Source organism: Choloepus didactylus, chromosome 4, assembly GCF_015220235.1.
Source record: "Choloepus didactylus isolate mChoDid1 chromosome 4, mChoDid1.pri, whole genome shotgun sequence".
Classification (NCBI taxonomy): Eukaryota; Metazoa; Chordata; class Mammalia; order Pilosa; family Megalonychidae; genus Choloepus; species Choloepus didactylus.
Genome location: NC_051310.1, coordinates 74,553,759 through 74,671,859, shown reverse-complemented (window position 1 = coordinate 74,671,859; position 118,101 = coordinate 74,553,759). Strand labels below are relative to the sequence as shown.

The window sequence follows — 118,101 nt, the reverse complement described above, 5'->3', positions numbered from 1 at the left end:
TCCTGTTTGTTTAATGGCAGCCATTCTAACCGGTGTTAGATGGTATCTCATTGTGGTCTTAATTTTACATTAATATTTTAACACAATAATGTCAACCAATAGGTAACAGTTTCTTTGTCTTACATCTGCTACCAGGAGGTACAAAGTGGCTTCCTGCAATGGACAGTCTGGGTAAATGAATTGCTTGAGTGGACAATCCGACCCTGACTTCCACCTTGGCTACATTCCACCATCACACAAGGCTTTTGTACTAGCTGAACAGGATTCTTCCCATCTCTCAACGGCAGGGTAAGATTTAAGAGCTAACCTCTCATCACAAACATCTGATTTTCAAAAGTGGCCTTGTCAAATCTTTTGTCAGTCTTAAAAAGTTCATAAAGATCTTCACATAAATCTTGTGCTAAGTTCATGTCAGAAATACGTAGTGCAATCAAGTTTCTTATTTCTTCAGAAAATGGAACTTTTGCTTGAGGAAGCCATCCCCAGTGAAATGGATCTGTTTTCCACTTATTGCATGTTTAAAAGGAAATGCTAGACCATTATCAATGGCAGCTATTTTAATAAGTGATTCTTTATCAGCAACCCACTTTATTTCCTTACTGAAATGTTCTTTCCACCTCTCTGCTTTTCACATTTGATTAACCAATTATCATTTCCCCTGTGTGTATTTTCTGATGATGTAATCCAAACTAATCTTTCAAACTGGGACTGAAATTGTTTTCTAACTCAGTGAGATTCAAATTTCCTGAGTCAAAATTCAGCCTCCTTGTAATCTTGAACAAATAACAGCCAAGGAACCAATCTTAGGAAGGAGTCCTATCTGATGAAATTTTCTACCTACTTTAACACTTTCTTTAAAACATACTTTCTGCCTCTTGATTTTGCCCCATCAACTGCATTGTGGTTAAATGTTTCCCTGACAAACGGAACCACCTTTGTTTTAGGTAAGATGCCCAGATGAAGCTTTTCATCCACAAGGTAGGCACCAGCTTCGGAAAGGTTTCACTGATTAGGAAGCTGCATCCTCTGCCAAAAAAGTAAGGGCAGCAGACCTTAGAACACATTTGGTCCGTTTTGGATTTAGATGAGCATCAGGCTCTTCTGGTTTTAGTTTAAACACACCAATAATTTTCCTCTTAGGATCCGTCACAAAGTTAACTTCCACTTGAACATTGAGGTATTCTTTCTGGAAAAACTCCAAACTCTATTGCTTGCTTTGCTTTCAATACAACATCAGCAAATTCTGGATCATCCAAGAATGCATTCTTCTCTGAAGCACCACCAACTACTTAACAGCAGAGGCCGTCGGGGCCATTGGGCTAGGCCTGGAGACGTTCATGTTCCAGGAGCGGCAGCGGGATGCATCTCCGGGCGAGAGCAGCAGTGCTTTGTCGCTGGACATTTGAGGGGAGACCGGCCTCGTGGCGCCCCACGGGGTGCCTTTAGGGGGCTGGGCCCAGGTGATCCATGGCAGCAGTGACTTTTGCTCCTCATCCCCCTCCTCCTCCTCCTGGCTCCCGCCGCAAGCGCACGCCCGCCGGCTGGGCTCCGAGGGCTCCGCCGTGGCCTCCACTCTGCGCTTTCCGTGCTGGGACTGGCTCAGAGGGAGAAGGCTCCGGTCAAGTCTTGGCACCTTAGGGGAACGGGAAGAGAGGAAGGGAGCGGTTCCGCCCCGTCCAACACAAAGGCGATCAACACTCAACTTGGGACGCGCCGCCCGTTCCAGGCCGCGCCCCACCTCGCGCCTCAGCCCTACCGCTGATAAATTTCATTCTGCTTATGAAAGCAGAATTTTATTGAAACTATTTATTATATTCGTAAATTGGTGAATTTTACGTAAAATTGTTTTTATTTTCATTCTATTAAATATATTTCTTTCCATTGAGATTTCCTCTTTCATCATGGATTACTTACAATTTAATACGTAAACATAATGTTATAATTTCCAAGTGTTTGGAGATTTTTCCTGTATCTTTCTCTGATTGATTTCTAGTTTAATTCCATTCTGGTCACAGAAAATACTTTTTATGATTTCATTTATTTTAAATGTGTTAAGGTTTGCTATATGCCCCCAAGATATACTCCATCTTGCCAAATATCCCATACATGCTTGGAAAGAATGTGTACTCTATACTGGCTGATGGTAAATCAGTTCTTCCATATAGTTGTTGATTTTTTTGTCTAGTGGGTCCATCCAATACTGAGAGAGAAGTGTTAAATCTCCAATGTTGTCAATTTGTCTATTTCTCCTCTCAGTTCTAGCAATTCTTGCTTCATGTATTTAGCAGCTCTGTAGTTTGGGGCATGTGATGGTTAGGTTCATGTGTCAACTTGGCCAGGTAATGGTACCCAGGTGTCTGGTTAAGCACGCACTGGCCTAACCATTACTACAAGGACATTTGTGGCTGGTTAATGAATGCGAAGTCTGGTTTATTAAATCATGAGTCAATTGGTGTGTCTTCCACAATGAGAGAATGCAATTAGCTGGATTTAATCTAATCAGTTGAACACTTTTAAGTGAGACAGAGAAGGACCTTCACTTCTTCTTTGGCTGACCAGAAAAGCATTTCCTGAGGAGATCGTTGAAGTTGCCAGTTTGCTGCCTGAGGAGTTCACTGAACATCTTCATTGGAGTTGCCAGTATGTCACCTGCCAATGGAGTTTAAACCTGTGCATACCCAGAGTTTGTGAGACACTTTTATAAATCTTATATTTATAGATATCTCTTGCTGATTCTGTTGCCCTAGAGAACCCTAACTAATACAAGTTGGTACTAGGAGTGATTCTTGAGAAACAGAATCTTAAAATGGGAGTTTAAAATTGGTTTTCTACTCTGATTAGATTCAAAGGCACTGATGACTCCATTTCCAGTAATCAAGATGGCACTGACAGTCCATGGCATGAGTTGGCAATAGAGATGCACAAAATATCACAGTTTGACTCTCCTAACCATACTCTTACATGAAGCAAGGCTCTGGGTGACAGTGTTTTTGACACCTTAACAGAGTTTTGCAGAGTTAAGAGGTATAATGATGTTGGCTGGTTGCTCTAGATATGCTGGATAAAGTTATAAGAGAAAGGGATGAGCTTAAAGCTCCAAATTTAAAACTTAAGTGCTGTATGACAGATGTAAAGGTTTCTATGTGTGCCTTGAAGGAAAATCTTATTTCCTGTGGCTGCAGACTTGAGATTTCTGAAAACCAGATGCAATCTCATTGTGCAAGCAGATTTACAACATAAACTAAAATCTCAACCTTGCAGGGTCTCTGCTGTTAAAGTAAAGGCATTGATTGGAAAAGAATGGGATCCTGAAACTTGGGGTGGGTACATAGGGATTGATAATAATGGCAGTGCGGACATTGGAACCCCTGGATTCTGCTGAGTCTTTGTTAGATATACATGTAGTGGTCTGTCCTGAGTAAACAGCCCTCCCACCTCCAGTCTGCCCTGAGAAACCATTTCCCCACCTCCAGTTTGCCCAAAGAAGTCTGCCATCCAACCTCTACCTAAAGAGATTAACCCTTCAGTGCCTGCTAATCCTGTAATCACCTCCCCTGAGGAAGAAGCCCTCACTCCTCTGTCTGGAGAGATTAATCTGGTTTCACGAGATGAAACTGCAACAAAATGCCCTGAGGTTAATGGCTTGAGGGATACTTCTAATTCTTTTAATGACCCACCCACACCATCAGTCTTTTCTTCAAGACATGTAACTAGACTAAAGTCCCAACAGGCCCCAAAGTGTGAGGTACAAAGTGTGACCCATGAGGAAGTATGCTATATTCCAATAGAACTATATGAGATTTCCAATTTATATAGACAGAAATCAGGGAAATATGTGTGGGAATGGATATTAAGTGTGTAGGATAGTGGTGGAAGGAATATAAGGTTGGAGCAGGCTGAATTTACTGATATGGGCCCATTAAGCAGAGATTCTGCATTCAATGTTGTAGCTCGAGGGATTAGAGTGTTAACAGTTTGGGTGGTTGGCTGAAACATGGATCAAAAGGTGCCCGGCATTACCTGAGGTCAAAATGCCAGAACTGCCCTGCTATAACGTAGAGGAGGAGATTCAAAGGTTTAGAGAGACTGGAATGTTAGAGTGGATTTATCATGGAAGGCCTGCTCACACACTCCTGGAATGTCCAGAGGACACACCTTTTACCAGGACTGTGAGGAATGAATTTGTGAGACAAGCTCCATCATCACTGAAGAGCTCTGTAGTCACCCTTCTTTGTAGGTCAGATATTACTGTGGGAATGGCTGTCACTGAGCTGGAATCCTTAAGCACAATGGAGATAACCAGATCCCAAGTTGGCAGAAGTCACATGACAGCAGTTAATTGTCAATGATAAGGTGGGCATGGCTACCATAACAGGCTCAAGGCAGCAGTCAAAATAATCTGACTCACAGAGACTTACAGTGCTGGCTTTCAGATGATGGAGTACCAAGCAGTAAAATTGATGGGCAATCCACTAAATTCTTGTTTGAGCTGTATAAGCAGAATAATTCTATGTCAAGTGAACAAAAATCGACCTAGAATTACAAAAACAGAGAGTCATGGGCCCTTAATCAATTCCAAGACTTGAGAGAGTTTACAGATCCAGAGCCCCTTGAATGAGGGGGAAGGCCAGGTATTCTTGGGGAAGGACCCTGTTACACTACCAAAAATTTATATAATCTTACTCCCAGCCTTCCCCAGGGTGACCTGCAGGGTTTTACCAGGGTAAATGTGCATTGGGGAAAAGGAAATGATCAGATATTTTGCAGATTTTTAGATACGGTTTCAGAAGTGAAATTCCAGGAGACCCAAAACATCACTCTCGTCCAACAGTCAGAGTTGGGGCTTATGGAGGTCAGGTGATTGACAGAGTTTTAGCTCAAGTCCATCTCACAGTGGGTCCAGTGGGTCCCCAGACCCATTCTGTGGTTATTTTCCCAGTTTCAGAATGTATAATTGGAATAGACATACTCAGCAACTGGAAGAATCCTCTTATTGGTTTCCTGACTCATGGAGTGAGGGCTATTATGGTGGGAAAGGCCAAGTGGAAGCCACTAGAACAGCTCCTGCCTAGCAAAATAGTAAACCAGAAGCAATACTGGATTCCTGGAGGGATTGCAGAGATTGCCACTCTTAAGGACTTGAAGGATGGAGGGGTGGTGATTCCCACCACATCCCCTTTCAACTCTCCTATTTGGCTTCTGCAGAAATCAGATGAGCCTTGGAGGATGACAGTCAATTATCATAAGCTTATCCAGGTGGTGACTCCAACTGCAGCTGCTGTTCCAGATATGGTATCATTGCTTGAGCAAATCAACACATCCCCTGGTATGTGGTATGCAGCTATTGAGCTGGCAAATGCTTTTTTCTCGATAGCTGTTAGTAAGGACCACCAGAAACAGTTTGCATTCAGCTGGCAAGGCCAGCAGTTTACATTCACTGTGCTACCTCAGGGATATATCAACTCTCCAGCCCTATGTTATAATATTGTCTGCAGGGATCTTGATCATTTCTCCCTCCTACAAGATATCATACTGGTCCAATATATTGATGATATCCTATTGATTGGACCTTATGAGCAAGAAGTAGCAACTACTCTAGATTTGTTGGTAAAGTATTTGCGTGGCTGAGGATGGGAGACAAACCCAAAATACAGGGGCCTTCCACCTCAGTAAAATTTCTAGGTGTCCAGTGGTGTAGGGCCTATCGAGATATCCCTTCTAAAGTGAAGGATAAGCTGTTGCATCTGGCCCCTCCTATGACCAAAGAAGAGGCACAATGCTTAGTTGGCCTCTTTGGATTTTAGAGACCACATATTCCACATTTGGGTCTGCTACTCCATTCCATTTACTGAGTGACCAGAAAAGCTTCTAGTTTTGAGTGAGAACCAGAAGAAGATGAGGCTCTGTGACAGGTCCAGGGTGCTGTGCAAGCTGCTCTGCCACTTGGACCATATAATCCAGCTGATCCAATGGTGCTGGAAGTGTCAGTGACAAATAGAGATGCTGTTTGGAGCCTTTGGTAGGTGCCTATATGAGAATCACAATGCAGGCCCTTTGGATTTTGGAGTAAAGCTTTACCATCCTTTGCAGATAACTGTTCTCCATTTGCAGCTGTTGGCCTGCTACTGGGCCTTAGTAGAGACAGAACACTTAACCATGGCCACCAAGTTACCATGAGACCTGAGTTACCTATCATGAGCTAGGTGTTGTCTGACCCACCAAGTCATAAAGTTGGGGTGCACAGCAGCACCCCAACATAAAATGGAAATGGTATATACAAGATAGAGCTTGAGCAGATCCTGAAGGCACAAGTTACATGAGGAAGTGGCCCAAATGCCCAAGGCCCCCACTCCTGCCACCTTATCTTTTCTTTCCCAGCACACAGCTATGTCATCTTGGGGAGTCCTTACACTCAGTTGGCTAAGAGAAAACTCAGGCCTGGTTTACAGATGGTTCTGCATGATATGTAGGCACCACCCAAAAGTGGACAGCTGCAGCACTGCAGCACCTTTCTGGGATGTCCCTGAAGGACAGTGGTGAGGGGAAATCCTCCCAGTGGGCAGAACTTTGAGCAGTGCATCTCATTGTTCACTTTGTTTGGAAGGAGAATTGGCCTGAAATGTGTCTGTACACTGATTCACGGGCTGTTGCTAATGGTTTGGCTGGATGGTCAGGGACTTGGAAGGAACATGATTGGAAGATTGGTGACGAAGTCTGGGGAAGAGGTATGTGGACAGATCTTTCTGAGTGGGAAAAAACATGAAGATATTTGTGTCCTATATGAATACTCACCAGAAGGTGACTTCAGCAGAAGATTTTAATAACCAAGTGGATAAAATGACCCATTTGGTGGATACCAATTAGCCTCTTTCCCCAGGCATTCCTGTCATTGCCCAATGGGCTCACGAACAATGTGGACATGGTAGTAGGGATGGAGGTTATGCATGGGCTCAGCAACATGGACTTCCACTCACCAAGGCTGACCTACCCATAGACACTGCTAATTGCCCAATCTGCCAGCAGCAGAGACCCACACTCAGTCCTCAATATGGCACCATTCCCCAAGGTGATCAGCCTACCTGGTGGCAGGTTGATTATACTGGACCACTTCCACCATGGAAGGGGCAGCAATTTGTTCTTCCTGGAATAGAAACATACTCTGGATATGGGTTTGCCTTCCTGACATGCAATGCTTCTGAAAAAACTGCCATCCACGAACTTACAGAATGCATTATCCACTGTCATAGGATTCCATATAGCATTGCTTCTGACCAAGGAACCTACTTCACAGCAAATGAAGTGAGGGAATGTGCACATGCTCATGGAATTCTCTGATCTTACCTTGTTCCCCATCATCCAGAGGCAGTTGGGTTGATAGACCAGTGGAATAGCCTGTTAAAGACTCAACTATGGTGCCAAGTAGGTGGCAATACCTTGCAGGGCTGGGGCAGTGTTCTCCAGGAGACTATGCTCTGAATCAGCATCTGCTCTATGGTGCTGTTTTTCCCATAGCCAGGATTCATAGGTCCAGAAATCAAGGGGAGGGAACAGGAGTGGCATCACACACTATCACTCCTAGTGATCCACTAGGAAAATTTTTGCTTCCTGTCCCTGCAAGTTTAAGCCCTGCTGGTCTACAAGTTTTTGTTCCAAAAGGAGGAGTGCTTTCACCAGGAAACACAACAATAATTCCATTGAACTGGAAGTTAAGACTGCCACCTGGCCCTTTGGGCTTCTCATGCCTCTGAATCAACAGGCAAGGAAAGGGATTACTGCACTGTCTGGGGTGATTGATCCTGACTATCGAGGGGAAATAGCACTGCAACTACATAATGGAGGTAAAGAGGAGTTTTCCTGGAATATAGGAGATCTGGTAGGGTGTCTCGTAGTTCTACCATGCCCTGTGATTAAAGTCAATGGAAAATTGCAATAACCCAATCCAGGCAGGACTACCAATGGCCAAGAAACTTCAGGAATGAAGGTTTGGGTCACCCCACCAGGCAAAGAGCCAGCTGAAGTGTTTGCTAAAGGTAAAGGAAACATGGAATGGATGGTGGAAAAAGGTAGTGATAAATAAGAACTATGACCACATGACCAGTTACAGAAATGAGGACTATGATGGCATGAATATTTCCTCATTTTGTTATGAATATGTTTGTATTTGTAAAGCAATTATCTTTGTTTTCTTCTCTTATTCCTTTATCATATGACATAAGCTGTATTGTTCATTTTGCAGTATTTAAGTTAAAAGAAATCAATTTTAAGAGTTAACGTCACCCAAGGAGTTGCACCCTATTCTGGAGAGATTTAATGCATTTCTGGTTGTACGTAGGACAATGGAATATTGTCAGGTGAAATATATTTTGGTTATTGTTCTCTACTTAGAGATAAAGTATGGTTTTTGGTGATGTGTGTAACTGCCAAGTTGACAAGGGGTGGACTGTGATGGTTAGCTTCATGTGTCAACTTGGCCAGGTAATGGTACCCAGTTGTCTGGTCAAGCAAGCACTGGCCTAACTGTTAATGCAAGGACATTTGTGGCTGGTTAATAAACCAGAAGGCTGGCTTATTAAATCATCAGTCAATTGGATGTAGCTGTGACTGATTATGTCAATGAAGGGCATGTCTTCCACAATGAGAAAACACAATTAGCTGGATTTAATCCAATTATTTGGAGACTTCTAAGTGAGACAGATAGAGGATCTTCACTTCTTCTTCAGCTGACCAGTGAAGCATTTCCTGAAGAGTTTGTCAAAGTTGCCAGTTCATTGCCTGAGGAGTTCATTGGACATCTTCATTGGAGTTGCCAGTCTGCTTCCTGCCCTATGGAATTTGGACTTGTGCATACCCACAGTTCATGAGACACTTTTATAAATCTTATATTTATAGACACCTCTTGTTGGTTCTATTTCCCTAAAGAGCTCTAATACAGGGAACAAACATTTAAGATTATGTCTTCTTGTGCTTTGATCTTTTTATCATTATGCAATGTCCCTCTTTGTTCCTGGCAATTTTCTTTTGCTCTGGAGCCTACTCTGTCTGATATTAATATAGCTATTCTGGCTTTCTTTTGATTAGTGTTTGCAAGATATTACTTTTCCCTTTTATCTATTAACCTACCTATATCATTATATTTGAAGTGAGTTCCTTGTAGATAGCATGCTTACAATCTCTTTTAACTGGTGTGTTTAGATCATTTACATTTAATGTAATTATGGATGTCAGGATGTATGTCTAGCATTTGGTTTTTTGTTTGTTCCTTCCATTTTTTTCCTGTTTCCACTTTCCTGTCTCCACTTTCCTGTCTTCCTGTGGGTTACCTGAGCATTCTTTAGTATTTTATTTTTATCTATGGTTTTCATTATATCTCTTTGCATAATTTTTTTTTATTTTTTTTTAATCATCATTTTATTGAGATATATTCACATACCACGCAGTCATACAAAACAAATTGTACTTTCGATTGTTTACAGTACCATTACATAGTTGTACATTCATCACCTAAATCAATCCCTGACACCTTCATTAGCACACACACAAAAATAACAAGAATAATAATTAGAGTGAAAAAGAGCAATTGAAGTAAAAAAGAACACTGGGTACCTTTGTCTGTTTGTTTCCTTCCCCTACTTTTCTACACATCCATCCATAAACTAGACAAAGTGGAGTTTGGTCCTTTTGGCTTTCCCAATCCCATTGTCACCCCTCATAAGCTACATTTTTATACAACTGTCTTCGAGATTCATGGGTTCTGGGTTGTAGTTTGATAGTTTCAGGTATCCACCACCAGCCACCCCAATTCTTTAGAACCTAAAAAGCGTTGTCTAAAGTGTGCGTAAGAGTGCCCACCAGAGTGATCCCTCGGCTCGTTTTGGAATCTCTCTGCCACTGAAGCTTATTTCATTTCCTTTCACATCCCCCTTTTGGTCAAGAAGATGTTCTCCGTCCCACGATGCCGGGTCTACATTCCTCCCCGGGAGTCATATTCTACGTTGCCAGGGAGATTCACTCCCCTGGGTGTCTGATCCCACGTAGGGGGGAGGGCAGTGATGTCACCTTTCAAGTTGGCTTAGCCAGAGAGAGAGGGCCACATCTGAGCAACAAAGAGGCATTCGGGAGGAGACTCTTAGGCACAAATATAGGGAGGCCTAGCCTCTCCTTTCTTTGCATAATTTTTTAGTCATTAATCACAGTCCATTAGTATAAACATTTTACAACTTCAAACAATCAAAGGAATTTAGGTATCTAACCACCATTTAGGTCCCTTGACCCTCCTGCCTTTATAATACAACTGTCCTAAATATTACCCCTACATACACTCAGAACCACATCAATGTTAACATTTTTGCTTTTAACTTTTTTGAAATGCAATTTTATTGAAATATATTCACACACCATACAATCATTCAAATAGTAAAATCAGTTTTTCACAGTGTCATCAAATAGTTGTGCATTCATCACAATCATTTTTTGAACATTTTCATTACTCCAAAAGATAAAACTAAAAATAAGAATAAAAATAAAAGTAAAAAAGAATACCCAACACACCTCATACTCCTATACTTCCCTATATTCATTTATTTTTTGTCCCCTTTTTCTACTCATCTGTCCATCCACTGCTTAAAGGGAGTGTGACACACAAGGTTTACATAATCACACAGTCACAAAGTATAAGCTATATAGTTATACAATCATCTTCAAGAATCAAGGATACTGGATTGCAGTTCAACAGCTTCAGGTATTTCCTTCTAGATATTCTAATAAAACTAAAAAGGCATATCTATATAATGCAAAAGAGTAACCCCCAGAATGACCTCTTGACTCCACTTGAAATCTCTTAGCCACTGAAATTTTATTTTAATTTCTCTTCCTCTTTTGGTCAGGAAGGCTATCTCAATTCCATGATGCTGGGTCCAGGCCCATCCTGGGAGTCATGTCCCATGTTGCCAGGGAGATTTACACCCCTGGGAGTCATGTTCCACATAGGGGGGAGGGCAGTGAGTTTACCTGCTGAGTGCGCTGAGAGAGGCCACATCTGAGCAATGAAGGAGGTTCTTTGGGGATGACTCTCAAGCACATTTATAAGTAGACTTAGCCTGTCCTTTGCAATAACAAGCTTCATAAGGGCAAGCCCCAAGATTGAGGACTTGGCTTACTACAATGGTAGTCCCCAATGCTCCTGAGAATATCTGGAATCCCCCAGGTGGGGAAGTTTAATGTTTCTACATTTTTCTCCATGCCCTCAAGGGGGCTGTGCAAATACACTTTATTCTCTGCCCAAGTTACTCTGGGATGTATCAGGGTTTCAGGCTAACCTGTATAAACCAACCAGATCTCACTCCCAATTCAAGGTTCCATGTAATTATGGTGTTTGAATAAACTGACCATTCAAGTTAACTTATATAGCATGCTATGAAAAATATAGATTTTTGCACCAAATAAACATCTCTTCCTTTGGTGTCACACAGAAGTTGAGGTTTTAAAACAGTTTCATCCTTTTCCCTTTAGTCTGGTTTACCTTAGTTCTAATCAAGTCCATTTTGTTCACATCTCTAATCGAAGTCTGGTCTATTTTTCAGCTTCTTTAACATTTCCTATATGGGGTAATGCTGACATTCATAGCTGCTGAACTCTGGCTCTGAGTCTCAGGTGTCACACAGATACCCAAAGTTTCAGGGCCCAACCACATTATACACAAACAGCTCAGCATCTCAGAATTGAGACAACAGTTAAAACTCATGAATAGATGTGATTGCTATAAGAGCTTACAATCTAGGGACCATTACCATAAGCCTTCCCATGATAACCTATGCTCTCAGATCCAATTCTTAGTGTTTGTACATTATAGTTAGTCCATATTAGTGAGGTGGTATGTTTGTCTTTTCAATTCTGGCTTATTCACTCAAAATACTGTGTTCAAGGTCCATTCACCTAGTTGCATTCTTCACAACTTCATTTCTTCTTGCCTCTGCTCAGGATTCCACTGCATGTGTACACCACAGTTCACCATTCCATTTATCAGTCAATGTACCCTTAGGCCACCTCCATCCATTGCAAATTGTGATTTCTGCTGACATAAATGTCAGTGTGCAATATTCACTCATGTCCCTGCTCAGTTCTTCCAAGTATATAACCAATAACAGGGTTGCAGGACCAAATGAGAACCCCATGTATAGCTTCCTGTGAAGCCAACACACTGCCTTCTAGCTGGGCTGCACCATTCTACCTCTCTACCAACACGGAATGAGTATATCCCTCTCTCCACATTTCTCCAGCACTAGTATCCCTCTGTTTGTTTGTTTGTTTGTTTTTACCATTTGGCCCAGTTTGTCCTAGTCTTAACCAGGTCTGCTCCATTCATATCACTAATTGAAGTCTGGGCTCTTTTTCAGCATTTTTTTTTTCTTTTTTTTTAAACAGTTGCTGTATGTGCTAATACAGATTTCATATCTGCTGAGCTCTAGCTCTGAGTTTTGGGTGTCACACAGATACCCAATGTTCCAGAGACCAACCAGGTTATACATAACGGGATCAGCATCTCAGAGTTTGAGGACAGCCATTACAATTCAGGAATAGATTTGACTGCTGTAAGAGCTTACAATCTAGGGACCATTACAATAATTGTTCTCCTGTTAGCCTATGTTCTAAGATTCAATTCTGAGTTTACACATTATAGTTAATCCATATTGGTGAGGCATTACAGTGTTTGCCATTGTTTCTGGTGTACTTCACTCAAAATGCTGTCAACAGGATCCATTCACCTCATAGCATGTCTCACAGCTTCACTCATTCTCATAGTTGCTCAATATTCCATTCTATGCACACACCACAGTTCACCATTCTGTTCCTCAGTCAGTGTACCCTTAGGCCACCTCCATCCATTGCAAATCATGAACACTGCCTCCATGAACACCAGTGTGCAAATGTCCATTCATGTCTCTGCTTTCAGATCTTCCAACTACATACCCTATAATGAGGCTGCAAGACCTTATGGCCCCCACATTCTTACCTTTTTGTGGAACCACCACACCAACCACCAGAAAGGCTACACCATTCTGCCTGCTCATCAACAGTAGATAGGTACATCCCTCTCTCCATGTTTTCTCCAACACTTTTACTCCTATTTTTATTTTTTCCTACATTTTATATTATGGAGTTATATTCACATACCATACATTTGTCCACAGTATACAGTTGTTCACGGTATCATCATAAAGCTGTACATTTATCACCACAATCAGCACCTGAACATATTGATTCCTACAAAAAAAAAGTGTTTTTTTTTGTTTTTTGGGTATTTTTAGTGAATAATTAAAAAGATGATAAAAAAATAACATGTCATACAATAAAATATAATAGTAAAGACAGAAAACAACGCAACTATGAAGACTCTCATATCTCTCCATTATATCCCCCTCTCATACACATTTAGCTTTGGTATATTGCCTTTGTTACATTTAATGGAAGCATATTACAATGTTACTGTTGACCACAGATTCCAGTTTGCTTTGATCATGTTTTTTGCCAAATACCATCCTTTTTTCAACACTCTGCTGGTAGACATTCATCGATTCTTCCACATGTAAAAACATTTTTATCTTTTTACATTTAGTAACAGACATTGGCCACTCCAGTTTTTGCCAAGTTATACAGTCCCAATCTTTATCATCTATCTTTATTTCTGCTGTCATACATTCCCCTATCCCAACTCTTGCAGCTTTACTCATAGACATCTTTGTTCAGTGTACTTACAGTATTGTGACACCATCACACAGCACTATACTATTTCTGGATCTATAAAATCAATCCTGCTGAATATTCTGTAGTCCTTCAGCATCAAATGCCCAATCTCTACCCTCTATCCCCTGGTAGCCCATGTTGTCAGCTTTTAAATTTCAAAATTTGTTCATTAATGTTTGTTCATATTTGTGAGACCATAAGGTGTGGAAAACAGAGCCTGAAGTTTCTCCTCTCCTTCCAACATACTTGAGGTGGGGGCCTGGAACACTAGGCCCCTGCTAAGATAGAACACTATCAAGGTATGCCTTGTTAAAGTATGTGTGGACGTGAGAATGCAGCTGGGGAACTGTTTTTTTTGTTATTGTCCTTGAAAATAAGATAAGACCCATTTTGCAGACAGATGTAAACCTTGACAAAATGTCTATGTGCACAGTAAAGCATTTCTCTACCCGAAAAACATAATAAATAAGAGTCTTGGGAATGGGACAGACACACTCCCCTGACAGGTGGTGTGTTCCCTGCTCCCAGTCTCCAAGAGATATTTCTGTCTCTAATCTTAATTTCTGCGTCGACCCTGGCAACAAGTGGTGCCCAAAGAGGGGCTCAAATCTCAAAGTGGCTGGTCTGCTCCATTCCAGGGAAGGTTCGTTTAATCGACTTAGATGTATATCGGTGCAGGAACTCGGGTGGAGCAGAAGCCTCACTACTTCTCTAGGTAAGAAGACTCCCAAGCATTTTGTTAAAGCAGGGTTACTATGGGGAATGAAGACAGCATAACCAAGTATTGGCCTTATGTCTATCTCCTCCGTCAGCTCTTAAAAGCTGGCAGTGCTAAGGCTAATGAATCTCATACTCTAAAGCTCTTGCAAATTGTAGAAAAGTATTGCTCTTGGTTTCCTTCTCTTGGCTCCCTGGAATCTAGTGATTGGGATAAGGTGGGTAAAGAGTTAAAGAAATTGCATATATAGTGTGTCCCTTTGCCAGTCAACTATTTGGTCCACTTTGACCTTAATTAAGTCAGTTTTAAAGACCCTCCTAATGGAGGATGAGGAGAATAATGAAAATAATCTGGCAGAACCAGAGGGTGAGGATTCTCTCCCCCTTAAGCCACGCTCTCCATCACCCTCCTCAATTTAAGGAGCTTCCACTGCCTCCTCCTGCTCCCCCACCTGTACCGGGAACAAAAACCCCCAACTATCTTCTATTCAACAAGGCACTTTAAATTTGATATGCTGAAAACTAATCAGCTACATCCTTAAGAAGAAACATAAATTAGGAAGCAAAATATAAGTCTCAATCTTAATAACCTAGGGGCTAGTTTGTACTGCCCTATGTCCCTTTCAGACATCCATTCAGCCAGGGCTCCCCCTGAGGAGCCTGAAAAAAAGGATGTAATTAGGAGGAAAATTGGCCACCTCCGCCTCCTCTGCCTTTGCAGGATGACCAACACAAAAAACAAATTCCTATTCCTAACAATTCTTGGTGTCCTGTTATGGAACAATGTAACACCTATACAGTCCATTAATCCCTGCCAAAAAATTGTTTATTGCTGTTTCAGAATGCATTAACTAAAGTGTTTTAAATATTTAGCATTGTTCTAGCAAGTTTAATTTTAATGGTAATAGCATGTTGTATAAAAAGTATAAAGAATGTTTCTAATTAGAGGGAAAAAGAAAGTGTCTTTGCTCTAAATAATTGTTTAAGAATGTAGAATGAAGCCAGAATGAGCATAGAAAGCTATAAAAAGTTTGTGAAAACATAGATACAGAAAGTTGCAAAAAGTTTACGAAGTGAAAAATTTGTTTTTGTAGTCAAGGTTGAGGGATGAATACAGAAAGCTGTAAGTTTGTGAAAAAAATTATTTCTGTGGTCAAAATTAGAAAATGGTAAAAACTAGTAATAACCTCACAACTTAAAGAAAAAAAGTGGTTTTGTAAAACAAAATAGCATTAAATATTCTAACTACCTAAAACAGTAATTAATATTCAATGTTGTATGTATGTGCCTAATAATTCACAAAATATACACCTGCTGTTTTACTGTCAACCTAGCCGCTCTCTTCCTGCTTCTTCTATCTTACTTCTCATCATAATAATTGCATGTTGTAAAATGTTTGTTTAAAAACAATTTCCAAAATCATTTTAGTAACTTTTAATATGAAATATTTATAAAAAATGTGCTTTTATTAAAAGTTTCCTTAGATTATTAAGGTATTATTTCTTAGTAAAAGGTTACAAAAATGTTTTCCTAAGTAATCGATGTAAAAGACAAAAAATATGTTTTGTCAAAATAACTTCTCTGCAATTTTGTCATGTGCATTCAATTATTCCATTTTCCAAAAAAGCCCCTGCAAGTCAATTGTGTGTGTGTGTGTGTTTTGTCTTATAAAAAATACTTCCTAAAAAGGGGTTCCTCCCAGCAGTGCCCAATTCAAGTAGCCATTTTATTTAACTTATTTATTATCTCATTAAAAATACACATATATAAAGGGAATATTTTCTTACTCATAACTTGCTTGTCATTAAATGAGATTTACCAAAATCAAATCTATTTAATTATATTATGAATTATAATATATGATATAATAGTATTATATTATGAATCTGCTTGTCCTACTCTTAACAAAAATAATGTATCTCTCTAAATTCTTTTAAATATTTATGAATAGATTTCACTGAGGACATATTATATTTAATTATGTCTGTACATAATAGACACTTAAAATATATTTTAAAATATATTTTAAAACATATTGAATCATGAAAGTAATTATGTAAGTAAAGTGGAAACTATTTTTAAAAATTGTATAAATATAGTCCCATAAGTATACTGTGAAAAGGAAGCCTGGGAAAATATAACAACTTTACTTACTTATCTTTTAAATTATAAAAAGTCAAATCAAGCACTTAAAATTTGTTACTTCTATAATTTATATATTTATATGTATACATACAATGTCAATCATGTTCCAATGATAGCAGTACTTAGAAAAATACAGGGAAATATAATTCATGCTATTATTAATAGCTTCTTTGCTTTTAAAAACACTTAACTTACTTTCCTTTCTGTAAGTAATTTTACCAGACTAAATCCATTTATCTAAATTAAATTTAACTCACTTGCAATATCCTCACCTCTAAAAATTCTTATTGATGTATTGTGATCATATTTCTCCTACTTGGTGAAATTATAGATTTAATCTTGTAAATTTAAACTGTAATTAATATCAAAGTGCCCAGTTATATTTAAGAGTGTTCATTTAAGGACTTTAATATATAATTTATAATCATAAATACATCAAAAACTTTGTAATTCAGCGAACAAAGTAAAAAATTGGTAAAATATAAAAAAATCTGCTTCTTTATTCTTTGTATAACCACATAGTGAGCAACAGAAATAAATTTCCTCAACTATCTCACACTCTTTCTGTTATTCAAATAACAAAACAATGCTTTGCAAAATGAAAAATTAGGTTAGGGTGACTATTGAAACACTAAATTTCTTCAACGTACTGGTGTAACCAACTACAGTTTAATAAATATTTTATAAATTATCAGTGATTTATCTCACTACAGTAAAATTATTAAGATCTTAAATTGAAAATAAAATTCATTTTGTAAAATGTCATTTTCAATGATCTAAATAGAATGCACTTAAATGCTATTCCAAACCTCACCAATTTTACATTTTGTAAAAAAACATTAAAAATATTAACAAAAACAAAAAGGGGGAGATGAGAGTATGGATAAAATGACTCCTACGGTCCATCTCTCCCGTGTTTTGTTTACCTTGAATTATTTAAATTTTTATGAGAAACTTGATGGCATTCCTGCAGAAAAACATTTCTTCAGCCCTTCTACTACTTCCAAATATATTTTTACAAAAAGTCCTCCTGTGTGGTGGAAGGACCCTGTAACAGGGCAGTGGACAATAGGAAAATTGTTAACACGGTGGCGAGGTTTGCTTCTGTCTCTCCAGGTGAAGGTCAAACTCCTATTTGGGTGCCCGCATGACACTTGAAACCATACCATGAGTGGGAAAAAAAGAAAGTTCATGTGGGACATAAAACCTCCAGTGATACAGATGGAAGGACTCTCACTGAAAATGACTCGCATCAGACTGACGCCGGCCACCACTGAGGCTTTTCCTTCTACATAGGGACAAATTAAAAATTTGTGCCAACAGGTTGAATGGCTGGTATGGCAGGAGCACTGGCCATTCATCCCCTCTAATCTGGTGATAGCTTTATTTGCTATTGTAACTACTACTGTAACTATGCTTCCTTTAGTAGATGCCCATTCTCGTAATTATACTTACTGGGCATATATCCCCAATTCTCCTCTATTACGGCCTGTGGAATGGAATGATCCAGCCCCTTATTTATCTCAATGATACAGAATGGCTTCCTGGCCTGGAGGATGACAGGCTATCAGAACATCCTAAAGAGGAAGGCACTCAGTATAATTCTACTTTGGCCTTCTTACATTTGCTGCTATGTTTAAGACATGGGAAAGAATGTCTTTTAAGCAACAAGCATGGTTTTCAGTAGTTCCAAAGCACGGAAATGTCTCTCATTTTATGTTATATTTGTTGACAGGTCAGAGTTTTGCATACCAACATAATAGCAGTATAAATGATGGAATTCCACAGTGTCCTGTCTGCCAAGTGCCAAAGTATTGGTCTCCAAATTTAATGAGAACACATTGGGAAACTTGTCAAGGGACTAATGGTGTGCTACTGCTTAATGGTTCCTATGGAATTGTAACTGGTCCCCTAAGGGGTTCACAGTGCAAAACTGCAGTGGCTGAAACGAGTCCTGCTTGGAACATGAACAGTTAAGATGCAAAATTCATACACATAATTTGGCATCCCTTCTAAGTGATACTAATAGCATGCAAACAGAAGCCAGAAAACCTATAATATGGCATGGTATGGTAATGGTCCCAACATGGCCTTTTTTAAATAATTTTGCCCCTCAACCATCTATTTGGAAAATTCCAATGGCTCTACAGTATATTAAAATATGAAATGGAACATATTCCCATAAAAATAATTACACTTTAAACATTACTGAGTTCACTTTACTGTGCAAGCTTGTGATAGAAACCCATATGTATTTTGAATAGGTAATCTCTCTCTTAACATAAGTTCTAAGGAGGTTTCTTGTACTGCTAATGTCACTTGTGCTTTATATTCCTGTGCAAATAGAACCTTAAGTAACACAATCTTACCTTAATTATCTTACAAAGATGAAAGGGCCTCTGGATCCCAGTGACTCAGGAAAGGCCCTGGGAATCATCTCCTGATATGCATATACTACTAACATTATTAAATAAAGTGTTACATAGAGTAAAAAGATTTCGAGGTATACTAATTGCATTTATTATAGGTTTAATAGCAATAACCACTGCCGCTGCTGTAGCCGGCACCGTGCTTCATCCATCAATACAGACAGCACACTTTGTACAAACATGGCATAAGAATGCTAGTAAAGCTTGGGGAGAACAGCTGAAAACTGATAAAGAAGTTAACCAGTGTTTGGTTGACTTAGAAAATGCTGTTCTCTTACTTGGAGAAGAAATAGAAGACCTAAGGCATAGAATACAATTAACATGTGATTGGAATATAACCACCTTTTGCATAACTCCACATGAATACAATTCTTCAGCAGTAAGCTGGGATAAAATTAAAAAATTTAATGGGACATCATGAAAATTTATCTATTGATATTTTCCAGTTGCAAACCAATGTTCACACAATTCAACAAGGAAATCTCCATTTTATCCTCGTCTAAAACCTTTCAGGGCATTGCTGATGGAATACAACAGCTAAATCCTTTACCATGGGTTAAAAGCTTAAGTAGTAAAATGTTAAAAAGTGTCTTTATAATATTAATTTGTCTTTTATGTTTATGTCTAGTCCTCTGATGCATGAGACAAGCAGTCTCCGATTTAACTGACAAATCTACAATTCCACCCATCATGTCTGCAATAAAAAAAAGGCGGGGGGGGGGGGCATGTGGAAAACAGAGCCTGAAGTTTCTCCTCTCCTTCCAACATACTTGAGGTGGGGGCCTGGAACACTAGCCCCCTGCTAAGATAGAACACTATCAAGGCACGCCTCATTAAAGTATGGGTGGATGTGAGAATGCAGCTGGGGAACTGTTTTTCTGTTATTGTCCTTGAGAATAAGATAAGACCCATTTTGCAGCCAGATGTAAACAACCTTGGGAAAATGTCTACGTGCACAGTAAAGCATTTCTCTACCCTAAAAACATAATAAATAAGGGTCTTGGGAATGGGACACACACACTCGCCCGACAGGCGGTGTGTCCCATGCTCCCAGTCTCTAAGAGAGATTTTTGTCTCTAATCTTAATTTCTGCATCGCCCCTGGCAACAATAAGGATCTGTCCTTTTGTTTCTGGCAAACTTCACTCAACATAATGTCCTCAAGTTTCATCCACCTTATATGTTCCATGTCGTTTTTCTGTCTTATAGCTGCATAATATTCCATCATGTGTATACAACACAATTTGTTTATCCACTCATCCATTCATCGACATTTGGGCTGTTTCCATCTCTTGGCAATCATGAATAATGCTGCAATAAACATCAGTTTACAAATGTCTGTGTCTTAACTTTCAGTTCCTCTGAGTATATACCTAGCAATGGAATAACTGGGTCATATGGCAAATCTATACCTAGTTTCCTGAGGAACTTCCACACTGTCTTCCAGAGTGCATGCAGCATTCAACATTCCCACCAACGGTGAATAAGTGTGCTTCTTTCTCCACATCCTCTCCAGCACTTGTAAATTTTTTTTTTTTTTTTTGATAATGGACACTCTGGTAGATGTGAGACGATATCTTATTGTAGTTTCGATTTGCATTTCCCTAAAAGCCGGTGAAGTTGAACACTTGTACTTCCTCTTCAGAAAAGTGTCTGTCCATGTCTTTCACCCATTTTTTAATTGGATAGCTTGTCTTTCTGTTGTTGAGTTGTAGGATCAGTTTATATATTCGGGATATTAACCCCTTATCTGATATGTGGTTTCCAAACATCTCCCATTGCATAGGTTGCCTTTTTACTTCTCTGACAAAATACTTTGCTGTACAAACATGTTTAATTTTGAGGAGATTCCATTTGTCTATTTGTTCTTTGGTTGCTCGTGCTTTGGATGTGAGGTCAAGGAAACCACCTCCTATCACAAGATCTTTAAGATATTGCCCTATGTTTTCTTCTAAGAGTCTTCTGGTCTTGGTGCTCATGTTTAGGTCTTTGATCCATTTTGAGTTAATTTTTGTATAAGGTGTGAGAGAGAAATCCTCTTTCATTCTTTTGGAAATGGATATCCAGCTCTTCAAGCAGAATTTATTGAAGAGACTGTTCTGTCCCGGTTGCTTTGGCTTGACTGCCTTATCGAATATAAATTGTCCCTAGATGCAAGGGTCTACTCCTGAACACTCAATTCAATTCCATTGGTCAGTGTATCTGTCCTTATGCCAGTACCATGCTGTTTTGTGCACTGTAGCTTTGTAATATGTTTCAAAGTCAGGTAGTGTGAGACATCCCACTTCATTCAAGGTATTTTTGGCTATTCGGGGCAACTTGTCGTTCCAAATAAATATGGTTATTGGTTTTCCTATTTCTGTAAAGTAAGTTGGGATTTTAATTGGAATTGTGTGGAATCTATAAATCAGTTTAGATAAAATTGCCATCTTAACTATATTTAGTCTTCCAATCCATGAACATGGTATGTTCTTCCAAATTTTTTGGTCCTGTTCGATTTCTTTTAGCAGTTTCTTATAGTTTTCTGTGTAAAGGTCTTTTGTGTCCTTCGTTAACTTTATTCCTAAATACTTGATTCTTTTGGTTGCTATTGTAAATGGAAATTTTCTTGATTTCCTCCTCTTTTTGCATGTTCCTTGTGTATAGGAACTCTACAGATTTTTGCAGGTTTATCCTGTAGCCTGCCACATTGCTGTATTCGATGACTAGTTCTAGTAACTTTCCTGTAGATTTTTCTAGATTTTCTACATATAAAATCATGTCATCTGCAAATAGTGATTTACTTCTTCCTCTCCAATTTGGATGCTTTTATTTCTTTTTCTTGCCTAATTGCTCTAGCTAGCACTTCCAGCACAAAGCTGAATAACAATGGTGACAGTGGGCATCCCTTCTTGTTCCTCATCTTAGAGGGAAAGCTTTCAGTCTCTCCCCGTTGAGTTTGTTAGCTGTGGGTTTTTCATATATTGCCTTTATCATATTGAAAAAGTACCCTTCTATTCCTAACCTTTGAAGTGTTTTCATTGGGAAAAGGTTGAATTTTGTCAAATGCCTTTTCTGCATGGATTGAGATGATCATGTGGTTCTTCTGCTTTGATTTATTGATGTGGTGTATTACATTAATTGACTTTCCTGTGTTGAAGCAGCGTTGCATACCTGAAATAAATCCCACCTTGTGATGTATTTAGTGTGCTGCTGGATTTGATTTGTGAGTATTGTGTTGAAGATTTTTGCATCTATATTCATTACAGAGATTGGTCTATAATTTTCTTTTTTTGGAGTATCTTTGAATTTGGTATTAGGGTAATGTTGGCTTCATAGAATGAGTTAGGTAGCTTTCCCTCTTTAATTTTTTTGAAGAGTTTGAGCAGGATTGGTACTAATTCTTTCTTGAACGCTTGGTAGAATTCACATGTGAAGCCATCTGGTCCTGGGCTTTTCCTCTTTAGTAGCTGTGCTGGTTTGAATGTATTATGTCCCCCAAAACAGCATTATGTTTGATGTAATCTTGTGTGGGCAGAAGTATAAGTGTTCACTAGATTGCAATTCTTTTAGTGTTTCCATGGAGATGCAACCCACCCAACTGCAGGTCATGACTCTAATTGGATAATTTCCATGGAAGTGTGGCCCCACCCATTCAGCATGGGCCTTAATTTACTAGGGCACTATACAAGCTCAGACAGAAGAAGCAAGCTTGCTACAGCCAAGAGGGACACTTTGAAGAACATACAGGAACTGAGAGAGGAGCTTCAGCTTACAGAGATTTTGAAGATGGCCTTTGAAAGCAGACTTTTGCTTCAGAGAAGTTAAGATAGGCCAAATGCCCCAAGAGCAACTGAGAATGACATTTTGGAGAGAAGCTGAAGCCTAGAGAGGAATGTCCTGGAGAAAAGCCATTTCAAAACCAGAACTCCAAAGCAGATGCCAGCCATGTGCCTTCCCAGCTAACAGAGGTTCCTGGATGCCATCAGCAATTCTCCAGTGAAGGTACTCTTTGTTGATGGACACTTTACGGCCTTAAGACTGTAACTGTGTAACCAAATAACCCCCCTTTTATAAAAGCCAATCCATTTCTGGCATTTTGCATTCCAGCAGCATTAACAAACTAGAACAGGAGCTTTTTGATGACTGACTCAATCTCTTTACTTTTGATTGGTTTGTTGAGGTCATCTATTTCTTCTTGAGTCAATGCTGGTTGTTTATTCCTTTCTAGGAAGTTGTCCATTTTGTCTAAGTTGTCTAGTTTATTAACATATAGTTGTTCATAGTATCTTCTCATCTCCTTAATTTCTGCATGGTCAGTATTTATATCTCCTTTCCCATTTCTGATTGTATTTATTTGCATCTGGTCCCTCTTGTTTTGTTTTGTTTTGTTTTGTTGTTAGCCTAGCTAGCGGTCCATCAATTTTATTCTCAAAGAACCAACTTCTGCTTTTGTTGATTCTATTGTTTTCCTGTTCTCAATTTCATTTATTTCTGCTCTAATATTTATTTCTTCCCTTCTGTTTGCTTTGGGGTTAGTTTCCTGTTATTTCACAAATTTCTCCAGGTGAACATTTAATTCTTCAATTTTTGCTCTCTTCTCTTTTAATAAAGGCATTTAGGGCAATAAGTTTCCCTCTCAGCACCACCTTTGCTGCATCCCATAAGTTTTGATATGTTGTGCTTTCATTGTCATTTCCCTCAAGGTATTTACTAATTTCACTTATTTCTTCCTTAACCCACTGGTTTAGCCTCCATATATTTCTGAATTTTATGATGTTCGTCCTGTTATTTCCAACTTCATTCCATTATGGTCCAAGAACGTGTTTTGTACAATATCAATACTTTTAAATTTGTTGAGACTTGCTTTGTGGCCCAACATGTGGTCTATCCTGGAGAATGTTCCATAAGCACTTGAGAAAAAAGTGTATCCTGCTGTTGTTGATGTAGTGTTCTATCAATGTCTGTCAAGTCTAGTTCATTTATCATACAATTCAACATCTGTTTCTTTATTGATTTTTCTGTCTAGATGTTCTATCCATTGATGACAGTGGTGTACTGAAGTCTCCAACTATTATTGTAGAGGTGTCTACTTCTCCTTTCAGTGATCTCAGTGTTTCCTTCATGAATTTTAGGGCATTCTGGCTTGGTGCATAAATATTTCATTGTTATGGTTTCTTGACGAATTTACACTTTTATTAATATACAATGTCCTTCTTTGTCTCTGCCTTGCTTTTAACTTTTAAATGACAAGGATAATGGGTTGTTATAATCTTCCATAAAAACAAACTCAGTGTCTAGAAACCTACTCATGTTTATGCAACATCCAATCACCCACAAATTCAAGATGTTCAGATTCACCCAGTTAACACTTCCTCACACACTATGCATTGAGCATCTATCGATCTGTAATATTTACCCTACACTACCCCCTACCCTATCCCCAACCCACCCCATTCCATTCCATTCAGGAATCTTACAAAAACCTTACATGGCTCTCTGCTCATTGACTAGGACCTATATTCCTTTCTCTCTTCTTTTTGACTCATTCACATGTTTTGTACATATTTGCATTTACCTGACATTGCACTTTTCCCCACTGAACTATAATTTTCTTGGCAGTAGACTTCCATTCATTTCATATATTCCCCTAGGATCTGTTGTGGTATACTAGCATCTAAGTGACAGATAACTCTACAAAATCACTGTCTTCTCCATGTCTACTTAAAAACAAAACAAAACAAAAACCACGTATTTATGTATCCAGTAGATCATGCATCAAGTTTTCCACAAAACTTCCTATTCATACATCTAGCACTAGCCCTCCACTTTGCCCCTAAGGTATTTGTTGTAAAAATTAGTTTTCTAGAACAGCAAGAATTTCAAGATCAAAATTAAACAGTTTGGTCTAGAAAACTTGGCCCCAAACAACCTGAAAATCAGCTTTGTCCCAAATATTTGATTGTTAGCTGTCCTTTTATAATTTATTTGCATACTTATCCCACCACACATATACATACACACATACACACCCCTCTTTTTACAGAGCTGACATACTGTATTCAATTACATTACAGAATAGGAATAATTTATTTCCAAGAATTTAATTTTTAAAATAATGTTCCCTAAGTATTTAGTAATCAAGCTTTCTCCAAATCAATGGAAAATCTCAGTGATTAACAAATGTGTTTGTGTCATACACATAAGTACATACCTATATTTATTTATTCATTAATATTTTAATCTTTCTGTCATTCGTTTTTAAACTTTGAACTTTTAAGTGACGGCATCAGTCCAGGACTTAATGCCATAGAATATTTTGATGCTACTTTCTAAAGATTTTTCAGATCAATTAATTTACTTTCAATCAAATATAATTCAAGCTTGCTCCATTTCCACAAGGACTCCATCACAGTCTTTGGGATGAAGAAAGATCACTGGTTTTCCATGTGCTCCTATTTTGACCTCTTCACTTAGAATACGGATCTTCTTTTTTTTCAAATCCTTCATGGCTGCATTTATATCATCCACCTTGAGAATAGGAAATAAATAAAAACACATTTGAGATCTTGAAAATACTGAGTTGCTGTATCTTAAGTCTTAGAAGAAACTTTGAGAGTTCATGTAGACTATCTCCTCTGCCTTTGGGCAGGCCATTCTTAAACCATCATAAAAAATAAGCCAGAACCTTCAGATAATGAACAGAAGTTACTAAAATTTCCCAGGTGAGCAATGGCCAAGTTTAAACATTTTCCTCATTAGATGTTCCCCCTTATAATCTAAGTCATGCATGCAACACTTTGTAATATTTTCTTCTAGCAGTATTAGTTCATGTGATTGGGCAAATTGGCTTTGGCTCAGAGTCTTGGATTCCTCATGAGGCCTCCTATATAAACTGGCTGAAGATTAAAAAGAAGTAACAGATGAGAAGCCCTTAGCACAGTTTATGGTACTTCGTATTCAACAAACATGAGTGCTCCCCTGATCTCCAACCTCACCCCAACCATCTAATTATCACATTTAAGATTAAAAGTTCATATAAATGAAAATCACTATTAACCTGTCATCAAAATGTTTTTTACTGTCTCCTCAAATCCAAATTTTTATAATGTTGCAACTCTCTTCTAAATCATGTCTATATTCTTCATATTGGCAGTCTCGGAAAGAAGCAACTACGTCTCTGTGAACTTAATGGAGGAAATGATCTCCCTCTATTTTGGAAAGTCTCCTTCTTAGACTGAGAACCTAGTAAATAGATGAAAAAGGATGTACGAATGACTACATTCTGAGGCAGTCTTAAAACATCCTGGAATTTAATGAGCTAATTGTATTCCAAACATTAAAAAAGCAGAGAATAACAATACCTATGTATTCAACACATAGATTTACTGTATGTTAATATTTTTATAATCTTATTTTAAAAGAGCCAACGATTGTAAAAGTGGTCAAACAGCTGATGAGGTGACACTAGATATTACTATAAACTATGACTTCATTGTATGTTCTTCTTGTACACTACTTATGGTGTTCTGTTTTGTTTTGTTTCTTTTATACCTCATCACTGTATCAAATTCATGCTCAGACTATGACCCTGGATCATTTCCTCTTCTCTAATACTGTAGCTGGTCCAATCTCATTTTCTTGAGAATAGTAGGATTCTCTTCCTGAAGGTTTACTTTTTGTATCTGAATATAATGAATTTTGTTCTACTGAATTTGACCTCTTTTTCTATTTTCCCAATGTTGCTTATATTCAGTCTCTCCATCCTAAAATAGTTGTAAAATTATTGCACAAAAATGCAAACATAAAATAAAGTACATACCCCTTGATTATTACCTCATACTACTTCCCCCCACCAGAGGTAACTACTGTCTTAAATTTGATGTATGTTCTTCCAAGACTCTTAAAATTTACTTACAATCATTACCTATGTATCTAAAATAAAGTTACATAATGTGATGTCTTCTGTATGCATTATTTGTATTTGCTATTTTACTTAATACATCTTAGCAATTTTTTTATTCAGTATATATAGATTCTACTCCTTTTAAGCTACTATATAGTGTCCTAAATAAGAAATGTACAGATATACAAGAGTTGACCTAATCATTCTCCAACTATTAGACATTTAGATAAGAAAGTGACCCTAGAATTTTCTTCCTGGTAGATGTTAAACTGGCCTTCCCTGTTTTTTTTTTTTTCAGTTGAACACAGAAGAACATGGTAACTGAGTTCATGGACAAGTTTCCACTAGAGTTTGAGGGCGTATTAAACCAGGGACTGGTGGAGATTAAGAATATGAAAAATATGAAAGCAAAATAAAAAGATATGGAACACAGATTGAAATGTTCCAACAAAATTTGACTTAAAGGAAACCAGACAGAGTGTCAGCAGCAATATTTAAAGAGATAATAACTTATAATTTTCCATAACTTGAAAAAGAACATGAGTACTCAAAGTCTACTTGCGAACAAAGCTGGATAAAGATAAATCAATACCTGTACACATGATAGTGAAATTGAATCTCATCAAGGGTACAGATAAAATTCTAAAAGCTCTCAGAGAAAAACAAAGGATTATCTACAATCGAAGTGAAAACAAATTCTCAGCAGTAGCAACAGAGACCAAAAGACGATGCAGCAATGTCATCTAAGGGCTGAGGTAAAATTACCTCAATCTAGAATTTTGAACTGGCTAAATTTTCATATAAAACTCTTGCTTATATAAACAAATGCTTAAATAACAGCAAACACTCTTAAATATATAACAACCAATTGCAATGTGTGCACATAATTGGGATTTTAATTCAAAGAAATAAACCATACAAAGGAAAGTTATGCTATATATATGGGACAATCAGAAATGTGAATATCTTCTAAACATTTGATGATATTAAGATATTATATTATTTTGCTTTAGGTGTATTATGGTATTGTACAAATATGTAAAAAATATCTACACATATACTGAAATATTTATGGATGAAATTACATGATGTCTGGGAATGGCTTCAAATTTAATTTAAGAAGAGGGAAATGTGGTAGACGAAGACTGTATGAAACAAGACTGTCCATGAATTGGTAATTGTTGAAGTTGGGTTTATGAATATGACAGTTCACTGTATTATTCTATTTTTATTTATGTTTGAAATTTTCTGTAAGCTAAAAAAATGTTAAGGCTAATCAATAAACAAAATCTATGGACTCTAAAATATAAGAGGAAGAAGGAATGTAAAATAAATTCTCAATCTAACAGAAGGTTTAAATGGAAGGAAAAAGCAAAGAAATGATAAAAAGAAAATACTTCATATTATAATAGAAAATAAGTTTAAATACATTGATAGTCACTGCAAATGGAAATATATTAAATTAATGAATGAGAAAATGAGATTATCAAGCTGAATATAATAGTTTTTTAAACTTTGCTGCTTGGAAGGGACACACCTAAATAGCAACAACAAAAATTAGCTATGTTTCTTAGAAGACACACCTAAACAAAACCACACAGAATGAGTGAAAGTATAGAAATGGAAAAAGATATACCGGGCAAATAGAAACCCAAATAAGGTTGACATAGCAAGATTAATATCAGATAAAACAATTGAGAATGAAATACAATAATAGGGATTAAAACAGAGACAATCTAAAAATCAAATGCCATAAAATAATCTTGTATTTGCATGAACCTATTAGTATTGCCTTGAAAAACAAAAAGCAGATCAAACATACATAGCTCTCACTATCTGACAGATTAAGCAGACAAAAGATTATTATTTAAAGAACAAAATCAAAAAGCTCACTCTAATCCATATGCATATAGGTATAGATATAAAGACACAGCCCTGCACCTAACAAAGGAGAGAATTAGGGTATTAAAGGATAGAGCAGAATATCCAGGATACAGCACAGACAAAAAGAATACACACACACACACACACACACACACACACACACAAATGTGGAGAGAGAGTAGGAGACATGAAGGAGAGATATAAACTCAAATATATTGGCAATTACATTAAATATAAAAAGGATTAAATAATCCAGTTAAAATAAGATTGTTGGACTAGATAAAAAGACATCTGACTATATCTAATATATCTAAACCAAGGATACAGAGAGGTTCAAAACAAAAGAATAGCATTCAGGAGAAATATTGTGTGATCTCACTTATATGAATAATTAGAATATGCAAATTCAGTCAGAAACTAGAATACAGTTTACTAGGGGCAGGCGTGGGGTTGGGAATGGGAGTTAATGCTTAATTGGTACAGTTTCAGTTTGGAGTAATGGAAAGCTTTCATATTGGATGGCAATGATGGTAGTACAACATTGTGAATGGAATCAACACTACAGAATTATACATTTGAAAGTGGTGAAAATGGTAAATTTTAAATTATACAAATGAATTTGCATATTGTATCCTTGGTTTGGATATGTTAGATACAGTCAGATGTTTTCTTTTATCTTTTTATCTAGTGCAACAATCTTATTTTAACTGGATTATTTAATCTTTTTTATATTTAATGTAATTGCCATTACATTAAAGAACAACATAGAATTGTACAACACAAAGAGTGAACCCTTATGTAAATTATGGACTATAGTTAATAGTATAATTATAATAATATTGTTTTTCAATTTTAACAAAGCTACCACACAAATGCAAAATGCTAGTAATAGGGAAAATTGGGTGTGGGGTGTTGGTATATAGGAACACAATACTTTTTGCATGATTTTTTCTGTAAAATTACAACTGCTGTAATAAAAAAAATTCTTTAATGGATAGCACTCAAATACTAACTATAGAACAGCTATATGAACAAATAATAAAACTGCTTTAAAGTTCATAAGGTTGCTAGAGGTGAAGTTATCTTATAAGACAAAGTTTAATCCATTAGGAAAATATAACAATTCTAAATTCATATGTCACTACTAAGGATCAAAACATATCCAGAAAAAATTTAGAGAAGTATATGGAAAAACAGACAAATCCTCATACATAGTGAGATATTTAATAGCCTGCTTTCAGTGATTGATAGAAACACAAAAAATTAGAAGATATAACCCATGAAAAACATATTAACCAATTTGATTTCATGAACATATAGACAACATATAATAACTGCAAAATTATTTTCATGTACACACAAAACATTTACAAAATTTGATTACATACTGGCCATGAAACAAGTCTTGACAAATTCCAAAGTACTAACATCTTTGGATGCCATTAAGCTAGAAAGCAATAACAGAAGAGTAATCAGAAACCCCCCATGTTTAGAAATTAAGAACTATACTTCAAAATTATCCATAGGTCAAGAAAAAAAAAAAGTAACACAATTGCCAGGAAAGTATTTTGAATTGAACCATAATGAAAATTCCATATATCAAAACTTCTGAGATACAGGTAAAGGAGTAATTAGGGATAATATATAATAATAGATGCATTCATTAGAAAGGAAGAAACCCTGAAAAACAATGAACTAAGCCACCACTTCCATGCTAAGAAACAACATCAAATGAAATCCCAAAGGAGAAGAGTAAAGAATAGAAATGAATGAAATAGAGATCATACAACAAAGCAGTTGATCCTTCAAAAATGACTAATAAAACTGATGAATATACAGTAAGATGGATCAAGAAAATATAATATCTAGAATGAGAAAGCACATCATTACAGATTCTACAAACAATAAAAAGCTGATAAAAGGATATTATAAGCTGACCACCACTGTTTCTGTAAACCTCCCTAATCTTCCCTTTTTAGGTAGTTTCATCCAGATATACTCACAGACTAATATTCTATCAATGAATTTGAAAGTATGTGAAATGAACAAATTCCTAGAAAAATATAATCTATTAAAATGAACTCAAATAGAAAAAAATGCCTTGAAAATACCTATAAATATTAAGGAAATTGAATCAGTAGTCCAAAATCTTCCTGCAGTGAAAACCCCAGAACCAGATAGCTACAGTAACAAGATTTATCAGTCTAGGAATAAGTACTTCCAATTATTCAGAGACAAAGTGGGAATACTCTGTTGGGGATTGAATCATGTCCCCCCAAAAGGCATGTTCAGGTCCCAACACCTGATCTTGTGGGCGTGAACCCATTTGTAAACAGGACCTATGACAAGGTTATTTGTTAATTCAATAAGGCTGCAGACCTAATAAGCAAAGGAAATTGGACACAGGAAGAGGAGGCACGGGGAGCAGCCAGAAGCTGGATGTCAATGCAATGTGCAAGAGGATAAGATGCCAGCCTTTGCACTGCCATGTGACAGAAAAGCCATGGAACTCCAAAGATTTCCATCCAGCCAGAAGATACCAACCCTAGGAAGAAGCAAGCCTTCTAGTCTCTGAAACCATGACCCAGTAAATTCCTGTGTTAAGCCAAACCACTGTACGGTATTTCTTCCAGCAGGGAGAAAATGAAAACACTCCCCAACCCATTTTATAAAACTAGCATAACCTTGACATCAAGATCAAATACTAAGACAGTATAATAAAGGAATTTAAAATTAAATTTAAAGAGAATTTAAAATTCAGTTTAATGCAATTATTTTCATAATTTTTAAACCTAAAAGTTTTCTTTTTAAAGAAGTTTTTTTTAATTTTAAATTCTGTAAATATATTCTTTTTTTTTAGAGTAGTTGTAGGTTTACAGAAAAATCAAGCAGAGTACAAATTTCCCCATACATTCCCCTTTCACAAACACAGTTTTCCCGATTATCATTTTGCATTCATGGGGTGGTACCTTTGTTACAATTGATGAAACATTATTTTGATAACTATATTAACCACAGCCCATAGCTTGCATTAGGGTTCACTCTTCGTGTTGTTTACAGTCTTGTGTGTGTGTGTGTGTGTGTGTGTGTGTTTTCCTAGTAACTTATATACAAAATAAAATTTCCCATTTTATCCACTTTCAAATATGAAATTCAGAAGTGTTGATTGCATTCACAAAGTTATGCCTCCATCACCATCATCCATTACCAAAACTTTTCTATCTTCTCATAGAATCATGCCATTTAAACATTAACTCCCCATTCTCCACCACCACTTGGTGCCTACTAACCTGTATTTTAGTTTCTGACTTTATGAATTTGCATATTCTGCTTATTTCATATAAATGAAATCATATAGTGCTTGTCCTTTTGTGTCTGGCTTATTGCACTCTACATGATGTCTTCAAGGTTCATCCATGTTTTCACATGCATCAGAACTTCACTAATTTTTAATAACTGAATTATTTTCCATTGTATATATGTATGTCACATTTTGTTTATCCATTCAACTACTGATGTACACTTGGGTTGCTTTCATCTTTCATAATTGTGAATAATGCCGCAAGGAACCTTGGTGTGCAAATATCTGTTCGAGTGAATTCTTTTAGGTATATACTTAGAAGTGGGGCTGCTGGGTCATATCTATACTTAATTTACTGAGGAATCGCCAAACTGTTTTGCACAGCAGCTGCACCATTTTACATTAGCAGCAATATATGAATTTTCCTATTTCTCCAAATCCTCTCCAACACTTGTTTTTTTCCATTTTTATAATGGTAGAAAATCTAGTCAGTGGGTGTGAAACGGTATCATGTGGTTTTGATTTGCATTTCTCTGACGGCTAATGATGTTGAGCATCTTTTCATGTGCTTATTAGCTATTTGTATCTCTTCAAGTCATTTTCCCATTTTTAATTGGGTTGTTCATCTTTATGCTGTTGAGTTGTAGCAGTTCTTTATATATTGTGGCTATTAAACCCTCATCAGATATATGGTTTCCAAATATTTTTTCATTCTATAGGTATTTTATTTTCAGGATGAATCCTTTCATGCACTAACGTTTTCAATTTTGATGAAGTTCTATTTATCTGTTATCTCCATTTCCTCATGCTTTTGGTATAAAGTCTAAGAAATCATTGCCTGACACAAGGTCCTGAAGGTGTTTCCCTATGTTTTCTTCTAGATGTTTTTTTAGTTTGGGTTTTTATATTTTGGTCTTCGAGCCATTTTTGAGTTAATTTTTGCATATGATTTGTGGTAGGGGTCCACATTCATTTTTTGGAATATGGCTATCCACCTTCTAAGCACCACTTGTTGAAAAGCCTATTCTTTCCCCTCTGAGTAGACTCAGCACCCTTGTCAAAAATTGACTGGCTATAACTCTAAGGGTTTATTTCTAAACTCTCAAGTCAATTCCATTTTGATATATGACTGTTTCTTGTGCCAGTAACACAGTTTTGATTACTGTAGCTTTGTAATAAGTTTTACAATCGGAAACTATGAGTCTTCCACCTTTGTTCTTCTTTTTCAAGATGGTTTTCGCTATTTGGAACCCTTTAGCCTTAAATACGAATTTTTTAAAACTTTTTATATTGAATATATTCAAACTAACAGGGCAGTTATAAAAAAACAAATCCCATACAAAGAACTCCAATATACCCCTAACCCCACCACTCCTACAATACCCAGATCTACCAATTTTAACATTTGACACATTTGCTGTATCCCCCTCTTCCCTCCCTCTGTGCCTTCTTTCCTTTCTACCTACCCACTTTTTTGAACCCTTTAGTGTAGGTTGTATATACCATGCTCTTTGAACACTTATTACTGCCATGTAAATTTCCTAAATACACAGATATTCACTTATGTATCCACCTTAAAGTTATCAAGTTCAAGCAATTTAACATTGATATAAAGCTTAAAATCTAGTTTCATTTTTCTCCTGTCTGATAAAACTGTAATAACATGAAGATAAAATTTCATTGTTTCATTCAGTGATTCACTAATCTAGAAGCATCCTATACAGAAAGCAGAAGGGAGCTCCACAGAGTGATAGAAAGGGCACAGTATATAGAGACAGGCTTATACAATCAACAAGGAAGTCAGCAGCATAAAGGACTCAATTGACTATATCAAGATATTGTCCTTATTTGGTGAATGCCAAGCCTTAGGGGCTGGGATACACAAACTAAATTGGAGCTGGTGGACTACAATTGGCTGGTCTTAGGTTCTGGGTTCTGGGAGAGCCAAGCGCTCACAAGAAACAGTAACTAAGTTAAGTTTTATGACATAAGGCTTCATATGAGTAGCTCCATCTGGGGCCTATGTTAGTTATTTAACAACTGTCCCCCTTTTGATCCAGTTCTCAGCCACTGAAAGCTGTAATCAAAATTTAAGGTATGCACAGAGCACCTGGCAGTCCCACAGATCTCTTGCTTCAATAGTGCGTGAACCAAACAGACCCAGGGACATGCCCCCCCAACCTCTACAACCTTGACCACCCTCCAACTCCCTCTCCAGTTGCAACCTCCAGGACCATCTTCTGGGCCAGCCCATTTCTAGGACCAGCTAACATTCTTTTTGTGGTTAGCTCCTCATTGTCAACCAACCAGGAGCTCCCAGATCCATCAGAATTATTCCGCTGATGTGGAGGCCTGTCAACTGCCTGGTCAACCCACATCTGCAGAACTCCTACACCTACCTCACTCTGGGCTTCTATTTCGACCGTGAGAATGTGGCCCTCAAGGGCGTGGACTTCCTCCATGAGTTGGCGAAGGAGAAGCACAAGGGTGCTGTCTCCTGAAGATGCAAAATCAGTGTGGTGGCAACACCCTTGTACAGGATGTGCAGAAGCTGTCCCAAGATGAGTGGGGTAATACCCTGGAAGCCATGGAATATGCACTGGTCTTAGAGAAGAGCCTGAATGAGGCCCTTTGGGATCTGCCTGCCTTGAGTTCTGCCAACACAGACCCTCATCTCTGTTACTTCCTGGAGAACTATTTCCTAGATTAGGAGATGAAACTCATCAAGAAAAAATGGGCAATCACCTGACCAACCTCCACAGGCTGGGTGTCCCAGAGGCCAGGTTGGACAAGTATCTCTTTGAAAGGTTCACCTTCAAGCATCACTAGGAGCCTCTGGAGAACACAGGCCTTTAGGGGGCCCCTCTGCATTCCCCTGGCATCCAGGCTTTTCCCTGAGCCCCTCCTTCCAGCCAGGGGGCATCTTTTAACCAGCTCACTCTCTAACAAGCCCTGAACCAAGTGTGAACAATAAAGCTTTTTGCTACATATATTAAAAAAAATTAAGGCATGGGTACCATTCTTATTTTGGAGTTTCAGATTAGTATTCACAGGTCACAATGCTAGGCTCATAAGTGGTTATGATGCCAGTATCTCCTTTTGTTCATACATTTTCTATTGTTGTTCTAGGCACAGAGAGATCACCTGCCAACTCACAGGTGGCTGGACACATCCATTAAAAACTCTTGAGGGAACACAGTGCACCAGAAAGACTAAAATGATCACTGCGAGCAGCAAAATGCTCAATTTTTGGAATACGCTCTTAGTCATGTTCCCATGACACAAACCAGTTGAAATCAGCAATCAAAAATGATCTTGAGGGGGAGGTGGGGCAAGATGGTGGACTGGTGAGGTGAATTTCATATCTCCTCTAGAGCAACTGGTAATTACCCAAGAACTATATGAAGCAGTGTTTTTGGGGTTTCCAGTAACCAGTCACACATCGGACACAAGTTTGGAATTGGAGGAAAAGCTGAGATTGCAGCAAACATTTAAGTTCCCCCGACCAGGGGTCTGGCGCCCCTCCCCACCCAGACCTCAAGGACTGGCGTGCTGCTGGCTCCCTGAAAGGGGAAAAAAAAAACCAAAAACAACAAACGGCTGAGGACAACGGGGGCTCAACCCAGCCTCAACTGAAGAATTAATTAACAAATTAATTAACTAATTTTGGGAGCTGGGGGTGGTAAAGAAGGGATGGTCTCCGAGAAGGGGGGCACATAAAAGCCGAGCACCCAGTCCCAGGCTCCAAAAAAGCCTTTTTTATTTCTTTCCCCCTACATTTTGTCCCTTCTCCCTTCTCACTGACTCCTTTTCTCTTTGCATTTCAATAGCCCCTGGCAGGGGTGAAACTGAAGCTGCTGGAGAGTAATTACCAGACAATGGCCCAAAGTACATCTTTATATGCTCTACTCAGACACTGACAAAACTTCCAGGCTGGGGAACTGCTTTTAAAAGGGAATCCTTTTTTTTTTTTTTTTTTTTTTTCTTGTTTTTCTTTTCTATTTTTTAAATCTAGAAGTGACATATGTGATTATCTTCTATCAGAGAGCCCAAGTTGAAAGACTAGGCTAGGCCTGTGGGGAGACAGAGTATCCAGAAGGTCTTTGAATTCCAGATTCAATTCTGAAGGACTTCATTCCCGTCTTTAATTGGCAACTCAGGCTGACCAAGGAATTTAGCTGGAGTTGCCCCCAGAGAGGAGAGGGGACAAGGGAATAGTGTCCCTGAGAGACAACTAGAGTTCCTAGGATTGGGAGAGTGAAAATAGGTCCAGCTCAACTGGCAGCCCTCCTGGGAACTCAGAACCCAGGGGCTGGAATTCAGATTCCAGTTTCAGTCAGCCACACCCCCGACAGGGGTAGAGTCACCAGGAGGACTAAAGGCTTCATAACTCCTTACACTGGCAGGGGAGCTGCAGGCTGGCAAGTGCCACCTGCTGGACAGGAGAGGAAAAGCACCGATTCTAGAGGCCTCATAGGAGGGTCTCATTCTCAGGAAAACTCCATACCCTCCTCATGAGACCTAGGCCTCTCTAGACTGGGAAAATCTGACTGGAGTTGACCATATCTAAGGAGACCCTCTCACAAAAAGGCTGCATAGAGGCAGGGCAAGAAACAGAAAAAGAGGTGAAAAAATCTGATCAACTAATAGAACCTAAGTCAGAGGTCTAGAATAAGTTGAACTGAACAACAGAGGTCAGAGAACAAAGCCAACCAACAAGAAACGCCTGGTAAAGACAGAAAATGAGCTAGAGAATAAACTAATCAAGAAAATCAGATGCCTAGACAACTTAAGATAACAAGCCATACTAGGAAACACGAAAATATGGACCAGCCAAAGGTACAAACTAATAGTTCAACCGAGATACAGGAGTTGAGGCAACAAATGCTAAATCAATTCAATGAACTGAAGGAAGATACAAAAGAGATGAGAGATATAAAGAAGACACTGGATGACCATAAAAAAGAATTCGTAAACTTGAAAAAACAAATGGCAGAACTCATGGGAATGAAGGCCACAATGGAGGAGATGAAAAACACAATGGAGGGACACAACAGTACATTTGAACAGGCAGAAGAAAGGATCAGTGAACTGGAAGACAAGGCATTTGAATTCATTCACAAAAAAGAACAGATGGTGAAAAAAGTGGAAAAATACGAGCAGGGACTTAGGAAGCTGAGTGACAGCACGAAATGCATGAATACACATGTTAAGGGTATCCCAGAAGAAGAAGAGAGGGGAAAAGGCACAGAAAGAATAATAGAAGAAATATTCAACAAAAATTTCCCAACTCTTATAAAAGACAGAAAATTAGAGATTCAAGAAGTACAGTGTACCCCAAATAGAATAGATTCCAATAGACCGACTCCAAGACACTTACTGATCAGGTTGTCCAATGTCAAAGACATAGACAGAATTCTGAAAGCAGCAAGAGAGAAGCAATCTATCACACACAAGGGAAGCTCGATAAAACTATGTATAGATTTCTCTGCAGAAAACATGGAGGTGAGAAGAGAGCAGCATGATATATTTAAGATACTGAAAGAGAACTGTCAAGAATTCTATATCCAGCAAAAACTATCCTTCAAAAATGAGGGAGACATTAAAACATTTTCAGACAAAACGACACTGAGAGCATTTGTGAATAAGAGATCAGTGCTACAAGAAATACTAAAGGGAGTGCTACAGGCTGATAGGAAAATACAGGAGAGAGAAAGCTGGAGAAGAGTGCAGAAATGAAGATTAGCACAAAAGGTAAAAGGAGAGACAGGAAAAAATAAGATATAGCACAAAATACAAGGACAAAATGGTAGTAGAAAGGACTGCCCTTACAGTAATAATACTAAATGTAAATGGATTAAAATCCCCAATAAAAAGACACAGACTGGCAGAATGGATTGAAAAACAGGAACCACCTGTCTAAAAGAAACTCACCTTAGACACAAGGACAAAAATAGGCTGAAAGGGAAAGGTTGGAATAGGATATTTCAAGCAAACAACAACCAGAAAAAAGTGGGAGTAGCTATATTAATATCAAATTAGACTTCAAAAGTAACACAATTCAAAGAGACAAAGAAGGACATTATATATTAATAAAAGGATCAATTCACCAACAAAACATAACAATCATAAATATTTATGCACCAAGCCAGAATGTCCCAAAATTCAAGATGCAAACACCGAGATCACTGAAAAGAGAAGTAGACATCTCTACAATAGTTGGAGACTTCAATACACCACTTTCGTCAATAGATAGAACACCTAGCCAGAGAATCAATGAAAAAACAGAGATGAATTGTATGATAAATGAACTAGACTTGACAGACATTTATAGAACACTACATCCAACAACAGCAGGATACACTTTTTTTCAAGTGCTCATGGAATATGCTCCACGATAGACCACATGTTGGGACACAAAGCAAGTCTCAACAAATTTAAAAATATTGATATTATACAAAATACTTTCTCAGACGATAATGGAATGAAGTTGGAAATAAAAAGTAGAAGGTCATAAAATTCACAAACATATGGAGGCTAAACAACACCCTCTTAGAAAAGAAGTGGGTAAAGGAAGAAATTACAAGAGAAATTAGGAAAATGACATTGAAAACACATATCAAAACTTACGGGATGCAGCAAAGGCAATGCTGAGAGGCAAATTTTTTGCCCTCAAAGCCTATATTAAAAGAGAAGAGAGAGCAAAAACTGAAGAATTAACTGTTCATCTGGAGGAAATAGAGAAAGAACAGCAAATAAATCCCAAAGCAAACAAAAGGGAAGAAATAACAAAGATTAGAGCAGAAATAAATGAAATTGAGAACAGGAAAACAATAGAATCAACAAAAGCAGAAGCTGCTTCTTTGAGAAAATAAAATTGATGGACTGGTGGCTAGGTTAACAAAAAAAAAAAAAAAAAAAAAAAAGAAAGAGCAGATGCAAAAAATGCAATAAGAAATGGGAAAGGAAACATAACTACTGACCCTGCAGAAATTAAGGAAATAATGAGAAGATACTATAAGAAACTATATGCTAATAAACTAGACAACTTAGATGAAATGGACAACTTCCTAAAAAAGCATAAACAAAACTGACTCAAGAAGAAATAGATGACCTCAACAAACCAATCACAAGTAAAGAGATTGAGTCAGTCATCAAAAAGCTCCCAAAAAGAAAAAGCCCAGGACCAGATGGCTTCACATGTGAATTCTACAAAGCATTCAAGAAAGCATTAGGAATTGTACGAGGCAGGGAAAGATGGTGGATTGGTGAGGTGTATGTTTTAGTTACTCCTCCAGGAAAGTAGGTAGAAAGCCAGGAACTGTGTGGACTGGACACCACGGAGCAATTTGACTTTGGGCATACTTCATACCACACTAATGAACATGTGGAACTGCTGAGATCAGTGAAATCTGTGTTTTTGTGGCCAGGGGACCTGCGCCCTTCCCTGCCAGGCTCAGTCCCATGGGAGGAGGGGCTGTCAGCACTGGGAATGAGAAGAGAGAACTGCAGTGGAAGCTCTCATCGGAAACTCATTCTACTGATCCAAACTCAAATCATACATAGACTGAAACCAGACACCAGACAATCTGAGAGCAGCAAGCCCAGCAGAGAGGAGATAGGGATAGCAAGAAAGAGCAAGAAAAGCCCAAAAAGAAAAGCGGAGGCTTTTAGGAGTTCTGGTGAACACAGAAAGGGGAAGGGCAGAGCTCAGGCCCTGAGGCTCGTATGCAAATCCCGAAGAAAAACTGACCTCTCTGCCCCCTGGACCTTTCCTTAATGGAACTAATTGCTTTGTCTCTTAGCATTTCAATAACCCATTAGATCTGTGAGGAGAGCCTTTTTTTTTTTAATCTTTTTTTTTTATCTTTTTCTAAAACAATTACTCTAAAGCCCAATAAGGAAAGCCTCAAAGAATTGCAATTTGGGCACGTCAAGACAAGAGCAGAAATAAGACAGCTCTGAGACAAAAGGCAATAATCTAGTGGCTGAGAAAATTCACTATAACACTATAACTTCCCAAGAAAAGGGGGGCATCCGCTCAGCAGACTGGGAGCCTCCCTACACAGCCCTGCAGCCTAGAACCACCCTGGGGGGACAGCACTCACCTGTGACATAGCCCAGTCATCCCTCAACAGACGAACGGGGGTGCACATCCTGGAAGAGAGACCCACTCACAAGTCTTAGGGTCTATACCAAGGACTTGTGGGTCACTGGCAGAGACAAACTGTGGTAGGACTGAATTGAAAGATTAGACAATTGCAGCAGCTTTAAAACTCCAGGAACACCAGGGAGATTTGATTGCTAGAGTCACCACTCCCCCTCCCTGACTGCCCAGGCACACGCTCCATATACAGGGTGGGCAATATCAACTACACATGCAAGCTTGGTACACCAATTGGACCCCACAAGACTCACTCCGCCACTCACCACAAAGGCAAAGTGGGGGAGAACTCGGTTGAGGGGAGTAGGTGCCTCGTGGACACCACCTGCTGGTTAGTCAAAGAAAGTATACTCCATGAAGCTGTAGATCAAATTAGAGATAAGGATTTCAGTTGGTCTACAAATCCTAAAAGAACCCTATCAAGTAAAGCAAATGCCAAGAGGCCAAAAACAACAAAAAATTTTAAAGCATATGAAAAAAACAGACAATATGGATAACACAAGCCCAAGCAACCAAATCAAAATCAGAGGAGACATAGTACCTAGAGCAACTAATCAAAGAACTAAAGATGAATGATGAGACCATGTCACGGGATATAAAGGACATGAAGAAGAGCATGGCACAGGATATAAAGGACATCAAGAAGACCCTAGAAGAGCATAAAGAAGACATTGCACAACTAAATAAAAAAAAAAATAGATGATCTTACAGAAATTAAAGAAACTGTTGACCAAATTAAAAAGATTCTGGATACTCATAGCACAAGACTAGAGGAAGGTGAACAATGACTCAGCGTCCTTGAGGACCACAGAATGCTAAATGAAGGCAAAAAAGAATGGGGAAAAAATCAAAAAAATCAAAATGGACCTCAGGGATATGATAGATAATATAAAATGTCCAAATATAAGACTCATTGGTGTTCAAGAGGGGAAGAAAACGGTAAAGCTCTAGGAAGAGTATTCAAAGAAATTGTTGGGGAAAACTTCCCAAATCTTCTAAACACCATAAATACACAAATCATAAATGTCCAGTGAACTCCAAATAGAATAAATCCAAATAAACCCACTCCGAGACATATTCTGATCACACTGTCAAATACGGAAGAGAAGGAGCAAGTTCTGAAAGCAGCAAGAGAAAAGCAATTCACCACATACAAAGGAAACAGCATAAGACTAACTAGTGACTACTCAGCAGCCACCATGGAGGCGAGAAGGCAGTGGCACGACATATTTAAAATTCTGAGTGAGAAAAGTTTCCAGCCAAGAATACTTTAACCAGCAAAGCTCTCCTTCAAATTTGAGGGAGAGCTTAAATTTTTCGCCGACAAAAGTTGAGAGAATTCGCTAACAAGAGACCTGCTCTACTTCAGATACTAAAGGAAGCCCTACAGACAGAGAAACAAAGAGAGAGCAACATGGAGAAAGGTTCAGTACTAAGATTCGGTATGGGTACATTAAAGGATATTAATAGAGAGAGGGAAAATATATATGACAAAATAAACCAAAGGATAAGATGGCTGATACAAGAAATGTCTTCATGGTTATAACACTGAATGCAAATGGATTAAACTCCCCAATTAAAAGATATAGATTAACAGAATGGATAAAAAAAAAAAATGACCATCAATATGTTGCAGACAAGAGACTCATCTTAGACAAAGGGACACAAAGAAATTGAAAGTGAAAGGATGGAAAAAAATATTTCATGCCAGCTACAGGCAAAAAAAAGCAGGTGTAGCAATATTAATCTCAGATAAAATAGACTTAAAGAAAGCACGTATAGCAATATTAATCTCAGATAAAATAGACTTTAAATGCAGGGATGTTTTGAGAGACAAAGAAGGCCACTACATACTATAAAAGGGCAATTCAACAAGAAAAAATAACGATCATAAATGTTTATGCACTCAAAGTGCCATAAAATACATGAGACAAACACTGGCAAAACTAAAGGAAGCAACTGATGTTTTCACAATAATTGTGGGAGACTTCAACACATCACTCTCTCCTATAGATAGATCAACCAGACAGAAGACCAATAAGGAAATTGAAAACCTAAAAAATCTGATAAATGAATTGGATTCAACAGACATAAATAGAACATTACAACCCAAATCACCAGGATACACATTTTCTCTAGGGCTTACAGAACTTTCTCCAGAATAGATCATATGCTGGGACATAAAACAAGGCTCAATAAATTTAAAAAGACGGAAATTATTCAAAGCACATTCTCTGACGACAATGGAATACAATTAGAAGTCAATAACCACCAGAGACTTAGAAAATTCACAAATACTTGGAGGTTAAACAACACACTCCTAAAAAAATCAGTGGGTTAAAGAAGAAATAGCAAGAGAAATTGCTACATATATAGAGACAAATGAAAATGAGAACACAACATACCAAAACCTATGGGATCCAGCAAAACCAGTACTGAGGGGGAAATTTATAGCACTAAATGCATATATTAAAAAGGAAGAAAGAGCCAAAAGCAAAGAACTAACGGTTCAATTGAAGAAGCTAGAAAATGAACAGCAAACCAATCCTAAACCAAGTAGAAGAAAAGAAATAACAAGGATTAAAGCAGAAATAAATGAAACACACAACAAAAAAATAGAGGATAAATAACACCAAAAGTTGGTTCTTTGAGAAGATCAAAAAGATTGACAAGCCCCTAGCTAGACCAACAAAATCAAAAAGAGAGAAGACCCATATAAACAAAATAATGAATGAGAAAGGTGACATTACTGCAGATCCCGAAGAAATTAAAAAAATTATAAGAGGATACTATGAACAACTGTATGCCAACAAACTGGAGAATGTAGAGGAAATGGACAATTTCCTGGAAACATATGAACAATCTAGACAGACCAGAGAAGAAACAGAAGACCTCACCCAACCAATCATGAGCAAAGAGATCCAATCAGTCATCAAAAAGCTTCCCACAAATAAATGCCCAGGACCAGATGGCTTCACAGGGGAATTCTACCAAACTTTCCAAAAAGAACTAACACCAGTCTTACACTCTTTCAAAGCATCGAAGAAAATGGAACACTACCTAACTCATTTAATGAAGCTAACATCAATCTAATACCAAAAGTAGGCAAAGATGCTACAAAAAAGGAAAACTACCAGCCAATCCCCCTAATGAATATAGATGCAAAAATCCTCAACAAAATACTTGCAAATTGAATCCAAAGACACAATAAAAAAATCATAGACCATGACCAAGTGGGGTTCATTCCAGGCATGCAAGAATGGTTCAACATAAGAAAATCAATGTATTACAAACACTAACAAATCAAAAGGGAAAACTCAAATGATCATCTCAATAGATGCTGAAAAAGCATTCAACAAAATCCAAGTCCCTTTTTGATAAAAACACTTCAAAAGGTAGGAATTGAAGGAAACTTCCTCAATATGATAACGAGCATATATGAAAAACTCACAGCCAGCATAGTACTCAATGGTGAGAGACTGAAAGCTTTCCCTCTAAGATCAGGAACAAGACAAGGATGCCCGCTATCACCACTGTTATTCAACACTGTGCTGGAAGTGCTAGCCAGGGCAATCCGGCAAGACAAAGAAATAAAAGGCATCCAAATTGGAAAGGAAGAAGTAAAACTGTCATTGTTTGCAGATGATATGATCTTATATCTGGAAAACCCCAAAAAATCGACGATACAGCTACTAAAGCTAATAAACAAATTTAGCAAACTAGCAGGATAGAAGATGAATGCACATAAGTCAGTAATGTTTCTATATGCTAGAAATGAACAAACTGAAGAGACACTCAAGAAAAAGATACCACTTTCAATAGCAACTAAAAAAATCAAGTACTTTGAAAAAACTTAACCAAAGATGTAAAACACCTATACAAAGAAAACTACATAACTCTACTAAAGGAAATAGAAGGGGAACTTAAAAGATGGAAAAATATTCCGGAAAAATATTCCAAGTTCATGAATAGGAAGGCTAAATGTCATTAAGATGTCAATTCTACCCAAACTCATTTACAGATTCAGTGCAATCCCGATCAAAATTCCAACAACCAAAAAAAAAAAGTGAATGAAAAATACAGAAAAGTAAAAAGAAAAAATAGAGAAAAAAATCACCCAATGTCATATCACCCAAAGCAACTATTGCTAACATTAATGTGTTCTATTTCATTTTTTCTTTGCATTTTTAATATCTACTTTTCTCTTTCCCACCCTCAATTATAAAATAATGTTTTATAGACTCTTATTACACATGGTTTTTTAAAATGACTGCATAATATAACACCATATAGATGATACCTTACTTTATCACTTATTTAACACAGACAGGCAGATTTGGCAAACTTGGTGGCTCTGTGTTCTCCTGATCTATCGATCAATCTATCTGTCCATCCCCCACCCGCCCACATTCCTGAATGTATTGAGTTTGTTCCATGTACATGGCTCTGTGCTCAGTGCCAGAAGGATCTAAAATAAAGAATCTCTGTTGGGGAGACAAAAATCAGTAAAAAAAAAAAAAAAAAAAAAAAATTCCAACAACCTACTTTGCAGACTTCGAAAAGCTAATTATCAAATTTCTTTGCAAAGGGAAGATGCGTTGAATTACTAAAGACACTCTGAAAAAGAAAAACAAAGTGGGAGGACTTACACTCCCTGAATTTGAAGCTTATTATAAAGCCACGGTTGTCAAAACAGCATGGTACCGGCACAAAGTCATATAGATCAATGGAATTGAATTGAGAATTCAGAGATAGACCCCCAGATCTATGGCCAACTGATCTTTGACAAGGCCCCCAAAGTCACTGAACTGGGTCATAATGGTCTTTTCAACAAATAGGGCTGGGAGAGTTGGATATCCATATCCAAAAGAATGAAAGACGACCCCTACCTCACATCCTACACAAAAATTAACTCAAAATGGACCAAAGATCTCAATAAAAAAGAAAGCACCACAAAACTCCTAGAAGATAATGTAGGAAAATATCTCCAAGATCTTGTATTAGGCAGTCACTTCCTAGACTTTACCCCCAAAGCACAAGCAACAAAAGAAAAAATAGATAAATGGGAACTCCTCAAGCTTACAAGTTACTGTACCTCAAAGGAATTTCTCAAAAAGGTAAAGAGGCAGCCAACTCAATGGGAAAAAAATTTTGGAAACCATGTATCTGACAAAAGACATATCTTGCATATATATCCTACAACTGAATGACAACAGTACAGACAGCCCAATTATAAAATGGGCAAAAGATATGAAAAGACAGTTTTCTGAAGAGGAAATACAAATGGCCAAGAAACACATGAAAAACTGTTCAGCTTCACTAGCTATTAGAGAGATGCAAATTAAGACCACAGTGAGATACCATCTCACACCAATTAGAATGGCTGCCATTGAACAAACAGGAAATTACAAATGCTGGAGGGGATGTGGAGAAATTGGAACTCTTATTCATTGTTGGTGGGACTGTATAAGGGTTCAGCCACTCTGGAAGTCAATCTGGCAGTTCCTTAGAAAACTAGATATAGAGTTACCGTTCAAGCAAGCAATTGCACTTCTCGGTATATACCCGGAGGATCGGAAAGCAGTGACACGAACAGATATCGGGATGCTAACGTGCACAGCACCATTACTCACAATTGCCAAGAGATGGAAACAACCCAAATGTCCTTCAACAGATGAGTGGATAAATAAAATGTGGTATATACACATGATGGAATACTACATGGCAGTAAGAAGGAATGATGTCCTGAAACATATGACAACATGGATGAACATTGAAGACATAATGCTGAGGGAAATAAGCCAGGCACAATAAGACAATTATTATATGCTAACACTAATGTGAACTTTGAAAAATGTAAAACAAATGGTTTATAATGTAGAATGTAGGGGAACTAGCGATAGAGAGTAATTAAGGAAGGGAGAACAATAACCCAATAAGAACAGATAAGCTATTGTGGGTAAATTTAATGTTCTGGGAATGCCCAGGAATGACTATGGTCTGTTAGTTTCTGATGGGTATAGTAGGAACAAGTTTACAGAAATGCTGCTATATTAGGTTACTTTCTTGAGGTAGAGCAGGAACATGTTGGAAGTAAAGTAGTTAGCTTAGGCTGGTTGTCTTTTTCTTACTCCCTTGTTATGGTCTCTTTGAAATGTTCTTTTATACCATGTTTTTTTTTAATTTTCATACAGTTGATTTAAAAAAATTAAAAATCAAGGAGAAAAATATGCAGAGCCCCCTTGAGGAGCTGGTCTTTATTGCCCTGCCCCACCATGATGGCTGCTAACATGCCCACAGACATTGGGGACTCGTGGTTTGATGGTTTGAGCCCTCTACCACAGGATTTGCCCTTGGGAAGACTGTTGCTGCTGCAAAAGAGAGGCTAGGCCTCCCTATAATTGTGCCTAAGACCCTCCTCCCAAATGCCTCTGTTGCTCACGTGTGGCCCTCTCTACCTAAGCCAACTTGAAAGGTGAAATCACTGCCCTCCCCCATACATGGGATTAGACACCCAGGGGAATGAATCTCCCTGGCAACATGGAATATCACTCCCGAGGAGGAATGCAGACCAGGCATCGTGGGATGGAGAACATCTTCTTGACCAAAAGGGGGATATGAATGGAAATGAAATAAACTTCAGTCACAGATTTCAAAAGGAGCCGAGAGGCCACTCTGGTGGGCACTCTTATGCACAATATAGACAACCCTTTTTAAGTTCTAAAGAATTGGGGTAGCTGGTGGTAGATACCTGAAACTATCAAACTACAACCCAGAACCCATGAATCTTGAAGACAATTGTATAAAAATGTAGCTTATGAGGGGTGACAATGGGATTGGGAAAGCCATAAAGACCACACTCCGCTTTGTCTAGTTTATGGATGGATGGTAGAAAAATAGGGGAAGGAAACAGACAAATGCACCCATTGTTCTTTTCACTTTAATTGCTGTTTTTTCACTTTAATTATTATTCTTGTTATTTTTGTGTGTGTGGTAATGAAGGTGTCAGTGATTGATTTTGGTGATGAATGTACAACTATGTAATGGTACTGTGAACAATCAAATGTATGATCTGTTTTGTATGACTGCGTGGTATGTGAATATATCTCAATAAAACGAATATGAAAAAACAAAAATAAAAATAAAAATAAAACAAAGAAAAAGCTAGAAGTCTGTAAATTTACATTTCCAGCATGTGTACTGATTTCCTGGCTTTGTGGACAGAAAAAAAAAAAAAAAAAAAAAAAGCATTAGTACCAATCCTGCTCAAACTCTTCAAAAAAATTGAAGAAGAGGGAAAGCTACGTAACTCATTCTATGAAGCTAGCATCACACTAATACCAAAATCAGACAAAGATACTACAAAAAAAGGAAAATTATAGGCCAATCTCTTTAATGAATATAGATGTAAAAATCCCCAACAAAATACTTGCAAATTGAAATCCAGCAGCACATTAAAAGAATTATATACCATGGCCAGGTGAGATTTATCCCAGGTATGCAAGGCTGGTTCAACACTAGAAAATCAATTAATGTAATACACCATACCAATAAATCAAACCAGAAGAACCACATGACCATTTCAATCAATGCTTAAAAGGCATTTCACAAAATTCAACACCCTTTCCTGATGAAAACACTTCAAATGATAGGAATAGAAGGGAACTTTTTCAATATGATAAAGGTGATATATGAAAAACCCACAGCTAACATACTCAATGGGGAGAGACTGAAAGCTTTCCCTCTAAGATCAGGAACAAGCCAGGGATGCCCACTATCACCATTGTTATTCAACATTGTGCTAGAAGTGCTAGCTAGAGCAAATAGGCAAGAAAAAGAAATAAAAGGCATCCAAATTGGAGAGGAAGAAGTAAAACTTTCACTATTTGCAAATTACATGATACTATTTGTAGAAAATCCAGAAAAATCTACAGCAAAGCTACTAGAACAAGTCAATGAATACAGCAAAGTGGTAGGCTACAAGATCCACATGCAAAAATCTGTAGTGTTCTTTTACACAAGTCCAACAAGAGGAGGAAATAAAAAAATCCAATGTACAATAGAAACCAAAAGAAATAAGCATTTAGGAATAAACTTAACCAAGGACACAAAAGACCTTTACACAGAAAATAATAAGAAACTGCTAAAAGAAATTAAACAGGACCTAAAGAAATGGAAGAACATACCATGTTCACGGATTGGAAAACTAAATACAGTTAAGATGGCAATTTTATCTAAACTGATTTATAGATTCAATGCAATAACAATTAAAATCTCAACAATTTATTTTACAGAAATAGAAAAACCAATAACCAAATTTATTTGGAAGGGCAAGTTTCCCCGAATGGCCAAAAATATCTTCAGAAAGAGGAACCAAGTGGGAGGTGTCACACTACCTGACTTTGAAACATTACAAAGTTACAGTGATCAAAACAGCATAGTACTAATTGTATTGTCATACATTTGTTCTGGTTCATGGAAGCGATTTCTAGTATTTGTACAGTTGATCATGGACATTGCCCACCATAGGATTCAGTTTTATATATTCCCATCTTTTGACCTCCAACTCTCCTTCTGGTGACATATATGACTCTGAGCTTCCCCTTTCCACCTCATTCACATACCATTCGCTGCTGTTAGTTATTCTCACATCTTGCTACCAACACCCCTGTTCATTTCCAAACATTTAAGTTCATCCTAGTTGAACATTCTGTTCATACTAAACAACCACTCCCCATTCTTAAGCCTCGTCATATATCTTGGTACTTTATATTTCATGTCTATGAGTTTACATATTATAATTAGTTCCTATCAGTGAGACCCTGAAATAATTGTCCTTATGTGTCTGGCTTATTTCACTCAGTATATTACCCTCGAGGTTTTGTCATCAACCCTTTTTTTTTTTTAATATGGTTTTGTTCACTCACCATACATTCCATCCCAAGTAAATAATCGATGGTTCTCTGCATGGACATACATTTATGTGTTCACCACCTTCACCACTATCTATATAAGGGCATCTGCATTTCTTCCACAAGGCAGGAGGGAGAGTCAAAGAAGGTAGAGAGACAAAAGAAAGAGGAAAAAAAAAATGACAGCTAGGAAGCAGCAAAAGGAAAAATAACCTTAAATCAAAGTAGAATAAAGAATCAGACAATACCACCAATGTCAAGTGTCTGACATGCCTCCCCTATTCCCCCTCTTATCTGCATTTACCTTGGTATATCACCTTTGTTACATTAAAGGAAGCATAATACAATGGTTCTATTAGTAACAGTCTCTAGTTTATGCTGATTGCATCCCTCCCCCAATGTCTCCCCATTTTTAACACCTAGCAAGGTTGACATTTGCTTGTTCTCACTCATAAAAGAACATATCTGTACATTTTATCACAATTGTTGAATACTCTAGATTTCACCAAGTTACACAGTCCCAGTCTTTATCTTTCCTCCTTTCTTGTGGTGTCTCACATGCTCCCCACCTTCCTCTCTCAACCATACTTATAGTTACCTTTGTTCAGTGTACTTACATTGTCGTGCTACCATCTCCCAAAATTGTGTTCCAAACCACACACTCCTGTCTTCTATCACCCTGTAGTGCTCCCTTTAGTATTTCCTGTAGTACAGGTGTCTTGTTCACAAAGTCTCTCATTGTCTGTCTGTCAGAAAACATTTTGAGCTCTCCATATTTGAAGGACAGCTTTGCTGGATATAGGTTGCTTGGTTGGCGGTTTTTCTCTTTCAGTATCTTAAATGTATCACACCACTTCCTTCTTGCCTCCATGGTTTCTGCTGAGAGATCCGCACAGTCTTATTAAGCTTCCTTTCTATGTAATGGATCGCTTTTCTCTTGCTGCTTTCAGGATTCTCTTTGACATTTGATAATCTGATTATTAAGTGTCTTGGCACAGGCCTATTCAGATTTCTTCTGTTTGGAGTATGCTGCGCTTCTTGGATCCGTAATTTTATGTCTTTCATAAGAGATGGCAAATTTTCATTATTTCCTCTATTATTGCTTCTGCCCCCTTTCCCTTCTCTTCTTCTGGGACACCAATGATACGTACATTATTGTACTTTGTTTCATCCTTGAGTTCCCGGAGACGTTGCTCATATTTTTTCATTCTTTTCTCCACCTGCTCCTTTGCGTGTAGACTTTCAGGTGTTTTGTTCTCCAGTTCCTGAGTGTTTTCTTCTGCCTCTTGAGATCTGCTGTTTTATGTTTCCATTGTGTCTTTCATCTCTTGTGTTGTGCCTTTCATTTCCATAGACTCTACTAGTTGTTTTTTTTGAACTTTTGATTTCTGCCTTATGTACGCCCAGTGTTCTCTTTACAGCCTCTATATCTTTTGAGATATCTTCTCTAAACTTTTTGAATTGATTTAGCATTAGTTGTTTAAATTCCTGTATCTCAGTTGAAGTGTACATCTGTTCCTTTGACTGGGCCATAACTTTGTTTTTCTTAGTGTAGGTTGTAATTTTCTGTTGTCTAGGCATGGTTTCCTTGGTTATGCAAATCAGGTTTTCCCAGACCAGAACAGGCTCAGGTCCCAAAGGGAAGAAATATTCAGTATCTGGTTTTCCTGATGGTGTGTCTCAGAAAATTGCTCCACCCTTTGATGCCTCAGGTCACTGTGCTTTTCTGCCCAGTAGGTGATGCCTGTTAGCCTATAATTCTGGACTGGTGTGAGGAGGTATGGCCATGTTCCCCCTGGCTCTGGGGTCTGGTTCTGAATGGAAAGGGCCCCATCCCTTTCTTCCTAGAGAAGACAGACCCCCCAGGTGGAGGTCATTAGCATTTCAATGGTCTTGCTCTCTGCTTGTGCTGTCTCCACCCTTCCCCGAGTCACAGCACTGGAAACTGAAAATGACTGGGGCTTTCTCCACTGAGCCAAAAAAGAAACAGATAGTCCCCTTCAAACCCAGTCCAAGGCAACCCTCCGTCTCTCCAAGGTCAGTCGTCACCCAAAGCCTCTGTTTTTTGGGGATGCGTACCTGTAGTGAGCAGTTCACACTCGCTACCTAAAACCCCAGTTGGAGCTCAGCTGAGCTATATACGCTTGCTGGGAGAGAGCGTCTCTCTGACACCATGAGGCTTTGCAGCTCGGGGTATGGGGCAGGGGGTCTCGCGACTTGGATCCGCAGGTTTTACTTACAGATTTTATGCTGTGTTCTCGGGCATTCCTCCCAATTCAGGTTGGTGTATGCTGAGTGGATGGTCTCGTTTGTCCCCCCGCAGTTATTCTGGATTATTTACTAGTTGTTTCTGGTTTTTGGTAGTTGTTCTAGGGGGACTACTTAGCTTCCACTCCTCTCTATGCCGCCATCTTGCTGACTACTAACTTTTACAGGGATGGTTAGGAGTCCATGGGTACACTGTCTAATGACCCATAAAGGGAGTGGCCCAACCAGCAGAGGTTTGATTTCTTCCAAAAAGGAAGAGAAATATTGAAGGGGTATAACCCACCCCTGGAGAATTACTGGTCATTTAAGTGGAAAGCTGCCTGAGCCAGCCACCAGTCTGGTTCCATTTGAAATTGGTACATCTGGAGAGACTGCCTAAGGGCATGGGAACAGTGTGCTACAGTTTCTGTTACAGGGTAAAAATGAAAGGCTTGCTTATCCTGTAAGAGCCAACATGAGGCTGGGGAAATCAGCTCCTGTGGTAGCAATCCTGACTTGATAAACAGGAGAGCAAGCGAGGATGAGTAGTATTTATAGAAGTGGCATTTGGGACATGAAAGAAATCAGTCACAGGTAAAACAATTGAGTCTTCAGTGTCATATACAGAAAGGGGTTTGTGATGACAAATCCAACACTCTATAAGAATGCTCCCCTTCACAATGAGCTGGGAGAGCAGAAAATGGCATTGTCTTTCCAAGCCAGATGAAGGACAAAGAATAAAGAAAGAAAAAGGTATTTATGCATTATAAGAAAAAGAGAGTCCATATGAAGGCTTGATCCACAGTATTGGGAACAAGAAGAGAACCTCAGGATGTTGTCTACTCCACTTTCTAGTTAGTTTGATTTTTAGATCTCCATTGTTGGAAGAGAGCCAGGATTCTGATGAACTCCTTTTTAATTGAGAAATGTGGACCCACAGTTCAACACCTCATAATTAACTGCAGTGTCAGAAGTCAGGAGCACTGCACAGCATGTCTTCCAAGGAGGTTCTAGGGCTTTTTTTGGTGCCATTTCCAGAGGATCCAATCTCCTGGTTCTAGGCTTTGATTTACCTGGTGCCTGCAACGTGCATCAAGAAAAGCATACTTTACCTATACAAGATAACCTTTGACATAATACATTAAGGAGCTGCAATACTGAGTCATGTGTGACAATAAAGGATTGTCAATTTCACTCCCAAAATCACAGGTCTACCAAAACTACAGTAACAATTTCATATAAGGTGAGATTATATTTTCCACAGGGAGCTCTGTGAATGTTTATTAGAGTCAAAGGGAAAACCTTGAGCCAAGGTAATCCAGCATCTTCAGCTAACTTAGACAATTTCAGTCTAAACATACCATTAGTTCTCTCTACCTTGCCGGAATACTGAGGATGGTAGGGGCAATAATAATGCCTATTGGTTTGGAATAACTTTCTCAGGACTTTGACAATTTGTCCAGTAAAATGAGTGCCACAATCACTGGAAATAACGGCAGGGATGCCCTAAATGGGGAACATATTCTCTAGTACAAGGTGTCAGCCTTGCAACAAGGAAATGCCTCCATCATCCAGAAAACACACAATCACAAGTACATAATTATAACCTATTCTAGATGGAAATTGCATGAAATCAAGCTGCAAATGTTTGTAGTGACTTCGTAAAAGTTTCTCCACCAGTCCTTGCTTAGAACTTGGATCACTGTATCAACACTGTGGTGACTAAAAGAATGCAAAAACCTGAACAAATGTTCATACAGTATGGGAGCACCAAGGAACTGTCTTGGCTTTCCCAAAGTTCCAATTTCCAATTAAAATGACAACCTCTCTTTATCCAATATATTTTTTTTAGATTTGGAGGCCATCTGTTGTCTATACACTAAATGTTTACGGTGAGAGAAAGTCAAGTCAGACAATAAAGCACACACCTCATTATTTCTGTGTTATGTGAACCAAGATTCTGGGAGCTAGGATTTAGAAGAGACTTTCTCTAAATGTCTGTATTATCTCGGCAGCAGATGTCTTTGCATGGAAGTCAGCAAGGGCATTTCCTTGATGTGCAGGCTCAGTTCTTTTAGTATGAAACTCTATTTTGATTATGGTGACCATGGAAGGAAGTAAAATAGAAGAAAGGTGATCTTTCACTTCTCCATTTTTGATCAGCGTACCAACAGAAGGACTCCTTTTGTTTCCATAGCATGCTGTTCTGGTTTGCTAATGCTGCTGTTAAGCAAAATACCAGAAATGGATTGGCTTTTATAAAGGGGGTTTATTTGGTTACAAAAGTTAGTCTTGAGGCCATAAAGTGTCCAAGGTAAGGAGGTAACTTCACTGAAAGATGGCCAATGGTGTCCAGAAAACCTCTGTTAGCAGGAAAGGCACATGGCTGGCATCTGCTCCAGAGTTCTGGTTTCAAAATGGCTTTCTCATGGGATGTTCCTCTCTAGACTGCAGCTCCTCAAAAATATCACTCTTAGTTGCTCTTGGGGCATTTGTCCTCTCTTAGCTTCTCCGAGCAAAAGTCTGCTTTCAAAGGCTGTCTGCAAAATGTCTCTGTAAGCTGCAGCTCCTCTTTCAGGTCCTGTGTGTTCTTCAAAGTGTCCCTCTGGGCCGTAGCAAGCTTGCTCCTCTTGTCTGAGCTTATATAAGTGCTCTAGTAAATTAAGGCCCATGCTGAATGGGCAGGGCCACACCACCAAGGAAATGATCTAATCAGAGTTATCACCTACAGTTGGGTGGGTCGCATCTCCATGGAAACACTCAAAAGAAGTACAATCTTATCAACACTAATACGTCTGCCCACACAAGATTGCATGGAAGATAATGGCATTTTGGGAGACACAATACATTCAAACTGGCAGACATGCCAAACCCATGATCTACCCCAAAGCATATCTTCTGTTAGTGTAAATGTTAACAATTTTTCCTTTAGATAAGATACATATTTGGCTAAGACCACAGAGTTCAGCCTGTTGGGAAGAAAAAAACTGTGGAAGGCTACCTTGATTGATCAGTTCTTATTGGGCGGTAAACACATAAACTGCCTGGAACTTCCCACGAGAATTTTTAGTGTTAAGAACCATCGACAAATAGAATGGAGTCTGGGTTGGTTAGAGCAGTATCCAGTAAATCAAAACACGGTATCACTATTTACCATTTCAGTCACAGGGTTCCCCATCACTTGGTAAAGGCAGCAGAGCAGCAGGGTTGAGAATATCGCAGTGCCTCAGGTGGGGGGCATTTAAAGTGACAGTACCTTCTTAGGGCTGTGGGGAACAGGTTGCTGAAGGGGGCGCTTCCCCAAGAATGAAGGCTGAGCAATGACTGTGGCTTTTGATAGCAAATTTGAAACTCTGAGTCCTGGCTGAGGGCAGCAACAGTTTCAACCTACCCAGGACAAAAAGCAGCTGGTAGCCTCTGTTTCAATCCCACACCATGCAGGTGTAGAAAGCAGGGGTGATTTGGAGACACAGCACCTTCTTCTCCAGAAGCTTGCTACCTGAAGCAGAGATGTTCTGGTTTGCTAATGCAGCCATTATGCAAAATGCCAGAAATGGATTGGCTTTTATAAGGGGGGTTTATTTATTTACAAAGTTACAGTTTTAAGGCCATGAAAGTGTCCAAGCTAAGGTGTCAACAACAGGGTACCTTCACAGAAGAATGGCCAATAGTGTCTGGAACACTTCTGTTGTCTGGGAAGGCACGTGGCTAGCATCTTCTTCCTTTGCTACCAGGTTGTGTTTTAAAATGGCTTTCTCCCAGAATGTTTCCCTCTATGCATCTGGAGGTATTCTCTTAGTTTCTCTCAGGCAAACTCTGGAGTAGCAAAAGTCTATTTTCAATGGCCATCTTCAAAATGTCTCTCTTGGATGCAGCCTCAAGCTCCTGTCTGAGCTCTTATATAGGACTCCAATGATTAAATCAAGACCCACGCTGAATGGGTAGGGCCACACCTCCATGGAAGTAATCTAATCAAAGGTATTATCTGCAGTTGGGTGGGTCACGCCTGCATAGGAACACTCAAAGGATTCCAACCTCATCAACAATAATACATTCACCCCCATAAGACTGCATCAAAGATGTGGACCTCTCTCTTTAGCTAAGCCAAGTTGGCAGGTAAAATCACTGCCCTTCCCCCTACGGGGGATCTGACACCCAGGGGAGTAAATCTCCCTGGCAATGTGGAATATGACTCCCAAGGAGGAATCTAGACCCAGCAATGTGGGATGGAGAACATCTTGACCAAAAGGAGAATGTGAAAGGAAATGAAATAAGCTTCAGTGGAGAGATTCCAAAAGGAGCCGAGAGGTCACTCTGGTGGGCACTTACGCACGATATAGACAACTCTTTTTAGGTTCTAATGAATAGGAACAGCTAGAAGTAAATACCTGAAACTATCAAACTACAACCCAGAACCCTTGAATCTTGAAGACAATTGTATAAAAACATAGTTTATGAGGGGTGACAATGTGATTGGGAAAGCCACATGGACCACACTCCCCTTTCTCCAGTGTATGGCTGGATGAGTAGAAAAATGGGGGCAAAAAAAAAAAAAAGGCACCCAGTGTTTTTTACTTTAATTGTTCTTTTTCACTTTAATTTTTATTCTTATTATTTTTCTGTGTGTGGTAATGAAAATGTTCAAAAATTAATTTTGGTGATGAATGCACAACTATTTAATGGTACTGTGAACAACTTAATGTATGTTTTGTATGACTGCATGGTAAGTGAATATATCTCAATAAAATTGAATTAAAAAAAAAAGGTTGCATCAAAGAACATGGCATTTTGGGGGACATATTATATTCAAACCGAAACAGATGAAAATTCTTCTTTCAGACTATTGAATTCATCAGTTCTCTTTGTTAGGCCATCAATGATTGGATTAGATTTCTCTCATTAGAAGGCAATCGCCTTAGTTGATTGTAGATGTAATCAGCCTTAGATACAATCAACTTCCCAATGATTTCAATCCACAAAATATCTGCAGAGTAACAATCAGGACAGTGCTTCCTTGACCAAACTGGAAACCATACCCTAGCCAAGCTGACACCTGAACTTAACCATCACAGTCCACCCCCATTGTCAACTTAGCACCCATTCACAAATCCTTAAGCCATACTTAATCTCTAACTGAAAACAATATATCATATTTTTGCCTAATACTCAACTCTCCTGTGTACAACTGGAAATGCACAAACGTTTTCCCCAGAAGAGGGTGCTAAATGTTGAATATGCCTATTCAAATTATGTATTCTGGAACTGGGAAAATAACCACAGAATGAGTTCAGGGACCCACTGAACCCAATGTGAGATGGACCTGAGCTACAACTCCATTGGTCACTTATACAAATAAACCCCTACTCTAACTGTTGGACCACCGTGACATTTTGGATCTCTTGGAATTAATGTCCATTGCAATCTAGTGCCTAATAATTCCTAAAATGTATGATCATTTCCTTTCCCCCAATGTAGTTACTCTGGGAAAAGACCTTAGGTCTCTTTGGGGGAAAGCTGGGAGGAAGAATAGCAGTATAAATTTCTGGCACTATATTGGGATCCTTCCCAAACTGTCCCAAGTCTGGAATGATTGAGGGGCCATAAATCTCTGTTTTTGTGAATCAACTTAAGACATTTTTTCATTTGACCTAGAACTCTTCTGCCTGTACAGATCAAATAAGAATTCATTAGAACGCCCATCTATTTTACTTCTTGGTACTTCATGATCTACTAGCCGATACAATAGGTCTCTGTGAGCCAGACTATTCTGATTATTGGTTTGACTCTGCTGACCATTATGGTAGTCACACCCATCTTGTTTTTGTCGACCAAGTGCTGTCACTAGGCTACTGGTGGACCCAGGATCTGATCATCCACACTGTATTTAATGATCCAAGTTTAGTGACTACAGTTCACACAATAATATCTGAGCTACAGAGAAGATCAACCACAGAGCTCTTCAGGGATGGAGTTAGACTCACAAATTTATTCCTTACAATCCTGCTGAAAATCCTGGACACACCTGGGGTGTGTGAGCAGGTCTCATATGATAAATCACTCTAACATTCCAATCTCTTTAAACCCTTGGATCCCCTCATCTACATTATACCAGGGCAGTTATGGCATTTTGACTTCAGGCAATGTAGGTCATCATTTGGTCCATGCGTCAGTCAACCACACCATCAAACAGTTAAGAGTCCTTTCTAACCCCTTAGGCTACAATATTGAATTCAGAATGTCTGCTTAAGTGGGATCACATCAATAAATTCAGCCTGACCCAACATTTTGTTCCTTCTACCACCACACCACACCTGAATATTCATTCACACAAATATTCCCTTGATTTCTAACTATATAAATTGGAAAAATCTTTTTGGGGTATATTTCTAGTAGAGGGATTGTCAGGACATATGGTAGTTCTGTACTTAGCTTTCTGAGGAACTGCCAAACTGTCTTCCACAGTGGCTGCACCATTTTATACTCCCACCAACAATGAATGAGTGTTCCTATTTCTCTGCAACCTCTCCAACAGTTATGTTTTTTAAATAGCAACAATATCTCGTGATCTTGATCCACAATTCCCTAATGACCAATGGTGAACATCTTTTCATGTGCTTTCAGGTAATTTGTGTATCTTCTTTGGAGAGATGTCTATTCAAGACTTTTGCTCATTTTCAAATTAGGTTCTCTTTTTGTTAAGTTGAAATATTTCTACTTATATTCTGGAAATTAAACCTTCACCAGATACAGTCTCCAAATATTTTCTCCCATTGTGTAGGCTATTTTACTTCCATGATAAAGTCCTTTTATGCACAAATGTTTCTAATTTTAACAATGTCCCATTTATTACTTTATTTTGTTGCTTGTGCTTTGGGTATAAAGTCTAAGAAACCATTGCCTAAGATAAGTTCCTGAAGATGCTTCCCTAAGTTTACTTCTAGAAGTTTGATACCTCTGTTTTTTAAATTTAGGTCTTTCATCCATTTTGAGTTGATTTTTGAATAGGGTGTGAGGTATGGGTCATTCTTCATTTTGCAAATGGAGATCCAGTTTTCCTAGCACCATTTGTTGATGAGACTATTCTTTCCCAATTGAGTAGCCTTTGTCCCCTTGTCAAAAATCAGTTAGCCAAAAATATGGGGATTGATTTCTGAGCTTTCAATTAGAATCCATTGGTCTATACATCTTTATTTGTGCCATTACCATGCTGTTTTGATTACTGTGGCTTTGTTGTAAGTTTTAAGATCAGGAAGTGTGAGTCCTCCAACTTCATTCTTTTTTTTTTTTTATTTAGCATAATTCCCTTGAGATCCATTCAAGCTATTGCTCATATATAATGGTTCGTTCCTTTTTTTAAATTAAGATTTATTAACATACCATACCATCCAAAGTATATAATCCATTGATTACATTGCCATCATATGGTTGTTCATTCATCACCCTGATCTATATTTTTTTAACATTTTCCTTGTACCAGAAAAAAAGTGAAAGCATAAAAAGTTGAGTAAAAGCAGAACACCCAAATTGCCAACCCCCACCCTATTTTTCCTTTAGAATTTTTCCCCCATTTTTCTACTCATCCATCAATATACTGGATAAAGAGGAGTGTGATCCACATGGCTTTAATGATCAGATTGTCACCCCTTGTAAGCTCCATTATTATATAGTCATCTTCAAGATTCAAGGCTACTGGGTTGTAGTTTGATGGTTTCAGGTATTTACTACTAGCTATTCCAAATCATTAAAACCTAAGAATTGTCTATACTGTGCATAAGAGTGCCCACCAGAGTGACCTCTCAGCTCCTTTTGGAATCTCTCAGCCACTGAAACTTTATTTCATTTCACTTCACATTCCACTTTTGGTCAAAAAAATGTTCTCCATCTCAGGATGATGGGTTTAGATTCCGCCCCAGGAGTCATATTTCATGTTGCCAGGGAGATTTACACCCCTGGGTGTCAGATCCCTTGTAGCAGGGAGGGCAGGGACTTCACCTGCCAAGTTGGCTTAGCAAGAGAGACACAGCAACATCTGAGCAACACAGAGGCATTCAGGGGGAGACCCTTAGGCACAATTATAAGTGGGCCTTGCCTCTCTGCAGCAACAGGCTTCCCAAGGGGAAGTCCCATGATAGAGGGTTCAGCAAATCAAAGCACCAGTCCTCAATGTTTGTGAGCACATCAGCAACCATACAGGTGGGGAAGCCCAACACCTCTGCATTTTACCCCACCTCCTCAGGGGGACTCTACATATATTTTTCATTTTTTTTAATTAACTATATAAAAAATTTAAAAACAAAACCATACCAAAAAAAAAAAAAAAAAAAAAAAACCAAGCACAAACATTTCCAACAAACCAAAACAAGGGAATAATGAAAAGACATCTAACCTAAAATAACTAATTACTTCCAACGTGTTCCTATTCTACCCCAAGAAAACACACAGACTATAACACAGCAAAGGAATAAGAAAGACAAATAACCTGAGATAGTGTTCTATCTTGCTAATGCTGCCAGATCGCAAAGCACCAGAAATGGATTGGCTTTAATAAAGGGGGTTTATTTGGTTACAAAGTTGCAGTCTTAAGGCCATAAAGTGTCCAAGTTAAGTCATCAACAATCAGGTACCTTCACTGGAGGATGGCCAATGGTGTCCAGAAAACCTCTGTTACCTAGGAAGGCATGTGGCTGGAGTCTGCTCCAGAGTTCTGTTTTCAAATTAGCCTTCGTTCAGGACATTCCTCTCTAGGCTGCAGTTCCTCAAAAATGTAACTCTTAATTACTCTTGGGGCATTTTTCCTCTCTTAGCTTCTCTGGAGCAGAAGTCTGCTTTCAACAGCCATCTTCAAACTATTTCTCATCTGCAGCTCCTCTCTCAGCTCCTGTGCATTCTCCGAAGTGTCTCTCTTGGCTGTAGCAATCTTGCACCTTCTGAACTTATACAGCGCTCCAGTAAACTAATCAAGGCCCATACTGAATGGGTGCAGTCACACCCCCATGGAAATTATCCAGTGAAAGATCTTACTCACAGTTGAGTGATCATATCTCCATGGAAACATCCAATCAAAAGTCTCCAACCCAATTAATACCAATACCTTACCTACCCACACAAGACTGCATCAAAGATAATGGTGTTTTGGGGGACATAATACATCCAAATGGGCAAAGACAGCAACATTTATGTGAACTTGTTTCTGCCATACCTACCAGAAGTTAAAAAACCATAGTCATTCCTGGGCATTCCCAGAACCTTAAATTTACCAATGATAACTTATCTGTTTTTATTAGATTATCATTTCCCATTCACTAATTGCTCTCTATCGCTAGGTCTCCGGCATTCTACATTATAAACCATTTATTTTACATTTTCCAATGTTCATATTAGTGGTAGCATATAATATTTCTCTTTCTGTGCTTGGCTTATTTTGCTCAGCATTATGTCTTCAAGATTCATCCAGGTTGTCACATGTTTCATGACATCTTTCCTTTTTACAACCGCATAGTATTCCATCATGTGTATGTACCACATTTTATTTATCCACTCATCTGTTGAAGGACATTTGGGTTGTTTCCATCTCTTGGCAATTGTGAATAATACTGCTATGAATATTGCTGTGCAGATATCTGTTCGTGCACCTCTTTCAGACCTGGGTATATACTGAGAAGTGCAATTGCTGGATCAAAGGGTAACTCTATATCTAGTTTTCTAAGGAACTGCCAGACTGACTTCCAGAGTGGCTGAACCATCATACAGTCCCACCAGCAACGAATGAGATGGTATCTCATTATGGTCTTAATTTGCATCTAATAGCTAGCGAAGTTGAACATTTTTTCAAGTGTTTCTTGGTCATTTGTATTTCCTCTTCAGAGAACCGTGTTTTCATATCTTTTGCCCATTTTATAATTAGGCTGTCTGTACTCTTGTCATTGAGTTGTAGGATTTCTTTATATATGCAAGATATCAGTCTTTTGTCAGATACATGGTTTCCAAAAATTTTTTCCCAGTGAGATGGCTGCCTCTTCACCTTTTTGACAAATTCCTTTGAGGTACAGAAACTTCTAAGCTTGAGGAGTTCCCATCTATTTTTGTTGTTGTTGCTTATACTTTGGGTGTAAAGTCTATTAAGTGGCCACCTAATACAAGGTCTTGAAGATGTTTCCCTATGTTATCTTCTAGTTTTATGGTACTTTCTTTCATATTGAGATCTTTGAACCACTTTGAGTTAATTTTTGTGGGGGTTTGAGGTAGGGGACCCCTTTCATTCTTTTGGATATGGATATCCAACTCTCCCAGCCCCATTGGTTGAAAAGACTGCTATGTACCAGTTCAGTGGCTCTGCAGGTCTTATCAAAGATCAGTCGACCAAAGATCTGGGGGTCTATCTCCAAATTCTCAATTCGATTCCATTGATGAATATGTCTATCTTTGTGCCAGTGTCATGCTGTTTTGACAACTGTGGCTTTATAATAAGCTTCAAAGTCGGGGAGTTTAAGTCCCCCCATCTCGATTTTCGTTTTTAGAGTGCCTTTAGCAATTCGAGGCATCTTCCCTTTCCACATAAATTTGATTACTAGCTTTTCTAAGTCTGCAAAATAGATTCTTGGAATTTTGATTGGGATTGCATTGAATCTGTAGATGAGTTTGGGTAGAATTGACATCTTAATGACATTTAGCCTTCCTATGCATGAACATGGAATATTTTTCCATCTTTTAAGTTCCCTTCTATTTCTTTTAGTAGAGTTATGCACTTTTCTTCATATACGTCTTTTACATCTTTGGTTAAGTTTATTCCTACGTACTTGATTTTTTTTAGTTGCTATTGAAAATGGTATATTTTTCTTGAGTGTCTCTTCAATTTGTTCATTTCTAGCATATAGAAACATTACCGACTTACATGCATTAATCTTGCATCCTGCGACTTTGCTAAATTTATTAGCTCTAGTAGCCGTATCGTCAATTTCTCAGGGTTTTCCAGATATAAGATCATATCATCTGCAAAAAATGATGGTTTTATTTCTTCCTTTCCAATTTCGGTGCCTTTTATTTCATTGTCTTCCCAGATTGTCCTGGCTAGCACTTCCAGCACAATGTTGAATAACAATGGTGACAGCGGGCATCCTGTCTTGTTCCTGATCTTAGAGGGAAGGCTTTCAGTCTTTCACCATTGAGTACTATGCTGGCTGTGGGTTTTTCATATATGCTCTTCATCATATTGAGGAAGTTTCCTTTAATTCCTACCTTTTGAAGTGCTTTTATCAAAAAGGGATGTTGGATTTTGTCGAACGCTTTCTCAGCATCTATTGAGATACTCTTTGATTTTTCTCTTTTGATTTGTTAATGTGTTGTAATACATCGATATTTTTTATGTTGAACCATCCTTGCATGCCTGGAATGAACACCACTTGGTCATGGTGTATGACTTTTTAATGTGTCTCTGGATTCGATTTGCAAGGATTTTGTTGAGAATTTTTGCATCTATATTCATTAGGGAGACAGGCTTGTAGTTTTCCTTTTTTGTAGCATCTTTGCCTGGTTTTGGTATTAGATTAATGTTAGCTTCAGAAAATGAGTTAGGTAGTGTTCCATTTTCTTCAATGTTTTGAAAGAGTTTAAGACTGGTGTCAGTTCTTTTTGGAAAGTTTGGTAGAATTTCCCTGTGAAGCCATCTGGCCCTGGGCATTTATTTCTGGGAAGCTTTTTGATGACTGATTGGATCTCTTTGCTTGTGATTGGTTGGTTGACATCTTCTATTTCTTCTCTGGTCAGTCTAGGTTGCTCACATGTTTCCAGGAAATTGTCCATTTCCTCTACATTCTCCAGTTTGTTGGCAAACAGTTGTTCATAGTATCCTCATGTTTTTAATTTCTTCGGGATCTGCAGTAATGTCACCTTTCTCATTATTTTGTTTATATGGATCTTCTCTCTTTTTGATTTTGCCAGTCTAGCTAGGGGCTTGTCAATCTTGTTAATCTTCTCAAAGAATCAACTTTTGGTGTTATTTATCTTATTGTTTTTTTTGTTCTCTAGGTCATTTATTTCTCCTTTAATCCTTGTTATTTCTTTTCTTTTACTTCATTCAGGATTGGTTTGCTGTTTATTTTCTAGCTTCTTCAGTTGATCTATTAGTTCTTTGATTTGGGCTCCTTCTTCCTTTTTAATATATCTTTAGTGCTATAAAGTTCCCCCTTAGTACTGCTTTTGCTGCATCCCATAGGTTTTGGTATGTTGCGTTCTCATTTTCATTTGTGTCTATATATTTAGCAATTTCTCCTGCTATTTCTTCTTTAACCCACTGACTGTTTAGTAGCATGTTGTTTAACCTTCGGGTATTTGTGATTTTCTAACTCTCTGATGGTAATTGACTTCTAATTGTATTCCATTGTGGTCAGAGAATGTGCTTTGAATAATTTCAATCTTTTTAAATTTATTGAGCCTTGTTTTATGTCCCAACATATGATCTATTCTGGAGAAAGTTCTGTGAGCACTAGAGAAGAATGTGTATCCTGGTGATTTGGGATGTAATGTTCTATATATGCCTGTTAAATCCAATTCATTTATCAGATTTTTTAGGTTTCAATTTCCTTATTGGTCTTGCCTGGTTGATCTATCTATAGGAGATAGTGATGTACTGAAGTCTCCCACAATTACTGTGGAAACATCCACTGCTTCTTTTAGTATTGCCTGTGTTTGTCCCATGTATTTTGTGGCAACTTGATTGGGTGCATAAACATTTATGATTGTTATTTCTTCTTGTTGAATTGCCCCTTTTATTAGTATGTAGTGGCCTTCTTTGACTCTCATAACATCCTTAAATTTAAAGTCTATTGTATCTGAGATTAATATTGCTACTCCTGCTTTCTTTTGGCTGTAGCTGGCAGCAAATATTTTTTTCCATCCTTTCACTATCAATTTCTTTGTGTCGCTGTGTCTAAGATGAGTCTCTTGTATGCAAAATACTGATGGTTCATTTTTTTTTTATCCATTCTGCCAATCCATATCTTTTGATTGGGGAGTTTAATCCATTTACATTCAACATTATTACCGTGAAGGCATTTGTTGTTTATGTTTGTCAGATATATATTTTCCCTCTCTCTCTTAATGTCTTTAATATACCAATACTGAATCTCTTCAGTACTGAACCTTTCTCCATATCTCTCTCTCCTTTCTTTGTTTCTCTGTCGGTAGGGCTCCCTTCAATATCTCAAGTAGGGCAGGTCTCTTGTTAGCAAATTCTCTCAGCATTTATTTGTGAAAAATTTAAGCTCTCCCTCAAATATGAAGGAGAGCTTTGCTGGAAAAAGAATTTTTGGTTGGCAATTTTTCTCAGAATTTTAAATATGTCATGCCACTGCCTTCTCGCCTCCATGGTGGCTGCTGAGTAGTCACTACTTAGTCTTATGCTGTTTCCTTTCTATATGGTGAATTGCTTTTCTCTTGCTGCTTTCAGAACTTGCTCCTTCTCTTTTGTATTTGACAGTGTGATGAGAAGATGTCTCGGAGTGGGTTTATTTGGATTTATTCTATTTGAAGTTCGCTGGGCATTTGTGATTTGTGTATTTATGGTGTTTAGAAGATTTGGGAAATTTTCCCCAACAATTTCTTTGAATACTCTTCCTAGACCTTTACCCTTCTCTTCCCCTTCTGGAACACCAATGAGTGTTATATTTGGACATTTTATATTGTCTATCATATCCCTAAGGTCCATTTCAATTTTTTCAATTTTTTTTGTTTCTTTTGTTGTTTCATTTCCCATTCTGCTGTCCTCCATGTCACTGATTTGCTGTTCAGCTTCCTCTAGTCTTGTACTATGAATATCCAGATTCTTTTTAATTTGGTCAGCAGTTTCTTTAATTTCCATAAGATCATCTATTTTTTTATTTACTCTTGCAATTTCTTCTTTATACTATTCTAGAGTCTTCTTGATGTCCTTTATATCCTGTGCCTTGCTCTTCTTCATGTCCTTTATATCCTGTGCCACGGTCTCATTGTTCATCTTTACTTCTTTGATTAATTGCTCCAAGTACTGTGTCTCCTCTGATCTTTTGATTTGGGTGCTTGGGCTTGGGTTATCCATATCCTCTGGTTTTTCATAGGCTTTAAAATTTTCTGTTTTTGGCCTCTTGGCATTTGCTTAACTTGATAGGGTTCTTTTAGGATTTGCAAACTGATTAAAACCCTTATCTCTAATTTGGCAGATCTACAGCTTTGTGGAGAACACTTTAACCAGCAGGAGGCATCCGCGAGCCACCTATTCCCCTCAAGCCACTTTTTCCCCACTTTGTCTTTGTGGTGAGTGGGGGATGTGAGTCTTGTGGGGTCCAACTGGTGCATCAAGCTTGCATATGTAGTTGGTGTTGCCTGCCCTGTATATGGGGTGTGTGTCTGGTTGGGGGGGGGGGGCTCTAACAATCAAATCTCCCTGGTGTTCCTGGAGATTTAAAGCTGTTGCAATAGTCTAATCCTTCAGTTCAGTCCCTCCACAATCTGTCTCTGCTGCTAACCCACAAGTCCTTGGTCTTGGCGTATGGCCCCTGGGATTTGTGAGTGGGTCCCTCTTCCAAGCTGTGCACCCCCAGACACTGTTGATGACTGTTCTGGTTTGCTACTGCTGCTAGAATGCAAACACCAGAAATGGATTGGCTTTTATAAAAGGGGGTTTATTTGGTTACACAGTTACAGTCTTTAGGCCACAAAGTGTCCAAGGTAACATATCAGTAATCGGGTACCTTCACTGGAGGATGGCCAATGGCATCTGGAAAACCTCTGTTAGCTGGGAGGGCACGTGGCTGGTGTCTGCTCCAAAGTTCTGGTTTCAAAATGGCGTTCTCCAAGGACGATCCTCTCTAGGTTGCAGTTCCTCAAAAATGTCACTCTTAGTTGCTCTTGGGTGTTTTTCCTCTCACAGCTTCTCTGGAGCAAATGTCTGCTTTCATCGGCTGTCTTCAAACTGTCCCATCATCTGCAGCTCCTCTCTCAGTTCCTGTGCATTCTTCAAAGTGTCCCTCTTGGCTGTGGCTCCTCTTCAAAACATCACTCACAGCTGCACTGAGTTCCTTCTGTTATGTCAGCTCATTTATATGGCTCCACTGATCAACTCAGACCCACCCCGAACGGGCGGAGCAACACCTCCACAGAAATTATCCAGAGTCATCACCCACAGCTGTGTGGGGCACATTCCAAAGAAACACTCAAAGAATTACAATCTAATCAACACTGATAACGTCTGCCCACACAAGATTACATCACAGATAACGGCATCTGGGGGACATAATACATTCAAACTGGCACAATGACTGTGCTATATCACCGGTGAGCACCGTCCCCCCAGGGAGGTTCTGGGCTGCAGGGCTGTGTAGGGGCAACCCCAGTCTGCTGAAAGGATGGCTGAATGGGGTATGGTAATTCATACAGCTCTGCCTTCCCAACTCTGGGACAAGGAGGTGAGGGTGAGGGAAAGGCTAATGTCAACGCCCAATTTTGTGGTGTGTGCCTGTGTTGTTGCAAACAGTTCCCATCACACTGGGTTTTCTGGGGCAGCTCTGGGCTGTGAAGCCAGCACCTGGCAGGAGTGTTCCCTGCCCACCAGGAAGATGGCTGTGAGGAGACACCCCACTTTTCCTGGGAAGTTATGGTGTTTAGTGAATTTTCTCAGCCACTGGACTTATTGCCTTGTGTCTCAGAGCTCTCTCAGCTCTGCTCTTCTCTGGGCCCAAATTGCAAGTCTCTGAGGCTTTCTGCAATGGGCTTCTTAGAGTAATTGTTTTAGAAAAAGAGCAAAAGATAAACAAAAACAAAAACAAACAAAAAAAAAGGAAGGGCCTGTTCTAGTTTGTTAATGCTGCCAGAATGCAAAACATCAGAGACGGATTGGCTTTTACAAAGGGGGTTTATTTGGTTACACAGTTATAGTCTTAAGGCCGTGCAGTGTCCAAGGTAACACATCAGCAATAGAGTGCCTTCACTGGAGGATGGCCAATGGTGTCCAGAAAATCTCTGTTAGCTGGGAAGGCATGTGGCTGGCATCTGCTCCAAAGTTCTGGTTTCAAAATGGCTCTCTCTTAGGACGTTCCTCTCTAGGCTGCAGTTCCTCAAAAATATCACTCTTAGTTGCACTTGCGGTATTTGCCCTCTCTCAGCTTCTCCAGAACAAGAGTGCTCTCAACAGCCGTCTTCAAACTGTCTCATCTGCAGCTCCTGTGCTTTCTTCAAAGTGTCCCTCTTGGCTGCAGCTCCTCTTCAAAACGTCACTCACAGCTGCAATTAGTTCATTCTGTTTGTCAGCTCATTTATATGGCTCCAGTGACTCAACTTAGACCCACCCCAAATGGGTGGAGCAACACCTCCATGAAAATTATCCAATCAGAGTCATCACCCACAGTTGGGTGGGGCACATCTCCATGGAAACACTCAAAGAATTACAATCTAATCAACACTGATAAAGTCTGCCCACACAAGATTACATCAAAGATAATGGTGTTTGGGGGACATAATACATTCAAACCGGCACAGGGCCCTCCTTACAGATCTAATGGGCTATTGAAATGCTAAGAGACAAGGACATTAGGGCCATTAAGGAACGATCCAGGGAGCAGAGAAACTGGCTTTTCAAAGAAATTCACCTTCTGGATTTGCATATGAGCCCGACTCTGCCTGAGCTCTACCCTTCCCCGTTCTATGTTCACCAGAACTCCAAAGTCTCCACTTTTAGTTTTGGGTTTTCCTTGCTGTTTTTGCTATCCCTATCTCCTCTCTGCCGGGCTGGCTGCTCCCGGATTCTCTGGTGTCTGGTTTCAGTCTATGTTTGGAGTTTGCATCAGAATGAGTTTCTGATAAGAGCCTCAACTGCAGTTCTTCCTCCTCTTGCCCAGCACTGATGGCCCCTCCTCCCACAGGACTGAGCCTGGGAGGGAGGGGCATGGGTCCCCTGGCCGTGAAAACTTAGATTTCACTGATCTCAGCTGTTCCACGCATTCATGAGTGTTGTATGAAGTAAGCCCAAAGTCAAATTGCTCTACAGTGTCCAATCCATGCAGTTCCTGGCTTTCTACTTACTGCCCTCCTGAAGGAATAACTAAAACATACACCTCACCACTCCACCATCTTGCCCTGCCCTCCTATCTGGATATATTTTTCATCAATTTTCCTTGATGTTACCATGGGATTAAAATTTAATGTCCCAAGCATATAACAATTAGATTTGGTTTGATATCAACTTAACTTCAAGGGCATACAGATATATTTTCTCTATATCCCTCTGCCCCCCACATTTTCATTTATACTTGTTAACCACTTATATCTTTGTATGTTGTATGTCCAAAACCATAGATTTGTCATTACTTTTTATGTATTTGCATTTTAGCACCTGTAGAAGAAAGAAGTGGAGTTAACAGACTACAATAATACCAACATTTATGATTACCCAAATGGTTACCTTTACTGAAGGTCTTTATTTCTTTATGCTGCTTTGAACCACTGTTCAGTGTCCTTTCCTTTCAGTCTCAATAACTCCTTTTAGCATTGCCTGTATGGCAGGTCTAGTGGTAATGAACTTCCTCAGCTTTTGTTTATCTGGAAATGTGTTAATCTCTCCCTCATTTCTGATAGACAATCTCACTGGATGAAAAATCCTTCATTGGCAGTTGTTTTCTTTCAGAGCTTTAAGTATTTCAACCCACTGCTCTATGATGAGAAATTGGCACTCAAACTAATTGGAATTCCCTTTTGCATAACATTTCGCTTTTTCTCTTGCAGCTTTCAGAACTCTCTCCTTTGCATTCAGTAGGGTGATCAATATATGATGGGGTATATTTGTCTTCATGTTTGCCCTGTTTGGTGTTCTCTGGGTTTCTTGGATGTACATATTCATGTCTTTTGCTAAGATTGGGAAGTTTACATCATTTCTTTGGATATTCCTTCTGCCCTTGTTCTAGTTTGTTTCTTTTATAAAAGGGGGTTTATTTGGTTACAAAGTTACAGTCTTAAGGCCATAAAATGTCCATCAACAAAGGGTACCTTCACTGGAGGATGGTCAATGGTGTCTGGAAAACCTCTGTTAGCTGGGAAGGCACATGACTGGCATCTGCTCCAAAGTTCTGGTTTCAAAATGGCTTTCTCCCAGGACCTTCCTCCCTAGGCTGACGTTCCTCAAAAATGTCACTCCTAGTTGCACTTAGGACACTTGTCCTCTCTCAACCTCCCCAGAGCAAGAGTCTGCCTTCAACGGCCTTCTTCAAAATGTCTCTCATCTGCAGCTCCTGTGCTTTCTTCAAAGTGTCCCTCTTGGCTGTAGCTCCTCTTCAAAATATCACACACAGCTGCACTGAGTTCCCTCTGCCCATCAGCTCATTTATATGGCACCACTGATCAAGACACACCCTGAATGGGTGGAGTCACACCTCCATGGAAATATCTCATCAGCATTATCACCCACAGCTGGGTGGGGTGCATTCCAAAGAAACACTCAAAGAATTACAATCTAATCAACACTGATAACGTCTGCCCACACAAGATTACATCAAAGATAATGGTGTTCGGGGGACACAATATATTCAAACTGGCACAGACCCTTTTTCTCTTTCTTCTCCTCTAGAACTCCCATAATGTGTATATTGGTATGCTTGATGGTTTCCCACAGGTGTCTTAGACAATTTTCACTTCTTATAACTCTTTCTTCTTTCTGTTCCTCAGCCTGATTCATTTCAAGTGTCTTGTCTTTGAATTCATGGATTCTTTCTTCTGCCGGCTCCAATCTGTTCTTGAAACCCTACTGGGTATTTTTCATTTCAGTTAGTGAGGTCTTCAATCACAGTAGTTCTGTTTGGTTTGTTTTGAAAATTCCTGTCTCTTTACTAAGATTCTCATATTGTTCATTCATTATTTTCTGATATCCTATACAGTCTTTTGCATTTTCCTTCATCTCCTTAAACATTTTTAAGATCATTTTTTTTTAAAGGTTTTGTTTGTTACGTCTACTCTGCTGTTCTCCGTTGATGTTTTCTGGATTTTTATTGTCTTCCTGTGAATGGGCCTGTTCTAGTTTACTAATGCTGCTGGAATGCAAAACACCAGAAATGGATTGGCTATTATAAAAGGGTGTTTATTTGGTTAAACAGTTACAATCTTAAGGCCACAAAGTGTCCAAGGTAACACATCAGCAATCGGGTGCCTTCACTGGAGGATGGCCAATGGTGTCTGGAAAACCTCTGCTCCAAGTTCTGGTTTCAAAATGGCTTTCTCACAGAACATTCCTCTCTAGGCTGCAGCTCCTCTTCAAAATATCACTCTTACTTGCTCTTGGGGCGTTTGTCCTCTCTTAGCTTCTCTAGAGCAAAAGGCTGCTTTCAAAGGCCGTCTCCAAAATGTCTCTGTAAGTTGAAGCTCCTCTCTCAGTTCCAGTGCGTTCTTCAAAGTGTCCTCTTGGCTGTAGCTTCTCTTGAAAACGTCACTCTCAGCTGCACTGAGTTCCTTCTGTTTGTCAGCTGTTTATATGGTTCCGGTGATTTAATTTAGACCCACCCTGTATGGGTGGGGCAATATCTCCATGGAAATTATCCAATTAGTCATCACCCACAGTTGGATGGGTACATCTCCATGGAAACATTCAAAGAATTACAATCTAATCAACACTGATACATCTGCCCACACAAGATTACATCAAAGGTAATGGCATTTGGGGGACATAATACATTTAAACTGGCACAGGGCCACCATTTCCTGTTTCTTTGTCTTGTATTCTTTTGTTGCACACTATATATTTTAATATTTTTAAGTGTTAATTCTGGGATTTATTCCAAAATGTCTGTTTCTTGATATCAGTTGGTGATAGGACAGAAATTTTCTTGAGCTCCAGCCCTCCTATCAGGAAGGCTGCCCAAGGTGAATACAGAGTACAGGTTTTCCCTGTTTTGCTTAGCCTGTTTCTTATCCCAGGCATTTGCTTATTAGTCGTTTTAGAGTTTTCCTATTTACAGGAGTTTGGTTGTTCATGTTTCCCAGAAGGCAGCACTCCCTCTTCCAGGTGTTTGAAGCCAGCATACCTTTTCCAGTCTGTCTGCTTTTGTTTCTTATACTTCTTTCACTGTCTCAATCTGCTTTTGCTTGAAGGACAAATTCTGGGAAGAGCAGCATGCTGGAGAGGACTTTACCAAGTCAGTCTTTCCCAGTCAAAAGAGGGCCAGGGGCCCATGAAGAGAGCACAGTGTCTCTAAAGTGCCCTGGGGAAGGGATCAAGAGGGGCACCAAGAGCTTCTCGCATTGCTCCCCAAAGCTGAGCTTTCTTGGCCAGCCTGGCAAATGCAGCCCTCAACTTACTGACACCCCCCCCCAAACACACACACACAGCCTTGAGGAAGCATAGCATCTTTAAGTCTCCTCCGCCATGGCTTTTGTTTCGAGTAGGTTGAAACAATGGTTGCCCTCAGTGTTGGGCCTCCAATGATCTGTAATTGTTAATCAAAAGCCAGGATCACTGATAAGCCTGGTCTTGGGGATGAGGATTGTTATGTCCTCTTCTGTCACCAGCAAGCTAGCCAGGGGCTGAACCTCTCAGTGGCATGCTGTAAGAGTGGGGGATGGGCACCAGTAGCTGCTGCATGGAGAAAGCAATTTACTGTTCTTTGTTGTAATTTACCAGTGTCTTCCTTCTGCTCCTCCCTGGATACTGTATTCTGCTTGTCTCTGCAATTTCAAAATAGTGTTTCAGACAGTTCCTTCCTGTTTAATAGTTGTTCTAGTGGAAGGACTGGGTCCTGGGGCTCCCTACTCTATCATCTTCCCACAATCCTCCAAATAAAGCTGGTTTCCTAAAGATCCTCTAATACACATATTCATTTGATATAACTTCCTCTATGCAATCAGTTTCTCTTCACTGCTGCTGCCCACCTAAGCAATGCACTCTTTAACCCACCTGGGTTCTAACATACCATGCTCCCTTCTTTCTCACCCCATCCCTCAACATGGCTACCCTCCTCTCCTTGCCTGGGATCCAACACTCCAGGTCGGACTCTCATCCCTATCTCATGGGACTGCCTTTCTCACCCCATTTGAGCTCCCACTCATTATATCAGATCACCTAATCCTCTGCACAGAGGCCTTTCTTACCCCACTTGGGGTGAACTATTGTCTATACAGAAGCCTCCTCAGCTTGGTTGAGCCATGACATCCTGTACTGAGTTGTCTCAATGTGTACACCCCTCTCCTTGCACTGTTAGGGCTCATTCCCCATGCCTGGTCATTCTCCCTTACGGACATCCTCATCCTGCTCAGGTGCTTGCTTGCCATACCAGGCCATCCCACGCATAGACACCCTTCTCACCCCACTTGAGTTTCAACTCCCACACTGGATTACCATCCCCAATGCACTAAATATACTCCTCATACTGCTCAGCTCTGACATCCCAAGCTGGGCCATGAATATGCCTGGATGTTCTCACCAACTCAGGCCTGGACTCTCCAGGCCAGATACTGCCCATACACACATAACAGTGTTTGTGATGTGGCCCCACCCTGCTGAGGCTCTCACACTCCATTTTGTCCCCACTCACCCCTCAGCCTGCTTGGGCTCCAACTCCCTGCAAGGGGCTGGCCTCCCATGCTGATGCCCTTATCACTCTGACACCGAGCCAGGCTGTCCTGTTTAGGGTACAATGCCTCATCCTGCTTAGCCTCTGACATCCTGCACTGAATCTCCCACGTATGGGCACCCTACTCAGCCTCTGGCATTCCACGGCAGACAGTTCTCCTAGTTTGGAAGCTCTCCTCATGCCATTCGGGCTTAAATACCCTGCTTTAGGCCACTGTGGCTTGCCCCACCAACATGGACAACTCTCTTGCTGTATCCCCCTAAAGTCTTTGGGACTGATTTGTTTGGGAAGGGAAGGAAGATGGAAGGGGCCACCATTACTTTTAATACTGTTTATTTTCCTCCTTGCTATGGCCCCTAAAAAGCAATATTTGGTAGACCCAATAAATATGCTAGTCTTATCATCGGTTCTAACTTGCCTTATATTTCTTTGCTCTAACTCGCTTTACTACTTATGTTTACCTTTTTGCATCTTAAAATCTGTATTTTAATTAGTGACCTCTAATCTTCTCTGGAAAATGCAGGGCATAAATAAATAAACAAAGCAAGCAAGCTCCAGGAAGATAGAGACATTTTGCGTTCTGCTCTAGTACATATATCCTAGCACCCAGTATAGTAAAAGTCAGTGATACTGAACAAAGAGAAAAACACAGATACCAGCCAAACAGCACAGAAGGGACCTTATCCTGGAGCAGAGTCCTGGAGGACTGTGATGTTCATCAGCTTTCTAACACTGCAAACACCAACCACTCAAGTCTCCTTTTAATTATTTATAAATGCTAGAAAGGTTGTCTCTTCTTGCATGTGCTAATGCTGCTGGTCCCCACTTCTGGGGATTTGAAAATAAAACCATTTGTTATAGTTTGCTAATGCTGCCAAGATGCAAAACACCAGAGATGGATTGGCCTTTATAAAAGGAGGTTTATTTGGTTACACAGTTACAGTCTCAAGGCCATAAAGTGTCCAAGGTAACACATCAACAATCGGGTACCTTCACTGGAGGATGGCCAGTGGTGTCCAGAAAACCTCCGTTAGCTGGAAAGGCACGTGGCTGGTGTCTGCTCCAAAGTCTGGTTTCAAAATGGCTTTCTCCCAGGACGTTCCTCTCTAGGCTACAGTTCCTCAAAAATGTCACTCTTAGTTGCACTTGGGGTATTTGCCCTCTCTCAGTTTCTCCAGAGCAAGAGTGCTTTCAACAGCCGTCTTCAAACTGTCTCTCACCTGCAGCTCCTGTGCTTTCTTCCAAGTGTCCCTCTTGTCTGTAGCTCCTCTTCAAAACTTCACTCACATCTGCACTGAGTTCCTTCTGCTTGTCAGCTCATTTATATGGCTCCACTGATCAAGGCTCACCCTAAATGGGTGGGGCCACGCCTCCATGGAAATATCCAATCAGAGTCATCACCCACAGCTGGGTGGGGTGCATTTCAAAGAAACACTCAAAGAAATCTAATCAAAACTGATAACATCTGCCCACACAAGATTACATCAAAGATAATGGCATTGGGGGGACACAATATATATTCAAACTGGCACATTCCACTCCCTGGACCCCAAAATGACATTATCTTTCCATATACAAAATACATTCATCCCACAACAATATCACAGAAACTTAAATCATTTCAGTAACAATAGTTAAGTACAAGATTCCATCAATATCAATTATAGGTGTGGTCGGTCCTAAGGCATAATTTTCCTTTAGCTGTGGATCTGTGAACTTAGAACAAGTTATGTGCTTTCAGTAAACAAAGGAGGGACATTCATAGGATAAACATTCCCATTGCCATAAGGAGAAACAGCAAGGAAAACAGGGTTAACAGGACCAAAAGAGTTCCTAAAACCCACAGGACAAACTCCATTAGATTTCAAAGCCTGAAAGTCATTTACAGAACGAGGTTGCATCCTTGGGGCTTGAGAGAGAGGGATTCTAACCCTTCCTAAGTGCCTTTGTAGCAGCACTTTTCTATCCAAACGCTTGGGTGAGTGCTCCAAAATATCCACACATTGGGGAGACCACCTTCTCGGCCCCACCCCCCTAAAATATCAGGTTGCTCCCGGATTCCCTTCCATCTCCAGGGGCACATGCTCAACCCCTTCAGAACAGTGGTCTGGAGGCCAGGCTCTCCTCAGTTCCCTGGGAATGTGCTCCATCCTCTTTGGGGCTTGGGGTGGCAGGACATTTCCTGAGCATCCAGGCAGAAGGCCCGCCCTCAACCTCCAGGGCAAACTCACCCTTTCCATGCATGTGGGCCACTCTGCTCTCTCAGCCTGAGACCTCTTAACTCCAGACCTCAACCTCCATGGCTCTGTCCTTGAAGAAATTTTTCCTTCAATTTGTTCCTTATCTATCTCCTCCAGTCCAGATCAGCAATAGCTCTGTCTGTAAAGATCTCGCAAAAATTCTGTTGGCTTCACACGAAGCACACAGGGATCAAAGCCATCAGACAATAGGACTTTCCACAAATCCTTTCTGGATAACTCCATCTCCAATCTTGGCTTGTACTGAAATGGCGGCTGGGTTCCATGTTTGGTTAAATCCTCATGTTGGGCTGTAGCTTCTGGGATTCCACCCCCTGGAAGCCTGTAATTTTCCAAGCCATAAGCTTCTGGTTTCTTTGAACTCAAGAGTTCAGTTCTAAGTTTATCTCTCTCTGCTCGCATTTTACTATAAGCTGAAAGGAGAAGCCAGGGTACATCCTCCACATGTAGTCTGGAGATCTCCTCAGCGAAGTATTCCAGGTTGTCACTTTCAAATTCTTCTTTCCATCTGACACAAGGAGTCGATTTTGCCAAATTCTCTGCCACTTTAAAACAAGGATCGCCTTCCTTCCAGTTGGCAATGACACACATCATTTCTGCTCAAGGCCTCATCAGAAGTATCTTTAGAGTCAATATTTCCACAAACAGTCTCTTCAAAGCAGTTTAGGCCTTTTCTATCAAGCTCCTCAAAATTCTTCCAGAATCTTCCCCTTATCCATTTAAAAAGTCACTCCAACATGTTTGGTATTTGCAAACACAGCAGCATCAGCATCCCACTTCTCTGGTACAAAAATCTGTTCTAGTTTGCTAAAGCTGCCAGGATGCAAACACCAGAGACGGATTGGCTTTTATAAAAGGGGGTTTATTGGGTTACACAGTTACAGTCTTAAGGCCATAAAGTGTCCAAGGTAACACATCAACAATCGGGTACCTTCACTGGAGGATGGCCAATGGTGTCCGGAAAACCTCTGTTAGCTGGGAAGGCACATGGCTGGTTTCTACTCCAAAGTTCTGGTTTCAAAATGGCTTTCTCCCAGGATGTTCCTCTCTAGGCTGCAGTTCCTCAAAAATGTCACTCTTAGTTGCACTTGGGGTATTTGCCCTCTCTCAGCTTTCTCCAGAGCAGAGTGCTTTCAACAGCCGTCTTCAAACTGTCTCTCATCTGCAGCTCCTGTGCTTTCTTCCAAGTGTCCCGCTTGTCTGTAGCTCCTCTTCAAAACTTCACTCACAGCTGCACTGAGTTCCTTCTGCTTGTCAGCTCATTTATATGGCTCCACTGATCAAGGCCCACCCTAAATGGGTGGGGCCACGCCTCCATGGAAATATCCAATCAGAGTCATCACCCACAGCTGGGTGGGGTGCATTCCAAAGAAACACTCAAAGAAATCTAATCAAAACTGATGAAGTCTGCCCACAAAAGATTACATCAAAGATAATGGCATTTGGGGGACACAATATATATTCAAATTGGCACACCATTCAAGAGCTTTTAGGAGTCTCTCGCATTTTCCTTTTGCTTATTACACATTAATATATTGATGGTGAAGTACTTTTAAAACATGTCCACAAATTCTTTTATACTGCTCCCATCTAAAGGCAGGATCTATGTCCCCTCCCTCTGAATCTGGTCTGCCCTGATGACTTCCTTATGGCCAATGGAGAATAATAGAAGAGCTGCTACGGGACTTTAGCAGATAGGTCAGAAAGACCATGCAGTTTCCACCTGCCAACTTTGGGGTAAGCCAAATGCCAAGTAGGAAGCCCAACTACGATTAGAAACATCCTTAGCTTATGCTGAAAAGATCACACTTAGGTGCTCCTGTTGGAAGTTCCAGCTAAGCTCCTAGCAGAGAGCCAGCATCAGCCTCCAGCCACATGAGACATCTGGGACATCCTGTCCAGTCAAGCCTTCAGATGACTGTGGCCCTAGCTGACATCTTACACAACATGTGAGAGCCCAAGCAAGAACTGCCCAGCAGAGCCCTTCCTAAATTCCTCACCCATAAAACCCATAAAACATAAAATGATCAGTGTTTAACATCACAAAGTTTTGGGATAATGCATTATGCAGCAACAGTAACTGCTGCAATAACCAGAGAAATCTTTTCTGAGGACTTTTTGTGCTTTCAGTAGAAGTTTATTTCAGACCCAAATTGTACTAGCCAGAATAGACTAAGTCATACTCCGGTGAAATTATTAACCCTGAATTCTCAGCAGCTTCACTCACCAAAAATGTATGTTGTATTCAAGGGAAGGCAAGGAACTTTGCTCCACATGGTGAGTCAGAGATTTGTACCCACTCCAAGTTGTTACACCATTATCTCACAAATTGCCAGAGCAGGGGAAGAAAGAGCAACTGTTCTCAAATGTTTCCATCTTACAGCCTACCTTCATGCAGAAATGGGGTCATGCAGTCCTAGCAATATCACTTCCTAAAAATAACTAAGTGTGAGTTAGTACCTCTGTAACAACTAATAAACAACCAGGAACAACTAGTAAATAATCAATAACTGAGGGGGGGACAAACATGACCATCCACTCATCATAAACCAACCTGAATTGGGAGGACTGTCCGAGATCGCAGCATAAAATCTGTAAGTAAAAACTGTGGATCCAAGCTGGGAGCCCCCTCCCCCCACAGCCCGAGCCGGAAAGCCACATGGTGTTAAAGAGCAGCTCTCCCCCAGCAAGTGAATATACCTCAGCTGAGCTCCAACTGGGGTTTTAATTAGCAAGCCTGGACTGCTCGCTATGAGCTACAAATCCCCAACAAGCAGACAGAGGCTTTGGGTGATGACTGACTTGGCGAGCCAGAGGTGGCCACAGACTGAAGGGGGCTTTCTGTCCCTGTTTCCGCTTAGTGGAGAAAGCCTCAGCCATTTTCAGTTCCCAGCACTCTGACCCAGACAAGGGTGGAGATAGCACAGGCAGAGTCTATTCAAATGCTAATTACCTCTCCCTAGGGGGCATTATCTTTCCTAAGAGGAAAGGGGTGGGGACCAGCTCTACTACCTGCCTTCTATTCTGAACCAGACCCAGAGCCTGGGAGAAAACAGACATGGGCCACACCTCCTTATACCAGGCTGCAGTCACAGGCTGACAGGCACCACCCGCTGGGCAGAAAAGCACAGTGACCTGAGGCATCACAGGGTGTACCAATTTTCTAAGTCACACCCTCAGGGAAACCAGATACTGAGTATTTCTTCCTTCTGGGACCTGAGCCTGTTCTGATCTGGGAAAACCTGATTGGGGTAACCAAGGAAACCATGCCTCGACAACAGAAAACTACAACCTACACTAAGAAAAATGAAGTTATGGCCTAGTCAAAGGAACAAACTTACACTTCAACCGAGATACAGGAATTGAAACAACTAATAATAAGTCAATTCAAAAAGTTTAGGAAAGATATGGCAAAAGAGATGAACCATATAATGAAAACACTGGGTGTACATTAGGTAGAAACTGAAAGTTTGAAAACCCAACTGGCAGAATCTATGGAAATGAAAGGCACAACACAAGAGTTGAAAGACACAATGGAAACATACAACAGCAGATCTCAAGAGGCAGAAGAAAACACTCAGGAACTGGAGAACAAGGCAACTGAAAGCCTACACACAAAAGAACAGATAGAGAAAAGAATGGAAAAATATGAGCAATGTCTCTGGGAACATAAGGACAGAACAAAAAGCAAGAATGTATGTGTCATTGGTGTCCCAGAAAGGGAAGAGAAGGGAAAAGAGGCAGAAGCAATAATAGAGAAAATAATCAATGAAAATTTCCCATCTCTTATGAAAGACGTAAAATTACGGATCCAAAAAGCACAGCATACCCCAAACAAAATAGATCTGAATAGGCCTATACCAAGACATTTAATAATCAGATTATCAAATGTCAAAGATAAAAGAGAATCCTGAAAGCAGCGAGAGAAAAGCGATCCATCACATACAAAGGAAGCTTGATAAGACTACCTGCAGATTTCTCAATAGAAATCATGGAGGTAAGAAGGAAGTCGGGTGATATATTTAAGATACTTAAAGAGAAAAACTACCAACCAAGAATCTTATATCCAGCAAAACTATCCTTCAAATATGAGGGAGAGCTTAAAATATTCTCTGAGAAACAGACAATGACAGAGTTTGTGAACAAGATACCTGCTCTTCAGGAAACACTAAAGGAAGCACTGCAGATAGAAAGGAAAAGATAGGAGTGAGAGGTTTGGAAAACAATTTTGGGAGATAGTAGCACAGCAATATAAGTACACCGAACAAAGATGACTGTGAGTATGGTTGAAAGAGGAAGGTTGGGACCATGTAGGACACCAGAACAAAAGACGAAGGATAAAGACTGGGCCTGTGTAACTCAGGGAAACCTAGGGTGCTCAAAGATTATAATAAAAGGTACAAATATGTTTTTACATGAGTTAGAACAAATGAATGTCAACATTGCAAGGTGTTAAAAACAGGGTGGGATTGGGGGAAAATACAGTCAATGCAAACTAGAGGCTATAATTTACAGAAACATTGTATTATACTTCCTTTGGTGTAGCAAGGGCAATGTACCAAAGCTGAATGCATACGGGGGGGTATGTGGGGTAGGGGAAGTGTATACGACTCCTATACGACTCCTGGCATTGGTGATGTTGTCTGACTCTTTATTATACTTTAGGTTAATGCTATCTTTCCTTTTGTTGCTTCCTAGCTGTCAAGTTTTGTTTTGTTTTTCTCTCTCTTTCTCTTTTCTTTTTCTTTTGTCTTTCTGCCTTCTTTGCCTCTTCCTCCTCCTTTGTGGAAGAAATGGATATGTCCTTATATAGATAGTGGTGATGGTGCCAAATACATAAATACGTGACTATACAGGGAACCAATGACTGTTTACTTAGGACAGAATGTATGGTGTGCGAACAAAACCATCTTAAAAGAAATGGGTTGATGGGGAAACCTTGAGGGCCCTATATTGAGTGAAATAAGACAGATACATAAAGGCAAATATTGCAGGGTCTCATTAATATGAACTAATTATAATATGTAAACTCTTAGACAAGAAATATAAACTACCAGGATGTAGAGTGAGGCTAAACAATGGGGAGCGGTTGCTCATTATGACTAGAATGTTCAACTAGGGTGAACTTAAATGTTTGGAAATGGACGGGGTGATGGTAGCATGTTGTGAGAATAACTAACAGTGCTGAGGGGTGTGGGGGGGGGGGGTGGAAAGGGTAAGCTCAGAGTCATGTGTGTCACCAGAAAGGTAGAGGTTGACAGATGGGAATGTATAAGGCAGTGAATCTTGCGGTGGACAATGTCCATGATTAACTATACAAATATTAGAAATCTCTCTGAAGAACTAGAACAAACGTATGACACTATAACTAGAAGTTAATAACAGAGAGGCATATAGGAAAGAAATATGTACCTGTTGCAAACTATATACTAAAGGTAGTAGTATTTTAACATTTTTTCATCAACAGTGACAAGTGTACTATACCAAAACTGTGGGTCAATAAGGAAGGGGGGCGTGCTTAGGAGTATGGGAGGATTTGAGTTTCCTTTTCTTGTCTTTGTTTTCCGGACTAATGAAAATGTTCTAAAAATTGAAAGGGATAACTGTGTTGATGGATACAAAGCTGTGTGATGGTGCCAACTGCAACTGATTGTACACTTTGGATCTTTGGATAGTTGTACGGTATGTGAACAATCTCAATTAAATATATATATATATAAATTATATATATATAACAAAAAAACTAAATGAAAAATAGGGTGGGATCAGAGGATGATTTGGGTGTTCTTTTTTATTTTTATTTTTTATTCTTATTCTGATTCTTTCTGGTATAAGGAAAATGTTCAAAAATAGATTGGGGTGATGAATGCAAACTGTATGATGGTACTGTGAACAGTTGATTGTACACCATGGATGACTGTATGGTATGTGAATGTATCTCAATAAAACTGAATTTAAAATAAAATAAATAAATAAATAAGCGTGGCATAGACGTGGACTCCAGTACCCAGTCTTTTTTCCCTTTCAATTATAGCACCCCACCAAGATTTAGCAGGACACATAACTGCCCAGCTACAGACTGTATTTCCCAGTCTCCCCTGCAGCCAAGTGTGCCATATGACTAAGTTCAGGCCAACTGATATAAGCAGAAGTAATTTCTAGATCATCTCCTTAAAGCCACTTACTTGCCCTGCATTTTCTCTGACTTCGAATCCTTCTTGCCAGTAAATGGTAATGCCAGGAGCAACCCTGTAATTCATGTTTTATGGGACAACTCATGGCTAGACTAAGAAAAGGAAAAAAATCAATCAATCAATCATCTATCTTAGTTAAGCCAATGCATTTTTTGGCAGAGGGTGGAAGATGGAGATAAGGCTTGTCATACTAAAGTCACAATAATTAACCTCTTTGCATACCTTCTCCTATCACGTATCTTCAATTTATATTCATATCCATATACATTTTCATTTCCCCCTTTTAATCTCTACATTTGAATTAGCTGTAACATCACTGGACTTATAGCTCCTTTACTTATCTGAATCTTGGTCTCACATAGCTGGCTTCCTTTGAAGGCATGGGCTCTCTTGATATAGAACACAGATAGCGTAGTGTGGGAAAGAGAAGACTGAATTCAAAGACAGATAATCCTACTTCCCATCCTGGCATGGGTCTTTGCCAAACCCCCAAATCCACTGAAATAAAGACCTGCAGACAAAAATGACCTCCCAAAAATGTGTGTCTAGTCATTCTCCATAATTTCAAGGGTACAGGCTAAATATTCAGCCTTGCTTAGCTCCTTGGCCTAACATCTTATAGGTCTCCTACCTCAAATTCCAACTCAACCAATTCAATGAAGGCAATTGGGCTAAGAGTGCAGACCCTGAATTCAGCACAAATCTGAGTTTGAACCTTAGCCTTGCCACCTACTATCTAATGTGACAGTGGGCAACTACTCTTAAGTCTCAGTTTCCTCACCTGTCAAATAGAGTTACTATCACCCTTAAAGAGCAGCTATGAGAATTAAAGAAAATAATGCCATCGAGCACTTAGTAAACTACCAGAGGATTCAATACATGTTAGCTGTTATAACTCTATGGCTTTCCACTTGTTATTCCCTCTGTCTGAAATACCTTTCTCCTCTTGTCTACTGGGAACTCCTTCACATTCATTATAATTCCCACCCTGAGATACCTTCCCACCTCCTCAAACTGCTTGGAGCAATCAATCTCTTCCTCCTTTGTGCTACCGAGAAGACACTTTATTAATTCTCCTCATCACAGTGTACTCTAAGTGACTGTCTACATATCTGCGCCCTCCTCACCATGGGCATGGTCAATGTCTTGTTCATTACTTAATCCCAAGTACTTAGGGGAGCACACTTTGTAGGTTCTCATATATGTTTGCAATAATGAATTGAATCAATCCTTGAATTTACTCTAGAATCAACCCAACTCTCTTTTGGATTAGGGATGAGGCCTAACCATTAATTATACCATTCCTTCTAACAAGAGAATTGTTCCAGCAAATTAAGCTAAATTGAAGCATAATTGGCTGATATTCCAAAAGGCAATTAACTGAACATACCCATCTCTCATTAGAGAGCTTTATCTAATGTTTTTTAATGTTTTTCCAGGAATTGCTAGCAGAAATAATTCAGATCTTAAAAATCGTAGTCACTAATTGAAAATGTATTGCTTTTTAACTAAGGAAAAAGTTATTAAAGCTTTAAGGACAGAAAAGAGTTATATGTATAAAGACATTTTTACTTTATAAATTATTTTCTTATTTGAGTCTCCTAATTGGGAGGTCATATATGATCAATAAATACTAGAGCAAAGACTTAATCCATGTTTCCGCCAAGTTCAGTGGCCTTGAGAGTGGCTGTTGAATCCATACTTCAATAAAATATATTAATAATGTTTAAGTTTTAGTTTTCTAGAGAGAAAGAGAAGACATCTATAGATCCATCTTTGAGTAGACCAACTATTATCATTCCCCTTAGAGAACTTAATAAAAGTTTCTGGTCAAAGTGACAAAACATAGTCATAAAAGTAGAAGATATTTTTTAAAAGGTAGATTTAAAATAAGAAGCATTAAAATAATTAAGATACCTCAATGCAGACATGATGCATTCCTCCAACTTTGTTTTTCTGCAGAAAACCTGCAACTGGACTGTTATTTCCCAATGGATGAAGCAGCTCCATCTTGGTATTTCCCAGGTTGACAAAAACAACAGATACTCCATGCTCAGGAACAGGGACCACGTCGCTGACCTGGGCCCCTAGAACATTCTTGTAAAATGCCATGGCCTTTTCCAAATCTGGCACTGCTATGGCCACATGATTGAGTCGACCCAGATTCCATTCAGGGCTTGCCCCTTTATGCAAGGGCTGTGACACAGAAAAAGTTCTTACTGTTGGAATTGCAGTTTGGAGTCTGGAAAAAAGTCCTGAAAAATTAAATAGCATTAATATCATTCTTTTGGAAACTACTGTATTTCTAAAATTAACAACAAAAAATCCCTAAACAAATAGTACATATAAAAATTGTATTTTAAGACTGTGCTATAGAAAACAGAAGTCTTTCCTTTAATTATTTATATACCTATTCTGTTCTATTCTCAAAATTAAACTGAGGAGATAAATGGAAAAATTTATATCAAAATTACTCACTCTGCTCAGCCTATTTAAATAAGTATCTAGATATACAAAGCTAACTCTGGGCTTCAATTAGATTCAGAAGAAAGATATTTGTCACAATAGTTTATGTTTACTGGTAATATTTAAAGAATAGCTACATATCATAAATTACTTAGGATTCTCTGCATTTCACAAGGGTAAGTTTGAATGTGATAGTAAAACAACCTACATTTAATCCTGAGAGCATGCAATTTCCTTCCTCCCCAAATACTCCCCCCCTTGTTTTTTTTTTTGCCTCATCTTCTGTGAATAAGTTCATGAAAGGTATGACCATTCAGTATTTTCTTACTGTGCATTTTATTCAAAAATTAACTAAGGAAAATATCTAATTGTTGGAGGAAAAAAACAAGCAGAAACAAGCAAAGATCAAGAAATCAAGCAAATTTATGTGACTTCCTCTTGGACCAGAAGTTAATTATTTCTTTTTTTGAATCCGAAGAATTCTGAGGCCAAACTGCTGCTGAATGTGGAGAAGCCCCTTTCATCTGGTCACTAAAGAGGGCTGCAATATGTTGTCCCATGTGTTGCTCTGTTTCCTCATTCTCCAAACATAAAAGAGCTGGGATTCCTCCCATGTATGAAGTCTAAAAATAATCTTATAAAACCCCTTCACTTAATAAAAAGCTATGAAATAGCAACAAAAGAAAAATACTTTAAAAAAGTTGTTATATTAATGAAAACATTTTAAACAGTACCTAGTATCACAAAGTTTCAGCTGAAGTAAAATTAATGCCCCTTAACTGAAACTTTTGATAATGAGGAAATTAAGGTCACATGATTTTATTTTAGACAATAAACCTTATACATCATATATCAGTAGAAGGCAAAATTCAGCCTAAAACGGCCTTTTACTATGCCCAGTCTATATTAATTAGTACTAGAATACCCAAAGGATCTCATTATTAATAGATTGGTATAGCCCGGTTCTGTGTACTCACTGTATTGTCATGAAATCCAAGTGATTACTGACTCAGTACACACATACATACATGTACAATTGAAACTAAATTTCATAAAAAGAATACCTCATCCTTACTACAAATATGCTCTAATGTTTTCTATCCTGTTGTATTTTATTTCAGTTGGTTCATCATGAAGACTAGATAGCTGACAGTGCCAGACATAATAGGTGCTCAATAAATCCAGCCCTTTTACTGTTAATGGCACACAGTAATTGTTTGCTAGTTGAATGGCATTGCAGAAGTATCTGTGGGGACCAACAAATTATCTCATAAGGGCATGGTGATAGTGACTTTTAAAAATGCTACCAACAAAAAACCTAGTGACTTACGGTGTTTCAGAATTCTCACCAGTGTCACCTCTACAAGAGATGTGGCAGCTAAAGTTTCCTTGGCAGGCATTCCATTACCGGCAATGGAACATACCATAGAAATGTCAAAGAAATAAATTAGAGGATGTCCAAGTGAGGGTAAAGTTTTCTATTCCATGCCAATTTGCTTTAGGAACATTTAAAAAAACTTACGGCACTTCAAAGGAAACCCAAACAACTTACATTATTGGAAATCTCCCTCCCAATATCATTTCCTTATCATTTGACTTTAATTGTAAGAGGAAATAGTTGACCAGAATGACCAGTTCTTTTTCTTTTTAGTAGAAAACAATATCCCCTTTTATACATTCAAAAAATAGAAAGATAACATCTTTATAAAAGCTTTGAGGCTTTTGTCTCATTTCTAGAAATATAAACTGGATTGTGACAGGAAACATCACTTTTTATTGACTTTATTTGGTTACTAAAGCTTATGTTTTAGACATAGGACAGAAATAAATACAGTGATATCAACGAAAATTCAATAATCAGCTCCTTTTACACAAAGGGATGAAGACACACAAAGGGCCAACAATCACATGAACAGACACTAAGCATCATTAGTCATCAGATAATATAAATCAAAACCACAATGAAAAACCAATAACCAATTTTATTTAGAAGGGCAAGGTGCCCTGAATAGCCAAAAATATCTTGACAAAGAGGAACGAAGTGAGAGGTCTCACACTACATGACTTATTACATTACAAGCATATTACAAAGCTATGGTTCTCAAAACAGCATGGTACTGGCATAAGGACAGAGATACTGACCAATGGAATCTAACTGAGTGTTCAGAAATAGACTCTGGCATCTACGGGCAATTGATCTTTGATAAGGCAGTCAAGCCAAAGCAACAGGGACAGAGCAGCCTCTTCAACAAATGGTGTTTGGAGAACTGGACATCCATTTCCAGAAGAATGAAAGAGGACTCCTACTCACACCTTATAGAAAAATTAACTCCAATTGGATCAAAGACCTAAACATAAGCACTAAGACCACAAGACTCTTAGAAGAAAACATAGGGCAATATCTTAAAGACCTTGTGATAGGAGGTGGTTTCCTATACCCAAAGCACAAGCAACCAAAGAACAAATAAACAAATGGGATCTCAAAATCAAACACTTTTGTACATTAAAGAACTTTGTTAAAAAAATAAAAAGGCAGCATACACAATGGGAGACAATATTTGGAAACCACATATTGATAAGGATTTAATATGCTGAATATATAAAGCAATCCTACAACTCAACAACAGAAAGACAAACAACCCAATTTAAAAATGGGCAAAGCCATGGACAGACAGTTTTCTGAAGAGGAAATACAAATGGCTCAAAAACATATGAGAAAACTTACAACTTCACTGGCTATTAGGGAAATGCAAATCAAAACCACAATGAGATATCATCTCACACCTACCAGAATGGCCATTATCCAAAAAAAATACAGAAAATTACAAGTGCTGTAGAGGATGTGGAGAAAGAGGCACACTTATTCATTGCTGGTGGGAATGCAGAATGGTGCAACCACTCTGGAAGACAGTCTGGAGATTCCTCAGGAAGCTAAGTATAGATCTGCCATATGACCCAGCTATTCTATTGCTAGGTATATACTCAAAGGAACTGAAAGTTAAGACACAAACAGACATTGGTAAACTGATATTTATTGCAGCATTACTCACAATTGCTAAGAGATGGAAGCAGCCCAAGTGTCCATCAATGGACAAGTGGATAAACAAACAGTGTTATATACACATGATGGAATATTATGCAGCCGTAGGACAGAGCAAAGACATGGAACATAGAATAACATGGATGAACCTTGAGGACACTATGTTGAAAGAAGTTAGCCAGAAACAAAAGGACAAATACTGTATGGTCTCTCTAATATGAACTAACATTAGTGAGCAAACTTTGAGAGGTAAAAGCTGTTAACACAGGCTACCAGGAGATAGAAAGAGGGGAGAGATCAGGCATTTGATGCTGAAGGACTACAGAATGTTCAGCAGGATTGGTTTTATAGATCCAGAAATAGACAGCATAATACTGTGTGATGGTAGCACAATATTGTAAGTACACTGAACAAAGATGTCTGTGAATAAGGCTGAAAGAGGTGGGATAGGGAAATGTATAACCCCAGAAGTAAAGACAGATGATGAAGACTGGAACTGTATAACCTGACAAAAACTGGAGTGGCCAATGACTGTTACTAAATGTACAAATATAAAAATGTTCTCATATGTGGGAGAACAATGAATGTTAACCATGCAAAGTGTCGAAAAAGGGATGGTATTTGGAAAAAAAACATAAAGCAAACTAGAGTCTATGGTCAACAGTAACAGTGTAATATGCTTCCATTAAATGTAACAAAGGCAATATACCAAAGTTAAATGTGTATGAGAGGGGCATATAAGGGAAGGATATGGGATTCTTGGTAGTGGTGTTGCTTTCTGTCCTTACTAATATGTTGTAGTATTGTATTGTATGACACTTTATTCTTCTTTTTATTATTATCTTTTTTATTATTCACCCAAAAAAAAAACAAAAAACTTTTTCACAGTAATCAATATGTTCAAGTGCTGACTGTGGTGATATATGTAAAACTATATGATGATACTGTGAACAACTGATTTTACACTGTGGATAATTGTAAGTTATATGAATATATTTCTATAAAATTGTAGGAAAAAGTATAAATATGGGTAAAAGTGCTGGAGAAAACATGGAGAGAGGGATGTACCTATTTACTGTGGATGAGGAGTCAGAATGGTGTAGCCTTTCTGAAGGTCACTGTGGTGGTTCCACAAGAAGCTAAGTATGTGGGGACCATAAGGTCCAGCAATCTCATTAGGGGTATGTACTTGGAAGATCTGAGAACAGAGACATGAATGGACATTTACATTGGGGTTTATGGAGGCAGTATTCATGATTTGCAGTGGGTGGAGGTGGCCTAAGGGTACACTGACTGAGAAAGAGTGATGAACTGTGGTGTGTGCATGCAATGCAATACTGAGCAACTACGAGAAGGAGTGAAGTTGTGAGACGCATAAGGAGGTGAATGGATCCTGTAGACAGCATTTTGAGTGAAGTACACCAGAAACCAAGGCAAACACTATAATGCCTCACCAATATGGACTAACTACAATGTGTAAACTCAGAATTGAATCTTACAGCACAGCCTAACAGGGAAATGATTATTGTAATGGTCCCTAGATTGTAAGCTCTTACAGTGGTCAAATCTATTTCTGAATTGTAATGGCTATCCCCAAACTCTGAGATGCTGATCCCTTGGTGTATAACCCGATTGATTTCTGGAACATTGGGTATCTGTGTGACACCCGAAACTCAGAGCTAGAGCTTGGCAGATATGAATGTCTGTATTAGCGTGTATAGCAACTATTTAAAAAAAGAGAAAAAAATGCTGAAAAAGAGCCCAGACTTCAATTAATGATATGAATGAAGCAGATCTGGTTAAGACGAGGACAAATGGAGCCAAAGGGTAAAGGCTGAAACTGACTGTGTGTTAAAACTTCAACTTCCATGTGAGACCAAGGGAAGAGATGTTTACTTGGTTAGGATCTATATTTTCTAAGCAATATAATTTCTACAGTCAGTCTGTTCAAACACCACAATTACATGGAACTTTGACTAGGTAGTGAGCTATGGCAGGTCTGTATAGATTAGAGTGAAATAGCAACACATGCCAAAGTAATTTGGGTGGAGAATAAAAATATATATGCAGGGCCCCCCTAAGGAGCTGGGGGAGGATGCAGAGGTGTTGGACTTCCTCACCTGGATTGTTGATGTTCTCACAAACACTGGGGACTGACGACTTGCCATGCTGAGCACTCTATCTTGGGGCTTGCCCCTATGAAGCTTGTTACTGCAAAGGAGAGACTAAACTTGCTTATAATTGTGCCTAAGAGTCTCCCCCTGAGTGCTTCTTTGTTGATCAGATGTGGCCCTCTCTCTCTAACTAAGCCACCTTGGCAGGAGATCTCAGTGCCTTCCCCCCTACATGGTACCTGACTCCCAGGGGTGTAAATCTCCCTGGCAATGCAGGATATGACTCCCAGGGATGAATCTGGACCTGGCATCGTGGGAGGCAGAACATCTTCTTGACCAAAAGGGAGATGCGAAATGAAACAAAATAAAGCTTCAGTGGTTGAGGGTTTTCAAGAGTCGAGAGGTCACTCTGATAGACATTATTATGCATTATATACATAACACTTTTTAGGTTTTAATGTATTGGAATAGCTAGAAGTAAATATCTGAAACTACCGAACTCCAACCCTGCAGCCTTGACTCCTGAAGACGACTGTAGAACAATGCAGTTTACAAGTGGTGACAGTGTGACTGTGAAAACCTTGTGGATCGCACTCCCTTTATCCAGTGTATGGATGGATGAGCAGATAAATGGGGACAAAAATGAAATGAAAAATAGGGTGGGATGGGGGGGATGATTTGGGTGTTCTTTTTTATTTTTATTTTTTATTCTTATTCTGATTCTTTCTGGTAAAAGAAAAATGTTTAAAAACAGATTGGGGTGATGAATGCACAACTATATGATGGTACTGTGAACAGTTGATTGTACACCATGGATGACTGTATGGTATGTGAATACATTTCAACAAAACTGAATTTAATTAAAAAAATAGACTGGGGTGATGAATGCACAACTATATGATGGTACTGTGAACAGCTGATTGTACACCATGGATGACTGTATGGTTATGTGAATATATCTCAATAAAACTGAATTTAAAAAAAAAAAAAACACCATGAGATATCACTTCACACCCAACAGATGGCTATAACAAAACAAAACACGGAAAATAACAAGTGCTGCCAAGGATGTGGAAAAACTGGAACCCCACTGCTGGTGGCAATGTAAAATGGCACATCCACCATGGAAAACATTTTGGTAGTTCCTCAAAAAGTTGAATTACTATATGACCCAGCAAAGCCTTTCCTAGGTATGTATTAAAAAGAATTGAAAACAGGTATTCAAATGAAAATTTGCACATAAACGTTCCAAGCAGCACTATCCACAGCAGCCAAAAGGTGTAAACAATGCAAATGGAATATTATCAGTAATAAAAGAGAATGAAGTACCAAAACATGCTATGACATGGATAAACCTGGAAGCATTAGGTTGAGTGAAATAAGCCAGGCACAAAGCCAGGTATAAAGACAAATATTGTATGAGTCTATTTATATGAAATGTCCAGAATAGGCAAATTCACAGAGACAGAAAGTAGATGAGTGGTTGTCAGGGATAGGAAATGGGAGGAAAGGAGAGAGAAGGACTGGGGAGTGACTGAACAGGTATGGGGTTTCCTTTTGAGATGATAAAAATGTTTTGTACCTACAAGTGATTACTGCACATTGTAAATGTACTAAATACTACTGAATTGTATACTTTAAAATGTACAGTTTTTAATTTTACCTTAAAAAAAAAGAAAGAAAAGAAAAGATGATCCTAGCAGTAAAAGTCTGTGGGTCAAGGGACATGACTACCAGGTGAATTAATCTCCCTGGCGACATGGGACATAATTTCCAGGAATGAGCCTGGCACTGGCAGCAAGGGATTGAAAATGCCTACTTGACCAAAAGGGGGAAAAAAGAAAGGTAACAAGCTGATGTCACAGTGGCTGAGAGATCTCAATTAGAGTCGAGAGGCTATCCTGGAGGTTTCTCTTCTGCAAGCTCCAGCTAGACATCCCAAACGGCCACAGTATGCCATGCCCTTACCAAAAGTAGTCCCCAAATACGTAGATCCCTCCCTGAGATTCTATAAAAGATTCACTGAGTTTTTTCTCTCAGAAACTTAAATATTCCAGTGTATTCCTATGCCAGACAAGTCTTAAATCCCGGAGGCAATATCCTCTTTAAGAAGAACAATCAGATGCAGCCCCCTACCCCACACTGTCGACACCTCCTTTCAATATGAACAAGTTAAGGTGCTCACTGCCTAGACACCTGTGAAGACGGAGAAAAAGACTAAGTGAGAGAAAGGGGTAGCAACAAAGGTCTATGAACACTGAAACTTTATATATATATATTTGTATATATATTTGTGTGTGTATATATGTATATTTAGATGCTGTGGTGTTGGAACACAATAGCTGGAAGGAGGTAAATGATGTGGTGGAACTGTATCCTATAACCTCCTTTGGAATTTGGTCTATAGCTACTCATTGAATTGTGCTTTGGAAGTCTTCACTTTTCTGTATATACCCTACATTGCATAATAAGGAAGGAACTGAAACTGTGGAACTGTAATCCATAACAATTTTTGAAATTGCCTATATAACTGTTTGTGTACATTGAAAGTCAACACCTTTCTGTACATATGATACATTTTACAATGCAAATAGCTGAAGTTATGGAACTGTGACCCATGACATCCTTTGAAATTTGCTCTCTACTTGTTCAGTCGTACTTTGAAAGTTATCACTATTACGTATATGTTTAAGTTCACAATAAAAAAATGCATTAAAAAAAAGTCTGTGGGTGAAATCTTGTAGAGGAAGCGAATTAGTGAGGCACATGGAACAAAGAGGTGTAAGTGATATAGACCCTTGTATCCTTACTAAAAAAGTGAGTTCCTGAAAAGTTAGCTGAAAACTGTATTTTTAAAGAATTATATTTTCGCTTTTGACAGTTACCTAATTTTAAGATATCTGTATCTGAGGTTGCCTTCCAACCGGTAGGAATTTACAACTTTTTAGGTTTCTTTGCCTCCCATCTCAGAAATACAGCAGAATTGCATTACTTTGAACTTCATTATGTGCCAATTGAGATTATTCCAAATAGGGTTACTGTGCATAAATAAACCATATCGTGTTAACTATGTGTAAATAAAAATATAAGACACTTAAAAACAGGAATGCAAAGGTGAGTATCTACAATCTCTCATGGTAAAAGGAAACTCACCGTCGCTCTTGCATTTACTTTCTTCCCTGCTTTGCCTGACGCTCTGGACAGGTTCCCTGGCCTCCCTGGGCCCACATACAAAAGGGGGCAATATCAACTACTCCCACTTCCCACAGCGGCTGTGAAGTTCAAACACGCTAAGGAAGCCCTCCAGGCGTTACTGGGAGGTTTCCGCCGCCTACAGGAGCTCTCAGCGGCTGCCGAGCGCGCCTCCGGAGGGAGGGAGCAGCGCGTAAGGAACCCGCGGCCTTCGCGGGTGCCCCTCGCCTCCCGTCCGGTCCTGTGCTGCCCCCTCCAGCCCCGCCGAGGGCCCCGCCGGCGCTGGGCACTCACCTAAGGCGCTCGCGACCGCGACCGTTCCCACCGCCACCCGCCCGCGACCCATCTTCGAAGCCGCAGTCTGCAAAGCCGCAAGGCGCGTCAGCTGCGCGGAGTAAGCGGCCGAGCGGGGGATGGGAGGGGGCCAACCCTCTGAGGGGGCGGGGCAGGAGACCGAAGGGGCGGGGACAGACCGTCGAAGGGGAGGGCAAACATGGCCCCGCCCTTCTTTTCTTAGGACAATGTTATTGAAGCCATCGGTTACGTCTAAATTGGAAACTCAGAGCGAGAACGCGTCACCCCTGGCAGGCTCCTCGGGAATACCAAACAGGAAGTTTGGAGAAAGACGCTTGGGCCCACAAGTGGTTATTTTTAGTTTTCCCGTGCCCCCTCTTCCCGGCCCCACCCCCCTGCGCCAGCCAATGAAAATTCCGGCCCTGCGATTGGCTCTGGCTAGGGGTGGATCCGGAACCTGCGCGCCGCGGAACCTTTGTCTCCTGGCGCCGGATTCCGCAAGGCGCGTCTTAGCGTCGTGGTTTCCGGGCAGCTCTTTTCCGTTGCATGCAGCGCTCTGTTGGCAATTGTGGGCAGCGATGGCCTCGCGGGTTTGGCGTCGACGGATCCTGGACCGGTGTGTGAAGGAGGTCGGCAAAGCCACGGGGCAGCCCGAGTGTTTCCTCACGTAAGTGCGCAGAGCAGGGGCCCTGGGTGTGGCCCTGCTCGCGTGTGGGCACTGGCCTCAGGCACCTCGGCAAATTTTGTAGTGACGGAGAAAGTCAAGGGGCAACTGTAAATCACTTTTCCTCAAATTTCAGATAAAAGTTACCCTCCCCTGAACTATTAAATTTTAAGAAATCATTAAAACCTGTGAAGTGCAATTGCAGTTGTGTTATTGAAATCAAAGCTGGCAGAAGACAAATCGGAGCGGACTTGCAATTTACAGCATTTTATTCAGGAAATTGCTGCAGCAGCCAGGAAAGTTTAGTTTGCTTGCAAAAGCGAAAGCAACTTCGAGGTCGAAGAGTTTGTGAGTAGTTTTAATAAACAGAAAGAAAGAAGTTGGCTAGGTTTTGTTGCATGGAGCAAGGATCTGTTAGTCTTCTAGGGGTGGATTAAGTGTAAGCGGCCCTTTATTTTTAATTGGGCTAGGTGTGTTTAACTAGGGGCTTAATTGGCTTTTCGGGGTCGAGCGTCCTGATGAGGACTTTACGAAGAGGATGTCTTCATATGCTAATAAAGGAAAATTAGCTTTTGTATGCTGAGAAAACCCAGGAGCTATCTCCTAATTGTATTTATTAAAAGGAAGGTCCCTTCAGACCTACTAACCCAGCTCCCAACACGCATGCTAAGTTGGTTGCTTTTTCTTCCCACGTGCTCCCAAAGCACCCAGGGCTTGTCAAATTGTATTGAAAGTGTTAGCTTGTCGGTTATTTGTCCACCTCCACGACTCAGGTCCTTGAGATTTAGGATTGTGTTTTCCATCTCCCTGGCACAAGCTCTCTGTGTTTTGTTGAAGGATTTCAAATAGGATCTATGCAATAAGGATGCTCAGGCTTATATTTCAAATCTGGACCTCTTCCTTGAGTTCCAGTTTCACAGCAACTACAGTAGCATGCTCTGAACATCTCAAGTTCACTATACCCTTCCTCCTTTCAATTCCCTTCCCAGACTTCTTTTCTATCTCTGTAAATGATGCTTCTGTCTTTACAGATGTTCTAGCAGGCTTATTCCTTGATGTCTTTTTTTCAATTCTACATCAAACTCTTTAGCAAACCCTGTCAGTTCTATCTCCAGGCTATATTTTGAATCCACCTACTTCTCACAATCTCCACTGCTCTAAGGGCAGCAGTCCTTCTAATCTCCCTACCTTCATTCTTTCTCCTGGATAGGCACCTTTCTAAAACCAAATCACATCATTTTACTGCTGCTTAAAACCTTCTAGTGGCTTCTCATTGTACATAAAATGGCAAACTCTTGCCTCTGAGTCCTTCATCATTTGGCTTCCACCTCCTTCTCCTTTGCCCTCCTGCCTCCTTTACTACTATCCAGCATGCTTGCCTGTCTGAACTCACAAGCCATTCTCTTCTCAGGAACTTTGTTTTTGTTGTTTCTTCTGTCTGGAAATGTCCAGATCTTTGCGAGCCTTTCTCCTTTTATATATAGGTTTTTTCTCAGATGTTACATCCTCAGATAGGTCTTTCCTGACCACTCTAGCCAAAGCAAGTCTTGACCATTGACTGACAGAATGAAAAAGTAGCATGTAGTATAGCAGAGTTGAGAATTTCAGGTTAAGATTTGCTGTATGTCTCTGCTAAAGTAGATCTGTGATGGTGTTCCTGTCCAAAATGTGTACAGCAGATTCATAGATACTTAGTAGGTAATTTTTGTATCACTGTGGCTCTTCAGCAAGAGAATACAGTTAAAATTGACACTTCGTTCATATTTTATTTTTCACAAGAGTCAGGCTTTAACCTTTTTTTTTTTTACTTCAGAGTGTGTGAAATTATTATCTATAATTCTGAAGCTCATTCAACTTTTCCTCTCTCGTAATAGGATTCAAGATGGATTGGCATCAAATTTCACTTCTTTAACAAAAGTACTTTATGACTTTCATAAAATACTAGCGAATAATAGTAGGATCCAAGGGAGCCCTTTAAAAAAACTGATAATAGAGAATTTTGATGATGAACAGATTTGGCAACAACTAGAATTGCAAAATGAACCAGTTTTGCAGTACTTTCAGGATACAGTTAGGGAAACTACTAAAGATGAAAACATCAGTCTCCTCCCAGAGAACGAAGAGGAATGTGAAGAGGATGGCTCAGAGATGGACGTTGATGGTCAAGAGGACCCAGAACAAGACTTGGAAGAGGAGGAAGTGTCAGACCTCGGTGGGGATGATCTTAAAGGGGTTGAGAGAGCCAAAAACTCAGGCAAATTTGATCTGAGGACAAGCCCGGCTTTCAGTGATGAGGATTCTGACCGTGACTTTGATATCAGCAGACTGGAACAGCAGAGCAAGGTGCAAAACAAAGTGCCTGGGAAACCAAGAGAAAAGTCCATAGTAGATGATAAGTTCTTCAAACTATCTGAAATGGAGACCTTTTTAGAAAAAATAGAAAAAGAAGAGGAACAAAAAGGTGATGATGAGGAGGAAGAAGTTGATCTTTTTGAAGATGTTGATTCAGATGAAGATGAGGGAGAACTATTTGGAAATCAAAAACTTAAGGTAAAGTTTTGGGAGGGCAGATGGGGGGAGAGAGAGTACTTTTTTTCTCCTCAAATTAAATATTGTTGAATTTCTCTAGGAGAGGATCAATTGAAAGAAAAACTGACAAATAATTAAAGTGAAGTCATCATTTCTTTACCACAAAACACTCCTCTGGTAATGTAGCTTAAGAATCATAATTACACATCTTAGCAATAACCAAAACTTTGCTCAAACACATGTTTTCACAAAACAAAGGAAGGCGATTGCATGCCTTAATTTTGCTGGAGCTACTTTGGAAATATTTGTAGTTGGAAGATTCAGAAATAGAGAATATGATGCTCTATTTTATCAATTGTAAATGATGCTGTACTTCCATTCAGTTTGTTATGCACCAAATGTTTTTAGGGTTTTATAGAAGTATTGTTAGTTGCCAGTTTTCCCTAATAACTGTTTTTGGCTTGATGTGTTAAAGTTAGAAAACACTGTATATTTACTACACAGATGCACATACCTGTTTTATTGTATTTTTCTATCCTTAATTAAAAGTTTTAAAAAATTTTTTATTCCAGTTAGGTAAAAGTTCCAGAAACTTGAAATACAAAGATTTCTTTGATCCAGTTGAAAGTGATGAAGATGTAGCAAGTGATCATGATGAGCTGGATTCAGATGAAGAAGAGGAAGAAATTAATGAAAAAGATGAAGAAGAAGGCATCTCTGAATCGTGAGTATTTTGAATCATCCTTTTCATTGAAAGCTGGAGCAACCTAGCCTTGTTTGTGTACTCATAGTTGTCAACTGTTTGTCTTCAGAAGTTAGATTCCTTAAGATCAATAGTCTTAAGATGGCACAAAGAAAGATCCCTTGAAGTCGCAATTAAGCTTTACTACAAGGAGCTTTGATTTGGTTTCTGTGCTAATAAAATTCCCTAATGTTATTTTTATGAGATATGTTTGTATAATAAATAGATTGAGGAACAATTTATTATCTACATATAGGACACTTTTTGTTCTATTTCTTACATAGTAGTTCATTTAAATGGTTCCTTCTGTTGTTCCATAGTCACTAAGTGATTTTGGAAGTTCTGAAATTTGTGTTTGGTTGCGCATACAAGAGAAGAACTCTCATTAGTGGAAAACTGGAGATTTTTCATTTGCTTGTTTTCTTGATGAAAGGTAGCTTATTTCCAGTTGTTTTTTTTTGTTTTGTTTGTTTGTTTTCCACACTTCTTACTTGTATTTTAACATTTCAGATATTCATAGTTGGGAGTATAATATTCTTTGATATCTCTGTGTAAGATGTACCAAACAAAGCATATAGGCATTCCACAATTACAGAATTACATTTTATGACTATGTAAATGTTTATCTCTAGAATTTATCTGGAAAAACACCACTTAAAAAAAACAAAACTTTTGACCTTTTCACTACATTAACTTCCATAGAAAGTGAGCTGCAAAGAACTTCAGAGGAACACCTAAATTAATTCAGCACTTTTTAAAAATTTCGATCTTTTATAGTAATCTTCTAACACCATACCTCTGTGAGAAACACTTAATACTCAGTTCTTTCTCTTTTTTCCCCAGTAACCAAGCCAGGATGTACTTTCTTTCGGTTTTTTCCTGGTTCTTTTTCTAAACATAGTATGTAGAATAGGTTTATCATCACAGCATCTTGCCTAGCTAATGATGTAAGAGGTATTCTTCAAAAGAAGTTCATAGTCATTTATGAAGTAGACCAAAAGACAATGATCAGATTTTTTTTTTTAGCATTTTATTTCGGAATAAATTCAAAGTTATAGAAACAGTTGTAGAAACCATACAAACCCCATAAACAGAACACCAGCATTCCCTGACCCCCCCCGATACCCCCTGATCCACAAACTTTAACATGTTGTCCCACTGCTATTTCTTTCCCTCCCTCCCTTTCTCCCTATCTATCATCCATCATCTATTGCTCTGTCTTCTGAACATATGAGAGCTAGCTGCACACCTCCTTGAACAAACACTATAATTCTCATATACACTTCCCATGAACAAGAACATTCTTTTATGCAATCCCATTAAGCGCAGCTAAGAAGTACAAGAGATTAAACAATGTTACAAAGCTTACATTCTATATTTCCTTTTCCTTATGTCTCAACTATGTCCCTTTGAGCCTCCTGTCCTCCATCATCCAATCCTATCCAGGGTCATCCTTGACATTCAATTGTTGTCTATTTAGACTGTTTTTTTTTTTTTTTTTCCTCAACTGTGGAAACATATATACAGCCTTAATCTTCCTATTCCACCCCCTCCCTAGCATTCCATTAGTGGGATTAATCACATTTAGAATGTTGTAATGCTATCACCTTCCCACCGTCCATTGCTAGAAATTTCCCTTCACCTCAAACAGCAACCTTACACTCATTTCTTAACTCCCCATTGCCCCTTCCCCCATTTCTCTTTGATACCAGCTTAACTTCTATAGGACACATAGACTGTGTTCCTATACTTCTCCATTCCCCCACCTTTATATAGTTCTTGTCAAAAATTACATATTTTACGTTGAGTTCAATACCACTGATTTGTCCTTAGAGTTTATGTATTTTATATCATGAAGGAAGTAAATAGTGGAGTTACAATTCAAAAAATTATTGACTTCTATTTGTATTCCATTGTGGTTGGAGTATGTGCTTTGAATATATTCAGTTTTCTTTTTTTCTTCTTAAATTTATTGAGACTTGTTTTATGTCCCAGCCTATGGTCCCTTCTGGAGAAAGATCCATGATCCCTAGAGAAAAATGAGTGTCCTGGTGATTTGGGATGTAAGGTTCTATATATGTCTGTTAAAATTCTCTATATCTCTTTCTACTTTTTTTGTTTCTCTGTCAGTAGGGCTCTCTTTAGTATCTGGAGTAGGGCAGGTCTTTTATTGGCAAACTCTCTCAGCATTTGTTTGTCTGTAAAAAATTTAAGCCCTCCCTCAAATTTGAAGGAGAGTTTTGCTGGATAAAGTATTCTTGGTTGGAAATTTTTCTCTCTCAGGATTTTAAATATGTCATGCCACTGCCTTCTCGCCTCCATGGTGGCTGCTGAGTAGTCACAACTTAGTCTTATGTTGTTTCCTTTGTATGTGGTGAATTGCTTTTCTCTTGCTGCTTTCAGAACTTGCTCCTTCTCTTCAGTATTTGAGAATCCGATCAGAATATTTGGAGTTCACTGGGCATTTCTGCTTTGTGTATTTATATTGTGTATAAGGTTGGGGATGTTTTCGCCAACAATTTCTTTGAATACTCTTTCTAGACCTTTACCCTTCTCTTCCCCTTCTGAGACACCAATGAGTCTTAAGTTTGGACGTTTTATTTTATCTGTCTTATCCCTGAGATCCATTTCGATTTTTTCGATTTTTTTCTCCATTCTTTCTTTTGTTTTTTCATTTTCTGTTCTGTGGACTTCTAGGACTTTGAGTCTTTGTTCAACTTCCTCAAATCTTGTATTGTGAATATCCAGAATCTTTTTAATTTGGCCAACAGTTTCTTTTATTTCCATAAGATCTTCTATTTTTTTATTTACTCTTGCAATGTCTTCTTTATGCTCTTCTAGGGTCTTCTTTATGTTGCTTATATCCTGGGCCATGGTCTTCTTGATGTCTAAATCCTTTGCCACGTTTTCATTCCTCGATTGTAGTTCTTTGATTAATTGAGCCAAGTACTGGGTGTCTTCTGATATTTTGATATGGGTGTTCGGACTTGGGTTCTCTGTATCGTCTGGTTGTATCATATGCATTGAGATTTTCTGTTGTTTTTGGCCTCTTGGCATTTGCTTTGCTTGATAGGGTTCTTTCGAGTTGTTAAAAAAAAAAAAAAATGCCAATCTAATTTTTCAGAAACACAGGTTGGTGGCGTACACTTTCTCTAGCTAACCAGTAGGTAGCGTCTGTGAGTCACCTATACCCCTCAAGTCAGTTCTCCCCAACCTTGTCCCCGCGGTGTGTGGGGAATTGATTCTTGTGGAGGCTCAGTTGGTGAACTCAGTTTGGGTGTGTTGCTAGAGCCGTCCACCCTGATCATGGGGCGTGTGTCTGGGTGGCCAGGGAGGCAGGGCAGTTTTAATATTTAGCCCCCCAGGTGTTCCTGGAGATTCAAGGCCATCACGAGTCTAAGCCTTCATTTCGGATCTGTCCCAGACCCTCTCTCTCCGCTGACCCACAAACCACCGGACTTGGCGCAGCGTCCCTGGGTTTTCCGAGCGGGCCCTCTTTCTCAGCTGTGATCTTCCCAGGACCTCTGCTGAGGGAGGGCTGTGCTACGTCACAATTGTGTGCCGTCCCTCAAGGGAAGCCCTGGGCCGCCCTGCCATGCTGGGGCGCTCTCAGCCCGACGCAAAAATGGTTGAACGGGGGTCTCCACAACCCCCTCTCTTCACACAGTTCCTCCTTCCCAGCTCTGGGACAACTGGCGGGGCTCTGGGCTGTGGGCATGTCTCCGGGCAGGAGTTTATCCAGCCCTCCGGGGATCCAGCTACAAGCCGCGGGGCTTCTCCCTCCCTCCCTGCACTCCCTTGATCCCGAGGGTATCTGCCGCGAGCTATCCTCCACGGCCAACACCGAGAGGCTGGCTCAGCTCGCTCCTGTAGTGTTTCGCTGCGCAGTTTCCACCATCGGCAACTGCGGCCGCTCCTGGGTTTTTCCCTTTTTTTTTCTTTTAAAGAACCAGTCTGTCTCCAGCCACCAACTCCCGGCTTCCCCACACCGCAGCACGGCTGCGGGTCTTCCAGCCGGCTTACTCACTCGTTTTGGAACGCAGACTCCTGGTTGCACCAAGTATACGGCCCCTGTGGTGCTAGGAGGCCTCATCCAACTGGCGCATCACTGAAACTGGTACTGTGGGTCACCTTTTGGTTTTTTCCTAGTATTTTGCACGGAGATGTTTTTTTTGTCCTGTCTCACCTGGCCGCCATCTTAGGTTCTCCAATAATCAGATTTTAAAGAGCTTTTCTATTTTAGTGGTTGTTCCTTAAGTAAAATGCAAAAGAAGTGGAAATTGGTGAAATGTTGCTGATACTTTAAAGGACAAAGAAGGGAAACCCATTAGAAATCCCTGCTACTGAGTATATATATTTAAGGACAAAATCTGAGTAGTGGCATTTGGGCATTACAAGGTTAGTATGATACCAATTTCAAAATGCCGAGCTTTCCTTCTGGGAGAAATCTTACGAAGAAGATAAAGTTTAAACAGAAAACAAAAGTGCCTCATCCTTTCTTTTCAGTACAAGTTCATTTGTTTCTTCTTTAAACCCAGTTCTCGTATTTCCTACAAACACAAAAAAGATTAGCGATTCATATATATTGTATAACCAGTAATGTACTTACAGAATTTAGCAGTCAACTTTCCAAATCTACCAGAGAAACACTCCATATATGAAGGTGTCACTGATACAGTGCTAAACAGAAAATGCCTAAGTAATAAACTCCAGCATCATCTCTGCATACACCCCTGAATTCATAAAAACCTAGGAAATTTACTCATTATTTCCTTTTCTTCGACTCCAAATTCAAATTTCTATATTCCAAAAATAGGGAATGCTTTACAGATCTACCCAGTTAAGTCAGCAGGACACACATATGTTTGCGAATAAGAGAAAGAAGGTAATCGAGCTGGAGTTGTCTAAAATATTTTCAACACTCTGGTACCTATTATTTGAAGAAGGCTAAAATACCAGAAAAGGAGGTTTCTTTATTTCCCTAATCAGGCACCTCTTAAGGGGACTGCTAAGAAACTAAACAGGTCATCTAAAAAATACAAAACATTATATTTAAACAGAATAGCTGCCAGAAAAATTAGTAACTACATGTGGTCTGGCAGATGGTTTTGAAATCAAGTCCTGACAATCCTACTACAAAATATTTTAGACATAGGAATCAAATTTGGTATCAGAATAGTGCAACTCTCTCATATGGCAGCCTTTAACAGCAGTAACCTTTTGAGACTTGCTACCAAAACTACTTTATCAACAAGAATTTTTTACGTCTTTAAAATTTTCTTTCTACTATCCTGTCTAAAATTGTGTCCTGTTGATATAAAAATTTCAAAATATTTATAAATATCAGTTTGTATATATCATGTAATTTGAAGGGAATTCTTTCTTCACTGCCACCTTCTGTAATTAAAATTATAGTTCCCTTTACAAACATTCTTTTCCCAATGCAAGCCACATCCTATTTATTGGGCAAAGACCCTGAAATCTGTGCGTCACTCTGTGTGTGCTTCATCACTATGAAAAATCATCCAAGAATATATGCTGAAACTTAGTAACATCAAGTCTAGAATGCCATTGTCCAGTGGATTAACTGCAAAATAACCAAGTCTTCTGAAGAAAAGGCAAAAACAACACAAGTTTGTGCTCTTTCCCTTAAAAAATCCCTACTATGACAGTAAGTAAAGCTCATTGATATCTTTGGCATATCTAATCCATACTCAATGTTATAAAATGTTAGGCCAAGTAAGCTTTCACAATTTTTATTAAATCCTAGTCTAATTTAACAATATCTGATTTTATAGACATCATCCCATGGTAAACATATTTAATAAATGAAAGCAAATCAGACATCCAGGCCATTATTTTCTGCAGACTAAACAATAAGGTAACAACTATACAGAACATTATACATTTGCTCAGTTTTCATACAAGCCATATTGTTTACCAAACTGTATTTCCTAATACTTAATACAGTAAAATTAGTGAATGTAGTTCCCATGTAATATTTTAATTACAAGTGCTTTACGAAGATGACTAACATTCTGACAGTTTACTGATGTTTCTAAATTAGCATAATATGTTCAAGGAAAAGAGTGAAAACTGAACATGAAAAGATAAATTATTAAAGGAAACTGAAGTAAGAAAAAAAGGGAATATGAAATATCATTGGGGTAGAAAAGTCAAACAAGTCTAGACATTTAGTTGGAAGACAACAGCTCAATTATGGATTTCACAAATCACGAGTTTATAAATTCAGTGCTATGCAAATCCTTAATGTAAAAGCTAAGTTGAAACTGAAAGATCTATAAACTTATTTTAGGCCTCGAACAGTATCAGCTCTTCTGATCAAAAAACGATTAAGATCGTTTTATTTTATTTTATTATTTTATTTTATTTTTTATATTTTATTTTTTATTTTATTTTATTTTATTATTTTATTTTATTATTTTATTTTATTTTATTTTATTGGTGGTGGGTGTGAAGCAATCCTTAATAAAACTGATTATTATCTTCACTCAGAACATTTTTAATGCACATTTTAAAAAAAAAAGCATTCACCTCACAAATTGTTCTGAAATCCAAATATACAGTAGCTTGGAAAAGAATGTTTAGAAAACAAAAGCTGATACAAAAAGACAGATTAAAACAACCAGAACAGTACAGGTTTTATATGGCTCTGATTTTACAGTTTTCTTATTGCATCATCCATGTCAGAAATCTTTTCCTTCAGCTGGCACCATTGCTCGGGATTTAAAGAAATAACCTTTTCTTCTGGTTTCATTTCACCTTCTGGATCCATGCAGTATTCTCTAATGTCAATTAGAACTTTCCCTTTAAGTCCTGAACTCTGATGTACCTCATTTTTCTAATCTGAGACATGTTATCATCTCTGCTGCTGCTGCTGTGCTTAGAAGATAATAGGGCTCTTAAGGTTTCACCAGTCTTTTGCTTCTTTACAGGTTATTCTGGAATAACTTGCTTTTTCCTCTAACTTTTTGTCAACTTCACTGTCAGAATCTCTGCCAGATGAGCTTGAAGAAACATGTTCCTTTGATTAGGCATTGCTCTGCTCCTGCAGCCAAACAGCTTCCCACCAGCTCGCTCTCTCGAGACTCAATTTATTTCCTTTTATAAATTTATTTTTGTTATAGGGATGAAGATAATGACCTTGAAGAAAGTGAAGACAGGAAAAAACATAAAGAAGGTTTGAAAAGAGTGACCTTTGCTTTGCCAGATGATGAAGATGAGGAAGATACTAAAGATAGAAATATCTTAAATGTAAAGAGAGGTTCTGATGAAGTTAAATCATCTTTTGAACAAAGACAAGAAAAGGTGATTATTTGGCATTTAAGGAATTTTTATATATGCTTAGCATGGCTGTGGGTAAAGACAGATTAATCTACCCTATTTTTTTTCTCAATTCAATTTTATTGAGATATATTCATATACCCTACAGTCATCTACAGTGTACAATCAGTTATTCACAGTACCATCATACAGTTGTGCATTCATCACCAAAACGTATCTTTGAACATTTTCATTTAAAAAAAAAGTCCTCTCTAAAGCACACTGTATCAAGGTGCCCATGTGAAAACTATCTAACTTGCAAAAATCAGTGCCTGCATTTCCCTGCCTATGGCTTTCAGTTTGGGGCCCATGTTATAAAGCTTTCTTTTCTCTGTTCCTGGTATCTCACTAACTAATGCGTGTCTCTCCTGATTAGCCATCCAGTAAGGCCCTCAGGTGCCTGTCCAGGTGCTCTGGAGGATACTGTCTGTCTCTTTAAGGTGCTCCACAAATGATTTTTGTATGTGCCACATAGCCTGAATTTTAATTTGTGCCATTTCAGACATGTCTTCCAAAGTTGATAAACATTCTTGCTTTCCCACTTCTTAAAATACTAGCTTCTGTTACACAAGTTCGGGTGTAATTCCGGTTCCTCAATATGCAATAACTCCTTTTGTCTCTTTCTTAAAGATGAATGAAAAAATTGCATCTTTAGAAAAAGAATTGTTGGAAAAAAAACCTTGGCAACTTCAAGGGGAAGTGACAGCACAGAAGAGACCAGAAAACAGCCTCCTAGAAGAGACCCTGCACTTTGACCATGCAGTCCGGATGGGTACGTGTGTGCCCTCAACCTGCAAGTGTTCATTTCTGTGCTTTTTCTGTGGTTCTGTTTTGTAGAAAGATTTGAAATGTTATTTCTTTGTCCCCTACTTTTTAATTTAAACAGTTAAAAAATATACAGAAGGTTCAAAAAAAATAGTTCAGTGAACATCCGTATGCCATTCAACTGGATTCACTAATTAACATTTTGCCATATTTGCTTTCTCTCCCATATGTATGCCTGTGTATATGTGATTGCACAACTTTTTTCTCTAAATCATCTGGATACTTTGAAATATATCTTCTAGGAACCAGGATATTGTATATAACCACAAAATTGTTAATACATCCAAGTCATTTAATATCACTATACTAATTCATAGTATATAGTCTATAATCAGATTTCTGTCAGTGTCTACTGGTTAAATTGTGAACTCCAGCTAGAAACCCTGGTCTTCAGCTAATCAAAGGCTTTCTTTTATCTAAGTCAAAATGAGTGTCCATTTTATTTCAGTGGAAGAGAGAATGAAAAAGAGGCAGAGAGTCCCCAGGTTCATAGGTTAAAAGTGTTAGCACTTAAAACATATATGCTCTGGTTTTGTGGTTCTCAAACTTAACCATGCAGCAGAAGGATTTAGTAAACCCAGATTGCTGCCCTTCTCCTTCCCACTTTCTGATTCAGTTGGTCTGGGGTGGGGCCCAACAATGTGCATTTCTAACATTCCCAGGTGTTTCTGAGGCTGCTGGTCCAAGGATCACTCTTTGAGAACTGTTCTAGTTCTTATCTTCCTAAGTATTGCATGTTTTATTTCCTTTAGCACCTGTGATCACAGAGGAAACTACCCTTCAACTAGAAGATATCATTAAGCAGAGGATAAGAGATCAGGTCAGTAAGAATTAAATTTAACTTAGCTTAAAATGCACTGAAATTTTTAGAAATGATGTTAAGAGTATATTGGGAATAGAAAACTTCATTTTCATAGTTTTGTTTGTGTTCTTATTTAAAAGCCTTAAGTCTGAACTAAGGGTATCCTCAACTCCTTGTGAGGCACTGCTCGTCTCTACCAGTGCCACAGGAAAGACAGGGCTTATGCTTGAAGAGAAAGCTGTAGCCAGAAGCCATTGCAAGTCTCTTCCCTCATCTCACTGACCTTTCAACATCTAGAGGTTCAAGAGCTGGAGGATGGAGTGACTGATGTTTGACTTGGTATCGTTCTGCCCAGGACCTTAGCCTAGACGCAATTTTTGGTCTGACAGACGAAGTGTGCATTTTTTCAAATGTTAAAAACCTCTGATGAGCTTTAAGTATTAATCTTATTTTGTAAACTTAGAATAAAATGTAAGTATGTGACGTGTACAGTAAGATGGCTTTGTAAGGTGTATTATGTTTGATAGAAAGTGTTTGAAGAGTGGGTACTATATATAATGTTGTTGAAATTTGAAGTGAAACAAGACAGTAAAGTCTCAATTTTTAAACAAACCATGATGGGGAAATGTGGAATTAAAGTTGATAACCAGGCAGAAGGAACAACAAAAAAGTATATTTTAGTAATACCTTCTTTGCATTTCATAATGCTTCAGTTGTCATTTCAGAGGTTGAAAATTGCCGCCTTTTTGCTATAATTTGCTTCCTCTGGAATGAAAATATTCCAAAGGAAGATTCTTAGGTCGGTCTAGAAATAAATAGATGTTGTCAGTTTATGTTCTGCCCATCCTTTACTTTTCAGGCTTGGGATGATGTTGTCCGTAAAGAAAAACCTAAGGAGGATGCATATGAATATAAAAAGCGTTTAACATTAGACCATGAGAAGAGTAAATTGAGCCTTGCTGAAATTTATGAACAAGAATATGTCAAACTCAGCCAGGTAAGGAAGCCTCCAAGGCAAAGCATTATTAAAGGAAGAGACATAGAGAATAAGCCTTTAGACTTGAAATTCGTGACATGTAGAAATCTTGAGGCCTACACCTCATTTTTATGTGAGACACAGCCTGCTAGAAATAGGAGGTTGTAATATTCCCACTGAATCTGGGGTGTGGGAGTGTTGAGGGTGGTTTTGCAGTTAGACATTAGTCACTTCATATTTTTACAGCTAATTATTAACTTTAAAGTGCTTATTTTATTAATGCTATGGTTTTAAAGGCAGTTCTCACTGATACTTTTGATATATTTTATAAAATTGAATTCATTCTGAATTTTAAGTCTGTGGGTTTGTTTTTTGTTTTTTGTTCGTTTTTGGTGGGTTTTTTTTTCCTTAATTCTAAAACTCTCCTGATATATTTTAGCAGGTTATTCTATTTACAGGATAAGGTCATATTCTCTGTAGGTGGCCAAGAAGTAATAATTGAATTTCTTTACATGTGATTTATTGGGAATATGATCAGTACGTGCTTGAGGATGAGATGGCATTTTTATTCTTCAAAAGCCATTTAAGATTTCTGTCAGATTTTGTGTTTTGTTAATTAATGCCACTCAGGCAGCAGCAGCACACAGTGCTTTTGTGCCATTATGAAATTGAAGAACTGGACAGACGTGAATTAAAATCCATCCTTGCCTGCCTTGTAACCCAAGGTGATAGTTAAAGGAAATGTGTGCAGTGTCCATGCTTATTAAACATCTCCTGACTACTCTGAGAAGATTCAGTAACTGCAGAAGTATTTGGTAGCCACAAGACTTAAAAATTAAATAGGTAATGTGGCAGCTTGTACCAGCTAGGTGAACATTACTTTTATTTCTGTCTTAGAAGTCAACAGCCAGCTCAGAAGTTTTTGAGTTTAGGCCTAGGCTTCTAATTATTAGAAAACCTCTGAGCTATTGGGAGCCTATCATAGATTTAATCAATTCCCTTGACTAATTCTAGGTCTATCCCACTGTCCCTACGAGTTATAGTCTGGGGAAGAATGACCAGTATTTCCCAAAGTTTCATTCTGTACTAACACTAAACGGCAAGATGATTATAGGCCACACATTAATAAACTTAGAGTTGTATATTTACTGTGTATTAAGAAAATACTACATATGAAGTGTATGATTTCACAAGTACTATTACCTAGTGATAGGGTAAAAAATGTAAGTTAAGTTAGTTAAGCAGTTGCAAAAGTGGTGTTCCTGGTTAGATGGCAGGACAGTGGTGTTAGATGGTAGAGGCTGGAAAACAGACCTGGAGGCAGAGAACCAGTCACTTTCTATTTCCACCATTTTCATATCTCAGTTTTTTTTTTTATAGTCTTAGCCTTTTAGAGAAAGCAATTTGGGGAGTGGTGAAAAACAAGTATGAAATTCATGTTTTCTCTTCTTAATGTAATGAAGATTGCTATCAGAGTTTACATTGTGATTTAATCAGAATGGACCTTAAATGAATTTCTTATTAAAAAAAGAAAGGAATCCTCACTATCCAAATGGATACTGGGATAATTTTACAAAGTCTGAATTAATACCTGAATTAATATTTTTCTTGACAGAAACAAATGCCGTAAAATAAAATGTAAGTGCTAAATGTCAGCGGTAATAGTTACTGCACCCCCTAAAGTGCACATTTCTCTTTCACAGGTACTGGCACCATTGTGGTTTTGATAACTTTAATTTTGCTTTTGGAATGGTTCTTTTTAGCTGAGAAATTGGAATGCTGTTAGCAGCATTTAGTGTTTTGTCCCATGATATGTATTAAGCTGCTTAGCCTGACATTGAACTTTCTTCCTAAGCAAAAAACAGCAGAAAAAGAAAATCCAGAACATGTAGAAATACAGAAGATGATGGATTCTCTCTTCTTAAAGTTGGATGCCCTCTCAAACTTCCACTTCATACCTAAACCTGTAAGTGTGTTAACATTTCAAATGTGACATTAATTTCTCTTTGAGCTTTTGTGAAACAAGCTCTTTATTTGCTTCAGGATACAAACCTGTTGTAATTCCCTATAAAGAACAAGCAGGGCCTCCTATGAAGAAGGGCTCATGTCTGGACCCATGATAATTCTGGCTCCTACCTACTGACCCAACTTCATTTCCAGTGAAGCCTTCAAGACCCTAATGTCAGCCAGCAGGTCTCCTTACTTTCCCTACTTCTGTGCTTGCTCAGTTTACTATTGTGTTTTCTTAGTGTGATGGGTTTGAAAATACATGTAAGTGCCTTTACCTGCCATTGAGTACCTACCTGCTCTGTGCCAGCAATGTACATTGGGTCCTTTAAGTACATTAACTCTTAATTCACCGAACAGTGAGGCAGATACTATTATTTCCATTTCACAGATGAAGAAACCAAGTCATAGGAGGTGAGAGGGTCAGAATAGACTCTGGGCTCATACTCTTTCCACTACATGATGCTCCCCTGGCCAGGCCCACACCTCTCAAATGCTCTCCCTCCTGGCTTTTTTAACTCCCACCCAGAATTGGCTCAGTTCCTGCCTACCCTTTGGAGCGTCCTCCTGCTCACCATCTCCTGTAAACACATAAACATGGCTTGTACCATTCTTTTGGAACTTGCTTCCCCACTTCCTCTTGGTATTTCCTCTTGTATAGTTGTCTGGAAATGAGCTGTCATGAAATGAGGGTTGACAATCTAGAAGTCAGAAAACCTGAGTCTAATTCTGCCACTATCTAGCTTTGTGAATTAGGCAAATCACTTCACATTTCATCTCTACACTAGAGTGAATGGGCAGAAAATGTCGTCTCCAATGTCCTTTCTGACTTTTTGGTTAGGTGATTTTTCTTATGGAAGTAATTTGTCTTCTCAGACCAGTACAGTTTTTTTTTTTCTTTCTTTCTTTCTTTTGGCTTGTTTTCTTTCTTCTTAAAATTTTATTTTAGTGAGGTGTAATTACATTGCAATAAGCTTTTGATGACAGGACCCATCTTTAGAGTCTCGAAGTGCTTAGTGTGAGGCTGTGTAAAACAAGCAGATCAAGAGAAGATCTCACTCAACCCCTTTTGGTCAGCAGCTCTCATTGTGAAACTGTCCTGCTGATGGGAAGGACATGAACCCTTCAGTGGTGTCTCAGCATACTCAGAATAAAATCCAGCCCTCTTCCTGTGGTATACAAGGCCCTGCATGATCTGGCTTTTTACCTCCCCTCCAGTCTCATTGTGTATTGGCTCCTGGTTCTTTGACACATGCTAAGTTTCTCCCTTCCCCACAGCCTTCCTCCTGTGCTCTTCCCCTGCTTTATTAGGCAGGTCTTACTTCTAAGGTACCCTACATAGCTGGTTCCTTCTAATCTCTCGGGTCATAGGCTAAATTCCTCTCCTCTTCAGACTTTCCCTGGCACTTTATCTAAAGCAGTTTCCCCACCTCACCCCACCTCCTGCATTTCTGTCACTACTCTGCTCTTTTCTTTCATAGCACCATAGTACATTTGCAGTCATTGGTTGATTGTGATTGTTCTGCTCTACTCACCTCTTTCAGCCAGCACGAAAACATTTGTTTTGTTCACTACTGTTTCACTACCTTGCTCCTAACACAAGCATAGAGCCCGACATGGGAGGCTCCCTCAAACATGCCTCCGAATCTTGGAATTGAATGAGGAGTGAATATAATTGTGTCCACATGCTCCAATGTGAAAGCATTTCTTAATTTTTCATCTTCAAAAATGCAGGATGGCTAGTATAGCTTCCCCTTAGTGTTACTTCAGAGATATTCACATTGGTGTTTCACAAGCTGTCTCTGCAGAAGCCATTGACCAGTCCTTCGGACATTGTTTTTTGTTATTGTTTTTTGTGTGTCTCCATTTTCTCCATATTTCTCTTTAAATTGTAGAATGGATCACAGCGTTCCTAATGCATAATTGAACGGTGGTCCATCAGAAGAAATGATTTCTTTCAAACTCTGACCTTTTACTCTTGTTTCTATATCCACGATGCTGTCAGGTATTTGTGTTTTGATGTTTTTCTCCATGAAGTTCCCTGGGGGGAATACATACCAGGTTAACTGAAGTATGGACAGGACTACAGTGAGGAAGATGAGTGTGTGAGGGAGTCAGGGGCTGCCCCACTGTCCTGAGCCTCTCGCCACGCTGCTGCCCATGCTTCATCCTTTATTCCGCACTGGCTGATGGAGCACTCAGAAGTCCTTCTCCTCTGTCATACTTTTCCCTTGGTGCGGCTCATAGAGAGGTGCCAGAATTAAACATAAAGGACTTTGAATAGTATAGGTGTTCAATAAGTAATAGCCATTGTCCTTTTAGTGCCATGATCAGGATCTCACTCTATTTCAAAGAAAAGAAATCTTTTTTAATTTCTTGGGCAGATCTTTCAAAAAGAGAAAAAGATAGAAAACAAACAAACAAAAAATGACCAGTTAGTGTTGAATTCTTTTCTCCTTTTTTAATTGACAGGTTTGATTTAGTTTGATTCTGTTTTAATCTCTTAGGTTTACTTCTGCCTCATTTCATATTTATGTTCATAAAGATATGTTTTCAATAGCTGGGAAATGAGAGAATTTGTTCATCAAGAAGTGTATATTTCATCTCTTGTTCCCATAATCATTTTTCTTTGCATCTTCTTTGTCCATAAATTTCTCTTATAGGTTAAAAGTTCAGATGTTTTAAGGCTACTTCTGACTTTCGGTTAAATGTACTGTCTCCTTTCTAGCCTGTACCAGAGATTAAAGTTGTGTCGAATCTGCCGGCCATAACCATGGAGGAAGTGGCCCCAGTGAGTGTTAGTGACGCAGCTCTCCTGGCCCCTGAGGAAATCAAGGTAAGAAGCCAACGTTAAAACCAAGTATCTGTTTATAAATTACTTGTTTATAGCCAGATCTCTTTTAATGCCATTTTCCTTGAGTTTGTAGTTTTTATTATAGTGTATCTCAGCAGTTTTCTTCCTAAGTATAATCAAACTAATAATAATATATTCAACACCAGCTTCCTATTTCCGTTTGTTATGATATGCAGATACAAGAATTATTGTAAAGGTGGTTTAGATTAGTGTTTTCCACTTATTTTATCCATTTAATGCTTAAAAGGAATGGAATCGGAATACATTTGGATATTGAGAAAAGTTGGAGATACCTAATTTGGGAAGTCCCTGACCAAGGAACCTCAAGATCATGCCTATCATAGTAAAGATGGTTTCTGCCAGGTCCCCCTTTTTTTCTCCTCCTCCCTTGGTTTGCTATCCCAGCTGACTCCATCTATTAGAGCTTTGCCACCCCAGTGGAGGTATCTGCCCTGGCAGTATAGGCTAACAGCCAAGAGAAGAAAAGAGAAAAATCAGTCCTCATGCTGGATAGATGTTTCCTTTTTCCCTTCTATTCTTTTGTCTCTTGGGCCCTGCATAGCCCACAGACTGCCATTAGCAGCTTGGAGCAGGAATATTAGAGTTTAGAGCCCGTGCTGGAGTCCTGATGCTCTAAAGGCTACTTCTCTGGTACTGCTACCCCAATAACCCAGCCGTGTGGCCTTTTGGAGATTAGTTTGGGTGGGAAAGGACCCATAGAACAGTCTGTTCTGTCAAAGAAAGCATTCCAGGTTGTGAAGAGTTGATTTTCCACAGTTCTTTGCAACAGAGTGGGGATTGAGCTACACACTTCCATACCCACTCATAGACACTGAGGTCACTGATTGCATGCTGTGGGATTATATTTTGGGTTTTCCTTCTATTCCAAAGTCCTGAGTTGATATTATAGTACGTTACAGTATGTTATTGGGTGGCTTTTTTATTTATTGTTTTATTTTTAGTTTTATTTTTAACTTTTAATTTGAAATTGTTTCAAACTTACAGAACAGTTGCAAAAATAATACAAAACCAATAAAGAGAACTACAATATCACCCTACCCAGATTTACCAGCATTTAACTTTTTGCCACATTTATTATGTTATTCTTTTTCCTTTTAGAAACATTTGAGAGTAGGTTCCATCCATAATAACTTTTTGAACACTTAATACTTCCACGTATATTTCCTAAGAACAATGATAATCACTTACATAACTTCATTAAGTACAGTTGTCAAGTTCAAAAAATTTAACATTGACATAAAGCAATGTTATGTATATATAACATTTTTATATATATGTTGTTTATATATAACAAAGTATATATAACAATGTATGTAACAATGTTATATATGTAACATTGTTATATATAACATAATATATATACTGTTATATATAACAATGTTATATATATGTTGTTATTTTACATAACAATACTATTATAATTATACTATTAATTGTGGTCCAAAGTTTATATTAGGATTCAGTGTTTTGTACAGTCCCTATGGTTTTTGGTTAAAAATTTTTATTCTGATAAGATATATACCACCTAAAGTTTCCCTTTTTAACCACATTCAAGTATATAGTTCAATGGTATAAATTTATATTCACATTGTGCTACTATCATGAACCACCATCCACTGCCAAAGCTTTTCAACGTCACCTTAGACAAAAACCCTTGTATACCAAGTAAGCATTACCTCCCCTGTGAATGTAATTAACATCACTGAATTATATGGGTAAATGTGGTTAAAGGGGGAAACTTGAGGTCTTATATGTTACTAGAATAAGAATTAAATGTATAACGTAGGACTGTATAACACAGTGAACCTTATTGTAGATGATGAACTATTTTTAATAGTACAAGTCTAAGAATGTTCTTTCATGAATTATAACAAATTTATGACAGTAATATACAGTTTCAATAATGGGGTGGTATATGTGGAAAAATACAGCTAATGTAAACTATGGACAGTAGTTAATGTTACTATTTTAATAATCTTTTCATCAATTATAACAAAGGTAACTACTGTTAAAAATAATAGTACAATTACAAAATAGTGCTATCAATTGTAACAAATGTTTCACACCAATAGAAGGTGTTGGTGGAGTCATATATGGGAATTCTATATTTTATGATCTGTGAACCCACTTCTCTAATAAAAAATATTTTTAAAAATAAAAAAAAATCAATTGACCAATTGTAAAATATCAGTTGGTCATAGATGTGAGGGTTTATTTCTGAACTCTTAGTTTGATTCCATTTGTCTCTATGTCTATCCTTGTGACAATACCATGTTGTCTTGTTACTGTGGCTTTGTAATAGTTTTAAAATCAGGAAGCGAGTCCTCCAACTTCCTTCTTTTGCAAGATGGTTTTGGCTATTTGGTTCCCCTACCTTTCCATATAAATTTGATGGTTCCATATAAATTTTCCATTTGTCCAGAGAAGGTTGTTGGAATTTTGATTGGGATTGCATTGAATCTGTAGATCACTTTGAGTAGAATTGACATCTTAACAATATTTAGTCTTCCGATCCATGAACACAGAATGTCCTTCCATTTACTAGGACCTCCCTGATGATTTTTGGCAATATTTTTTAGTTTTCCATGTTCAAGTCCTTTACATCATGGTTAAATTTATTCCTAGATATATGATTCTCTTAGTTGCTACTGTAAACATAATTTTTTCCTTGATTTCCTTTCAGATTGTTCAATACCAATATATAGAAACACGTCTTATTTTTGCATACTGATTTTGTAAGTCCACCACTTTGCCGAATTTGTTTATTACCTCTAGTAACTTTGTTCTGGATTTTCCAGGATTTTCTATATAGATCATGTCATTTGCAAATAGGGAAAGTTTTACTCCTTCCTTTCCAAGTTGGATGCCTTTTATTTTTTATCTTGCCTAATTGTTTTGACTAGAACCTCCTTTACCAATGTTCAATAGCCATGGTGAAAGTGGGCGTCTGTGTCTTTCTCTTGATCTTTGAGGGAAAGTATTCATTCTTTCACCATTGAGTATGATGTTAGCTTGGGTTTTTTTATATATGCCTTGCAGCATGTTGCAAATCAAGAAGTATGCTGGGTTTTGTCAAATGCCTTTTCTGCATCAATGGAGATGATGAGGTGCTTTTTGTTTGTTTGTTTGTTTTCCCCTTCATTCTATTAAAGTGGTGTAATACATTGATTAATGTTCTTATGTTGAACCTGCTTTGCATTCCTGGGATAATTCCCACTAGATCATGGTGCAGAATCTCTTAAGGTGCTGTTGAGTTAAATTAGCTGATATTTTGTTGATGATTTTTGCATCTTTATTCATAAGATATTGGTCTGTAACTTTCTTTACTTGTGGTGTCTTTATCTGTCTCTGGTATTAGGGTGACGCTGTCTGTCAAATGAGTTTGGAAGTGTTCCCTCTTCTGTTTTTTGAAAGATTTTGAGAAGAATTGTTGTTAATTACTCTTTGAATGTTTGGTAGAGATTACTAGTAAAGCCATTTGGTCCTGGATTTTTCTTTGCTTGGAAATTTCTGTTTACTGATTCAATCTCTTTACTTCTTATTGGCCTGTTCTATTTCTTCTTCAGTTAGTTTAATTAATATGTGTATTTCTGGAAACTTGTTCATTTCTTCGAGGTTGTCTAATTTCTTGGCATATAATTGTTCATAATACCCTCTTATAATCCTTTTTATCCTGTAAGAGCAGTACTAATGTCTGGTGATTATTTTTTAATAGGAAAAAAATAAAGCTGGAGATATAAAAACAGATGCTGAGAAAACAACTACTGATAAGAAACGAGAACGACGGAAAAAGAAATATCAAAAGCATATGAAAATAAAGGAGAAGGAAAAGAGGAGGAAACTGCTGCAAAAGAGCAATCCAGATGAGGCAGGGAAATACAGCAAAGCAGTAGCATCAGAGAAATTAAAACAGCTGACCAAAGCAGGCAAAGCTTCCTTGTTAAAGGTAAGGAAAGAGGGAAAGAGAACTGGGGAAGGAGATTTTTGGTGGGGGATGAAGTCTGCCTGCCAGGAATGACTGACTCAGCTGCCATAGCACAGACTTGTGAGATTAAGAGGCCTTGGTGTCAAGCGTACTGTTTATAGGCTAGAATAGTTTATTCTGCCGTAAGTACCCGGAAACTTGCTCAGGTTTTCAATGTCGGCTCCTCACAATAACCTTGGTCCTGGCAGCACTCCTCCCACCCCTCTCTCCTCATCTCTTAAATTATAAGAACATTATAGTAGTTAACGAATATTTGGGAAGTGTTGGAGGGAAGAAGATACCTCTTATCCCTCAAGTAATACCAGTAACTGATTTGTTAGTAATTTCTTCTAGTTCTTATATTTCTGTTTTTATACATTGTTGTCATTGTAATTTACTATTATACTTTGGACTTTTTTTACTTAGAAGCACATTTGATAGCATGTGTATGTATCTTTTTTTCAATGCAATTTTATTGAGATATATGCACATACCATATAATCATCCAAAGTATACAGTTGTTCACAATATTATATAGTTGTGCGTTTATCACCACAATTTTTGAACATTTTCATTACTCCAAAAAAAAAAAGAATAAATATAAAAGTAAAAATGAATGCCCCAAATATCCCATACCCCCCATTATTCATTTACCTTTTGTCCCCATTTTTCTACTCACGTGTCCCATGTATTTCTTTTAATTGCAGGATGAAGGTAAAGACAAGGTCTTAAAGTCTTCTCAAGCATTCTTTTCTAAATTACAAGATCAAGTAAAAATGCAAATCAATGATGCAAAGAAAACAGAAAAGAAGAAGAAAAAAAGACAGGATATTTCTGTTCATAAATTAAAGTTGTAATATATTTTGTATATAATATAAATATTAACATGTAATGTTACATTCTTTGTTCTGTTTTGAAATAAAGTTTTTGACAACTTTCTTGTGCATCGGTGGCAAATAATTTGCGAATTCCAAGGCTTGAAAAGACAAGCTCTAAACTACCTTTCGGAAAGCCAGGCTTTGCTTTCTCTGGGTGGGAAGCAGAAGCTAGCTCCTGAGCCCTACTCAGCTCCAGAGCTGCCTGTGGTGAGCACCAGGACACCAGAGTCTGGCTTGTGCATGCTGGCCAGTGAGTGAGTGCTGCCCTGCAGCCTCAGGTCACCAGAATCAGCCACCCCAATCACAACCAGCTTTCTACACCAGAAGTCCTCACTCAGGGGTTTTTATTTTCTTCTTCTATTGCCCTGTCACCTTTCACAAAACTATTGCATGTGCTTTACGTCTTTTCCATTTAGGAAATGATCTTGTGTCTCCTGAGCAAAGGCTTAGTGTAGCCTATAGCGTATCATCCATAGTCAGGTGCACAGAGGACAGAGTATAATCTAAAAGGTATATAAGGTGACTACAGCTAGCCAGGTAGACTGGCAATTGTAGAATCTTGCTGACTAGGTGCTCATTGTGCAACCTCCCCATCCAGGGAAAATTGCCTCTTGTCTGGTAGGATCTCGATGTTTTGATGGAGATGCCTCAAGCCTTACTCCACATGAGCAAAGAATGAGAATTAATTGTATTATTAACATAATGCAGCTGAAGCAACAGGGAATGCCTTTCTAGTTTTTTATCTGCAAGGGACAATCATGGTGGTCAAGAGGACTGGAGGTTTGCAAGCTGCATTCCTGTTGATTAACACAGAAGCTGGCAGAGCTCAGAAGAACAGCCATGCAGCATGGGATAAAGCACCAATGGTACTGAATTGCAATTTGTCTCAAGTTTTATTTGAGATAAGAGTTCTCTTCACAAGTGCACCTTTATCTTCTAAACAAATACTGAGTAACTTGGTCTCACTCTAGCCTTAGTGCAAGTGTCTTGTTATAATGATTTGAGTAGCTTGTGGCCTTATGACTTGCTATTTTCTTTTCAAGTTCTGACAGTTTGCCAGTCCCCACTCACTGCTGGCTTAATTCTCTTCCCCTTGATAAATATCTTTTTCTTCATAATTTGTCAGGTTCAGAGAGTTTGATCTTGGAATGATGATTCATTTTATCTATGTCCCAAGCATTTTGATATTTACAGAATTAAAGCCATTTTACCTTCACTTTTTCCTTTATTATTATTATTTTTTTAATTTTCCATCTTGGTGAGATGTATCAATCCACTCACTTTTTAAATGTAATGTTTTAATATATTAAAGATTATATTTATTCCAAATAGTTGCTCTGTAACTGAACAAAACAGACAAGCATTTTTGCCCTTAAGAAGTGTTTACTCTAATGGAATACTTAGTTTTTAAATTAGAAGCATAATAAAACACCTGTGAAACCACGATTTACCTAAAACCAATTCTCTGCATATTGTCCCTGTCCCTTCAACCATCTCAAATAGGTAAAGAGGTGGCCATAATCCTGAATTGTGTTTATCATTCCTTTGCTTCTGTATTTTTACCACATATGCATATCCCAAGACAGTATATTGTTGAATTTTGCTAATACTTGAGCTTTATGAAAATAGAACACCATATGTATCCATCCATGATTTGCCTTTTTCACTTGACAATGATTTCCCTCAAATTCATCCATAATGCTATAGGAAGCTGAAGTTCATTTTTGCTATGATGTAATAGTATATGAATATACTACAATTTTATTTACCCATTGTCTTGATGACATTTGTTACCACTTCAATACTATTACGAATAACGTTTTTGAATGACCTGTTGCACAGTGCTAGCATGCAGTTAATAGACAAATGTGCCTCAGAGTAGAATTACTGGGTAAAAGGTAATGTCAAATTGTTTTTAAAGTATTGTATAAATTAG

The 118,101-nt window shown here is 38.7% G+C and overlaps 2 protein-coding genes and 2 pseudogenes across 2 annotated transcripts; 1 reads left to right on the top strand and 3 right to left on the bottom strand.

The window, feature by feature from the left end:
- Positions 1-128: 128 nt before the first annotated feature.
- LOC119532695 lies at positions 129-13,877 on the bottom strand (annotated as a pseudogene).
- An 11,217-nt stretch (positions 13,878-25,094) lies between these two features.
- Positions 25,095-92,798, bottom strand: MCEE (methylmalonyl-CoA epimerase). The gene is made up of 3 exons (XM_037832865.1): positions 92,560-92,798; positions 83,371-83,708; positions 25,095-25,540 (listed from the first exon to the last, which is right to left on the bottom strand). Exons 1-3 carry the CDS (start codon positions 92,609-92,611, stop codon positions 25,388-25,390), a joined length of 543 nt encoding a protein of 180 aa, XP_037688793.1. The 5' UTR covers positions 92,612-92,798; the 3' UTR covers positions 25,095-25,387.
- A 222-nt stretch (positions 92,799-93,020) lies between these two features.
- Positions 93,021-116,224, top strand: MPHOSPH10 (M-phase phosphoprotein 10). Its single transcript, XM_037832864.1, has 11 exons — positions 93,021-93,226; positions 95,098-95,773; positions 96,325-96,476; positions 103,643-103,823; positions 104,469-104,610; positions 105,416-105,483; positions 106,325-106,462; positions 108,297-108,407; positions 111,177-111,284; positions 115,039-115,269; positions 115,995-116,224. Exons 1-11 carry the CDS (start codon positions 93,138-93,140, stop codon positions 116,142-116,144), a joined length of 2,046 nt encoding a protein of 681 aa, XP_037688792.1. The 5' UTR covers positions 93,021-93,137; the 3' UTR covers positions 116,145-116,224.
- On the bottom strand, positions 103,173-103,542 carry LOC119530882 (annotated as a pseudogene).
- Positions 116,225-118,101: the final 1,877 nt, after the last annotated feature.

Excerpts from the sequence above, each read along its gene's own strand:
- MCEE (XM_037832865.1), bottom strand. The coding sequence starts at position 92,611 with ATGGGTCGCGGGCGGGTGGCGGTGGGAACGGTCGCGGTCGCGAGCGCC. Across the intron at positions 83,709-92,559 it reads CGCGGTCGCGAGCGCCTTAG|GACTTTTTTCCAGACTCCAA; the intron begins GTGAGTGCCCAG and ends TTAATTTTTCAG. Across the intron at positions 25,541-83,370 it reads TGCATCATGTCTGCATTGAG|GTGGATGATATAAATGCAGC; the intron begins GTATCTTAATTA and ends CCTATTCTCAAG.
- MPHOSPH10 (XM_037832864.1), top strand. The coding sequence starts at position 93,138 with ATGGCCTCGCGGGTTTGGCGTCGACGGATCCTGGACCGGTGTGTGAAG. Across the intron at positions 96,477-103,642 it reads GAAGAAGGCATCTCTGAATC|GGATGAAGATAATGACCTTG; the intron begins GTGAGTATTTTG and ends TTTTTGTTATAG. Across the intron at positions 105,484-106,324 it reads AGCAGAGGATAAGAGATCAG|GCTTGGGATGATGTTGTCCG; the intron begins GTCAGTAAGAAT and ends TTTACTTTTCAG.